This window comes from Alligator mississippiensis, chromosome 3, assembly GCF_030867095.1.
Source record: "Alligator mississippiensis isolate rAllMis1 chromosome 3, rAllMis1, whole genome shotgun sequence".
NCBI lineage: Eukaryota > Metazoa > Chordata > Crocodylia > Alligatoridae > Alligator > Alligator mississippiensis.
The window spans coordinates 106330936-106475114 of record NC_081826.1 but is presented as its reverse complement, the minus strand read 5'-3'; positions in this window follow the sequence as shown (position 1 = coordinate 106475114).

Sequence of the window (144179 nt, the reverse complement as noted above, 5' to 3'; positions counted from 1 at the left end):
AATCAGTTCTTAGACACTTATCTAAATGCCACCCTTTAGCTCGTAAAAACTGGCATGGAAAATCCATGAGGAAAGACTCTCATGAGATTTTGCTCATGTCAGATATTCTCCAATATCTAATATTCAGAAACTTTTTCCAATGGAGATTTGTGGTCCATCATTTTCATGAACTAAGCATTGTGAGTAGTACCAGCTGCATTTTTTCCATGGATTCCAGGATTATATTTTCCAAAGTTTTTGAACTTGCAATTAAGTGAAATTTTGATGGAGGGAAGATAGCCCTGACTTATGGATAAAATGAAAGTAGTAACTAATTGAGCAAGAGAGACATCTACATCTTTTGACTTCTCCAGGTACAATATATTCATCATCATTCAGGATTGAAGATGACTGCTTCTGCTGTTGGGCAACGCTGTAAAATGCTTAGATATCTCCTTTTAACTGACAGGAGGAATAAAAGATCAACAACACATCAGGGTGGTTTCAATGGATTTTTAGAAAGGTCGTTTACTGTTATAGATTTACTTCAGTGAACATACATCCTGGCATAATTTGTAGCAACCATATTGTATTGTACTCCTCATCAGAACTCTTTCAGTCTTTTGGTAGAAATTAGTTTTAGACATTGAAATTTTTTTTATGAAAAAATGAATTATGCAGACACAATTAAAAAAAAAAAAAGGGAAATGGGATCATGATTTCTGATGGTCTTTTTGTATTAATATAGCATTGCCTACTTTTGAATGAATTAGTATTTAGAAAATTATTCCATATTTATAGATCTGCTTTCTTAAAGTTTCTTGCCATCTGACTCACTTAAAAGAATGTCTGAGAAATAAACCTCTTAAAAGAATATATTTTCTCTAGACTATCCTAAAACATACTGAATTATTCATGGGAGCCACTGGAATAAACACAATAAAGAAAGAAGCAGTTAAACAAATACTTTTCCCAGCTCCAAGATTATATCTTTAATTGTTTGTTCTGCATACAACGTTTGGTCAACAATATCACAAAATGATAAGCCAGGAGAGAAAAAATACTTAAGCTGTTCTTACTGTACTATTTTTACTACTGTATGTGTAGCTTATAATACCAAAAAATATATAATTTCATATAATTAGGAATAAAAGAGCCTATAAAACGTCTATGAATGCTACAGAAAAACACATTTTTAAGTAGGGTGTTTTTACATAGATGATTGGTAAATCCATGCCATTGTTTGTCTAGCAGTGCTTGTTTTAGGGTGAAAAATATCTAATATTCCAAAAAAATTTTCTCCTAAAGGCTGCTCTGTGTCAACCACAGTGTCTCCATGGATACATAGGTAAGTTTAGAAAACAGTGTTGTATTTACTATCTCTGTACACTGCTCTGTCATCGTAGCCTGGTGCACAGGTTGAAGAGCTATAGGCTCTTCCTCGTGTGCATATCCTTTTTAGAGGCCTGATCCCAGCTTCAGTTAGAGTTGTCCATTGAGCTTATTGGGTTTGAGTTCAGGCCCCAGTGCAGGAAACATTTACTCAGCTCCAGCTCATATTTGCAGCCAAGAAATAGTTCCCTGCATTTATCAGAGCACTTGGGGAAGGGATCACCAGTGCCCTTTCCCTTCCTGTTCTTGTCTGAAAAGGCATCTGAAATCCAGGTTTGGGATTTAGTATGCATAGCAAATCTTACAGATTTTTCAATATGAGTTAATTAGCGGTTTTGTCTTTTTCTTCAGAAGATAGTGAAAGTAGTGTGTTCCAGCATGTAAATGATGCTTCATGTCTGAAATGGACTGAGTTGGTATGAGCTCATCCTTTTGCCAAATACTAACTTCCTTTCAGGATGAATAAAACTTGATGTTAAACTCTTTTTTTCTAGAAATGTAGGAATACTGATGTTCTGCTAGTTTCCAGTTTATCTTGATTACTATCAATGATCTCTTTTCTAAGGCTTTTATTTGTCCTAAAATTTCCTCAATCTAAATATTTGCATATATTTAAAAAAAACATTCTTCAGAGATTGTTACCTATAATAAAAAAAAAAAAAAAAAGTGGTATGTGAGGGTTGGGGCAGAGAAGTAATAGTTGAAACATTTCAAAGGGCCAGCTATAAAAATGTACATGCCCTTGGAGACATTCCAAAAGCGGCTAAAATGCTGCAGAATAGTACTTGTTTGCATTGAGTACTATTGCAAAGGATCTCACTACTCTGTACATGTATACACCAGCATCCTACAGAGCTCCACCTTTTCCCAAGCCATTCCCCCTGCCACTCATGGGAGACCAGAGGGGAGAAGATAAGTATATTGTTTTATACCAAATATTGTTATTGGATGTGGCATACCAAGTATTGTTACTTAGTTATATTAAGTATTTGTATAGGTAAAGATACTGAGTATGTTACATATGTGTAATGTAGTGTACATTTTATATAATAATATTTATTGTGCAGAAGATATTTGTACTATAAATTTAATGTTTCAACATGCCTTAGCACTAACAAAACACAGGATCAATCTAAATATTTCCCAAGTAAAATAATAAGGATTTGATTTATGTTGATAAATGCTTAGGCAAGGAATGTGGCATAGAGCTAACATTATGCTTTGTGGGTTGGGCACCCATATAGAATACATGATCCAGAAACTATAAGACTATGCTGGCAGCAAACATAGTAAAAAAAAAAAAAAAAAAAAAAGGGGGGGGGGGGGAGAAAAAGTCCTAAACTTGTCCATAAAGCAGCATGCCCTTATCATTTGATTTGTTAAAAAATCAGCATTGAACTAGCAATGAGCTGGATGAAACATTTTGAGTATTGGCATGCAAACTGGTGTAAAGAGTATTCCACTCTGATTCTCAAATTTTCATGTTAACGTCAGTGAGAGTACATGTTGGTTATTTAAAATCAGTACAAGTTTTCAGAATGGATCTCGATCTATGCTAAATATATTTGATGCACACACTGTAAAACAGTGATCCTTAACTAGGTTGCTGTAGCACCATAAGGTGCCTAGACCCTTTCAAGGGTCCCATGCAGTGTTTTTTACCTAATAGTACTAACAGAATTCACAAGAAAACCCAGAGAGTTCAAACAGGAGCCCATAGTAGTTGTTGTCTTGTTATTTGCAACAGAAGATTTATTCTATTACTTTTCCCTAGTCAAAAAAAAAATTGAAAATAAGAGATGGCATTTTCAGAGGGATGCCTTCAATTTAATTATAGGTGTCTTGAGTCTAACAAGGATGAAAATCATTGCTGTAAAAGTACACACTAAAGCTGGTTACCCTAAAGTCAGTGGGAATTGCTGAGGTCCTGTAAAAGTCATTCTGCACTTTTATTTAGGTGCTCAAATGTGGATTTAGTTGCATAACTTAAGTTTCACATGTGTGTACATTAGGGCGTCAATGCAGAAGACAGTTTAACAAGAGAGACTGCTTACAGCAGGGTTGGGCAATTATTTCAGGCGGAGGGCCACTTACTGAGTTTTAGCAAGCCATCGAGGGCCACATGACAGGCAGCCAGGGGCAGCTAAATATTAATTTTCTATTAATATTGCCCACCCCTGGCTTAGAGGATGTTAACTTCATAGATTTTATAGACATTTGGGCTGCAAGGGACCTTGCAAGATCATCCAGTCTAGCCCCCTGCCCAAGGGGCAGGAAGTCAGCTGGGGTCAGATCACCCCAGCAAGATGAGCATCCGAGCATTTATTAAAGGTATCCAGAGTAGCTGCTTGCATCACTCTTTGGGGGGAGTCTATTCCAGACACTGGAGACTAGGATGGTAAAGAAGTTTTTCCGTATGTCCAGTCTAAAAAAGTATTTCAGTAGTTTGTGACCATTAGACCTTGTCTTCCCTTGGGGTGCTCTGGTGAACACATGTTCTCCCAGTTCCTGATGCACACCCCTTATATACTTATGGGCTGCCACCAAGTCACCCCTAAGCCTTCACTTCTCCAGGCTGAAGAGTCCCATGCCTCTCAGCCTCTCCTCATAAGGCCTGTTCTCTTGGCCTCTATATACATGTGGTCAATATACATGTAGTCAATAGTTACTAAATAAACTTCAAACTATGGAAGAATATTTTAATATTTTACTATAGAATATTAACCATAAATTCAAACATAAATAAGCTCAGTAGCAGTGAAAGAACCCATCACCTTCCAAAATTTGGGTTTTTCTGCAATAAGACTCTCAGATTTCATTTTTCTCCCAAATACTTGCCTTTTAAAACAGATAAACCAGACCAAACTGCTGATGATAACAGCTTTGGTCTGAATCGTAAACCTATTAAAGTCAATAGAAGGTTCATGTTTATCTTTATGGTCTTAAGTTGGGGTGACTGCAAGTCATGTTCCAATCATGAAAGTATCTGAAGGTAGATGGACAGGGAGAATAGAGCTGTGCATGCATCAGGAGTGGATCCAAGGGGTGGGGTGCACCAGTGTAGTTGTATCTACCTTTGATTCCTGTTCTACTCAGACTTGAAAACCAACTGTCTGGGAAGAGGTAGCAGCATTTCTATTCAGGCAGGGCTGAAATTCTATTCAATTGTCTTCACGATTTACTAACTTCTCCCTGATTCCTGTTAATCTCTCTTTCTTCCCCACAGGTGTTAATGACCCTTTATCCTCCTTAATGGTCTTGATGTTTCATTACTCAAACTATCCTTTCTTCTGCAGTTTTGCTGTCTGTTACCCATTCCTGATAATGTCTATTTTCTGTTTTAGTCCTACGGACTGTTTTTAGCTCAAGCTAAAAACCTTAACTCATGTGTGGTAATATTAACTCAGGAGTAGAAATGACTGATAGTGAAGTATTGGAGGCACTGTAAAGACTCTCAAGAAGTCTAGGTTTTGTTTTTTGAACCTGAATAAGAGATGTACATTTATCTACAATGACTATAGAACTAATGATACATTATTCTTTAACTGTTTTTGCCTAGTTGGTTGTGGGGTTTTTTAATTGTGAATATATTCTAGCAAATTAGAGCACATTCCAATAGTTATGTGTTTTGCTTTGATCTTTAACTGAGTAATATAGTTCTACCATATTAAGAAAGCTTCTAGTTTATCATTAACTGGAGAAAAACGTGTTGTGTTATATGTGATATGTCACACCATCTGTACCCCCATATTCAAAACCCTAGATCTGCCCACAACAAACACATTCATGTTTTCATTCGTAAATTGTCACTAGATTAAGTAATATTCACACCATATTTTTTAAAGAAGAACCAAGTTATAACTCACAATTTTGTAAATCTGAAGCTATAACTCTTGATCCAGTGGAAAGAAGATATGCTTCTGAATAACCTAATAATGAAGATCTTGTCTGCATGAGCCTAATGGATTGTTTCAGCATTTAGATAATTTTTGTCAAGATATGCACAGGCAGAATTAGGCCTATGAAGTTGTTGCAAACACCAGACAGTAAAATATGGAAGACTAAATGAGAGAACAAAGATCCTTGAAGCATGAGAGAAGACATTAGTAACCAAAATGTAGGACAAAGTAAAATAATTAGGTGAAGAATTTTTCAGATGATGTAGAAATAATTTCTTAAGTGCTCTACAATTTTCTGTGATGATCAAAATCTTCCATTCACTGGAAACTTTTATTAGAAGTACTAAAAAGAGATGATCCATAAGAATATTTTAATGCACTAATTCTGTATAATTTCTTTTTCATTTCCATGGGGGAAAATTTCTATTTCATTACAACAGAGCATACTCTTGGTTTTATTGCTTGTTGGCTGTAACATAGGCTAACTGGGAATAGTGCTGGCAACTTGCACAGTTTAGGAATGGCAAATTGTATCCAAAGACCATTTAGCACAGTTATATGCTACAACCAGAACTTCTCAGAGCATAACAAAATATCTCAACCCCAGTGTTTTGATTTTGCTTTGATTTGTTTTGTTTCTTTCCCCACAGACTCCTCCACTTTATACAAGTAACCTAGAAATCTTGGTCTTTTTCTATTTCATTGCTTCTAACCTTAATTATGTTTTGAAGCCATAATCCTTTATGTAGTAAAGGACTTTATTGGGGCTGTCCATGGAAGCCATCAATACTGCATGTTTGGGTTGCTATTAAGTAATGTAACGATTTCCTCCTCTTGTCTAGAGGCACAGCATGCTGCCTTTATCATGCTTCAACTTTGGTAGTAGAAGACTAACACAAGGAATATAGTATATGCATATCAATATAGAACAGTACCATTAGGCCTTTAGGCTTGACTGCTCAACTCAAATTCAATTTAATAGCCAATATTATATTGTAATAACATATTCACTCCATATAGTTTTATCATTCTTTCCATAATTGAGAGACGAAAAGATTTGTTTGAAAAATACTGCAGGCAAGGACTAAAGTAAGGAACCTCTCTAATTCCTTCCTTCCTTCCTTGCTTTTGTAAGAGATGTGTGCATAGATCTTTTATGTGATCAGTTGATACATCTCTTATTTGCTTCCTGGTGGTAACTTTTATCACCAGGATGCTCTGAAACCAAGTTGTGAGAGACAGCTTGTCTCTCTGAAGTAGCACTTAACATCATCTCAGGAAGTCCTGCTCTTGATGAGCCTTGGAGTACTACTGTAAAAAGGGCTAGAGCACATGCCTTCAATTGTTGTCAGTTCCTTTGTGTTTCTTGGCATATGCTGAAGTCTGCTGTTATCTGACTACACTGTCTAATTACCAGGTTTTGGTCTGCAATAAATGGGTGTGAGTGGATGGAGTGTGTGACCTGATGATGCTCCCAGTCTTGGCATAAAGGCAATGCAGACATGACCCTAGGTATGCCCTGAACCTTTGAAATTCACTTCCCTCAGTTGTCTTATAGAGCTCAGGTTTAGTGACTCTCAAACCACAATGAAGTCTTTTATTCTTGCTTAGCTTTTAAATGCTCACTTTTGTTTTCAAATATCAAATTTAGCTTGCATTTTAATCTTTGCAATTCAATGCATGTTTAGCATAGAGGTTGGTGATACTGAAATAAGTAAATAAAATAAACCACTTATAGTATAAATTTCAAACTATTTTGAATGAATGATGGGCAACGTACCCTGTAATCTTTTCCTCCTTCAAGAATTATGCTTTAGAATATTTTTCCTTGACACTTACAAATTGTAACTGGTTTCTTTTGTGTCACCTCTTAAAGTGAACCTGAAAATTATAGCCTTCCAGACTCAGAAAATAATGAATAAAAACTCCAGGAAAGATATCCCATGGGTGATGTTAGCTACATTTATGATGACATGACAGCTGCTTTTGTTTAGAGGAAAGTTACTTTTGAAATTACTGTTACAATGGAAGCCCATTTCTGAGAGGATAGAAAGACATTTTATTTTAAAACAGGTGGCGAATCTCTCTCAGTGAGTGTCATCAAGTACTTTTGCTGTAGTTTAGAATATACCCATCTAAGCAAGCATAATTCAATACTTACCTAATATCCATTTGCTAGTTGCATAGAATTTTTCCTAGTAATGGGCTTAGATAAAAGACCTAATATGAAACTTCTCACAAAACTGATCCCAAGCCCTTTTACTGAGATGAGTAAAATAAAAACAAAAAATTAGAGTAATAGAAAATTAGGGTTGGAAGGGACTTCAGGAGGTAATCTAGTTCAATCTCCTGCTCAAAGCAGGACCGTTCCCAACTAGATCATTCCAGCCAAGACTTTGGCTATAACCTCCAAGGATGGAGATTCCACAATATCTCTGGGTAAGTTGTTCCACTGTGTTACTACCCTCTTCATGAGGGAGCTTTTCCTAATATCTAACTTAAACTTCCCTTGCTGCAATTTAAGACCACTGCTTCTTGTTCTGCCATCTGCTACCACTGAGAACAGTCTAGATCCATCCTCTTTGGAACCATTGGACTCTGCTGGACTCTTTCCAATTTCTCAATATCCTTTCTGTAGTCAGGCGCCCAAAACTGGACACAGTAATCCAGATGTGGCCTCACCAGTGCTGAATAGAGGAATAATCACTTCCCTCGATCTGCTGGAAACACACCTGCTAATGCAGCCAAGTATGCCATTAGACTTCTTTCTAACAAGGGCACACCTGACTCATATTAAGCTTATTATCTACTGTAACCCTAAGGTCCTTTTATGCAGAACTACTGCTTAGCCAGTCAGTCCCCTACTTGTATCTGTGCATGGGATTGTTCCATCCTAAGTGCAGGACTTTGCACTTGCCCTTGTTGAATCTCAAGAGATTTCTTTTGGTCCAATTATCCAATTTGTTGAGGTATCTCTAAGTCCTAGCCTTATCTTCCAGCATATCTACTACTCCTCCAGCTTGCTGCCATCCACAAACTTGGTGAGGGTTCACTCTATCCCATCTTCCAGGTCATTAATGAAGATAGTGAACAAAACCAGATCCAGGACCAACCCCCTATAGCACTCCACTTGATACCAGCTAGACATCAAGCCATTATTAATTACTACCCTTTGAGTCCAACAATCCACCTAATAGTCCATTCATCCAATCTGTACTTCCTCAGCTTGCTTGTTAGAATGTTGTAGAAGACCTATCAAAAGCCTTGCTGAAGTCAAGAGCAGACAAGGAGTCACTGTTGAATTTGGCTTTTCTTCTTCATGTTGTGAAGTTTCCATTTCAAATGGCAAAATTTGATATCTTCCATGCTTTAGGGTTGTCGGTGATAGCTGTGTTGTTCTAAGAACAAAGCCAGGGTATACAGCATAGGGTAATAAGATAACTAGTAGGGTGGAAGTGCTTGACTTTAGGAAGGCTAACTTCAGTGTGCTTACGAGTTTAGTCAATGATGCACTGCAGGAGAAGAGTATTGGCAAGATAGGAGTCCAGGAAGGGTGGTCATTCCTAAAGGGAAGCTATCCTTTGGGCACAGAGGGAGATTATCCCAGTATGAGGGAAAAGGGGGAAAGGAGCCAAAAAACTTCCTTGGCTAAACAGAGAAATCCAGGGGAGCCTAAGGGCAAAAAAGAAGGCATATATGTGGTGGAAGCAGGGGGAGGCTACCAAGGAGGAGTATACCTACTTGGCCTGCACTTGCAGGGAGGCAGTTAGAAAGGCCAAAGCAACAGAACTGGGGCTGGCAACATAAATTAAAGACAACAGAAAATCTTTTTTTAGGTATGTAGGGAGTAAAAGGAAGGTGCAGGGCAGCATAGGACCCCCTAGTGAACAAGGAGGAGCAATTAGTGACAGACAGGGGGGGATGAGGCTGAACTATTTAATGAGTTTTTATCTTAGTGTTCCCGAGCAAGGCTAAAGATAAGTCTCCTAATGGGTTCTTAGATGATGGACATTACTGGGACACCAGCCCACCAAATGTCGATGCTGACTTGGTGCAGTCACTCGGATGGACTGGATGTGTTCAGGTCAGTAGGCCTGGATGAGCTGCATCTGAGGGGACTGAAGGAATTGTTTGGTGTCATAGCAGAACGACTGGCACGGCTGTTTGTGCGCTCATGGCACTCAGGTCAGGTTCCAGAGGACTGGAAAAGGGCCAATGTGGTTCCTACTTTCAAAAAGGGGAGGAAGGAAGATCGGAGTAATTATAGGCCAGTCAGTCTCACCTCTATCCTTGGAAAGGTCTTTGAAAGATCATGAAGGATCATATTTGTGGGAGTCCAATGGGAAAAATAATACAGCAGGGAAACCAGCTTGGATTTGTAGTAGGTTGATCATGCCTGACCAATCTGGTTTTGTTTTGTGACAGGGTCACAAAATGCTTAGATGCAGGAATAGAGGTGGATGACATTTTCTTGGACTTTAGCAAGGCCTTTGATATGGTATCTCATCCTAGTCTCATAAATAAATTAAGCGGCTGTGACATAGATGTTTACATGGTCTGGTGGGTGGCAAATTGGCTTAGTGGTTGCACCCAGAGAGTGGTAGTAGATGGGTCGGTATCAACCTGGAAGGATGTGGGTAGTGGGGTTCTGCAGGGTTCAGTCCTTGGACCTATACTCTTCAATATCTTCATCAGTGACTTGGATGTTGGTGTGAAGTGTACTCTGTCCAAGTTTGTGGATGTCCAAGTTTGTGGAGAGACTGAGGGACCTGGACCCCTTCAGCCTCCACAAGAGAAGGCTGAGAGGTGATCTTGTGGCCACCTACAAATTCATTAGGGGGATGCAGCAAGGGATCGGAGGTGCTCTGTTCACCAGGGCGTCTCCTGGGGTGACAAGGAACAATGGTCACAAACTGACAGAGAGCAGATTTAGGCTAGATATCAGGAAAAAAATTCATGGTAGGGGGGCCAAAATTTGGAATAGGTTTCCAAGGTAGATGATGCTTTGGGGTCTTTAAGAGAAGGCTGGATAGGCATCTGGATGGGGTCATCTGACCCCAGCACTTTTTCTGCCTAGGCAGGGGGTCGGACTTGATGATCTGTTGAGGTCCCTTCCGACCCTAGCATCTATGAATCTATGAATCATGTCCACTGCTCTACCCGTATCCATAGATCCAGGCACCTTAGTCAGATTGGTCAGGCATGACTTGCCCTTGGTGAATCCATGCCGACTATTCCTAATCACCTTCTTCTCTTCCAAGTGCTTAGAGATGGATTCCTTGAAGACCTGGTTTATGATTTTCTTGGGACTGAGGTGAGGCTAAGTGGTCTGTAGTCACCACTAGTTTTCAAAATGATGGCCAGCAGCTCTGAAATCACATTGGCCAACTTCCTCAGCAGTCTCAGGTACATCCTATTTGACCCCATGGGGGTCCAGCTTTCTAAGTAGTCCTTTGAATAGAGGTCTTTTTATTCTAGGCCTAGGATCCAGAACTGCAAATATGATGCACAATATAAAATTATCCTAATAAATAGTGAAGGTCCATATAATCCAATAGCCTATCTCCAAAAGTAGGCAATACCAGGTGTGTTGGAGTGTAAAGATTATGAAATATTAAGTGTATAACCCCTCTGGGTTCATTGTGTGTGTATGTATACACACAGCAGCACCTAGTGTGGGCTGTTTGACATTAAATTTGCCTCAGTGGCTAATAATTAATTTTAAAAATCCCAAATTATCTTTTTATTACAATAGCAACTGAATACCGAACAGTAAATGAAAACTGAACAAAGAAAGCATTAAAAATCACAATATATATCCATTATGTTGCTCCTTAGTGGCAAATAAGCTGCAAACCAGTTTTACTGTCCTCGAGAATGCCTCATATTCTGCGTCTATAAAAGGGAAAAGGTGAGGGGGTGGGTAAACAAACTGGCTGCTCCTAGACACCTTCACTCTGTTTCAGGTCTTAATGCTTAGTTGTTGACATCTGTGCTTTAATACTCCAGCTTCCACAAGATCCACCACTTCTTACTGGGGCTATTCAAAACTCTGAGAGCTGCTCTCAATTAGTGAATGAATCTAACTCCTCTGGAACACTGGATAGATTGATGCCCTTGTGCTATATTTCTTTTTCCCAGAGGATCCTTAGAGCAGTTTGCATGTTTCTGTGGTTGAGAGAGAAATTATTCAAATTCCTGTTAATCTGTTTTAGTTCCTAGGACACTGGATAGGTTTGTTACCCCTCTGCCAGTAGTCTCCAGACCTCACTCAGGCCCAATTAGTCTTTTTTTTGTTTTTTTGCTTCTTTTTAAAAGAGCAGTCCATTTCAGTCAACCATACTCTGCCTTTCTTCACAAAGATTTTTCTCACAGAACTTCCCTTAAGGGCCGCAATTGCCACACTGATTGTTAGGATACTCTGACAAAGCCTATTTGGGATTTACAGACTTGGTTGGAGCTCAGGCATGTGTGTCCATGTGGGCTAGGTGACTCTGGGCTCATGCTGCAGTCCACAGGACACTGTTTCTGCTGCTTCAATTTTTCTGTCTCCTGTTGTCATCATAAGGTTCCAAAATACTGACATCCTTGTGGCAGACTTTTTCTCCATTTGGGGTGGTCTTGGGCAATAATCTCCCAGGAGTTCATGTTGATGTTGAATTCTTTTTTCTAATTAACCTTGAGGATTTCCTTGAAGTGCTTTCACTGCCCTCCTCTTAAGCCTACACCATGACTGAGCTAGGAGAATAAGACTTGCTTTGGGAGTCTGGAGTTGGACATCCAGATAATGTGGTCAGCCCAGTAAGGTTGATGTCAAATGATCATCACCTCGATGCTCATAATGTTAGCTTGGGAGAGGATGTTAATGTTGGTGCATCTAGATCCTCTCTGGCTTCAAAGGATCTTCTGCAGGCAGTGTGGATGGTATTTCTCCAGCAACTCCTCATGTCTCCTGTATTTTGCCTGTCTCAGCTATATACTGTAAGCTAGGTGAGGATCATGACTGCTTGATAATCGATGGGCGTGATTTCAGATCTCATGTCATGATCTTCAAATGCCCATTTCCTCAGGTGTCTGAAGGCTGCACTTGCACATTTGAGGTGATGTTGGATTTCTTCATCAATGTCAGCTTTCTGTATGAAATGGCTTCTGAGTTACAGGAAATACTCAGTATTCTCCACCATGAACCTGGATTATTGGAGCTGGGAACTTCTCATTTAGAGCTTGTTGATGGAGGACATTAGTCTTTTAAATGTTAAGCATCAGTCCCATTTTCTTGTATGCCTCGGTAAAGACACTGATGATTGCCTGAAGGTCTGCTTCTGAGTGGGCATGCACTATAGCAGCATCAGTATACAGGAGCAATGATTGAAGTCAGGGTTGCTTTGGTTTTGGCTCGGAGTTGGCCAAGGTTAAACAGTTTACCATCCATACAGTAGTTTAGCTCCACTCATGCTGGAAGATTATGGGTGGTGAGCTGTGAAGATCATGTCAGTTGTGGATCTTGATATACTAAACCCACACTGAGAATCTGGGAGGAGCTGTCTAGCTAATGGAAGAAGATGGTTCAGGAGGGCAATGATTTTTCCTGTGGTGGACTGTAAAGGCAATCCCTCTGTAATCTTCATAGTTGGACTTGTCCCCTTTCTTGAAGATTGTCACAATAATGGCACCCCTGAGGTCATCTGGGATTTTCTCATCATTCTGGATCCTTAACATGAAGTCATGGAGCTGTGATTTGAGTTCCTCTCCCCACCTGCTTGAAGATTTTTACGGGGATTCTATCAGCTCCAGGTACTGATGGAAGATCAAAGTCAAAGGACTCAAGGACTGAATCAAGTGAGACTTCTTCCACCAGTGCCTTAACAAAAAAAACCTAGCAAATTCCAATCAACAACAATGGTAGAATATCAGCAATCCTTGGAGTGCCTTTAAGTCTACCATCATCAGCACCTGCAAAGAGACACTTGGATTCTTTTCCAGGAGATATTATGATTGATTTGATGAGAGTGACTGGGAGAGTGACTGCACTTCATCTGGCGCTCTCACTCCCTGGCTGGTTCTTGCAGGGAGGGCACCAGTATTCCTGCCTGCTCCCCCCACCTGCCCATTGCCTAAGTGGGGAGTGCGGCCTGTCACTGGGTGCACCAGCTCTCTCAGGGGGTGCACGTACACCCCCTATGCATCGCCACTGCCTTCAGGTCTCTCGCTTCCCCACTTACCCTAGGGGGGAACCTGAAGGAAGCAGAAGCAGAAGGTTCTCCATCCCCCTGTGAACCTCCTCACTAGGTTAATGAGCCTGTCTAGTGAGCAAAGATGCTCTTCCCTCTCTGTCAGATGTATCCTGTCTCTTCGTAGCAATCCTTCTTCTTGGAACAACACCTCATGGTCAAAGAAGCTGACATACTTGGTGTCCTGCTGACAGAGGTATATCTGTGGTCCGCTCATAAACTAAACCCCTCTTACTGATCTCCCCCAATGAAAGATAGAATTGTGATGCAGCAGCTATCAGGTGTAGGGACCATCTTGTGTCTCATACTGCAGCTGCCACTTTCACTCCCCATCTCCAAATGCTTCTAGTGCTGATTGGTGGTAATAATAGGCAAATAATTTGGTGGCAAGGAAGGCAGCAGCTGCAATAGGGGAGCTACATTAACTCACTGGGTCCTCCCCTCCATCCCAGGTTGCCAACCCAGGAGTAAATTATTAGAGAAGGTGCAAGTCTATGGAAAGTCAGGACCTATATATATATATAAATAATTTGCACAAAGCCACTTTTTAGACTAGACAAGAAAAATGTAGGCTACATCTTTTTTGCATTCTGTAGTCTTGTAGAATAATATTTGTATTAGCTTCTTTAAAAACAAGCTGTGACTGCGTTTTCAGAAAGTAGCTCCATTATTCTACTTGACATTTCTATAGAGCTGTCACAAGTTCAAAACCTATGACATTTTAACATTTTGTGTTTTATACTCGGGTTTTCATCTTTATGAACACTAATTAATTATAACAATCCAGAAATCATATGAAATATGTATTATATGACATTGATGCTACTGCTGATTTTATGTATTAATATAATAAAAATCCATTAAAGAGCACCTTCTTTAAAAAGTCTAAAGACTAGTGGAGGTACATTATGTGGTTGTTCGGGAGAAATAATTTAAATAGAAGAAAAGTGTTTAGAATCAAAATCTATAATGGGGGGGCGGGGATTTGTATAAGTGAGAAAAAGAGATAAATGTGAAGGAAAGTGATTTCTGTGCTACAACACCAATTTCTTGCTGATTTGTGTGTAATGGTTCCAGTCCAGGGTAAGCCTCGGGGGGGGGGGGGGGAAGTTCACACCACCCCAAGCTTTACATGTCAATTGGTGGTTTCACTTGAGGTTGTCCAACATTAGCATTGCTGGAGATAGCACAAGTTACCACCATGCAGCTTACATGTTGTGAGTGTAACTCCTCTCCCAGAATTCCTACCCACCATGTAGACTACACCAGTGGTTTCTGGACTCATGGGCCTTTCCATGCCATGTGGCAGCAAAAGAGGTGCCTGCTCGGGCCTGCGGGCTACATGTTAACCAATATGCAGGCCATATGCAGCCTGTGGACCACATGCTGACCCCTTGTGGGCTGCTTGAGTTCTACAGGCCACCAGTTGGACTAGTTTAACTGATGCAGAACAAGCAGCAATGGGTTGCTCAGATCCACACAGTCAGTCACTGGCAGGGCTGTATAAGAACCCAGCACTTAGAGCTGGCTTTGCATGACAGTTATCTTATGCTATCTGGAATGATATAGAATGAGAAAATAGAGGCTTTCTTCCTGTAGCAGGCGACTTGGTGATCCTGCTACTTTAGGAGCAGGTAGGCTACAGTAGCAACAGGCTGCAGGTGTGGCAGGAGACAATCAGAAGCCACATGACCCAGAATGGGGCTGGATTTTCAGTATATAAGCAGAGGGCCTGAGCTGGGCAGGTGGAGAGAAGAGCTTTGGAGTAAAAGGGCTGCATCAAAGCTCCTCACTAATATCTGAACTGGAGTAAGCAAGACTGGTGGTTCAGGGATTGAGACAATAGGCATGGTGAAGGTCTGAACTGGCCAGGGAGTGGTACCAAGGCCTGAGGGATAGTGGCCAAGGCCAGCGAGGCCAAGCCACAGCCAGAGATGGATGACAGCAGGCAGGGTCAGGCACCCTAGCCCAGGAGAGGCAAGAACCAGGGTTAGGGACCTGTAGCCCAGGATTGGCAAGAAGCGGGGCCAGGGAGCCTGTAGCCCAGCAGGAGCTGAGGGAGAGAACCAAAGTGACTCCAGGAAAACAAGCATGTCTCAGTTGGCCTAAGCGTGAGGCCAGGGCCCAGGGATGGGGTGGGGGGGGTCAAAGGCTGAGGAGGGCCACAGCTGGAAACTGACATGGTCAGGGACCTGCAGCCTTGAAAATGGTGGAGTTAGGGTTAGGGGCCCAGCACCTTGCAGAAGCAGGCAAAACAGAGCCAGGGGCCCAGTGCTTGCAAGAATTGGAAATACTTAGGGATCCAGGGCTGCACCTGGGAGTAGCCAAGATAGGCAAAGTGCCCAGGTGTGGGCAGAAATAGACAGAGGCCTGATCCAAGGAGGGGCAGAGAAAGCAGGCCTGAACTAGGTAGTGATTGGTAACATGTGCGAGGCTTGGGCATGGCTATGAAGGGAGCCAAGGAGACCATATAAGTAGTCCTTAAGGCAATAAGTAATGGATTTTTCAATGTGAGACCTTGTTTAGGAGTCCCTGGGGCAGCCTCTCTTCTCATATCAAGGTGTTACAGGTGAGTGGAAGGGGAGAGTGCCTAAAGGAAGCAAAGGTAACGAGGGCTGAAGGGGCTCCAGGGGCATCACAGCCACCCCTGGGGTGGGACCCTGTTATACTTCCTTATTCATATAACTCAGAAATCCTCTCTCATAAGTCTTCCAAAATCCCATGACAATGATCTTCAACCTGCTGAAGTCCAAGCAAACCAGTGTTTTGAAGAAAATGTAATAGCCAAAGGATGTCAATGCCTTTAATTAAGATACAAAAAAGTGCCCTGAAGAAAATCAATATATACTGTTAGCAGAGGCAAGGTCTGATAAATATTTTTATTTCCTTTTTAGCTGTTTAACAGAGCTCTGACTTGTGGAGCTGTCCATTTTTTCCATTATTAGCCATTCAACAATAGCAACAGAAAATGTTGCTTGAATATTTGCATTAGTATAATAATGTGGGTCATGTCATTTACATAATAAAGTCCTTCAGGTGTATTAATGAAAGGTATAATGATGACTTTTATGTTAATCTCCTGGAAAAAAAAATAAACTCTAGTGTTTGATCTAAATGTACATGTACACAAATAATTCATAATGAAATACTAAAAACCATGTTTAAGTAACATCACATTTGAGATTCGTAAAAGCTAGGGAATTCAAATTTAGAGCTGATCTTTCATGCTTAATTCATATTAACAGAAGGAGGATGTATCTAGTGTATCAGTATGGCCCAAGTAGCTGAGCTACCTAATGTTGCAGCAAATCCTTAAGGGTATTTAACAAAAAAACTCCAGTAATTGACTCTAGTAATCTATTGGGCTAAATAAATATTTATTTAACAAGAGCCCAGTTCTTTCTATCAGATGTTCATTAAGTCTTTCCAATTGACCTACTTGCAATGATACTTATTACTATGACAGAGGTAGTTAGTCAGGAAAAAGGCAGGGTGAGGTAGGACCTTATGTTTAAGCTACATGTTACATTTAGACCATATTAAAGCTGTAGAATGTTAAGTGGTATTAAAGTTAGAAAGCATTGTGAGTAGTCACAAGAGTTGATACCATTTCTTACCTATACTACTTTGACTGGAAGAGACTGAAGTTACCTTAATATGAGCAAAGTTTCACAGCCCAGAGTTGACCCACTCTTGAAGTGGCACAAATTTGAGATGTTCAGAGAGGCACCTAGCATGAGTTAAAATGAGAGCATCCAAATGTTAAATCTTGTTAAGTACCCTTAGCATGCTCTAAGACATTCAGAAAGGCAAAAGTTCTCATAGGCAACAGCATGCTTCACCAGATTCTTTTACTATTAAGGATTAATAGTATTATTAATATTAGTATTAATACTATTACTATTCCACAGCCCTTTAAAGGCCATATGGAAGTCTTTCTACAATAATATGGGCTCTTAAGTAAGCATTAGGTGAGTTAAGTGGAACAATAGATGATGCATAATAGGGCTGTGCAAAGCTTCAGGTGCTGATTCAATTTGGAGGAGATTTGGTGGTCGAATTTCCAAATCCAAATTGAATTGGGAGACCAATAAAGAGGTCTCAATCAATTTGAAGTCTCCAAAGTGATTTGGAGAAAGATTTGGTGATTCAGGCAGTCCCCACTCACCATCTCAGGGAGCTGGACTCGGGCTCCATGCTGGTAAGTAAGGGGTGGGGTGAGGCGGCTGGAGGAGGAGGGAGGGGACCATGGGGAGACCCCCACCAGGCTCCACCCTCGACCCCTGCCCACTCTCCCAGCCCCGTCAATGGCTGCCCTGCCTGGACCCAGCATCCCGGTTATTTAAAAACAAACATTGTCAGCATCCAGTGAGTGCAGGGCTTTTTATTTAATTAATTTTTTTTTTTTTAATGAGCTGGGGCACTGGGGCCTGGCAGGGCAGCAATTGATGGGGCTGGGGAGCGGGCGAGGGATGGGGCCCATTCAATTAAGAAATTTGGCTGATTTGACAGTGGCTGAATCTCCGAATCAGATTCAGCCAAATTGATTTGGGATAGTGATTCAAATCCCCAAATTGAATCACTGTCCCCCGAATCAGCCGAATCTGAAGAGAATACTAGCTGCTTCGCACAGGCCTAATGCATAAGTGTTGGGAAGGGGTGGGGGAGGGCACAACTCCACACCACAACTGCCACTGCTACCCTCTTTGCTGATGGGTGCTTGCTGCAGCGAGGCTGCATTCCCATGCTCCATTGTCATCACAGAAATCTGTGGGGATATGTGTCCCCAATGCATCATCTATGCCTGCAACTGTGCTATTAAGCAGTCTGTTAAATATCAAGTGATTACAGGATCAAGCCCTGAGGAAAGTGAGGATAAAAGAGAAGGCTCACCCCTTACTTACATAGCTAGTACTCCCCTACCATGAAAAGCTTTCTTAAGAATTATGACTTCCATGTCAAGGTGCTCCATGCCAACCTAAAAAAGATAAAATAGTGTGAGGAAGATACTCATCTGGGACACATCACCAGAGTTTCATGAGTTCACACTAAGGATATGTCTCTGTTGCATCAGGGGCCATGCATACAATAGAGCTGTGCAAAACTTTGGTCACTGATTTGATTCGGTGGATTCAACAGCTGAATCTCTGAATCTGAATTGAATCGGGAGACCCTTTAATCTCTCTGAATCAAAAGGGAGCCCTCTGAATCGATTCACAGAGATTCAGAAAGATTCGATGATTCAGACAGACAGAGGTTTAAAAGTTTTTTCTACATGCCTCAAGTTACCAGGTGGCTTGTGAAAGCTGAGATGCTGGGGTGGATGGAGTATCCCATGGAAGCAAGAGTGGGGGGTCCCCAGTGTGCTCAGCAGCAGACCCAGAAGTGGACCAGAAGCACTTCTGGGTCCACTGGGGAGTGTGCAGGAGACCCCCCCACCTTGCCTCCTGGCTTGGTGACTGGTGACTCCCTGGGTCCAGGGGGGGGGACACCTAGGGTCCCCTCCTAGCTGATTGCCAAGCTGGGGGGGAGTGGGAGAGGGGGTCCCCCATGCACAGGGCAATGGGAAATACTTCCCAGAAGTAGACTGGAAGTATTTTTGGTCCACTTCCAGGTTCACCACTGAGCATGCGGGGGGGGGGGGGGGGGCGTGTGCTCCTGTGGGATGCTTTATCTGCCCCCCTATCACAGTGTTCATGAGCCGTGCCTGGTACCTTGAGGTATGTAGAAAAAACATTTAAAGCTGTATCTATGGCTTATTGTACAAGCGTTTGCTCAATTTCTCCCAGGGAAAACATGCCCCCTCTGGGAGAAAGATCTTTCAAGTGTGAACCTGGAAGTTTTCATGTGTGAGAATTTCTCTCACAAGAGTGAGTGATTGCATGCTTCCCACCCAGTTTAATCTGGGAGGGGAACTAAGAAGCAGAAAAATGCTCCCCACGCTTCCAGGCTGAAGACTCACCATATGGGGAAATGGGTGGGGAGCATTGATTACCCTGTTGATCTGGTCCCTTCTGGGCTACTTTGGGAGGGAACTGGAACAGTAGGGCAAAGGCCCCTACCTGCTCTCCAGAGTAGGGTCCCTGGTTTCAGGAGCAGTTTGGTTGGGGGAACCACTTGCTGCTTCCTTTCTCTGCTCCTTGCAATGGAAGCAGAGAGGAGGAACAGCCATTCCTTGCCCCCTCCCTCTGCTCTCCAGACTGGGAACCCCAGTCTAGTGATGGAACGGAGTGCAGAGAAGAGGGTTCAACTGCAGGCTGAACTCCTGTACACTTCCTTTCCCAGAAACCAGTGAAAATTTCTCAAATAACCCCATCAATAGAAATGAACACATGTTCCTGGCCTAAGTCCTCTGGTTTTCCATTTTTTTAAACACTACATATTTAGATTGCTATTCTGAATGTAAAATATTTGAATAAACAATTTTGAAACTTGAATGTACCATAAAATATTCCCATCCTATATCTAATTATAAAGATGACAGGGGCATTAAAAAAAAATCTTGACTATAAAAAATAAAAAGAGGAAGTCACCATGCTGAGTGTTCCAAAAGTCACCATCAGATTTCATAGTGGACCAGCTGGATGCTTTATGGTCAGAGACCTTGCAAATTGTATACAAATAGTTTATGATAATTTATCCTTTATGTATTGATTGATTTAATTGGTTAAACCAATAATTTTTATCTGTAAAATTATAAAGTGAATGTAATTCTTCCTTCTCATTCTTTATTATCAAATTAGGCTTTCTGTGAGGAATTACACATAAATCTTAATTTTATAATCCTTATGCCAGGAAAATTCCCATTTGAGATCAATAGGTGCTTTACCAGTTTAAGAAGTGAAGGATCAGGACCTAAAATTTGAGTCTACTAGGACAGTTATCAATATTGACCATAGTAATTATATTAGTAAAATCCACTTATTGTTTTAGGACTATTAATTCATAATTCCATTCACTGAATAAAGCCACACACACACACACACACACACACACTCTGAAGCAATTTATATCAGTCTGTTTCTTCATCATCACAGAGTATTTTTCTGTTTGCTGCTTAATTATTCTTTATTATCAACATACTTCATTTTTTAATGACTTACTTTTCTTTGTAATTAGATTACCTTTTGGATTACACTGCAGTTTTCCTTTGAGCATTGTTTTTTATTTAATTTCCTCACATAATTAAAGATGTCTATGTAGTATTGTATAATTCCACATGTTACTGGGGGTAGTTGATTCTTAAGCAGTTTGCATTATTGGGACACAGACCCAAGTTTAATAAAGAAAAAAACAATTGTGAACTTTGATATGTGACACAACTAGTTACTATCGTGACATGAAAGTCATCTCTTCACAGTTTCAAGCCAATATAATGTTTGATCCAGGATGAAGCATGGGAAATAGCTGAATGAGGAAGTAGTCAGCTTTCTTGTTATCATTGTATCACAGGTTTGGGTTTCTGGGTGTGAAAGCCTTCTATTCATTTCCAGTCTAGACATTTGTTCTGGGTATTTCACAGATGAGCTCCCAAAGCCCATGCTCTTCTAAAGCAGCATTTAAAATGCTTCAGTATTGCCATACTCAAGCCCAAAATATTAGAGTTCAGTCAGTCATATGTTAACATGTTTAGACAGTCTTGTGATTCCTTCTATTCTATATGTCCAGCCATGCTATTTTTGTAAAACACGATAGTCCTTCTACAAACCTCAAAAAACTAGTGTAACCCTATTAATTTCAGTGAAGTTACAGCTGTGAAAGAAAATGATGGGAACTAAGATTCAGACAAGGATACACTTGTTCACTATAGTACATGCATAATTAAGGAGAATATGCATATGCTCACTTACTGTTGATGTTGACAGGACAGTGACAGTAAGTTTCCTGGTGTATTCAGACATTCACATTTCTGTTTCCATAATCTCACAAAGTATACATTGAATTCCATGATACATGAGTTATTATTAAGCATAAAGTAAAACATTTACCATTTTCAATATTTAAACAACTTTGATTTTTACCTAATAAATGTTACCAAAGGATTTAAATGCTGCAGTGATATATATTATTTGTAAATGGCAATTGCAGTGATTTTAATGAGGGTAGGTGGGGATGCTTTGGCTGTTGGACACTGGTTGTTGGGCAAGCACATTTCATAGAATCATAGAAGAAGTGTCGGAAGGGACCTTGTAGATCTTCAAGTCCGACCCCCTGCCTGGGCAGGAGGGAAACTGGGCTCAAGTGACCCCAGCCAGGTAGGCATCGAGCCGCTTCTTAAAGACCCCCAGGGTAGGAGCCAGCACCACTTCCCTTGGAAGTTGGTTCCAGATCCTAGCCTCCCTAACTGTGAAGTAGTTCCTACGGATGTCTAATCTAAACCTACTTTCCAACAACTTGTGGCCATTATTCCTTGTTATCCTGGGGGGCGCTAGGGGAAACAAGGTCTCCCCCAAACGCTTCTGGTCCCCCCTAGTGAGTTTATAGATGATCACCAGGTCCCCCCTCAGCCTTCTCTTGTGAAAGCTGAACAGGTTCAGGTCCTCTTGTTGTAGGGTCTGCTCTGCAGTCCCCGGATCATGCGAGTGGCCCTCCTCTGGACCCTCTCAATGTTGTCCACATCCCTCTTGAAGTGGGGTGCCCAGAACTGGACACAGTACTCCAGCTGTGGCCTGACCAGTGTTGCGTAGAGGGGGAGGATCACCTCCTTGGACCTATTTGAGATGCACCTGTGGATGCATGATATGGTCCGGTTAGCCCTGCCGACTGTGATCTTGCATTGTCAGCCCATGTTCATTTTGGAGTCAATGATGACTCCAAGATCCCTTTCTGCCTCCATGCTCTCAAGAAGGGAGTTCCCCATCTTATAAGTGTGCTGCCGGTTACTACTGCCCAAGTGCAGCACCCTGCACTTGTCAGTATTGAAACGCATCCTGTTTTTGTTAGCCCACCCTTGCAACCTATCCAGGTCTTTCTGCAGTCTTTCCCTCTCTACCAGCGTGCCCACCTCACACCAAATTTTGGTATCATCAGCAAATTTGAACAGGTTGCTTTTCAGCCCGTTGTCCAAATCGCTGATAAAGAAATTGAACAGGGCGGGCCCAAGGACCGAGCCCTGGGAGACTCCACTGCCCACTTCCCCCCAGGTCGAATATGACCCATCCACTACCACCCTCTGAGTACGACCCTTCAGCCAATTAGCAATCCATCTGACTGTGTAGGCATTGATGCCATAGTCGCCTAGTTTTTTAATGAGGATGGGGTGGGAGACAGTGTCAAAGGCCTTGCTAAAGTCCAGAAAGACTACATCCACGACGACACCTGCATCCAATGCTTTTGTGACCTGATCGTAAAAGGCAATCAGGTTGGTCTGACAGGACCTGCCCCTAATGAAACCGTGCTGGTTGCCCCTCAGCATCACCCCTGATGCCGGCCCATCACAGATGTGCTCCTTGATGATCTTCTCAAAGAGTTTCCCCAGGATTGAGGTAAGACTGATAGGCCTATAGTTGCCCGGGTCCTCCCTCCTCCCTTCCTTAAAGATGGGGACCACATTGGCTATTTTCCAATCATGTGGCACCTGGCCCGACCACCACAAGCACTTGTAAAGCTGTGCCAGGGGCCCTGCAATAACCCCTGCTAGCTCCCTCAACACCCTGGGGTGGAGAGCATCTGGACCTGCTGACTTGAACATGTCCAGCCCCTCCAGAAGCACTCTAACCCGGTCCTTCTCAACCTTAGGTCTGGAGGCATTCCCCTCGAGTCTGTCTTGAAACACGGTGGGGGAGTCCCGGTCCCTGCACAAAAAAATGGAGGTGAAGAACTTGTTAAAGAGGTCTGCCTTCTCCTCTGGTGCAACCACCAGATTGCCCAGCGCATCTTGCAGGGGCCCCACATTTCCCGTTGCCTTCTTCATCCTCCTTATATATTTGAAAAAGGACTTTTTATTATCTTTGATCTTGGATGCTAGTCCTAGCTCTATGCCCACCTCAGCTTTCCTAACAGCCCCCCTACAGGCCTGAGCAGTGGAGGTATACTCTTCTTTGGAGATAGCCACCCCCCCCTTCCACCGGGTGTACACTGCCTTTTTGGCAACCAGGCATTCCCGGACATCCTTGGTGAGCCAGGGAGGCTTTCAGGCACTCTTGCCCCCCTTACTTCTTGTTGGGATTGTCACCCCTTTGGGCCCTGAGTATCGTCTCCTTAAGGAACGACCACTCATCTTGGGCACTGAGTTCCCCTGCCCTCAAGAACCCCAGTGCCTCTCCCATCAATCTCCTCAACTCATTGAAGTTGCCCCTCTTGAAGTCTAGGGCTACTGCCTTGCTGCAGACCCTTGACACCCTGCGCTGGATGATGAATTCCAGCAAGCGATGGTCGCTGTTGCCCAGGTGGTCAAGGACCTGAAGCCCCCTTACCAGATCATCACCTGTGGCCAGGACCAGGTCCAACAGGGCATTTCCTCTGGTGGGACTGTGCACCTCCTGGGTTAAGTGGAGGTCCTGTATCTCGGCCAGGAACCTCCTGGGATGGTCCGACCTGGCTGACTGCTCCTCCCAGCAGATGTCCGGGTAATTTAGATCACCCATGACAACTACATCCCTTGTCTTAAGTGCCTTTGCAAGCTGGCCCAAAAATTCCCAGTCCAGCTCCTCCCCTTGGTTGGGGGGTCTGTAGTAGACCCCCACCATTACATCCCTCTCCCCACGACCCCCTTTTATCTTGACCCAGAGCACTTCAACTTGCCCCTCCTCTGACCCCATTTTCCTGGCAGAAGATGTGTATTGCTCTTTGACATAGAGCGCCACACCCCCTCCCTTCCTTCCTTCTCTATCCTGCCTGTAGAGCCTATAGCCCCTAATGCTAACTGCCCAGTCGTGGGATGAATCCCACCTCGTTTCTGTAAGCCCTATTATGTCTGGGTTTGAACTGGCTATTCTGAGGGCGAGTTCCTCCTGTTTGTTCCCCATACTCTGAGCATTGGTATACAGGCATTTAAGGCCTTGTATAGCTGTGCTTGCCACCCTCCGATTAGGAAGACTATTTGGACCCCTGTTTCTTACCTGGGCACTCCTTGCACGTGTCACCTGTCTTGCTCAGGTGGCATCTCCTTGTCTTCCTGTGGCCCCCTCCCCCAGTGAGGCTAGTTTAAAGCTCGCTGTACGAGATCAGCCAACCTGAAAGAGAAGACATGCTTGCCTTTAGGAGAGAGGTGAAGCCCATCCCACCCCAGCAAGTCCCTGCCTGAAAGCATGGGTCGTTATCTAGGAACCCAAGGCCTGCCTGGTGGCATCAACTCCATAAGTGCTGGTTGACCTCGCCAATGCAGGCCTCGTGTCGCTGTCCCCGCCTACTCACCGGAAGGAGAGAGGAGAATACCACCTGCGCCCCCATCTCCTTCAGCTTGGCCCCCAGAGCCTTGAAGTCCTTCATAATGCGGTTAGGGTTTCCCCTGGCCGCGTCATTCGTTCCCACATGGATGACAAGCATGGGGTACTGGTCTGCAGGTCGGATGTAGGCTGGGATTCTCTCTGTGATGTCCTGAACCTGAGCCCCAGGCATGACGTGGACCTCCCACGCCATGGGGTCAGGCTGGCAGATAGGACCTTCCAGCCCTCGTAGGATGTAGTCTCCAATGATGAGGACCCGGTGTTTCTTCCTGCTGGTGTTCAATCTCTGCCTATTCATTGTCATGTGGGGAGTGGTATCGTCCCTGCTGTAGGCCTTCACACTGTCTTCCTCCGTCACAGCTGCCAGAGCCTCAAACCTGTTCCCCAGGTGTACCTGGGGAGCTTCCACCACTCTAGGCCGAGTAGCTCTGGATCTGGACACCTTCTGCCACTCCTGCGTTGGATGCGTCTCCTGTGGGGGCTGTACAGTGAGCGACCGGGCCTGCAGAGAACAGAAATAGGCATCAATTTCATCCTCTGCATCCCGGATCCCCCTCAACATTTCTATGTTCTCTTTCTCATACCGGTAATTGAGTGCTGGGTCAAAAAAAGTGAGAGCATTTTTGTTTCACATTTTTAAAAGTTTACATATTAGAATCACAAAATGTTTGTTTACAATATCTGTGCTACGAATTCCAGCATTTATTTTTCACAACTATTTTTCCAGAAAATGGATGCAACAGGATAAATGACAGACCACTTGTTTTGAGAAACGAAGAGATAAAAGTAACAGTTATTCTTGGATCAAATGAATAATGAATTGCTTATTTTCGAGAAATTTCTGGTAGTACAGTCACACTTGATGCATGCAAAATAAAAACAGTTAAAATTCATGGGCATTTATACGCATTTTCTGGGGGTGGTGCTTTAATTAGAGCGGCTTTGAGAGCCACTCTAAAGCACCTTGAGTGTCACATGTATTAGCATCCCCAGGATGAAAAATGGTGGTGGGGGGGTGCTTTAGCTAAAGTGTGAAAGGAACTTTAGTTAAAGCACCCCCACCACCATTTTTCAGTGTGGGAATGCTGATGCATATGACCCTAGAGTCTGCTGGACCATGGTAATTACAGTGCATCAGAGCAGCCTCCCTGCACGTGGATAAGTGCCTCATGGGACAAGAGAAAAACAAAAGAAAATGGTGGGAAGGTAGCAGTTATATAAAGTTATTTTTTAATAGTGTACTTGTTAATTCAAATGGGTTACCTGCCTTGGGTTAGGGAATGAATCAGGTAGTCCTTCAAGGTATCTTCCAGCCCTTTTTCTGTGATTCTATTGAACATTAGGATATTCTCAATTGGAGTGAGAACATATTGTCTGGTGTTTGCTGTTGGAAAATATAACCTATTTTTTTAATTGCATCTAGTTTTTAGTATCCAAAAGTTCATTAAATGTGGCTATATTCTACATAAATTATGTTTATACCTATTATTATTATCATACTAATCCCCTCTTAAGTGCTTATAAAACAGTTGTCCTATAGAGAAATACCTGCTTAATTTCTATGTCCCTGAATATAATGGGGAGTGGGTGGAGTAATTCTGAGTGAAAATAGTCAAGTCAAATCATGTTCAGAATAGTTTAAAGGATTTGAAATAACATGTCTATTACAATTATAAATATGGCTTCAGTTAGCAAAGACTGAAACTTTTCTTTTCACATTGCCATTGTATTGTTCAGTACTATACTGTTGTCCAGTGGCAAAAGCAAAATGAAGTGGTGATTATTCTTCAATCTTAGTGGGTGCATCTAGATGATATGCTTACTGCACAGTTGACTAATTAGCTGCACAGTAAACTTCTTGGTGTCTATACCTGTTCTCCTTTTAGGCTGGAGTAAACTAATTTACTCCACAGCAGGATAGTATTTGTATTTACATGTACAATATACTCCTGCAGAGTAAAAACCTCTGCAGCAGTGCACATGTAGATGCTGCCCTGCTAGCTGGGGCATGAGAGTGCTTCAGTGTAGGGGCTGCCTTTGTAAGCTCCCTCATGCTCCAGCCAGCCCATCCACAGCACGTTGAGCTGGGAGGAGCAGTCTTGGACTGGCAGGCTGGCCCCTGAGGCCCCCTGTCAGCCAGGGCTGCTCCACCCAGGCTCCATGTGCTACCCCTAAATAAACTGCAGTTTTTTGCTCCCAAGTCAATTGCTTCTGGGTGCATATTCAAGTGGTATGCCCAGGAGCAATTAACTCCAGAGAAATAAGTTCCAGTTTTTTCAGGTGCCATAATTGCATGTGTGGATCTGCCCAGTTCGTAGATATTTGTATCTCAACTGACAATGCTGTTGGCATTTTCCATAGAAGATAATGACTTCTACATAATTTTCTTAACAGTTAAAGAGATTTCTCAGTATTAAAAGTATTGGTGGGAAGGTATGAGATAATGTGAACTGATAAGGTCCATGCAACATAGAAAAATGATGGATTCTATTGTTCAATGTTGTAGATACAGCTCCTTCATAAGGATAGAGTAGAAATAAAAGATTTAGTCATATCAGAGGGACAGAAGGATTTGTATTCCCCTTTTTAATATTGCAGCAGGTATAATTAAAAATATCCTAGGAGACCTAGGAATTTGCTCTAAATATTAGTCAATGAGTTTTTTAGGGTTAATTTTTCTACCATCTTACAGCTTTTCTAACAATTTAGTCCTTTGTAAAATCTGTGCAAGTCACCAGTTCAGAGTGATGCACAGGTTTAAGTGACTTTGTAAAATAAAAAGCAGTAGAGGACTGCATCCACTTTTGTTAAAAACTAGAAAGATATATTAAAAATGTAGAAAATGTGTAAGTCTGAATTTGTTTTCTACTGACAATTGAATGTATAAGCTATTTGCCCAGTTTTGCAAACAATGTATGTTATTTTATTGTTCCTTTATTCCCAGCGGTACAAGTTTGATGCTAACTGAGATAAAATAAAATGGCTGCCAGCAAAGGCTGGATTTAATCCTATGAAGTCTCAGTGAGTCTAGCTTTGCTCAGGATGAATATAGGTAGAAGATCAATAGTTTAGTCCATAAGTGGTCTGTCTTGAATTCAAAATGTGAACTTGAATATGACCATTACATTATCCAATGGGTCTACTTATGGAGTAAGACTAGAAAAAATTGTCATATTGTGAAGAAAAAAAATGTATTTTGCAGATTCTTAGATAAGAGAATAATAATTTCCTTCATCCAAGCATGCCTTATTTCATTTATACCTTGTATTCAAAAGTTCCCTCTATACATTACAGCTATTGTGCAATTAACTACTTAATTGCTCAATTAAGCAGAGACCTGCTATACATGCAGGGTAGATATCATACCATAAAAGGGTCAAACCAGCTATAAAGTTAGATTTAAAAATATGTGCTAACTTTATATCTGGTTGATATCAAGCTTTAATTTTCACATGTAGTAGGGTCTCCTCTGGGGCTGGAAGCCCTATCAGCTGGCTAACCTCCCAGCTGCAAGGGTGCACCATGCCCTGCTGTGGCTGGGTGCTGGGAGTCCTGCAGTTGAGGGGACTCTCACCTTTGCAGCACCCAGAAGCTGCAGGACTCTGGGTCCAGGCAGCTGCAGGACACAGCTGATCTCTCAGCCTTGCGGGGCTTCATACATCTTTGCAGCTGCAAGACTGTAGCTGTGATCCCCCTGGTGCAGGGGAACTCCACACACCCTGATGGCTGGTAGATCATAAAAGCTGTGATCTCCCAGCCCAGGGTGCCTACCATGCTTCCCACAGCTAGGAAATCACAGCACCACAGCTGCAGGACTCAGTCCCGGCTGCGTGTAGGGTACAGAGCCATGGGTCCCCTCAACACTGGTGCAGGGGGAGCCCAGGATGGCAATCCCAGACTCCCCATGTACTGGCAATAAGATGTGATAGGATCTTATGCTGGATCCCACAGTCATGCCTCTTCTGACATGCATGTGTGGCATGGCAGGAAGTATGAGTGTGCGGAGAATGCATTAGATCCTATCAGGCAAGCTTCTTTGAGTTAATTCCTATCATGTGTTTCCCTGCATGTGAAGAGGCCAAAAGGTTCACAATCACATATGCAAAAGATAAATCCAAAGCAAATAAGCAGAAATGAATAAATTGTTTTTCTTTACATGAAAGCTCTGTAGTCAGGATCCTGGCACTGCTTTTATGTTTGTAGCACTATACCGATAGCAGCATATTGTTTCATCTACTAGAGATGATATTTACCTTTTTCCATCCTTTATCTTCATCTCCTTATGTATAGTCTGAGACAACTGTGGCTAGCCATGTTAGTCACTGGGTGCATCTACAAGTGCATTAATGTGCTTTTCCTAATGCACATTAAATGTAGTACTTTCAGGCACCTATACACAAGTGCAGAGGCTGCTGTGATGCATTGGAATTCTGGTGTGTTGGAGCATGGCAATTGCCATGCTCCAGAAACCTCCTGCATCTCATGTGTCAGCATCCCCACACTTCAAAATGGCAGTGGGGGCACTTGAACTAAAGCTTGTCAAATGAGCTTTAATTCAAGCATCCCTGCCATCATTTTGAAGTGTGGGGAGACTGATACAGGAGACACAATGGAACTTTAATCAGAGCTCTAAGAGCTGCTTTAATCAGAGCTTTGAGAGCTGGTCCAGTTAAAGCACCCCCCCACCCCCCCCGGGAGCATGTATAAAAGTGCCATCCAATATGAGGTACTAAAAAATGTGCATTATGCTGTGCTAATGTGCAGTAGTGCAAGTGCATGCTTTTTATGTAATGCTTAATGTACAGTAGCTTGTTCTACTGCACATTAGTGTATTAGCATGGCTTTTTACACACCACTTTTATGCGCAGTAGAATTGGGTACTGCTCATTAAAGCACATGTGTAGATGCTTCCATTGAACTCAAGAGCGATATATTCTAGGCCAGTGCTTCTCAACATTTTTAGACTCATGGCATTATGGGTGGATCCAAGTTTTAACCAATGCAGTGAAATAGAACTTTTTTTCTGTTTCCCTTCTTGAGAAGTTTTCCTTTGCTAGCCATATTGTAGGCATGTTTACATAACACTTTTCATACTTTATTTATAATACAAGATAATAAGCAAGACAGTGAATGCAGGGGAATCCTCTCTTTGACTTAGACCTTATGTAGACATTCAGTTTATCTGGTAGAATTGCTGTTCTCCCACAGGAAACTACAAGTTAATAGACTCTTTCTCCCAGGGTATAAATGGCTGCTTGCAGAGAAAAATAATCCGGGATCAAATAGGGTCAAATCACTCCCAGGAGAGTGCTGTGGCTTCTCTTATAATGGAACATAGCCCTTCATTCCTGCCCCAAGCCCCACTCCAGGGAGACGGTGTATCACTCACTGGATTCTGCTACACCAGCAGGAAGCAGAATGCTCCCTATTCACATCCCCACATTGTGCTTCAGAGATGCACAGGCTGAACCTGGACAGCCTGGGTCAGCCAATCAGGACTGCCCTTTGACCTGCTGCCATCTGTCACTTAGCAGACCAAGGGAGCCCGTTGAACAATTTTTCCAACTATTCAGTTGGTCTAATAAAAGATATCACACTTACCCAAAAGCCTTGTCTGCTGAGATGAGTGCACAGCACCCCACCTCAATTCCCTGTCTGGCTGCACACTATTAGCACTGCAAGCTCTCCACTTTTCAGGGCCTTAGCATTTGAATGTCTATATGCATGGCCCTGAGTAAATTTTTCTACCAGAAGAACAAACCTGGGAGAATGATCAAAGATTATTTGAATGTTTCTATGCAGCTGTATTGTTAGCTATGAATTGCGCATCTCTTCATGGCAGTTAGTATGTAGGAGGTCACCTAATTCCAACGAACAGGCCACCTAGATTGTCAGATCCTGTTGGAGATGGGAATGGTTGTACTAAGGCCTCACTCACTCCAGTCAGCACAGTGTACTTGCACTAAGCAGGGGGATAAGCTTTTAATATATATTTAAAACAGTCTTTTAGACCAAAAACTAAATTGTCATTCTGAAACTAACGCGTCATTCTCTCCCTTGCATCCCTGCAGAATCATAGCTACCACTATGCCTGGATTATAAGGTAACAATCCAGTCCCAGTGCTTGTCTGTGTCTCATTCAACTGTGGTGATGATTGACTACATTTAAATTACACTTACTGACATTTCATTTCCTCCTGCCCAGGGGAAGAAGAAAAGGTCCCCAAGTCCTCTCTTTCCTAGTGACATGAATAAAACACAGGAGACTGTAGGAGTCACAAAATTGACTATGATCTCTCTGGGCCTCCATCTCCTTCTGTGTAATGGGAATACTACCCCTGCATCATCGCACTGAGGATATTGTGAAAACAAGTGAATGTTGGATACCAGACCATAGGCATGAGTGACAGTGCAAAACCTGTGTGTATATATATATATATATATATATATAAAACATCTGTCTTCAGACCATAGTTTGAATAAGCTGTAATAAATAGCATGGGTATGAAGAGAAAACATAGCTGGTTAAGTAAACCCTGTCACTCCTTTGCATTCATTGAAGATGGGGGTTGGTGGTAATTCTGGAATTAAAGTTTGGGTGTAATGTATAAGTACAACGAAGGTGCAACGTTATTTCTGCAACTCCCTAACTTCTGAATGCTTAATTTTTCAATCTTATTTATATTATTTTAACAGATTTCTGCATGCGGAATAGAGACCAAATTTCAATTAATGTGTTCAGTATGCAGATTTTTTATAAATTATATATAAGAAATATTGAAAAATACTATCTTAGCTTGACACCCGCTATCCTCAGACAGACTGTTAAACCAGAACTAAGTCAAAAGCGAAACTTTTCAACCAAATTGATCCTTTTGGTAGTGTGTGTGTGGGGAGGGTGGGCAAAAAAAAAAAAGGAACACAGATTTAAATCAGCAAACTTGATGGGAGGTTGAAGCAAAGTTACAATTTATATCATTCCTTATTGGTTACTTGGTGAAGAGCCTGAAGAATGAAAAATCAGTATTTGATAATGACTTGAGCAATATCTTGATATGACAGATTAAAAAAAAAAAGTTGAAAAAATTAAAACCTCAAAACGGTTTGGCTGAGACACTGCACTTGAATCAAAATCCATGTTGGTGCCCTTACCTTATATTGGGTGCGTTACACAAGACATTACAGCACCGTAGCAACACGTCATGGCCCCATAGCATCCTTTGGCAAAAACCGCAATGCTGGTGCCACAGTGCGCTCCCTCATAGTGCATTGCTGCAGCGATGTAGTGGCCAAAATAACTGCGCACCGCTGGCATGGTGCAGTACAGGCTGTTACTGTGCCATCTTTTAGTGCTTCCAAAAGGAAGTACTAAATGATGGTGCGGTAACCAAGGCACCATATGGCTGCACGTAGACACACCTGTTGTGGTGATACAGCGGCTGGAGGGACTGAAGAGTTCTTATGTAAAGTCCCTACCCTACCAGGTGAAGCCATCTGGCACTCATCTGTTTCTTCTCTGTAAGACTTAGTTTATCTTATTGATTAGATGCTGAAGGGCAGTATGTTTCCCATTTTTTATTAAAAGAACAAGAAAAAAATGTTGCAGTCAAAGAATCTGTTGTCCCACTGATGTTGTAGTCACAGTAAGTTACATGTATGACTGCAGTCTTTGTTAAAGTGGGTAGCCTGTTTAAATCTCCCAGGCACATTGGAAACAGTGGATCTTCAAAAATATATTTTTTTTCTAGCTTAAAATATTGATAGTCAGGTGTAGCTTTCTAGAAATATTTTTTGTGTGTCTCAAGGCTACATCTCTTTCTGGTAGTGATCTGGAAAGGGGCATAAACAGCATACTTATTAAGTTTGCAAATTCTTCTACATTGGCTACATCTGTGAACACTAGCAATAACAACAACAAAAAATGTAACAACACAACAGGACCTAGAGAGATCTGAAACAAGGTGAAAGAAGAACAAAATAATATTCATTCTCAGGGAAAATAGCTGACATATGTAGGGGAAAATTATAAATACTTATATAAAATACATGCAAAGAAACAGAAAAAGTGATAGCAGACAAGACATTACATAAGAACTTAAAATACATTATGACAGAAAATATGGTTTTGGCTCATATATCCATTACCAAATAATATTTCTAAATACTTGTAAAATCATACTTAATGTAAAATAATGATTATGTCTTTGTATACTACCATACCAGAGAGAGAGCGCTAAAGCTATAACTCAATTCCTCTATGCTGAGAACTCTCATATCTGCTTCCCTGAGCACCTTGCCTTGAAGGCTAATCTCTCTCATATATGTCCTCACTGTTTTTGTAAATTAAACATGGAAAAGCTTCTCACCTTTCTTTCTGTAGAAGCTTCCTGACTCCCAGATCCTTGCTTTACCTGTTTGGATAAATTATGAGAACAAGACAGAAGTCTGATCCTATGGTTAGAACACTAGCCTGGGGTTGGGAGGTCTGGATTAAATTCCCTGATTTACCACACACTTTCTGTATATGACTTCTTCTGAATGTCTCCCTCACCATAAACAATCTAACTATCTTCCTTCTCCCTCAAGTGTTGGCATTTATGTTTGACTGCATCTTTTCCTTACTTCCATGTACTGATGTCTTCCATATTTTTTCATGTCTTTTCTCCTATAATATTCTGAGATCCAGTCCTACTTCCAAAACCCAAGTTCACACCATGATTCTTGGCTCCAGTGAAAAACTAGATCTAAACGTATCCATTCCACCTTCCTCCAACACGTTAGCCATTTCACCTCCGTAAAAGTGGAGAGCTGAGAGAAGCTTGTGCATGTCTTGAAATGCTCTTATTGCACCTGTATTGATGTATTAAGTAGGAGAGTGTGGGTTCAATGCTTACCCATGCTGAATATACTTGGTACAGTTGAGGAAACTAAAGGGAAAAGTGATGTAATACCTTTCTGCCTTTGTCTTCTTGATCCAGTCTGAGGCTTATATAGTTCTTAAAATAGCTTTATAGGCCTATATATTATTTCACAAAGGAAAAATCTCTTTCCTATTCTTATTTGATACTCCCTGCTATATGCCTCCAGTGATTGCACTGTAATTCTACTCCAGGTATAGCCAGTTGCACCAGTTGGCAGTCAGGAGAAGGATCACAATCTCTGCTACATTTCTTCCTGTACTTGGCATAATTTGAATGCTTCCCCCAGTACAGTCCCACTTTGACAGGGATGGGACAGGTGACAGAGAGCTAGCTGCTCAGTTTTGTGCAGCCTGAAGTTTCCCCTACTCTTGGCTGATCCTTCAGGATAGTGTACTAATCTCTGCAATGCCAAAGCAGTGCAAAGAAGCTGGAGGAGGTGATGATGACAGAATCTAGCATTAGGACCTTCAGGGAGTGACCAACCTGTATTTCTTTATTTTAACTCATTATTATAACCCTGAAATCACATTTAACAAAAACATCTGTTCCTGAACTTTTTGTATTAAAAAACTGTTATATGATTTAAAAGCCATATAAATACAACTTGCAAGAATCCTTACAAGAATAAAAATCCATTATTCTTCATTTGTAATCTCATTCCTTGCTGTATCGCATGCTCTGTTGACTTACATTATGCTAATTGACAATTCCTTGTCTTCTGCAGTAACTATACCTCAAAATTATGAGAGCAATGGCTTTATGCACTGGGGTTTTTGAAATATTAATTCAGATTTAAAGGCTGTTCATTTTCCTAAATGAATCTTTGAGTGAAATGGAAAATCTGATTAATGAAAGGAAGAAGGATACTAGCCTAAAAGCAACCTATCCAAGGTTATACCGGGAGTGTCTACATGAGATGCTTAACTTTGCATTAGCATAATTTACTGTGAAGTAAGCATGTGCATCTACATGTGAACATGCTTACTTCACAGTAAACCTCCCTAATACCAAGTAAATTTGCTATCTGCAAATACAAGTAGCAGATTTACTCAGCATTAGTAATGGCACTGTACCACTCATGTAGATGCCTGACTGGGAACAAAATCTGCTCCTGGTCATCCATCCACCAAGCGAAAGGAGATAGCTCCCTGCCCTGGGAGCTTCCTGCTTCTGGGACAGGCTTCGCCACAGATGCCTGGGTGGGAACTATGTCCCCCTGTCCCAGCGCAGGGAGCTCCAAGCCCCCTGCCCCCAGGTCACGATTGGGATCCTTATCTCCCAGCCCCCACTTTGCCATCATGATCAGGGAGCAGGGGGCTGGGAGACCCTTATCTCCATGCACCAGCCCCACAAGCATGGAGCTTGGGCTGGGAGATAAGCATCTCTAAGCAATGTCCCCATGAGCATGGAGTGTGGGCTAATAGACAAGCATCTCCCAGCAGTGGTCCTATGACCATGGAGCCAGAGCTGGGAGCTCCCTGCTGGTGGGGGATGGGGAATGTGTTCCCTGCTGAGCTCCACGACTGCATAGCTGGGGGGGGGGGTGGGAAACAAGCTCCCTAGCCTACCCCCCCTTTCCTCCCCCCCAGCTCTATTCTCACACACCTGGGTGAAGAACAAAGGCCACAGGCCCACCCTGCATGCCCAGGTGGGGGCAATGTACCCCTGACCCAGCAGTAGGGAGCTTTGAGCTCCTGCTCCCCAATCATGATTGAGGAATAGGACCTGGGAGCTTGTTCCCAGCCCCCTCTCCATGATTGCAGAGTAGGGGCTGGGAACAAGCTCCCCAGCCCAAACTCTGTGATCAGAATTGTGATCACAGAGCAGGAGCTGGGAGCTCCCTTCATGGGGACAGTTCCCCACCCAGCCTGGAGCTGACTGCAGCCTGCCTCTGGCTGGAACAGTTCCCAGTCAGCCCCAGGCTTTGTGGGGAAATATGTGCAGCCTGGGAGTGGCTGGGGACCATCGTGTTTTGGGCAGTCCCTAGTCAGCTCCAGGCTACACATGCAGACTTCCCTGCACCGCCCAGGGCTGGCTGAAAACTGTACCAGCCAGTGGGGCATCTAACAGTAAGCTAGCTGCTAGCTGCCCCACTGGCAGATTAGGGCAGGGGGCTTGGACCTGCCCCTCCCCTACAACTCCTTCCCAGCCCTGTGTCCATGACTGGGGAGCCAGGGCCAGGAGCAACTTGCTGCCAAGGCATGGGGACATTGTCCCAGCCACAGCAGCAGGCTGCCCCCTGGACCTCACCAAGCCCCTGGGCCTCACCAAGGCTGAATGAAGTGGGAGGATGACGTCCCTGGTTTTGCTTGAGATGCATTGGTAGATGCATGCCGGAGTTTGGTTTGCTTTGCCAGCCACAGCATCGCTTTGATGACTCATATTCATCTTGTGGTCAATCAGGACTCCCAAGTCTCTTTCAGTCATGGTGCTAGCAAGCATAGCACTGCTGAGCTGTAATTGTATTGAGGGTTCTTCCTACCAAGGTGAAGCAGCTTACACTTCCCAGCATTGAAGGCCATCCCGTTTTGGTCAGACCATCTTGAGAACATGTGCAAGTCGGCCTGTATCCCCAGCCTGTCCTGCAGTGTAACCACCCTCCCCCATAATTTAGCATCATCCATGAACTTTGTCAGTTTGCATCTGACTCCTGACTCCAGATCATTAATGAAGATGTTACAGAGTACCAGCCCAAGTACCAAGCCCTGAGGGACTCCACTGCTCACCCTTTGCCATGTTGATTTAGTCCTATCAACTAGTACTCTTTGGGTCCAACCCTGTAGCCAGTTACCTAGCCATCAGGCCACAAGATGATCGAGGCTACAGTTCCCCAGCTTAGCCATGAGAACATCATGGGGAACTAGGCCAAAGGCTTTCTTGAAATCCAGATATATGACATCCATGTCATCTCCCTTGTGCAGGGCTCATGTTACCTGGTCATAGAAGGAGATGAGGTTGGTCAGGCAAGACCTTCCAGTCACAAAGCCATGTTGGCTGGCCTTCAGAAGCTTGCCTTCTGTTAGTCTGGTGTTGATGGATCCCTTGACAATTTTCTCTAGGATTTTTCCAGGGCTGGATGTCAGACTGATTGGTCTATAATTCCCTAGGCCATCCCTCCTCCTTTTCTTGAAGACAGGGACCAAGTTGGCCCTTTTCCAGTCTTCTGGGACCTCGCCTGAGCACCACGAATTTTCAAATATCTTTGCCAAGGGGGGTACAATGATGTCTGCCACCTCCTTCAAGACTCTCAGGTGCATTCCTTCACGGCCCACAGACTTGTGAAGGTCCACTCCATGGCTCCTACCTTGGGGTTCTTTAAGAGGAGGTTAGATGAACACCTCGCTGGGGTCATTTGACCCCAGTACTTTTTCCTGCCATGGCAGGGGGTCGGACTTGATGATCTGCTCAGGTCCCTTCCGACCCTACCAACTATGAAACCATGATAACTCTGCACCTTCTTCTGGGTGCAGGTGCTGGTGGCCTTCCGTCCTTACATGCTGAAGGAAGCCCCCACAATGAGGCACCCTGTGCTTCAGGCAGCCCCTGTAGCATCTACACTCATCTATAGATATAACTGCTATGGAGTTTTTTACTCTGCAACAGGATAGTACTTGTCTTTACAGGTAGTAAATTCAGGTAAGCTGAACTTTACTCCAGTCTAATAGGGGCACACATATAGATGCCAAAATGTTTACTGCACAACTAATTAGTCTGCTGCACAGTAAATGTCTTGTGTAGATATGTCCATTCTTTGATTTGCCACTGGCTTTCTTAAATAAGTATTTTAGAGGTAGATCCAAAAATGGACTGTGTTTTCTCACCTTCAGGTGCTTAGCCCTGAGGGGATTCTAGAACTTGGGGGTCACACTCACAGGCTTCCTATATAGTTGAGGAAAATCAGGCATGTTAGAATGGGGTCCAAAAGCAGTATCCAGAATGGGGACCCCCCCTACAGATGCCCAAAGGTAGTGAACAGGAAAATTACAAGAGTAGGGGTATTATTTAAATTCTATTTTCCTCAGGAGTTTATGTGCCTTCTTTCAAGATCTGCATCCTGGAATTCTATATTGAAATAGATGCCTACACTCTTTCTTGCAAAAAAGAAGCAAGAATCACTCTCTTTTTACATAATATCCTAGCGGTTAGAGTACACGCCCAGGATATGGGTGATACAAGTCCCATATACTTTACCAGAAAGGACTCAAACAGTTCTCCAGCTAACAAGCTAGCTATCCCAGCTGTGTTCCAGTCTAGGCTTTGCTCAACTACCTGATTGACTCTTGCTATTTATTTAAGGGAATATTACAGCATCTGACCTTTGCTGCACAACATCAGGAGCTTCTAATATGTAAATAGTCTGCCCCAGTAACAGGCAGCTCCTTCCAGAAAGACATTATCCCAGCCGGGCTCTTAGCTCAGAGCCCACCCTGGCAGCAGGCAGCTCCTTGGGGCAGGGAACAATCTCATAGCCCTGGCTGTGATCGTGGAGCCAGGGCTAGCATCTGCTTGCTGCCAGGGGAGGGAGACTGTCCCAGCCAGGCTATGAACTTGGAGCTTACCTTGGCAGCTAGCAGCTTCCAGAGGCAGGGAGCAATTTTCCAGCCCCAACTGTGGTCACAGAGCCAGGGCTGGGAGCTGCCTGTTGCTGGGGCAGGGGGACATTGTCCTGGCTGAGCTCCAAGCAAAAAGCCTTCCCGGGTAGCAGGCAGCTCCTGGGGGCAGGGAGCTCTCTCTCAGCCCTGGCTGTGATCATGATCACAGAGCTGGGGCCAGGAGCTGCCTGCACTAGGAGCGTTCCCCACTCAGCCCAGGGCTGGTTGGAATCTGCCCCAGAACAGGATAGTCTGCAGCCAGCCCTGGGCTGCACAGAGAAGTCTCATTGGGCTTAGGGCTTGTCATCTATGTGCACAGGGTGGGAGAGCTCTGCAGCAGCAGGTCTCCTACCATGTAAACATCAGGACCCCTCTTGATGTGTACTGGGCCAGGAAAGAGTTGTCTCCTGGCCCCATGCTCCCTTCCAACCCCTGGGTGAGCACTGGGGAGGGGGGGGCAGGGAGCCCGGAGAGCTCCCCCTGGTGGCTGCAGGAGGGCAGAGCAGGGTGGTAGGCTAACTGCACAGTATTTTTTACCACACAGTAAGCCTACTTTGAATTAATAGCATGTGTAGACATGCCCAGAATTAGGAGATTTGGGTTTGAATCCCTTCAGAAAGAAGATAACTAAAGTTAACTCCACATCCTGAGTAAATGCCCTAATTGCTAAGTTATTGTATAAAACAGTTGCTACCTTCGTTTTCCTGGCTGTGGTTTAAAAGAAAGTACTGCCACAGGTATACTCTAAGCATACCTGCAAGATAAAGACAGTCCGGATACTTACATGAAGGAGTACTTAGTTTCCATAATCCAATCCAGTTTAAGCACAAAAGGCACCTTTAAGACTAATGAAGTTATGGGTAATAATAGAAGTGTCTATGAAATTCAGATGCCTCAGGGATAGGCAGCATCTGGGAAGAGTTTTCAAGCTTGCAAATTTAGATTTAGGCAGAATTGTCTATGGCCTAGATTCCATTCCACTGTATTTATTTATTTATTCCATGCATGTGCTGTCTTTCCCAATAAAGGCTGAGGGCATTTACAATTAAAAGAAAAAAAATAATTTATGAATCAGGAAAACAAGCAAGAGAACAACACAATTTAATCGAGTAGAATATCAACATAAAATAGAAACCACCAATATCCCAGCCTAGGACTGTTTGCTGAATGCTTGCAAAATAGGTCCTACAGTGCTTCTAAAAGAAGTCCAGGCTCAGCCACTGGTTCACTTCAAGTAGGAGGAACTTCCAAAGTTGACATGCATGTTCTGAGGTCATTCTCAGCACCAAGTCGACTTTTGGCGTGTTGCTGGATTTGGAAGTTTCTCCACTTTTCTCAAATCCGTGAAAAACAGTCCATGCAAAAAGAGTGGGTGGATGGGTCTTCCTTTTGCTCACTGCTTTTCTGTGACTCAATCTGAAAAGTAAGATGAAATGAAGTTTCAAAAGTAGGTGCGTTAATGAATTTTCAGGACCTAAACATGGAGCAATAGGGCATGTTAACTTTAGTACCTGTAATAACAGGTCCTAACTTAAGGCACCATAATCGGCAGTACTGAGCAGTAGTGTCAGTGTATGTCTTTTAAGTGACGCTGATGCACAATAGACTAATTCTACTGTGCATTAGTGTATTAACATGACTTTCGCTTTGACGTGCTAATGCACAGTAGAATTAGTCTACTACGTTTTTAGAGTCTTCTGTAGACATGCCCATAGAATTGCAATTAAGGAGCTAGGTCCACTTAGAAGCCTAACATATAAATTTGGCTCTGTGTCCAAGTTGCACTGCAGGTGTGCAAGACCCTTTTCAGATCTGTAAAAAGGTAATAAGAGAACATCCTTACCTAACAGACATATTGTGAGGGTCAGCGTATTGAAGATTATGAGGTGCTCAATGTTATGGTAATGGAGATCATACACGTATTTATGATACCTAGAATGATAGCTAGATTTGGTCTTAGGTTTATTACTATTTGTGCCTCTGTTTCTCCATTTTTAGAATGGAGATACTATTTTGTTGGGGGTAGGGATATTTACCACATGCTTTGTAAAGTGTGCTGAAGTCTGTGGGTGGAAGACACCATAAATGTGCAAAGTATTTAATAGTTCATATATTGCCTACCCAAATTTGGCGCACACATTTCCTGCCCATAAATATCTGACATTCCAGAGGTGTTGAACTATGGGATGGCTATGTACTGAAGACCAGAACCTGTAATGAGAATAATACTTAAATCATAGACCACTGCACTTGTATACAAATCCAGCAAAATAAATAAAACTGCCTGCTGGTTCAGGGGGATGCCAACATAGTACCTGCTGTAGGATTGGAACTTTGCTTAGGCACAGTTTGTTCCAAAAAGGATTTAATTTAAATCCACAAATTTCATTCTCTAGACTGAAATATGGGATGGAAAATTGGCCTTAATGCCATTTGTTTAAAAGTTTATCTTTTTGCAAGAAAAATTGCAAAACACAAGGGAAAATGACAAGAAAAAAAAATAAGTTCAGTATATTACCCAGCATTTATTAAAAAAAAAAAAAAAAAAAAAAGAGGGAGAAAAATCTCATCATAAAATAGTCCACAAAACACTGTGGGTGGAAATTAAATATAAAAAGAGTAATCCCTAAGCATTTTAAATATTTTATAAAGAAATATAATTTGTATTCTAGCACATAAAGTTATACCATCAGAGCAAAGCTATACACCACATGAATGTGTATGAAAAAATTGCAGCAAAAACCAGTGTGATTATTCATAATAGGGTGCAATATTACAAGTTATCTCATCTAGAAAAGGCTTTCATATTTTCATCAATATACAAATCTTCTTTCTTAGGAGAATTAAACAGTAAAAAGCTCTAGCATTGCCAACAATAATAGCAACAGTAATAGAAAAAAAAAATAAGTCAGCCTTTAAATAACTTTAATTTTGTTGGAAACAACGAAAGAACCCTGAAAGCATGGCATAGAAAACTGAGGATGATCTGATGTTCTTTCTGTAGAACATTTTATGTGCATCATAGGACAGATAAATAAGAGGTAAAAAAAAAACAAAACAAAAAACAAAAAACCCAACCCAAAAAGCTCCTTGGTATGAATAAGCATTTGCGAGGAGCAGAATGAAGCTGATACATACAAAAGAATGTTTAATTTATACTGTCCATTCAAAGGATCATATTTTTTTTGCAACAGTAACAAAGGACCAAGTATATGTGTTGCCTTTCCCTTGGGAAAGGAGATTTTGAATGGTTTGGCTTTGAAAAATACTCTTTCCCTCCTTCCACTTGCCTATATAACCACTCCTCAATAATGGGATTGTTAGTCAGATATTGGTTAACAGAACCTCTTCTTGCCAGTCCACATTGTAAGCTAACCGTCATTCTCCTTTACTGAGATTGCTTTGATACTGATACTTGTACTGATAGTTAATACTGAAAAAAATGAGTAGTTCAGTTGTGAGGGGATGGCAGGATATGTTTGGTTAAAAGAATCTCACCTTCATTCCCTACTTAGAAGTCATTAGAGAAGGGCTGTTTTTAAGACCAGGGCTTTCTAAACTGGTGAAATAAGGCTATATCAGTAGAACAGGCAGGGGTCATGGAGGCAAGCATAGGCTGCAGAATGGGGTGGACCACCTGGGCCATGGCCTGACCAACTTTTAGCACATTAATTTATATAACCCACAAATGCACAATTGTCATTCCAGTTAAACTGTACAGCTATTTTTTAACTGCATAGCTAGCTAAGTTAACGTGCTAAGAGTTGGTCGGGCTATGGTCCGGGTGGCCCACCCTGTTCTGTGGCCTATGGAAGCAAGGCTATACTGTGATATAATATGAACATTATGCATGTCTGATTACCTTCAAACTTACAACAATGTACAGAGTACAGAAGCAATGAGAATCTATTAGGATTATGCTTGGGTCTTGAATTCAGTTTATTCCTTAGAGACTATCATTTAAGTTCCCTTTATGCAGTTAATTGAATCTGGATCTCTCATATTTGTGCTACAGACCTATTTACACGTATGAGCTGAATAGTAAAAATGTATTGTCAAATTGTCCTTGTAGTCTAAATGCGTGGAATCTGCGTACACTTATACTAGTTGTTATTGTCAAAAACTTACTATGAAACAGCATGGGTGCTTAAAATTAGCATTTAAAAATGTTGTCCTTGATGGTCCTAAAAATGGAATTAATTTTTGTTCTCTCAACACAAATGTCTTTGAAAACTTGCACCTGTTCAGTTATGCACAGTAGCTGCTTTTTCATGATATATGATCTCTTTGTAATGCATTAGAAGGAACTGAGCTCTCTGTTTTTCATGCCAGATCTTTTGGTGCAGAGGAATGACTTTTTTGCTACCCTACCTGCATGGGCCATGAAATTGTCTATCCCAGTCTTAAGAGAATCAGCCACATATTTGTATTGTGTGTACTTTAGACATACTTTGAAGATCTAGCTCTCGTTATCTAGTTCTCTATTTGTTAATGCTTAACATTTGTATCTTGCCCTCAAGTCGGAAGATATTTTTTCTTGACTATGATATAATCTATCTCTGTGTTTGTACAACACTTAGTACAACAGGACCCCAATCCTGAGTAGAACCTTTGGGTGCTATCGTAACACACATAAATAAGAAGGGATGGTGGAAAGATCATAGAACTAAGTTAGCCCCCAAATAGTCTCTTCTTTCATATGAACTGCTTTCATATATTCTGTCTTTTGTTTGTTCGGGGAAGATGCCAGTGCTTATATTTTAGTCTTGCTGGAGGATTCAAACTGATTTAGAAGAGATTTACTTTAAAGCAAACAGACAGTGTCTATATTATGAGTTCTGCATTTTTTTCCAAGTCCTACCCTGCACAGCAGACGCTCATCAATCATATTGGGAAGCTGACTTATATTCTCCACACTTCACCACTAACTGGATTACAGAGCTGAAAATCTTACTCAAAGTTTAAAATGTGATAAAAGTAATCAAATTGTTCTAGTCAAATTCTAACTGTGGTGAATAGATGGCACTAATTACCTTTTCTTATTATGCTACAAATGTAGTTTACTCCATCTTTATTCATGAAGTAGTATCATATAGCCCACCAAGGGGACTGCAGCAGTATGTAATATTGGCATATTTGTTTTCTCACTTTTATTTTTCCTCCTCATCAGTATTCTGGAGGTGTGGTTTTAGACTGCAATGTATTGGTATGCAAGACCTTCTTACTTCCTGGTGTAATTATTACACACCCTGCAGAATTCTGAAGTTGAACTTGCGTAGAAAACTCAAAGAATTCTGGTAATAAAAATGATAGACAATTTTACTGAAAGTGATTAGTCCTTTAAAAAAAAAAAGCAACCAAAACTGCCATCTTTAGAAAAGTACAGGTGCATACAAGCAATATACATAGGATGAAAGTAACAGCATCTAAATAGTTTCTTCCAGATCAAGTATATACTTTGTTCACCCTTGACATAGTGGCTGACACAATCTTAACAGGTAATTACAGATTTGTTTAATGTAGAAGATATTGAGGTAGTGATAAGGGAAATCTGATTTTATAGGTGACAGAGAGACAATCTTTGGCTCAAGTTTTAATCTGTTAAAAAGTCCAGTATTGAGTAGGCTATTTATTTTCATGGCCTGTGACAGAGAAGCTAACCTTTTTCAGGATTGTGGAGTGCAAAGGGAAGGATTTTTTCCTGTTTCTTCTAGGTAAGTTTGCTTCCTTAGGCTAGGATTACCTCCTACATGGAAACATAGGCTATCTTAAATTGAAATACTCAGTAAAGAAGACTAAAAAAGCTAAAACCCCACATGAAAAAAAACCTCTGAATATGCAGTCACAGACCAAGCAGTGGCAACACCACCAGGATGTGGTGGAGACTGATGATGGCAGTACTTTCCCTCCTGAAAAGCAACATGTATCCTTTGATGGTGCTGTGACATGATGAGTACACATTACCATTATAATAAGCATGCCCAACCCTCAGCCATGAGTCTACAAGCCCTCAGTGACAGAGCAGGCAAAGAATATGTTAAGCGTTTCAGTGGCTGCAAAGGTGGATGAAGGCTGCAGCAGTACAAGATCTCCAATTGTCTTGGCTTCCTTGCCAATGGATCAAGGTCCTGTTCTGTCAAGAACCATGTGAAAGCTGATATGCAGTGGCTTCTCCACAATAAAAGAAATTATGCACAAACATCTTCCATGGAAACAGATTTTCCAGCACATTCTTAAGTCCTTTGGCAACCCACTTGTGATGAGGGGAGTAGGATTGTAAGGTCTGGAAACTCCTTGTCATGAACTGGCATGAAGGTGGCAGTTTCAAGAAGGTTGTCTAGGACTTGAAGCCAGGAGTGCTGTGAAGGATCCTTCTGAAGTATGGATGCCCACAAAAGTTTATTACCATTCTTTGCCTGCTCCATAATGGTATGTGAGCAGTGGTTCTTAATAACAGATCTATCACAGATCCCTTTGAGATTAAGAGGGGAGGAAAGCAAAGCTGCATCATTGCTCTGATACTCTTCTCAATATTCGTTACTGTGATGCTACATCTGACCATCAGCAAGCCTCTAGTCGGAGTGGCACTAAATTACTGAATGGATAGTAAACTGTTTAATCTGAGCCAATTTATCCAAAACCAAGACCACCGTGACCTCAATCATTGAGTTCCAGTACACTGAGGATGCTGTAGTGTGTGCTTACTCAGAAGCAGACTTTCAGTGATGTCTTTACTGAGGTATACGAGAAAATGGGACTGACACTTAACATTCAGAAAACTAAGGTTCTCCATCAACTAGCTCTTAGTGCTCCTATAGATGTGCAGCAAGGCTGGTCTGACATGTTGGAGCAGACTAGATTAATTGACCTTGTTGGAGCATAGAAATTTAACACACTCCAGCAGCCTTCAGCATCATGTGTATCTGCCTCCCCACATCAGAAAATGGTGGTGGGGTGCTTTAAAGCTCATGTGGGGGCACTGATACGTGTGATGCTCAGGCATTTTTAATTAGCGTGGCTTGCTAATTAAAGTGCCTCCTCCCCACCCGCCTCCCAGAGCACATCTATAAACTTCCTTTATGAATAGGCTTCAGTTCCAGTCATTCAGATTCACAGTGAAACTCTGGCTAACACTGAGTATTTCCCATACCTTGGAAGCCATCTTTCACAGGAGGCTGACATCACTGAAGAAATCAAACATCACCTCAAATGTGAAGGTGCAGTCTTTGGGCACCTGAAGAAATGGGTTTGTGAAGGTTGTGACATCAAATCTGAAACCAAGCTCATGGTTTATCAAGCAGTCATGGCTCTCACCTTACTGTACAGAGCTGAGACATGAATAACATACAGGAGACATATCAAGCTGCTGGAGAAATATCATCAACGCTGCATAAGATCTTTTGAATCCAGCGGGTAGACAGATACACCAATGTTAGCACCCTCTTGCAAGCAAACACCTTGAACATTGAGGTGATGATCATCCAAAATCAACTTTGCTCGGCTGGCCATATCATCTAGATGCCCAACTCTAGGTTCCCAAAGCAAGTTTTATTTTCCCAGCTCATTCAAGGCATATGCTCAAGAGGAGGGCAGAAAAAGTACTTCAAGGATGTCTTCAAGGAGAACTAGAAAATATGCAACATCGATAACAACTTGTGGGAAACTATCACTCGGGTTGCCACCCCCCTCTCTGCTCCCCCTGGCCGAGCTGCTTGCAGCTGTGTCCCATCCCGCGCCCTGCCCCAGCTGTGCAGTCCCTGCCCCAGCCACCCCACTCACTCCCTTACCACAAGGGTCTCAATCTGCCCCCCTAACCCCCTCCCTTCCACCTTCCTTCCCCCACAACAAACTTACCAGCCAGATGCTGCTCTCCAAGCTGCCTGGCTGCATATCAGGAATCAGATTGTTATCAGCTGATATGGCTCGTTTAAAATCAGCCATTGGTATTGGCTCAAAAAATCTCTGTCAGTGCACCCCTATTAATGACATTACATCATGGGGAAAAAATCTCCTGGAATTGCTTCAGTCAGAGTTGGCACCCTAACTGTCACCCAGGACCACTCCAAATGGAAGAAGAGTCTGCTGCAATGATCTTAGTATTTTGAAACCTTACAATGACAACCGGAGATGGAAAAATTTGATGATGATGATGGTAGTATTTAAATGGTAAATGGTTAGCGCTATTTGTCCAAAATAAATGGTTGCCCATATTAGCTGTGGTTGCTATAAGTAGTAGGGGCTGTATTTTTGTATGAGTTGTTCATCAGACACAGAGGGAGATAGTGAAGAGAGATAATTTACTGCCCCCTTTGCACAACTGACAGAAGGCAGAGAAAATCCCTGTGCTTCTGCTCCCTATATTACCACTAGTGCTAAAATACCACATAGGAAGCAAGCTTAAGAAGCACCCTGTCCATGATTTCTTCTCAGGGGGTGTGCATCTACACGAGACCCTACACTGCCATAGTGCTGAGCTATGGCAATGTAGCTCATCACTATGGTAAAGTAGTATTGGTGGGCACTAACTGTGATGCTGCAACTACTGTGTAGTAGCAACAAGCTGCTCAAGAGGCTTGGAAACAACCTGTGTGCCACTGGGACTCTGTAGTACCAGCCAATACTGCACAGTCATTTAGTACTTGCTAAAGCAAATAATAAATGACTGCTCAGTACCAACAGCTCAGTTAGGCGCACATGTAGATGCACCCTGTAACAAGGTTCAGCAGTGAAGAGAAACTATTTTCCTATAAAAGGTGCAAAGGTTGTCTTTCCTTAGTGGGTTACCCCTGTATCTCCAGAGGTACTGAGGCATACCAGTTTAATGACTCTGACTGTGTGCTATGCCCTTGCCTTGTCCCTGCCATGCACTGCAACAGCACAGCTGTGCCAGGCAAACCCACAACAAAGCCCATAGTTTGCAAGATCAGAATATCAGGCTCATTCTAATTTGACTTTCATCTATGAACTTTATGGAAGGAAGATAATAAATCTTATGTAATGGACCAGTTCCATTAAAAAAAACAACAAAAAACTACAAAATTTATTAAATAGGAACAAATGTGTTGATATACTGGAGAAGTATGGGGGCGGGGGGGGCACGTGCTTGGCAGTGAACCCGGAAGTGAACCGGATGTACTTCTGGTCCACTTCCGGGTCCACCGGGGAGCATGCTCCTTCCCCCCCCCCCCCCCCGCATGCCCCCTAGGCTTGGTGACTGGTGCCTCCTGGGTCTGAGAGTGTGAGCACCCCCCCCCATGTGCTCCCCATTAGACCCAGAAGTGGACTGGAAGTACATCTGGTTCACTTCTGGGTTCAGTGCCAAGCACGTGGAAGCCCCCTTGTACTTCTCTGGGATACTCCATCCGCCCCAGCATTGCAGCATTTATGAGCCACACCTGGTACCTTGAGGTACATAGAAAAAACATTTAAAGCTGCATCTATGGCCAAATTGCTGATTATCTGAATCAGCATTGAATCTTCAGATTTGGATTCGGCTGAATTGAATCAGGGACAGTGATCCAAATCAACAAATTGAATCGCTGTCCCTGATTCGGGCTGAATCCAAATTGAATACGGCCCGTTTCACACACCCCTACCTTATGGTGGGATTTTCAGGTACTGTAGTGAATAAAGCCTCCACATTTCCAGGGGGATGTTGTCTTCCAGTGTTGTCCTCCATGACCCAATGTGTCAGTCTTGATGCAACTCGGCAATGAGATCTCACTGCAGTCTCATTGTCCCTGAAATGAAAAAAACTCAGTAACCTTCTTCCTATTGAGAACCTTCTGAAGCCCTCTGCTCATTGGACTAGGACACCAGGCTCAGAGCTGGCCTTAGGGAAAATGGCATGCTGGGTGAATTTGTATTTTGGTACCCTACCCCTCTGGATTCCCCTTCCTGGTCAGTGGTGCTGCTGTTGTCAGAGCCAGGCAGGCAGAGGTGTGGGGTGCTGTCTGGCAGGGAGGCAGAGAAGCATGGTGCACGGGGCAGTCAGGCAGGCAGGCAGACACCACTACTGTCACCTGCATTGCCTGAATTGGCTCCTCCTGAGCAGTGGCTGGAGGTGGGGGGCAGGCTGGTCTGGGATACCACTCCTGCCTAGAGCAGGGATCAGCCAAGATGGGACAGGAGAAACTTCTACTGTAAGCATGGGTTGCTCCTATGTGTGTGTGGCACCTCCCTGACACAGTGCCCTGGGCATTTGCCCATTTGCCCTACCCCTAAGGCGAGCTCTGGGTAGGCACCATATGATAAGGATGTAGAGGCCTCCACAGTTTATTGCTATAGTCAGTCAGCCGGGAGGGAGGCAAGGGGGAATGGCTAATAAGGTAGAGAAGCACAGTCTGAGAAGAAAAATAGATAAAAATAAACCAGTAAATTAAATTAGTAAGTCTATTGGCTATATTTGGCAGGGATCAGTTAGGTTAGTGATGATTGAGAATAACTTCCATTGTCTTAAGTGTATAACTTTGAAAGTGTCTTTTACTCTAAGATGTTATGAGAAGTCTGGAGTCTGTGGTGATCTTACTTACTTCCTTACTGCTATCCAAGGAAAATGATCACGTCTCAAATGAAGATGTTCCAAAGCACAATTTTGTGTGTTTGTGTCCTCTGCAAAACTTAGTAAATATTTAACTAAAGGATTTATCATTGCAAGCTCTGAAGATTTATTGTGTTAAAGCTGGAGACTAAATTCAGTCCATTATTTCTGTATTCAGCTAATTTTTTTATTATTTAATAATCTTTCCGAGGAGGAACAATATCTTTAAAGCCTTTCTGTTATATGGGCATGGTTCTTCACTACATGTCTCTTTGAGTGAAAGAGAGTTTCCTTAAACGTCTTATAGTCATTAATGGTAGTGAAAGATCTCTCATACATGTCAACACTGGGATTCAGAACTGACAAGGTATTGGTAGGGCTATGTATGCTTATAAATTTAGTTTGCCTCTCCCATTATGAGGAGCATTGGGTCCTTCCTTGAGCTGCTGGGCCCCTGATTTTATTACATCTCCTCTCATGACATGTTACTGACAGTTCTTTTCTCAAAGTACTAGCCTAAAGGATTTAGCCCTCCAGGTCCTTGGCGTGTCTAGGTATGTTTAGAAACTTTGCTAGTATCCAAAATCTAAATATAATTATCTGTAGAGTCTTTGATCCTGCAAGGAATATGTCTTCAAAGTAAATATATCTCTTGTCTGATCCCTCTAGGCAAAGTAAAACATTGCCATAAGGTTCAGTTTATGTGACCCTTTGGGACTTGGAGATTTAAAAAAAAGTTGTTGTGACTTGATCACTGGCAGCAATTCCCATTCTGTCTGGATTTTTTTTTCCTGAGGTAAATTACAGAGTATAGTGAAAAATCCCAAAGTGCCTAGCTGACCCTGCAGGAAAAGTTGGCATACATTTCTTTAAGTGACAATTCTTGACAGACCTTGTTACCTACAAGATGCTGCTTCCTTTGTGTCTTTTGTGCTGCTTCAGAGCTGAACAAATATGAAATGAAATGTCTACCACTAACAATAGAAATCAGGACATTGCCCGCATGTATCCTTTTGGTTTGACCTTCTGCTCAGCCCACAGAGATATCTCAACAATTACATCATCTCTACTGGTGAGAGTAAAGACTTTGCTACTAAATCCTGCTTCTATTGCCTCACTGAAGTTAAAGATCAACATTTGATCTTTAGGTACAGTATGTAGCAGGTGATTTTGTCATTTCCACCCCCAGTGTTGTATAGTCATTAAGTAGATGGCCTACAGGCTAAAATATGTAAATGACTTCATTAGTGCTGACACAAAATTTCACGTTAACTCTTGATTTCTCTGTCCAAGCTTTGTGGTACTACTGTTTCTAGGACTGCAAGAGCCTTATATTTCTGAAGGCCTTGTTAAACCTTACACTATAAGCCACAAAAGTGTTAATTGGCTTAGTGTTAATCGACTTAGTAGAGCAGTCACACCTTAAGGTGAGAAACCTTCTGTGACTGTCTCTTATCTGCACAGCTATGACCTCCACTACAGGCTTAGTGAGCAGGGGCAGAATTAGGACCTGTGCAGGGCCCAAAGTAGAGGCAGTAATCCTGGGGACCCCTCCCTCAGCCCAGCTCCTTTCTGGGCCCTCCCATAGCTGCTGCCACAGCCCTCATCTTGGGGTCTATGTCCTGCCCAAATACTGCCTGGCTGCAATAGGGCACCGCCCCTTCATCTTCAGCCAGCAGCCCCCTCTTCTGCCCCAGAAAAGTGGAGGGCAGGGGACACATAGTGCTTGTGCCCTTGCCTTGTGGAAATGGGGTGCCTGGCATGGGACATAGCAGAGCCTGGATGCAGTGGGAGGGGATGGAGGGAGGGAGCCTTTAAGCAGGGGGGCAGGAGGGGGAACATGGGAAGGCTGGGCCCTGGAGACCCTCAAATGCCTCTGAAACCATGAGCTACATCTCCCAGATCCCCCAGGTCCTGAGGACCCCAAGATCATAGAAAATGAGTATTGGAAGAGCCCTCAGGAGATCATCTAGTCCAACCCCCTACTCAAAGCAGGACCAGGCCCAACTAGATCATCCCAGCCAAGGCTTTGATTAGCCATGCCATCAAACCCCGCAAAGGTGGATCTTCCACGACATCTCTGTGTAGCCTGTTCTAGTGTTTTACTACCCTCTTAGTGAGAAAGTATCTCATAATATCCAACCTAAATCTCCCTTGCTGCAACATGAAATCATTTCTCCTTGTTCTATTATCTGCCTCTGCTAAGAACAGTCTAGCTCCAGCCTCTTTGGAATCTCCTTTCAGGTAGTTGAAGGCTGTTATTAAATCCTCTCTGTCTTTTCTTCTCCAGACTAAATAAGCCCAGTTCCTTCAGCCTCTTCTCAAAAGTCATGTGCCCCAGTCCCATAACCTTTTTTGTTGCCCTCCACCGGACTCTCTCCAATTTTTTTTAAGGCTCCTCTTCAAAGAGCTGAGCAAACTGACTCACAAACTGACTTGTGAACTTCTTGTAAAATTCCCTGTTTGCTGTCCCTGTTTACTCCCTGCCTGGTCATTCAGGGAGTCTCCTTTTATACACTGCTGTGCCTGGATTGGCTCTACTCCCTTGTTAGGGCTTTTGTCAGACACAAGCAGCAATTACCTAGCAATCATTGAGCTGGCAGCACACCCAGCTGCTTAGAGCACATGCCCCAAAACACAGCCCACCAAACAAATACTCAGCAAGTCAAAAACAGAGGCAGCTCTGGCTCACTTACCTTTTCTACAGTAGGTTCTGCTGCCTGATGCCTAGATCCTGGCTGCTCTTCCTTTTTTCCTTCCTCCTATTGCTCCCAGAAAACTGCTTGCAAACTGTCCTATTTTCTCCCAGTTTGCTGACAGGACCCCAGGAAATCCTTGAGACCTCCAGACCCTTTGAGACCTCCAAATTCCCAGGAGATCCCCAGACCACCTGGGAGACCCTTAGACTCTGAAGAGACCCCCAGATTCCTGGAGGTCTCCAGATCCCCACCCCAGTCACCATCTGAGACCCCAGTGCAGGGTCATGTGGGAGGCAGGTGAAATCTTGAACTTTAGACATGGAGACAGGAGCAGCTGCAGTCAGGATTGCCCAACTTGAATGTGCCCTCATGGATTTACCAGTAAGCACTTGGGGAGAGGAGGCATGGCACTAGGCTCCGCCATGCTCCCAGACATCTCCAGACTGAAGGAGGCACCTGACACTAGGCGGAAGCTGCAGCAGGATCCCCTTCCTATATTAAATGCCTCCCACTGCCCACTCCTACGGCTTTGAGACTGCTGCTACTGCCTGACATCCTTACTGAAAGGAGCCCAGTAAGGGGCTGGGGCCAGGGCCAGGGCCAGGTTCTGGTGCTATGACCCCCTGGCATGAGTTGGGATCAGCAGCTGCCGCTGCCCTCAGAAACTTCACATCCTATGTAAACTCCACTACTGATGCTCAGGTGGGTTTTTATAAAGGACTGGTGCCCCTGCCCTGTCATGGCAAGAGTAGGGACCTCCTACAGGTGGCATCAGAAGGCAGTCATTGCCTGACATGCCTGGTGGGGCAAGGCACCATGCCCAGCTCCATTTACCCTGGCATCCCCACTTGCCCTGATTCACAGAACAGGGGTGGGGAAGGGGGCACTGCATCATGGGGTACTGAAAGACTGTTCAACATGGGCAGAGTAGGTATAGGAAGTGGCCAAACTTTAATGGAACAGGAGCAGATTAGAGATAATCCTGTCCTGAAGTGGTCTAACTTTGAATTGAATAACGAGTGCTTTAAGTCGCATAACGGTGTTAATGTGTAGCCAATCCAGGGATTGAGAGCTCCAGAAGCCACCTAATATTACTGTGTAACAAGGCCATGATAGTGTTATTCCAAGAGCACTCTTTTTCTTGAACTTCCTTTTTCCTCTGGTTCTTTTGAAATACCATTGTTAGGATTAACAATAAAATGATATGGTGTTTTTGAGCACCCTCTAGTGGTAGTTCTAATACTTAGTATGATGAAAATGTGTAGGTAGGGAATTGTTGGTCTACACAACACACAAGCCTTAAGAGGAAGTTGGGCATGTTTGTGTTTGGAGTGTGAAAACAGTGGATTCCTGTGAGCACATGCAAATATCAGCTTTTATGGGTCTTTAGCAAATGTAGTGTTGCCATTTTTTCTGATGCTTGGTATTTTTTTTTAAATAACTGTAGCATCTGGAGTCAAGTGATAAAGTGAGAATCTCACTTGTGTATGTGTGTATTTGTATGTGTGTGAAAGCAAAAGTTAGTCTCTAGTTCTCATGGTTGCAGAGAAGAGCTTGAAAACATGACCAAAGCATACATTTATGGCTGCCATTTGGAGATAACAATACTGTAAACCAAGCAACTATGGATTGTAGTGGGCCTTAAAAATGCAAAGTGCTTGGTAAATAATTATCAGTATCATCACCAAAACTTAGTTGCTGTTTCTAATAGGGAGGGAGAAGGGTGGGAGTGGCACTGAGAATGAAAACCCTGGCATTTTCACTGATGAAAAGAGAAATACAGTCAAAGGAAGTAGAAAGGTTCTATCTTTCTTGGTGCTGCCATTTACCACCTTGGGCGAGTCACTTGAGCTCTTTTTTCCAGCATTTCCCTTCCCCACCACTCCACAAACACACATGCTCACTGCTTATGCTTAGTTACATTGTGAGCTCTTTGCAAAACAGACTGTTTTCTCCTGTGTGTGTATAGTGCCTAGATGAATGGGATGTTAAGTACTGTTGTAATTAAGTTCTGTCATTTTCATAGATTTTGTAGACATTAGGGTTTGGAAGGGACCTCATGAGATCGAGTCCAGCCCCCCTGCCATAGGCAGGAAGTCTGCTGGGGTCAAATGATTCCAGCAAGCTAAGCATCCAGACACCTTTCGAAAGAATCCAGAGTAGGTGCTTGCACCACCTCTGGGCGGAGTCTGTTCCAGACCCCGGACATTCAAACTATAAAGAAGTTTTTCCTTATGTCTAGTCTAAATCAACATTCCAGAAGTTTGTGGCCATTAGATGTTGTTATCCCTTGGGGAGCCCTGGTGAACAAATGCTCTCCCGGATCCTGGTGCCACCATCCCCCCACCCCCTTATATACTTATAGGCTGCTACCAAGTTCCCCCTGAGCCTTCTCTTCTCCAGACTGAAGAGTCCCATGTCCCTCAGCCTCTCCTTTCAAGGCTTGCTCACTTGGCCTTTAATCATGTGAGTGACTCTCCTTTGGACTCTCTCAAGTTTAGCCACATTCCTCCTGTGGCCCAAAACTGGATGCAGTACTCCAGCTGCAGCCTCACTAAGGCCAAGTAAAGTGGGAGGATCACATTCCTGGTTTTGCTTGAAATGCATCAGTGGATGCTTGCTAGAGTTTGGTTTGCTTTGCCGGCTACAGCATTGCATTGGTGGATCATGTTCATTTTGTGGTCAATCAAGACCCCCAAGTTTCTTTCAGTCATGGCACTAGCAAGTGTAGCAGTGCCAAGCCTATAAGTATGATGCTGGTTTTTCCTCCCAAGATGGAGCTCCCTGCACCTCTCAACGTTAAATGCAATCATGTTTTGGTCCACCCACCTTTCGAGCCTGTCCAGGTCGGCCTGTATCCCCAGCCTGTCCTCCAGTGTGACTACCTTCCCCCATAGTTTAGTATCATCTGCGAACTTTGCTGGTCCACATCTGATGCCCGAATCCAGATGATTAATGAAGATGTTGAAGATTACTGGCACAAGTACTGAGCCCTGAGGGACACCACTGGTTGTCTTACACCATGTTGATTTGCTTCTGTCAACTAATAATCTTTGGGTCTGACCCTGGAGCCAGTTCCCCAGCCATTAGACCATGAGATGGTTGAGACTGCAGTTCCTCAACTTAACCATGAAGACATCATAGGAGACCAAGTCAAAAGCTTTCTTGAAATCCAGGTATATGACATCAACCTCATCTCCCTTGTCCCAGCAATGCGTCACCTGGTCATAGAAGGAGGTGAGGTTGGGCAGGCAAGACCTTCCAGCAACAAAGCCATGTTGGCTGGCACTCAGAAAGCTGCCTTCCATTAGCCTGTTGCTGATGGAACCTTTGATTTTCTCCAGGATCTTTCCAGGGATTGATGTCAGACTGGTTGGCCTGTAATTCCCAGGATCTTCCTTCCTTCTTTTCTTAAAAATTGGGACCATGTTGACTCTTTTCCAGTCTTCTGTTACCTCTCCTAGGTGCCACAAGTTCTCAAATATCTTTACCATAGGATGTGCTGTTATGTCCGCTAGCTCCTTCAGGACTCTTACGTGCATTTTGTCCAGGCCTGAGGACTTATAGATGTCAAGCTTCTCGAGGTGTTCCTTCACTTTATCTACATCAATTACGGACCCATCCCCACCCCTGGGTACTTTGCATCCTGTCCAACAGGGTGATCTCCTTGGCGGGTGGAAGACAGACACAAAGTAATCATTTACGAGATTGGGCTTTTCCTGAGTGTCAGAGGTCAGCTGCCCCATTTGATTTAGCAGGGGTCCAGTGTTGCCTTTGTTCTTTCTCTGACTTCCCACATATCTGAAGAAGGACTTTTTGTTGTCCTTGATTCCCGTGGCTGGCCTGAGTTTGTTTTCTGACTTGGCTTTTCTGGTCCACTCTCTACAGGTGTGGGCTAGTGTTGTGTAGTTCTCTTTGTTGATGATTCTCATTTTTCATCTGATGTAGGCTTCTCTCTTTAGTTTCAGGAGGTCCAAAAGTTCCCTACTGAGCCAAGGGGGTTTCCCAGCCAGCTGACCTATATTTCTTGCAGGACAGAATGGACTTTCCTTGTGCCTTGAGGATTGTGTTCTTAAGGAACAACCATTTCTAGTGGACTCCCCTTTCTAAGGGGCTATCGTCTCTTAGTGCCTGACTGACCAGTCTCCTGAGTTTGTGAAAGTCAGCCTTCCCAAAGTTGAGGATTTCTGTTTTACTGAGAGATTTGCCTGCCCTGCATTTGACAGAGAATGTGATGAGTTCATGGTGTCTGTCACCAAGCTTTCCCTTGATCCTCAGATCACTCACCAGATCTTCCCTTTTGGCCAGAACTAGATCCAGCAGTGCCTCTCCCCTAGTTGGCCCATAAACCTCCTGCATTAGGTAGAGCTCATCAACGCAACCAAGGAAGCTACACGACTGGTCAGATTTGTCTGCGTGCTCTTCCCACAAGATGTCAGGGAAGTTGAAGTCACCCATGACAGTCATGCATCAGGAGTGTGCAGCCTCAGCCAGTTCCTTATTGAATTCATGATCCAGCTCTTCCTTTTGGTTGGGAGATCTCTAATAGACTCTTTCAGTTATATCCTCTTCCCCATACTCTCCCTGTATTTAAACCCAGAGGGTCTCAAGATGCCCTCCTTTGTTGCTAAACACAGTTTGAAGAGAGGTATAGTGCTCCTTCATGTAGAGAGCTACCCCGTTCCCCCTTCCCAACATGGTCTTTCCTGTACAAGGTTTATCTTTCCAAAGCTGTGGATCACTCATATGTGGAGTCCCACCAGGTCTCTGTTATCCCTATGAGATCATAATCTTTGGTGCTCTTTTGACACAGAAAATGTCACCTCAAGCTGTAATTTCATCAGAACTAAAGTAAACATGTTTAGGTCTGGTCAGTATCTGAATTGTTTGCAGTATAGATGTATACAAGCAGAAGAGGAGATGGGATTGATGGCGTAGTAGCTCAGTAGATTACATTTCTCTCCCATAACCCATTTTTGCAACTGTGTAGAGGTTAGCCTAGCCATATAACAATACAAAGGAAGAATTAGTGACTAGGCAATTTACACATTCTAAGAGTATTTTCTTCAAACTTGGTGAACTTAGTGTGACACAGCTTGACTCTGGATTTGGTCAGATACACTTTTAAAACACACTTCCAGGGTGTTCTCACACTTTTAGGGGTGCCCTTCATCCCCAGTCTTCTCTACCATATGCTTCTTGACCATGAGAACAGATTGAAATGTTCTAAAGGTTACCTCCCTGACCTATGGTGCTTCAGCTTTGTCTGCCTCACCTAGGTTTTTACCAGCTCTTAGCAGAGGGGATTTTATCTAGAAAAATCACAACCTTGTCCTGTCATGTACTCAGAAATGTTAGATTCTCTCTTCCTTGGAAGAGGCCTTCTTGTGTGCTCAAGTACTCTGAAATCACTTATCCTTTACAAAAAGTAAGTTACAGAAGATAACAAAAAGGTTTGTTATAAGAACAAGAGCAATCATAAGGAATCAGTTAAGCATGTTTGGGATACATCCAGAAATATAAGAATAAACAAAAGATAATATCAGAGTGATACTTTTACCTTATCCCATCTTACCCTCGGCTCTGAGAATGCAATTTCTCTTCAGCTCAACAGATTAGAAACTGCTGTCTCTGACCTTCCTGTCATGGCATCCTGCAACTTCTCCTGTCAGCCTGCCTACACTCAGTCTGAAGGTTGGGACCTTAAGTCATTCCATATGTTCAGGAAAACTAAATATAAATACTTAATCTCATATCAAGGTTTAAGAATGTTTTCAATTCTGGATATTTACATTCATTAACAATCAGAGTCTTTTCCAATCTAATTATGACCAAGAGAATATCTACATCCTTTCAGACATAAAGATTACTAATCCAATATCCTAAAAGTACTGTGTCTCACTTAATTTCTCCAGTATAAAAAATGCTCTTTGGCTAGCCTGAATAGTAGCCAGTTGTTGTTCTCACTACAGGTCTTTTCTTTTAACAGGTAAAATTGCCATTGTCTGGGGAGTGTGGCTTGGGTATCTCAGATTGTTTCCAAGGGTATATTTGACTGGCCATTAAGCATAAGGGTGAGATGTTAATTTGAAGCATTTCTCTTAGTGGGGAAACTCATTGTTTAGAGAGTAACACTTAAAATCATTATCATGCTATGCAATCCTAACTCTATTGTAACATATAAAAAAGATTTATGTCAAATACCACGATGCCTACAAACATAAGGATGATAAGGCTAAATACAGCTTGACATCACTTATCCATACCAGTAAAATTAATTCAAGGAAATATACATGGCATCTTATGAACACCTCAAAATATTGTGGATTCATGATACTTGAATTTAATGACTAGATGTTTTGAAAGCCAATACAATTTGTCTGGCTTCTTCCATGCTCATTATCTCTCCACAGAACTATTTTTATTCCTTTGCCCCGAGCTGTGATGATATCAGACTCCAATTGGCCAGTTATAGGTTGTGCCCACTGGTGAATAAAAGAGCACCTATAGTCTGTCTATAGCCTCAAATCCTTAAAAAATCCAGATTACTGTTGCTCCATTAGCCACTAAACTCTTTATGTGCCTAAATTCATAAAATACTTTTACTTTTGACAGCTAGTCTCTTTAGGGCCTATACTTGGGCTTCTGTGCATGTGCAGAAGCTAGCTACTTTGATCATGTAGGGTACTAACTCCTGTCTCAAAACCATTTGATCCAGATCAGGTCCCCAAAGGAACTTAATTCAGTAGACAAACCAAGAGCATACCTACCTCTTGTTGGAAATAATGAGTTCTGGTCAAATCCAAAGGATGCTTGTAATATGCTCTAAGCCATCTTTACCTCGATGAGGGGGCTCAAACCTATATTCCCCACTTCCCAGGAGAGTGTCATAGCCACCAGGATGTAAAATAGGATGAGGAGCATACTCCACCCTTCCTGTTGGAGCTGGGTCACTGCATAACCAAGAATGCAAGAGTCATAGGGACAGAAGGAAAGCAAGCAAGGGAGATGATGCTTCTGTAGTAGTAGCAGTAGTAATAGACCCTAGGCATTGGTCTCACTTGCAAGACAATAAAATTATGCCCAGTGAGGCATCAGTTTGCTGAATGTCCATGAGTATAGCTATAGAGCACAGTTCTGGAGTGACAGTGTTTCTGTAGGTCAGGGATAAAGGCATTCCAGTATAAGAGGCAGAACTCGAGCTTTGGCCTCTACTTCCTGTATATTTGTGTACTTTCTTTAGACAAGCATAACAGGGGCAGAAAAACCAGAACCCACGGCTCCCTCCTCTTGGATGTGTGCTCTAGCTACAAGGCTGCAGAGGCAAGCAAGAGCTTGTTTTTATTCTGCCCTGTGTCTCTTGCCACAGAGGACCAGCTTTATCTTGATTTATGGAGGGCATCCCCATTTTGTTCCCCTGTGTAGCCTGGGAACACTACCCTGTAAAGTGGGAGATGTGGGCTTAAATCGCATTGTATCAGGGGTGGGGAGGACATGCAATGGTTTGGATCTTGGGTCTCTTGCTTCCTGTGTAAATACTTGAAATATTAAGGTATTACACAAAATGGGCTGCACCTCTACTAGTCAGTTAGCTACCCACCTTCAAAAATGGGACTAGGTATTTTGGATCCCAAAGTAAAAGAAGGTGCTAACTGTACAGCTTGAATCAGATACCCCTTCTTGTGTGAGATGGGGGTGTTCACTCACAATTCTGTGTTAAGAGTTTCCTACCACATACCTTCTTGCTTCTCTTTTTTGCATCACTTCTCAGAGCCACTAATGTTTCCTCATTTCCCATATAGAGACCCTGATTGTGTAAACTTGGTCAAAATGGATCAATTTCCTGATGGAATGCACTAAGTCATAGGAGTTGCAACTCCTTCATGTAGGTGCCTGTGTGATCAGACTGGGTATGGCTTTGATATTTTTTATCATAATACTAGTAAAGCATTGTGAGGAATAATTGTGTTGTATTATATCAATGATCTAACTAATGTATTATGAAGGCTTTTACAGCATACAGGAAGATTAGCTGGTGGACGTTGTTATACACCCCATTATAAATTATTTGTAGTTTTTGATGCCTGTGTATTAGAATTCAGGCTGTTTAGGGGCAGGGAAGGACTGAAATGGACCCCAGAAGGTCATTTAGCCTAACCCCCCTGCTCAAGGCAGTATCATCCAATCTTAACCATCCCATCCAAATGTTTGTCTCATATGCACTTAAATTTCCAGTAATGGAGATTCCACAACCTTACTGTGTTACCTGTTCTATTGTTTTACCATCCTTATGGTTAGAATCTTTTTCCTAGTGCATTGTTGATTTTGACAACAATTTCTTTTTGTTCTGTCCCATATACCCAGAGAATAATTGAATACTGTCTTGTTTAACAACTGTTTTTGTATTTAAAGACCGTTAACAAATCACCCTTTTGCTTCTCTTCTCCAGTCCTTCCACACATTCTTTGTATCTCAACTTTTCTAGACTTAATCAATTCTGTTGCTTTTGTCTTGACTCTAATTTATCTTCATCTTTCTTGCATCTCAGTGCTCGAGATGAGGCTTCATCTGTGCTTAACAGAGTAGAATTATTACCAATGACTTGTATGTTAATATGTCCCACTATAGTATTGCCTTTTTTGTTTTTTCTTTTGTTTGTTTGTTTGCAGTAATCCCAAATTTTGACCCATATTCAGCTTGCAGTCTCCTACTAACCCTAGGTCCTTTACTGTCTCTGATATCCCATACAGCTTGATGTCATATGCAAATTTAACACACATTCAAGCAGTTCCACCCACCAAGCTATAATGAAGCTATAGAAAAGTACTAGACCCTGGACAGACTTCTCTCAAGCTCCATTTGATATCTCCTTCCAGTTTGACATCAAGACATTGCTGACTACTTTTTGGGTGCATCTACATGTGTGCCCATTGGCGCAGTTGTTACTGCACAGTCATTTAGTACTTACTAAAGTACTAAATGACTGTGCAGTAATTGCTGTTACTGTGCAGTCCCAGGAGTGCACAGATCACTTCTGACCCTACTGCACAGTAGCAATGAGTTACTGCGCAGAAGCGTCAGCATCACAGTTAATTTCCACTGATGCTACATCGCCGTAGCAACAAGCTACAGCAACATAGTGTCTCATGTAGACATGCCCCTTGAGCTTAGTTATTTAGTCTGGGGTATCAGATCTGGCCCTCAGAGCCATCTCATTTGGGCTGTGGAGTCAGACATTTGGTGGTGGAATGAGCAGTAACAGTGGCTCCCAGACCCTTAGCAGACTCTGATCATCCCACTGACACTTTTCCAACCCTGTGGGCCAGATATGGAACATGGAACCCTGTCATCTGTTCTGTAGGACTGGCTGAAGGCCATAAATATAGAGGCAGGATGAGCAGCAGCTGTGGTAACTACAGGAGCCATGGGAATTAATGCTGCTGTTTATACCTCTACCAAATGTCTAGCCTCATGGGCAAGATGACAGCTCTATGCTCTGGATTGGGTCTATGGACCAGCTCCATGCTACTCGTCTGGCCCATGGGATATGAAGTATCCATTAGCTTTTTTTAGAACAGTGGTATTTAAGCTTTTGGCCCCATTGACCAAATGAGTGGTGTGGGGCCAGTCTGCAAGCTAGATTAAGGCCTATGCACCTGAATTGGACTACATGGGGCCTCAAGTGGCCACCACATGCTGGCATTGGGCCATGGGGCCTGTCGTTTGAGCCATGGGGCCTCTCTTCCCTGCACACTTGGACTGGGTCCTGGTGCTGGCCCCACATACTGAGGTTCGGTCCTGGCGCCCAGAACTGCCCCTGCCTGGCCTGGTACAGCCTGGTACATTGGGATTGGGTGTTCTGTCTTGCATATGGGGCCTGGGGCTCCCCCACAGGTCTGGAAATTTGGCAGCAAGCAGCAGGGTATTAAGGGAGGTGAAGTGTAAAAAGAGATCAAAGAATTCTGCTGTTAAAACCGAGTAAGCAAATATTTTTTTTTCTATGAAGTTGTGAATTAAAACTTAACCAGGACCAAGAGGTGAGCTCCTTTAGCAAAAGATCATTTGCAATTTAGATAATCTATCTTTTGAGTTAAAACTTGAAAGGGATACCAGGGTGTGGAAGTCAGTAACTGAAGTGGAGAAAAGGATTAATTTATGATTATGAGGCTGATATGAAGGACATAGGTGTTCTTGAAAAAAAATGATTTATATGATAAAAATGTGGACTTTTATTTTATTTTATTTTTTTACAATTATACATTATAATACATTATAAGAAATCTGGCTAGGCCTACATAGTATAGTGATTTTTTTTTTTTTCCTTTTCATTGTAAAAGCTTTGTTAGACATTACAAAGTGAAGTAACAACACATAATTCTGTTGATGGTAAAAACATTTTTATAATTAAATACAATGTAAAAAATATCCTTTTACTAAAGAAGGATTATATTGGTTCAAAATATTGTGGTAACAGCTGTAGGAGCTATAATGTTTTAATTGCAGCTACAGAATTCTATGATTTTTATCAGTGGGGCACTAGGGGTCTTGAATGTGTTATTTTTTTAAATGCCTCAATGATTGCTATGGAATATTCTTATAGCTTCATTATATAGAAATCTAATCATAGACTAAATGACAACATAATTATAAAGTATACTTATGGATGATCTACACTTTATAACATTATTAGCTCTTTAATCTTAATAGTAAATTTTGCTTGAGCTTTTCAGTAAATCTGACATGGGTTTAATCATTTTTTTCAGAATTTAATTAGAGAAAAATTAAACTGAAGAATGTGGATAGAATCAACAAGAAAGCAAAATTAATTGTGGAGGTGGATAGGTGGAGCTGAGCAAGGGTAAGATATGGCCTTCTAATCTCTATCTCTTGCCATTGTGTGCTGGGGCAATTGCCATTCCATTCCCAATCACAGACAGAAGGGGCCACCGGCAGGATGGGCACCCAAGCTATTGTCTACTTGTAATGGCGAAAAAAAACCAACTGTATAGTAACAAAGGTATGTAAGATATCGACAGAATGTAAGATATTGCAGGGAAAGAAATGTCTAAAGAATTCTGGGACCTAGGAGCAGTTAGGACAATGCCAATGGTGGGGGAGCTGGCTTGGAGGCATTTTAAGCCATCTATGAGGTGACTAGGGTCCTTGACTTTTCCCAAACAGGAGAAAGTTCCAAGTCCCTAGTGATCAGAACTGACAGGATCATGTGCACCTGGATGTATAGTCCCTACACTTGCCTCACAGGAGATGTAATACGTAAGCTAGAAGAAAGAACCCGAACTTGTTTTGCAAGCATGGAGGCCCATTTTCTACCTGGTCCTAGAAATCTGGAGTGTTCGACAGGTGTGGAAGAGGTGAGCCCTTGACTGTTGGCCCTACATTCTGGGTAGAGAGTGATGTCCCCTGCTGTTGCATCATCAGAGAAAAAACAAAAGGAAAATGGAAAGGCAAAACAAGTCGGTCTGTCTCTCATATATACAGGACACAAACACAAACCTACCTTGAAGCTCAAACTAGATCTAAACTAGAACCCCTTAGGAGAAATAAGAAATACATGCCTCTCTCTTAGTTTTGATATACCTCTCCATACCTTATTTCAGCTGGGAGATGAAGCAGAAATACGCCAAGGGAGACGATTGTTCTATTTCTCACATATCATTGGTTAAAGAAATGACATGACATCTCCTGGAAAAGTATAGTGGCTCTAATTAGGGATAAATATAAATTTGTCCTGACTATGTGGGGGGAAAAAACCCCTCCTCCTATTTTTTTTTTTTTTAATTCAAAGGGAAGGTCTTTGAAATGGCTCCTTGTAATCAGTTGATTTTTAGAGCTGTAGCCAGCATAAAGAAGCTGAATTCTCCTGAGTAGGTTTCTTGTTAGGCTTGCTTTTCTTTTTTATTTTGTTAAAGTATTTTTATGAGTATTGTGTAGGAAGAAAGCTTTCTCGTTTGGTCATTTCTTTAATGACATTTGCCATTCAGTCTTGGAAGTGATTTGGAGACTTTCTGTCAGGGTTTATGCCATTCTTGTACGGAAGCCTCTGATGTAAACACTAAGGGGAAGCTTTAATTGATATGCTTAAAATAATTAGAAAGCAACAGTGCTCAGCAGGGCTTTTTAGGAGTAAAGGCTAACAAGGACCCAAATCCCTAGACAGCAATGTGATCATTAGGAAAACTCTGAGATAAAACATGACATTTTGAGGAGGTAGGTAGAATATGTGATTCAAAGCATTCCAAAGAAAATAAAGCATAAAAACTTGCAGAGAAGGCACTATAGAAATGAAGCAAGCTCTTTGCCTCATGTGCACATGCATGTGCACACCCACCCACCCACAAGTGTGCCTGTATGTATGAGAATGTATCTCCTTTTTAATAAGTAATATTCTAATATGTGTAATGGATGTGACCTACTTTTTGTCCTTTTTAAGAAAGGTAGATCTTTTTGTGAAATTCTTGCTTTGTGATGCTTAAAGAACAAACTTGGTTACACATTTCTGAGCACTTCCAGAATTTCTATATATTTCCTTGTATGAAAAAATTGTGCTAATTTATGTAAGTGATAAGATACTACATACTGCTTTATATACATAATGCTTTATGCATATATGCTTTACTACATAATGCTTTATAAGCGCACTTAGAATGGTTGTGCCATAGCCAAGACCAAGGGCATGTCAATGTGTCATTCCTACTTCCTGAAGAATCTGATTGGTGGTAGGGTTCATAATTTTATTTCTTACTTTTCAATATCAATTCCATTCTTCCGGGAGACTAGAAGGTCAGGCTTCCATGACTTTTCCAGCAAAAAATAGTAATGCAGACTGATCTCTACTGCCAAATGTTCAAGGATCATGTTTTATATTATGTGACTTTGATCATGTTTGCAACATTTAGCTTTTATGTTGCAAATTAAAAGAATGTTCAGCATTATGCAGGGTTCTCCTTCAATAACAAGTAGCTGAGTATAGCGATCATTATAGCTATTATTATTGTGTACCATCCATGACTATTAAGAGGATTTCTTTCTCAAAACAAAACCTTTTCAAATAAACTCAGTAGTTTTCATCATTCAATGATTCTAGTAAGGAACTATAGTGTTTACCCCAGCACCTTAGCTGAAATCTCTTTTAAAGAGTTACTATCTGCATATCTAAACTTCCCTAGCAGGTTTTTAATTCTGCATTCAGATCCTCTAAAAGCATAGGCTTAAAGCTGAAATAATAGGGGCTCATATGATTTTCACCAGTGTTATCTGATGTTACTTTGTTCCCGGACATGGTAGTGAATAAAGGAAAACCTCATCAGTAGGAACTGAGGAGTAATCTGAATAATCATTGCTACAATAAGCTGTCTTTCCACAAAAGACAAAAAATTAAGCTTATGAAATTTAGCATTCATGTATTTGCCAGATACGATATTGAGTTCATAGGAAGACACAGAGAAGAACAGAAACTCAGAGGCTTGGAAAAGGAGATAGGATCAGGTACATAAAAGTCAAAGAAGCTATATGGAAAAATGAAGAAAGTAGGCTGAAGTAAAAGCTGTTGAAATGCATACATCTTAAATCTAGGCCATGTGCCGCTTCAAAGGAAAATACAAGGTGAAAAAGTTGAGCAAGAAAAATGTTCCTCACCAACTTTACTTCATAGAGGCAAATAGTGATAATTCAGTGCTTTAGTAATAGGTTGGGCTCTCATTACATTAGAAAGAGATTTATAGTTTAAGGGGACTATGTGGACTACTAAGTGCTCTTAACCAATTCCTTCTGTTCTAGTAACAAGATCTGAAGGCAGGGTGAAGAAACTATTTTAGACTGCAAATGGATGTTGCATTTGTCCTGGGAGAAAACGTTTTGGACCAGACCAAGTCCAATTGTTAAGATGTCTATGTCTGTTTTTTTGGGAGAAACCCTAAGAAGGTTCATCACTAGGAAGTGCTAACAGTTGGTCCTAGCAGAAAAGTGGCAAAGTGTTCCCCTACTCAGTAAACCCCAACTGGAAGAGCCATGGGTTACATGCCAATCCTGAGACTTTTCTGTTCCAGAACAAACACAGGCACAAAGTGTCAAGACAAATGCAACATTTGTTGTTATCCTTTCATGAGGGTCGAACTACAAGGAACAATTTGCACCAGCTCTAAACATAATTTTAAATAGCGCCTTCAGCAGGATTGGCAGCATTGTAAAAGGCATAGTGCACATAAAAGGATGTAGATTTACCACACTACTCAAGGCTGTCTTTATTTTCACCCACACTGAATGAAAAATGTAAAATATTCTATTAATAAACAAATTGCTATGTTAACATTACCTGACTACATTCAGAGTGACAGGAGTTATATGCTCCATCTGGTGTTGTTCTCCAACTCCCAGGATAAAAAAGTCACATCTTAGTTGTAGGGTTGTCCCACTTGTCCTACCTGACTAGTATGGAAGCAGCTTCCATAAATTCTACTAAAAATAGGAGGTGTGAATGGTATTTTGTATGCATGAATAACTAAACAAAACTTGCTCTATACATCTGTTCCTCTTTTTCATTTTCTCTAACTGCCTGTATCACTAAGTCTGAAATCAACTCTACCGTGTTTAACCCCTTACCTAATCTTACACAAAACATTTTGGAATCACTCTTTCATTTTATTGGGAATTAATAGCACACTTCTGCATAAACAGTGCTCATAAATATTTATGATATCTATTTAGCACCCTAATTTAGTTGAATATGGCAGTAAAAATCTGTTGGCATTGTTAATGACTCATTTTCTTTTAAGAATGAAGATGTTTGAAGTCAACTTAAATGCAATGATATCAACATTAAATGGTATGAGAAACATCAAGTACAATCTTTTGGAGTATCCTGAAGAGGCTTCCACTGGTGCATTAATCGTAGGAAATGATATCCATTTCCTACAATTAATTTGTCCTTTGAAAGTACTTTTCTTGACCCTTTCTCACACTTGCGCTCTCTCTCTCTTTCTCTTTCTCTCTCTGTCTTTTACAGTCACATTGGATTATGAAGCAATCTTTCTGATATAGTCTTAAATCAGTATTATACTGCATATTTTTTATCCCAAAGTTCTTGAAGCAATGAAGAGATGATGTGTTATCACTGAGATTAACACCAAATATATATTGTATCATTATGGCACCTAGAAAACCCAGCTAAGATTGGAGCCCCATTTTTATAGGCACTGTACCACACAAAATAAAGGAGAGCTCCTTCTCTAAAGAGCATATGAGAAAAAATGTTAAAACACAGAATGGGGGAAAGGTGCAGAGAAGGTGCAATGGGTTTTGAGGTAGAGAGATTAAATGAATTTTCAAGGTCAGATACTAAGTCTGTCACAGAATTAGGAACTGAACCTTGATTTGTGGGTACGTAACATACTAAAAAGGAAGCCTAGGTCAATAACATTTCTCTCTCTCATTCTACTTAGGAAAAAAAAAGTGCTTATATGTGTTCATTAAAAATATTTTTAAATACAGTTTTATAGAACAGTTATATATGACAGGTCTGAGGTGTGATAGGGCATATCAGGCAAATATATATATTGCCTGATATGCCCCATCACACCTCAAACCTCTCATCCTCTGCTACATTCTTTCACATCTGATAAGATATGTCCTGGCATGTCTGATCAACCAGATGCCATAGCATGTGGTCAGGGCAGGTTATGCGAGGTTAGGAAAAGTAAATGCATATAATGGGATAAAATCCCACATAGTTTAGATCCTTGTCATTAGGCATCACTCCTTCCCTTGTGTTCTGCCATGAAAGCTGATATCCATTGAGAGGTCTCAAAACAACAATCTTTAGATGTACACACAGGGGAACATTTTCATAAAAATGCCCTGAATCTACTAAGTGAGAGTAAATTGGCCTTCAGAGTGCTATACAATGTTCATCTGTTTTCCCTCAGGAATATATCACTTTGGACACAGAAAGGCAAATAAAAACAATTCTGTACTTTACTCCTCTTTAGAGAGGTTTGGTTTTTGTTTTTTTTTCTTGGATGATTTGAAAACTTTACATATACAAAAGCTGACCCTTCAAATATTGAAGGGTGCTACCTGACTCTTCCTGAAGAATTATCAATGAGGGTATCAAGATGGTTTTCTGTCTCTTGCCATAGATTTCTTTTGTTTGTTTGTTTGTTTTGTTATTAGGTTACCTACAGTCCTCCAGCTTTCTCTCATTTGTTATAGCCTAATAAAATACAACCACAGGTGAATATAACAGAGCAGATGATTGTCTAGGCCAAATGGATCTATGTACTTTTCCTTTCTGCTACTTTCTCTACTCTTCTGTATTGATACTTTATTTTGTTCCTTTTTATCCTTCTCTGCACACAAATCTGCTTCTGTTTAGTAGATGGAACCACAAAGGCAAGTAATTCCCCATAAAGAATCCCCAGTGCTCCCCCAAGCCCTTCTCTATCCAAAGTTATATATTCCTGAGGGAAAACAGATGGACATTGTTACAGCACTCTGAAGGCCAATTTACCCTTATTTAGTAGATTCAGGGCCTTTGTATGTATATGTTTCCCTGTGCATACATCTAAAGATTGTTGTTTTGAGACCTCTCAACGGATGTCAACTTTCATGGCAGAACACATGGAAAGGAGTGTGATGCCTAATGACATAAGGATCCTAAGCCATATGGGATTTTATAGTCCAAAGTTAATATATTGACTCCTAAATAACAGTGGCAAAATCTCAGAGGAAACTTGTAAGATGAAGACATAATCAGCCAGTCTAATTACTTAAAGATGTTGCCGTTGCTAGTTTTTGAGGGAGGGAAAATGGCAAATCCTAGAAGGAAAAGCCTGACAGATACACCAGTTGTGTATTTGGGACTCCCTGATTTTTGTTTAGCAAGAAAACTTACTTTTCACTTTAAACTGCTGCATGCCTACTTGTGCAGATATGGCATCTGCACACGTGCTGTAGGGTGCAGGAGCCACTCTTAGGAGCCACTGTAATTAAAATGCCCACAGCATCTCATGTAGTCAGCATCCTGCACTTTAGTTAAAGTGCCCTTGCTGCCATTTTGAAATGTGGGGACACTGAATGCATGCAATGGCAAGGCTGCTGGAGCATTCTAGTTAGATCTCTCCAGCAGACTCAATTAATTTGAATGCATCAGAGCAGGCATCCCACACATGCACAGGTACCCATGGTTTCAAAATGGCAGTGCTTGTTATAAGAATAATAAAATAGGAGAAATAAGGAAAGTTGTTACTTAAATCTTTTCTGTACCTCTAAGATAGATGGTAAGGTGAAATTGAGTTATACAGCAAAAGATGAAGATGAGTATGTCAATGCTCATTTTCTTAAAGTGATTATACACAAATGCTTAGCATCTAAGAAATATCATTAACTAGGGGTGTTGCTAAATGATGGAGCTAATGATCAAAGCTGAAAGCTGGTAGGTCAATTCTTATAACTGGCATGTTACTAAAGTATCATAAAAGAAGAAGAGATGGAAGGTTAACATTGATTTAAAAGTGACTTAAAATTTGGAAGTGAAGTGTATGATGCTGTGTTTTGGGTACTGATACGGAAAATGAAAAATTGTCATAGCTCAGCTTCTAAAGGTCTACATATTTCAGACTGCCTTGGAAGAATTAAACTGTTCAGGTATCTGTAGGGCAATGACTATGCCTAGTAATCATGAAGATGACTTGGAGAGGTTCCTTAAATTATATAGATGGCAGCTTTATGATCAAGAAGTAAGCTCATCTATTCAGATGGAAATCCTTCCAAACGTATTTACTGATGGGGAGAAATGAAATGAGAATAGGAAAGAAGTCTTATTAATGTATAATGTAGAAACTGCTATATGAACTACAGAGTGATCACAACGTGAAAAAGCAACATATTAGCCCACCTGTGGGATCCAAGGAAACTCTGGGTTGACTGAACTGCACTGTGGCACTTAGTTTTAGACATTTAATATCAGAATACTGTAGACAAATTGGGAAGAAATTTGGAAAAGAGCAAGATAGAATTGATAGTGGACATTCCATTTGCTAGTATTAGGATAAAGCCCTAAATCAGGTTTGATATTTTACTGTTTTATTATTATTGTATTAACCTCTGCACTCTTTGAGGGAGTAAGATGTATGGTGGGGGAAGATTAATGTGCTATATTAACTCTGATGACACTCTGGCTAGGGACAGAAATTACATATGAACTGGTTTAAGTGATCAGAAACCAATATACATCTGTAACAGAACAGAGATTCAGTGAACTTAAACCAGGGGCGGGCAATTATTTCAGGTAGAGGGCCGCTTACCCAGTTTTGTCAAGCTGTCAAGGGCCACATGGGTATCGCCACCCCTTAACAGGTGCCCCGTCTCCTGGTCACCATCTTGGGACCAATGTCCCAATGTCTTGGGACCAATGTCCCAGGGCCAGCACTGGTGGGGCCTAGAGCAGGGTGCAGGCTGGCAGGGGTCTGTGGAGCTGGGCTGGGCTGCACCAGCAGGGAAAGGGGGAAGCTGGCCCAGCTCCATAGAGCCCCTGCCAGCCAGGACCCTGTACCCCTGCTGCCCTGCTCTGGGCCCTGCCAGCACTGGCCCTAGGACTCCGGTGTGGGCTCCATACTCCCACTCATTCCCAGTGCCCCCCAGCCCCGCGGTACAGGCGAGGGGCAGTGCACAGCCCCAACCCCCTGCTCGACGGCAGGGCAGGAGCTGGTGTGGAGCATGGGGAAAAGTAGCCCCTTGCCCACCCCTTGGCTGGTGCTCCCTGCTGCAGCCACTTGCAACCCACATGGGGCTGTCCTGAGCTGGCACAAGCAGCCCCACACAGGCTGTGAGTGGCTGCAGCATGGGGTGCTGGCCACGGGGTGGGGCAGGGACTGCTTCCCGCCCCCCCCATGCTCAGCACCAGCTTGTAACCCGGCCCCACGCCAGCGCCTTGTGCTGCAGCAGCTTGCAACCTGCGTGGGGCTGCCTGTGCCTGCTCAGAACAGCTGCTCACAGGCTGCGAGTGGCTGCAGCAGGGAGCGCCAGCCACAGGGCAGAGGAGGGGTCACTTTTCTCTGTGTTCCGCACCAGCTCCTTCCCTGCCCTTCCCCCAGCCCCCGTCTTTACCTGAGGTTCCTATGCGGGGGCAGCCATGTGGTCCCAGGCCAGAAGCTCCTGCTGGGGCTGCTGTCTGGGGGGGTGGGGCTGGGGGGGCCCTGCTGTTGCAGAAGCCTGCCGGGCTTCCCCTAGGTCCTACTGCCCCTGGTTCCTGTCATCTTTGACAGGAACAAAGGACACATTAATTTTAATTTTAAAAAAAAATTAAGGGGCCTCACAGGCTGGATAGAATGGCCTCATAGGCCGGATCTGGCCTGCGGGCTGTATTTTGCCCACACCTGACTTAAACCAGTTTCACCTATTTTGAAAACAGTTTAAGATAAACCTAATTGGTTGTAGTATCAGATTTAACTGATTTAGGTCAAAGCAGTTCATAGAACTTCTGTCCCAGAGCCCCTCCTAGTTCAAGGTAATTCACAGTCTCCCAGCATCCCAGGATGCTTTGCAGGCTCTCTGTGGAGTGAGGGAAAAGCCGAGGAGGGGCTGTTTCCCCCCAACCAGGCAGACCCCAGCTGGGGTCTAGTGCAGGCCAAGGAGGGGGTTTAAACCACCCTCCCCCACTTCAGTGTGCCAGCCCAGCCTGGGGCCTCCCCTCCCTTTCAGCAGACCCAGCCCCTCTTCCCCCCCATCCAAGGGAGGATCAGGTGGGCATGGCTAGAGGAATTACCTCATGTTTTAGGCAGGAATGGGAAGTAAAGCCCCCACTTCTGGTTCCCCCACCACCCCACATTCCCTAAGTGTGCAGGTCAGCTCCCGTTTGGGTGTCCAGTGTATTCATGACATTCTATAGGCTAAATAATATAATACCACATTGACCCTACTTACCAAGCATATCATTATATGTAAAATTCACAAGTAATATTCTAATTTCTGGTCTATCTTAGATGAGAAATTTAAATAAAGATGTCAGCTGTTCCACAAATTTAGATCTACATATAGAAAAATAAAGGAGAACTCTAGGATCACTGGTCTCCAGAAGTCCCTTCCAATCCTGTACATCCAGTCTCCTACTTGTTTGACAAATGATAGCACTGCTCGCTTCTTTGATTGCCCAAAGGTTTTTCATCAAATTTGAAAATTAAAAAAACAAAACCACAAAAAAAATCTTCTACCAAGGAAGTAACATTACCAAACCTGAAGGGCTGGTAACACTAGACTTAAATATAACAGGCAGACAACAGCAGAACTAACGGCAAAAGGCTGGGCTGCTGTTGATCAATATAGAGCACTAAATTATTATATGTTCTGTCCTATTCACAAGGACAGATCTATGTAGAGAGCTAATTTTGTTTAGTATTTAAATAAGTAGGCAAATGTTGTTTAAACTTTAATTTTCAACTTGTGAAGCATAATTTAATTTTATAAAAAATAGAGAAATAATAATGTTCTTTAAAATATGTGTATTTTTAAAGGAAAACAAAAAAGTGTATTATTGTCTTGCTAGAATATCAAAGTAGTATTACATCTTGCAAATTATGGGTCCAGTCCAACTCATTAAGTGGGCATCTTTTCATTACCACATTAGCTGGGTTAGGCCCAACATTAAGTTAAACAAAATAAAGTGATGTTGGACTCACAGCAGCACAATAAAATGTCGGCAATTGCTATGAACTTTGGGGAACGTGGTAGCTCATATGACTTTGAGGAAAATTAAAATGCATTTTGAATATGGGATTTTTGAGCCTCAACCCTTAGAATAATGCTGCCACAAAAAGCTAATTTAAATTCCTTTCAGAAAATGGTGCACTGGAAAAAGTTCTCCTTATCGTCTGGTTGAATCCTTGAGTATATGCTAAATCAGAGAATGTCTTTTGAGGAAAATGGCCTAAAAGACTTACTTTTTTGGTGTGTGTGTGTGTGTGGCAGGGGGGTCACTCAAACTTCACAAAGTTATCAGTCAATGACATTTCAAACTAGGGTTAAAATGTAGCTTAATAAAACAATTCTTGTATGGTGTGTTGTGGGGCCAAAACCTGAGTTTTGGGTTAGCTGCACAGAATAGAATTCAGGAATGATGTGCAAAATGGCCTTAAAGCTTACACATGTATTGGACCCTGTGGCTGCTGCTCATTCTCTCAGGCTGCTCTGTTTCATGTGGGTTGCAATGCCAGTAGTAGCCAGAAACATGGCTAAAGGTCAGTGCAGTACACAGGAACTGTGACCTTTGCCTATGCTCCATAGAGAGCAGTGCCAGAGGAGTGACAAAAGGATCCCTTTGTCAAGTTCTGTTACCTTCATAGGTTTCTTCCTTGCCTGGGTAACTAGCTTAAATCTAGCACAAAATCTAGCACAAAATCAGTGCCATGATGCTGATGCTGATCAAGAGTAGAAACTGAGGGTGCCAACAAATATTCAAATCACCTGACTTAGGTTAGATGGCTTGATTTGAGCCATCTAAACCTGAGTCAGGTTCTGCCATGTGCAGGCATTCACCAGGGTAACTGGAGGTAAATAAATTGGGTGGGCAAGGGTTGGGAGAAGGCTTGGCAGAATTGAAGGGAGCTGATGTATCTGTAGGGGAGGTTGGTGGGTCCCTGGATGGGCTTTTGGGTCCAGGGAGGAAGTCAGGGTGGGGGGGTTAAAATAACACAACCCTATGGCTGGGGTAAGTGGCTGGGCTTTTCCAGCCTCCTGAGGTGAACTACTTTAGATCAGGCATGCCATTTTCAGGGCAACTTAAGTCCTGCAAGTGGCTGCACAGTGGCACATTTAGATTGACCTAGCCTTGGTTACATCAATCTAAATGTAATGCTTGTACATACCCTGAGAGCTTCTCTGGGTTTAACATGGTGGTCTGCCCTTTAAGCACTGGGAAGAAGCAGGGTGTAGCCATTTCTGTTTTGAGTAAGGTCAGTTGGCTGGTGAGAGACTCTTTCCACCTAGGACAGGGTTGTAGGTGGGAGATTTAAGAAGTGCTTCCAAGGGGGAACAGAAAGAAAGGGCAGGGAAGGCTGTAAAAGACCTGCTCTGCTGCAGGAAGCAGCTAGGCTGCCTCCAGGTCTAGCATTTTCTTCCCTCTATGCCTAACCTTGGGATCCAAAAGAGTGCATTAGATTTTTGTTGTCAGTTGTGTTGGATTACGGATCCACATGTTTTAAAAATAAACTGGACCAAAGAGGCTGAAAGCAGAAATTTTCAACTTCTGCCATAGCCCTGCATATTAGCTGAACACCTGTTGATCTTAGAAACTGTTAGAACAGACCTGCAGCCAAGACCAGTGATCTAAAGAGAGAAACAAACATAGTTTAAGGTTTAATGATGAAAAGGAGCTGAAACGGCAGTGATTTCTGTTAGCTGCAGATGGTTTCAAGTGCTGATGGTAATTAAGGTATCATCATTTGAAGCTGTGAGCATACAAGAACATCCAATGGCACTCACAAACAAATATGAAATGCAATGGTGAAATATATATATATTTTTTCTGAATACTTAGAGTTCTTGACAGTTGTTGCTTACACTAAATGAGAGCAGGTATAATGTATTCTTAAGGGTAATTATTTGGATACTGATTTCACATAGCAATTAAAGATGATTTGCTCTATAAGCACACAAAACTAATCATCTATCTGTACTGAACAAAGCTTGCAAGCATGAGCCAGGTTATATGATTTCCCAGCTCTTACCATGTGCTTTGTGTCAAGTACAAGGACAGATATAGGTCAGGCACAGTTTCCCTGGTAGAGAAGAGAGCTTCACTTTGGTAGGGAAGTTCTCTGCTGGGAATTTTGGTCAGATTCCAGCCCCTGTGCGTATGTCTATATAGTATCACAACATAGTGACATTCAGAGATTCCTGGAATAGGCCAAATGAGTTTTCTCACCTGGGCTAGTCAATCTTGGTGAAATGGTTCACTAATATGGCTATATTGTTTCTTGTCCCTTGGCTAGCTTGTTACAAATCAGCTCTTGAAGATGGACCCTTTGTAACATCTGAGCAGACAATAGCTTAATTGAGAATCTGGCCCTATCTGTGCCTTTCCTTTCCCTTCTACACATTACAGTATGGCACAGTTAACTGGTTTACTGTGCAATTACCTTGAGACCAGCTACACGTGCAAAATACCTATCTTGCCATAAGAAACCTCCAACCAGCTATAAAGTTAGACCTCAAAAATATGTGTTAGCTTTATAGCTGGTGATTATTGAGCTTTAATTTGCATGTATAGCAGGGTCTCCTATGCAGCTAGGATCCCTGTCAGCTGTGGGCTCTCAGCCACAAGGGTGCACCTTGCCTAGCTGGGGCTTCAAGTCCTGCAACTTCTGGGAACTCTCAGCCCCAGCAGCTGCTGGCTCTGGATCCTGGCAGCACCCTGCAGCTGCTGGGACCCAGAGTCCCACAGCTACCATGACCCAGAATTCCACAGCTTTGGATACTGGGCCTCACTGCATGCATCCTGGCACTGGGACCCACAGGGCATAACTATGATCTCCCTGCCCTGGGGATGCATGAAATCCCCTGGGTGGGGAGATCCCTGCTGCAGTGATCTGACTACCTTGTGGGTGCATGGAACCCCGGGAGCAGGGAAATCGCTGCTGCAGGGATCTTCTTGCTCCAAGGGTTTTGCAAACCTCTCAGGTAGGGAGATTGATGCAGCTGTGTCTCCCAGCCATGGTGGGGAGAGGGAGGGGGTGCTTGGGGAGCTTCCAAGGCATGTCAGGATCTAATAAGCGATCCCACAGTTGCGTCTCCTGCATTGCATGTGTGGCATGGCAGGAAGCGCGATTGTATGAATCGCACATTAGATCCCATTGCACCTTTATCAGCACATGTAGAGGGGACACCTTTCCTTTGTCTTGGTATTCAGATAACATTTTTCATGACCAGGTAAATTGTATTGAACTCTTTCTATTAAGAATTACTATGTGGGGCTGAACTAGTTGTTATTTATGCAAATAAAGCTCCTGGTACATGGAATATATTTGCAGGTAAGGACTTTCACCTACTGAATTCCTGGCAGCTCACTAAATTCAGTAAGAAAATCAATACCATTTTTATTACTCTTCAAAAATGAATTCCTTTAATTCTGATGAGTGTGGTTTGATGCTATAAAGCCTTTCTTAATTAGTCCAATAAAATGTATCATCTACAGTTTTCTTTTATTATTTACTAAACTAACATACTCATTTCCATTTTTATTACAAGTAACTGTTTATTGAATTTTTCATAAAGGCAGTTTACTGCAGATTCTTTGCATTTCAATTTATTGTATCAACTTCATTTAGAGGATACAGTGATATCCTCTTACACTTGCATGTCCACCTTAAATATTAATGATCATGCAAACATGAATAATAGTGCTTTAAGCAGTTTCTACAAATAAATTACTTTGGGTCACATGATTATGCTGACTCGGGTCATGATCAGAGACAAGGTAACTAAACTGTTAACTATATAGGGGAGAACTAACTGCTCAAATCACTCATTAAGTATTTTTACCTAATAGAATTTCAGTGATGCTTGTTTACTAAGTATTCTTTTAGATTTAATTCATAAATCATGATTTGGGAAGTGGCTTGACTGTTATCCATTTGGATATAGAAGCCTGCATGTATAAAAACATTTTCTATACACCCTGCTGTCAGATATATCATAAATATCTCTGTAGTACAATATACACCATATATAAATTAATGAAACCACCTAAACACATAAAGCAAAAACAAAGGCAGGTCCTTGGTAACCAACTCTGCCAAACAGACATTAGTTGTCATTGAACTATCTCTAAATGACCCTCAGAATGTTCTTGAAAGCCAAACAAATGCATACAGCATTTCTATCCATCTCTCTTATGCAGGATCTCTCTCTGTGTAATCTTCAGTTCTGACAATAGACATATTGCTTTTGCAAGTGATATGGTAATGACTGAGCAGTCCTTTCATTTGAAACCTGTAATAAAGAGGGATAATGCTTGCAAGCCAGAACACTCTTTAGTTGGATGGGGAAATAAAGTTGAAAGTAATCTCTGACCATAGTCAGCTAGTCTTAAAATAACTCTTGTTCGTAGTTATGTTCTACTTTTTATCCATTCTGTTCTTGATACTAATTTGAAATACTGATATATTGTGAAAGAAATTAGCTGTATAGCCTATTTAAGTTGGGCACAAAACAGAACCCTGCATCCCTGAGACACTGCTACAGGCATATGTATTTTCTTTTCCTATTTTGTGTTATGGAAACAAGCCTATATACATATACCTATTTTAATGAGTAAAAAATCAATAACTTGATATTTTTCTCTAAAAAGAATTTGCCCTTCTCCATCTAAACTGACCTTGTGATGTTTGTGGCCAATACTTTGGAATTCAGCTCACCTGCAGCATCTTTTTAATGTACTGATGATGTTTCTTGTCAGATCTTCAGCCTCAACAGCTTGGCACTACTTACATAAGGGATTTCTGGTTGGTGCTGATTCTGCTTTACTCTGCATCAGACTCAGGAGCACCCCAATAGGGTGTGTGTCTTGAAAATAGGGAATACACAGACCAAGACTGAAAAAAAAGTGAGATTAAGTGCCCACAATGCAGTGATCCTAAGGGACAAATTAATTAGTGTCTTAGTTTCTCCATCTCTCTACCACTGCTTAGGTTTTTTTAGGACCAAACTATTTGGTCTTCGGGTTTGATGGACTTTATATAAGCAAAAGTTAATAGCCCATGATATACAGAAGGTCAGACTCAATGAACTAATAGTTGCTTCTAACTTTGACTTTTATGAAAATTATGTCCTTGACATATGTAGTTTCTCAGACTGACTAATCCTTCACTGGGTATTGTACCTCAGGTGTTAAAGAAAACAGAGAAGGGAACGAAGATATTTAACAGAAATGGTAACAATAAAAATATTGCCCTCATTGTCCTCTTTTTTTATCTTTATGTCTAAACATCTTATTAATTTTTTTTTCATGTATACAGGATAATTTTCAATGTCCAATTGGTGAAGTTTTTCTGTAGTCTGAAGCTCAGAAATCCCATCATGCAGATTTCCAAGGATACAAATATTTTAAACTTCGACTTTCGTTTTTAAATGCATTTTTTTCCCCTTCAGCAAATAGGTGATCCAGTATGTAATTTTATAAATTAAGACTTCACCTTTGCAATTTCATGTGATTTGTTTTTTGTAAGCTCATATTCTCTGCATATTGACAGATACTTTTGAATCTAGAGCTGACAGCTACCCAGATAGCAGCCTTACTTTCTGCTCTACTAAGGAGATATAGGCACAATCTAATCTTTTAGTTTAAGGCACTTCCCAAGCTTTATCTGCTGACTGTGTTTCAGGAGGCAAGATGGCACTGTTCACTTCACTGGTGTACAGACCCTCTCATTTGAAACAGTGACTATTTGATTTTTCACATACTTTTCCACTTTTCTACCTACTTGTGTGCAAAATGGAGCAATCTTGTTTGTTTTCATTTTCTTTTGGAGTCTCTGCTCTCTATTTCCTCCTTGTATGATGAGAAGCTACAAAAGTAACTTCTGGTCACATGTTTGCAAATGACCACTTTAGTTTCTCATCACAAGTTTGATTATATAATAATTTTATTTTCATTTACCTTTACTAACTCTTCATATACCATTGCTGCCTTTGGGCTCTGCAAAGCAAATAAGGTTTCTAAACTGTCTCTCATTTCTAGATAATCTCAATGTTAAGTGGAGGATGATCATATTTATTATAAACTACAGCATAAATAAAATGAATAAATGTATATCTTAGTTCACACAGTAAGTTTTTTATATCTATATCTATATAGATATACATATAACTGTATTTTACATATACAGGCAACCCCCACTTAGTGCTCTTAATTGGTTCTGGAAAAACCAAACATTAAGCGGAACAGTGTTAAGCAAAACCCATATTTCCCTAGGAATTACTGTAAATATAATTCATCACCTGGTTGATCAGGGCCAGCTCGGCCAGCACTGTGCCATTGCTGTTTGTCCGGGCCATGGAGGCAGAGCTGTTGGTCCCCTCCATGCTGGGTGGTGGGCAGGGGGGCAGTCATGGCCATAGTCGCAGTCATTTCAGGCCGGCTCCCCCTTCTCCCTGCTGGCACAGCCCAGCCTGGCTCCATAGAGCCCCTGCCAGCCAGGATCCCATATTCCTGCCACCCTACCCTGAGCCCCTGCTGGCCCTGGCCCCATGATCACGGCTGCCTATCCACCCACTTGTGCCACTCACTTCCCTGCCATTTCCCTGCTTTCCCACCTGCTGCTGCCAAATTTCTCCCCACCCCCGGCTGGCCAGTCCAGTACCACATGCCGGAGTATGATAATGAAACTCAAAGAGCTCTAAGTGGAATCAGGTTGAATTTAAAATGAGCACTATAGTGAAATAGTGCTAAGTGAAACAGCATTAAGCAAGGGTTGCCTGTATTGTAAATTCAGTATATTAATACACACACACACTACTTGAAGTATGAACTGGACTAGAACCAAGGAGCCATGGTTTTAAACCTGTCTCTCTGAGTGTGGTCTGGGACTTATTACATGGGATCAGATTTTTTACAAGCTGCCTAAATGGGAACTAAGCTTTTCTGAAAATCTAGTCCTGGTCCTCTCTGCAAGTTTTTCCCTTGGAAAAGTAAGATAACAATATGTGCTTTGGAAAGTTAATTTTAGAATTAATTAGTCCATTAAAATACTTTGAAGATGTACTGAAGACGTACTGGAAAAAATGTAAAATGTTCTTAGGTCATTTTTACCATTACCTTTAATTTCATTTATTTACATGCTCATAGGTTACTTTGAATTTTTACTGTACAAAAATGATGTAGACCTTCATGGTTTTATGATCTAAGTGGAGCCCTCAATTCCATTTGGGAGGCTGTTGAAGTATACCTGTTCAGACATAGATTCCTTCCATATTCATTCTATTATGAACCTGTGGCAGTGAGGTGAGTGACTGTATGACGCACAGAATTTTAATGGCTATTTGGAATTAAAGCTTAGTAACTTCAAGCACTTGGATACTGCCAGGTCAGCCACTTCTAAAACATAACTTGAAAAAGAGATATTCAAAGTAGAAGATTTAAACATAGATGTATATGCTTCAATTTGGAAATAATTCAGAAACTGCCATAAACCCATGAACTAGAATGTCCAATTAACTAGTACTGCAAAAACGATTCCATGTTCAATTTAAATACTCAAGACTTGACTTATTTGAACCTTTCTTGAACTGTTAGTTCTCTAAGATGTTCTTTACTGAGTCAGTGTCACAAACAAATGTTTTCTTACAAGACTTCACACATTTCCTCTTGTTCAAATAGCAGCAAATTGATATGAGGGCACTACTAGAATTAGGAATCAGCAGCAATTCTGAACATTTACATGCAGGTCAGGGGCCAAAGTCATCTTAGACTCCATACATTAATTCAGTTGCTGCATATTGTTCAATGTATTAGATTTCAGAAGCATATTTTTCTTACTTAGGCCATGGACAGATGTTCAATTTCTACTGGGAGAATCACTGCTCTCCTGGTAGAAACCATAAGTGTGCAGATGTTCCAGCTTTTTCCTTCTGGAGAAGAAATGGCTGCTTTGGAAGAAAAATAACCCAACTACAAGGTAGAAATTGATCCCAGGAGTATTTCTCTGGAAAGATGAAACATCTGCACACTTTCTCCAGGCTTAACCCCTGCTGGGGACCAAGAGGAGTGCAGCTGTGGGGAAAGGTGACCTTTCTGAAGACCAGGGTCAACTTGGTCTGGAGAAGACACAAGGGTAAGCTCTTCCTTCCTTTTCCATAGGCCAGAAATGGCAAGGAGGAACGACCACCCCTGTTCCTTAACTGTTTATCACTCTGGAGTCCCTGGAGTGAGAAATGGACTAGGGTTTTGTCCCACTGTTCCCTCCACTCCCTGAGACCAGGAGTAGAGTGGAAGAATAGCTGCTTGTTGCTCCCTGCCCCCTTTTTAGACTGAACTGGGAAGGGAAGGGAGTAGCAAGGCAAAACCCTCACCCCCTTCCCCAAACAAGACACTGCACAGAGACCAGGAGTGGAGGAAGCTGCTCCCTGGGCAAACCTTGTGGAAAGCAGTCGAGCACAAGCAGAAGGTGGCGGGGGGGGGGGGGGGGAAGTGTTGGAGAGGACAGGAGGCACAGGATTCTTACTCAGTCCCTGATGCTGCTCACTCTACCCCTTGGCTCCTACTCTTAAAGTAGCAATAGCAGTGAGGTGTTTGTGCAAAAGCCATACAGCACAGTAACCTCCCATGCTGCACTGTACTTTGGTACTTCCAGAAGAAAGTACTAAAGCATGGTGATGTGTAGACACACCCTTTGAGTGGAAATGAACAAGAATTTGAAAGAATTAAAATATTGTGTATACTTTCCTTGAGATAGTCTTTGAGAATTTTTGGAGAATGTATCCTGTGTATATTATATTTTTTTCCACTCCAAAGGGTACAAACAAACCTTATGTGAAGAGAGTTATTTATAGTGTTTATGATAAAAGATACTACAATTATATAAGCATTGAAAGTTGGTTTTTAAATGGAAATGTTGCTCTTTCTTTTTAGTCTCTTGATGGTAATGTTAGTTACTAGCGATACTGTTGTTTTCTTCTTTGGCAGTCTCATTATCTCTGTTCTAATCAAAATCTAATTGAAATTTAATTCATCTAGCTAGATACCATTAAATAGATTAGATTAATATATTGGAGAACTAAGGAATTAAAATACATTACAATATTTTTCTTTTTCATTGGTGAAAATCATTTGGCCCCAAATAATTGTGTGACATAACTACAGTCAAAAACACCTCTGATGAGTATATATATGGAAAACAGTGAACAAGTGAATTTTGCCTTTAGGCATAACCAGATATGACTAGTACATGGTTACAAAAAGGTCAGAGCAGAGAAACACAATTTGCTTGCATGCTTCTATAAGGTTCCTTCTGAGTTTTGTTTATTAACCTTAGCTCTAAAACCACTGATATGCTCCTGAAAGTCATCAGTCTGATTTAATTGTCTGTGTTTACATTACAGTTCTTTGTATTAACTTATATGAACTAGCAATTTTATATGGCATTGACTAGAAATAGATTATTAAAAATATTTTACAGGTCTACAGCAAATGTAGAGCTGCCAGAATGGTTCTATGCCTACACATTTTATAGCCCTGACTAGGATTATGAAGGGAAGGAAGGTAGTCTGGCCAGAGTTGTGCTGTGCCCTAGCTATTCTATGTTGTTACAAGGCAGCGCTACTTAGAGCAGTCCTGAGGCTACTTTAAGTTATGCCCGAGGCAAAAACCAAAATATAGGAAGTGTAAATGCATGATAGTATTAGTACCAGAATGGAAAACCTGATGGTGGATCCTGCTTTGCCAGAAGAGAGACTGTTTTCTCTAATACTTCTTTCTCATCTTTTCCATCTCTAACTGTCATTATTCATTTATTAATAAAAGGCTTCCTCCCTCCCCCCTATATTTGGACACTTAAACCCATGGCCTCTAATCTAATCACCTGATTTCTACAGGTCTCACTGAAGCATTTCAAGCTACACATATTCATCCCCTTTAGAAAACCAGGTCACTTAGGAGTTACACACATGGGAAATATTCAAAGGCACAGTGGAAGTTGGACAGCAACTCCCGCTGGGAGACAAGGAGAGTTAAGTACCTAACAGCCATTTAGGTCTCTGGTATCATTCTTGAGGTATCTAAACTTGAAACTTGCATTTCCTGAACATAGGTCTCATATCTGTGTATACAATGAGTTGGTTAGATCTTTGCATACAGAGTACTCAGTACTTACAGCTTCACTGTATTTCTGAGCAGATTAATTTAAAGTGCATGCATGGTCATAAATAATCCCCATATATATAAAACCCCTGTATAAAAATAACACAGGTGAAAAATGGAATGCAAATCAGCCAAAAGAAGTGGACATTTGTGAGAAAGCCAAGGTTCTGTTGGCTTCTTATCTGTTTTTTTTAAATTATTGCCTTTTCATAACATATTATTGTTGCGTAAAAGAGGTTTAATTTAAAGAAGTAAAAAAAAAAATAGATGTTACAAATAAATATTTTAATTGTATTCCATTTTAAGATTATTCTAGGATTGTTTTTTCTTCCCCATTTAATATTACATTTTCCATAATGTAAATATTAACAATTAGAGAACTGAAGACTAGTTTAATAAATCTGTGTTCTTTTCTATGTATATTTTAAAATGTATCTGGGATTGCTTCATTTTAAATCAATGGAAAATTAATAACTAAAAAAATTGGGTAAAAAAAAATTATTTTATTGAGCCCTATATCTTGGAAAGAATCCAGAAGAAAGATAGTAGGCTAAATTTTACACCCAGTTGCACATATCCACATCCAATATAATGAATATAAATATAGTATCTTAAATAAGACTGTTATGTTTGGAACTTCTGAAGTGCCACCCTGCACTTTTTTGTTGTGTGTGTGTGTGTGTGTTTATGTATACAATATATTATATCACTTTTCTTCAGCGTAGCCTTATGAGAATATGCCATTGGCAAAAAAGAGTGATGATTATTACATTTACACTGTCACTCAGAAATTCTGAAATCTACATTTCTGGTGAATTTGAGAGACTTCAGAAGTAACTTTAACATGGTGAAAAAAACTGTGCACAATCTTTAATAATCAGAAAGTTCTATCATTAACTTGAATTCCTACAGAACAGTTTCTTTGCTAGAATTCCTCCACTGTCAGTCTCAATTAACTTTGATTTCAACAGTTATCTGATTTAACCATCTTGGTTTTTTAATTAATAGGAGATTGATTAATTAATGAGAGAATTTACTCTAGATCTTACCAGAATTGTTGGGTGAAAAGTTAGCAAAGAGTCATACCAGAAGTGGTACCTGAATAAATTCAAATCAAGAAAAATCATATTCAGAAATGTATTGAAATAAGTTCTGTAGGATATGCTTAAATTAAGCACATGCTTAAGTACTTACCAAAAGGGAAGCCCTCTTCATTCCCCCTAGAAGCCAACTGTCAAACTTTATTGATGAAGGATAAGAACCTTAAGAAACTTACTCTTCTTGTGCTATTTAAGGGAAACAAAATTATTCACAAATGTCAAAGTGAAAGACATGCATGTAAATGATGCCCAGCTATAAATGCTGATAAATTAGGAGTACTATATCCAATACTAGGCACACAGAAAAAAAACAGTTAGAAACACTAAGTGCAGGTGATGGGAGTTTCTACAGAAGGAGACACATGACTGAGACTGTACATTGGACCTATTGGACTGCTTATAGTGCAGAATGCCCAGTCTCTACTCCAGAGAATAGGAACTAAGCTGACCAGTGTCTACCTTTTGCTTAATAGACTAATAGTTGGAGCTCTTACAAGGAAGTGAGATAACTGGATTCTAGGCCCTTTCCACTATGAAGAAATTCATATCCACATCTCTCCTTTCTAAAATTACAAAATCCCTGGGGCTAGAGGGAAGGCAAGCAGGTGGGAGTGAAGTTCATCCTTGTATAAAGCGAAATACCAGGATTTCATATCTGCTTCCATCGTTGTTCACTCACCTTGCCCAATGCTTCTTCAATACAAAATTCATTAGCAGTTCCTGGAGCTAGGTGCCAAGAGATTCGGACTGGTAGTCCTGAGTATTTCAATGCCTAAGTCTCTGTGAATCTGGCTTGAATTTTCCTTTTAGCATGTTCTGTGCTATCTTTTTTCAAGCTAATCATTGAGCTATAGGACCAGATTAATTGGGTGGGGCATAAGTCCCCAGTGGTGAGATTTTGGAAAACTATGTGGTGTTCAGTTAGATCTTGCCAAGGAGCAAGGACCATTACACATGCCCATATTAAAAATCAATTGCCCACTTGGTAAGTTATGTGTTTCCTTCAGCCATGTACAGGCATGCAGTTTTAACTGGGAGAGTTACTGCTCTCCCAGGAGAAACCAGGGATTTAGACATTCCAGACTTTTCTACCAAAGCAAAAATGGCTGCTCTGGGGGGGGGGGGGGGGGAATAACCTGAGAAAAGCCAGAATTAAATCACTTCTATGAACACTTCTCCTAGTGTGTCACTTGCTGGACTCTGCAGCTCCAGCTGAGCTGCTGGCAGAACATGCCTCTTTTTCAATTCCCACATTGTGCTACAGGGAGACACAGGCAGACCCTGAGCAGTCTGGATCAGCTAATCAGGGCTGCCCTCTGTCTACAGGAAGACTGAGGGAGCCTGCTGAGATGTGTCCACAGCCCCCCTGGCTCTACAGTGTTAGCTTACAAGGTCTCTGCTTTTCAGGGTTTCAGCAATCAAATTTCTGTTCCAGGATCTCTGAATAAGTTTTTCTACTGGGAGAACAAGCCTGGGAGAATTCCCCCAGTTCATTTAAACATCTGCATGCATTTTTTGTCTCTTTTGTCAACTACTAAATGAGAATGAATAACTAAGGCATTTCAATTTAGAAATTAAGGTTGTCATTAATATGTATGGATATGTCTATATATATAGTTTGTGTGTGTATATGCATCTATCTCAATAAAGAAAGCTGACATCAAACCAAATACTTCTAGTAAAGACATTTGAAAATTTTAGAATTGTCATCATTATCATCATCACAACTTATTAATAGCAAGTAAGGTTTTAACTTTTTAAAACGAATTTTCTTGAGGTATTATCAAAATATTTCACTGCTGATTTCTATTAAGGCTTGTGAACTTTGAAAACACTGGAATTGCAGGAGGGAGTTATGAGTATGAAAAGGTCAAATTAGAAGACTTTTTTTTTTCTTCTTTAAATCAATGCTTAGAATGTCATGACAGTTTCCTTAGAGCTCACGTTAAAACATTGGTCTAAAATTGTTTTGACAGAAATTATGTTGGACAAGTCCTTTTTCATCTACTAATAATTAAGATAAAATGATTTGAGGGACTGAGTCTAATGCCTAGATGAAATTGATAAGGTATTTCATGTTTCCTAATGTAACTTGTCTGAGTATATACTGTGGGGCAATGTGATTAAAACATTCTAGTGGGTGAAAGGAGCAAGCAAGACTCCTTTGGAAACATTATTGACTTGTCATCTTTAATAGCTGTGATGGGAGGTATAAGTATGTGTTTTCTTCATGCTTTTGTATGTTTTTATTATATTTCAGAAAGACAGTAACCCTTTCTCATTGCAAGGAAGGACAGTTTTGCTTAAAATAATGCCTGTGCAACTGTGTTGCTGTTACTCTTATTATGAAAACAATGGAACTGAGAAAAGGAAAATGCTATTATAGTATATATAAATAGTATCCACTCAACTTATCTACCAGCACAATATGATGATGAAACAGGTGATCTTTATTTTGCTCCACCCCTCTCTCCAGAGTGCTTCAATGTGCCTGAACTGTAGCAGCATGCAAATAGACGTTCAGGGTGCCAGAAAATCTTGGTACCTAAAAAAAACCCCAAAACCCCCCTCTTAAAAAAAAGAAAAAGCAGTGTGGCATGCATGGCTGCAGCATGCACTGCCTGAAACAGGAGTCTGGCTGGCCAGAGCCACATATTGGCTCTGTACACCCTGATCACTGTCGCTGCATCCCTGGGAGGCCCTCAGGGCCCTAGAGGTAAGGCCGCTGTCCCCAGCTTCCCCCACCCCACCCACGGCAGTTTGCCATGCATCAGAGCATGTGTGCAGGTGCATTCCCTGGGGACAAATAGCAGTGGCACAACCATGTGCTGCTGCTGTTTGTCCCTGGGGAAACTCATGTGTGCACTTGGAGGGTGTGGGGGTACACCTACAGTGTGTTTCAATGTGTGTTCCTGTACTTCTGAGCAGACTGCTGCTGCCAAATCTGACAGATCTGAGCTTCCCAAAATATGGCCTCACAATCCTTTTTGTACCCTGTCCCAGTTTCCTTAGTAAACAGCAAAATAGAGTCTATAGAGCTTCTTCTTTCTGAGGGAGTGGACCCATTGGAAGATAGAAGTAATCTTTCTCTTATTGCCATCAAGAAACTGAATGAAAGACCTCCCAAAGGAGAAAAGTATCATGAGCAACAATTGTAGATGGGGAAAAAACAGTTAAATTATCTATCTCATTCAGATGCAAAGTACTACTATTGCAAGCCTTGAAAATTAAGGTTATTGGGTTGGGTCAGAAGATGAGGAAGGTAAAGTGCAAAAACTGTCCCTGCCCTCCCTCTCCTCCTGCTTCTGCTCCCAATTATTCAAAGGGGAAATGAGTATTTTAAGGGAAAGGGCTGCACTGCACACCAGATTTGTATGCACGTTTTAGGCTTGGCCAAAGGAAGTCAATTACAAATGTGGGGAGAACCTTACTCCTTTATTCAGTTGCATAAGGCTTGTTCTAGCTCAAAATGGAAAATATTGGCCAGTGAGTTGCAGCCATGACTGTTGACAAACCTTGAGCTGTTCACAGGATTCAGGCTGCCCACAGAATCAGTACAGGAGGGTACCAAATCTGAAGAGTAAAAATTTACACTCACCTTACACAGGGTACCAGGAAGTGTTCAATCAGATCTTTTTTTCTATATTTATTACAGTCAGTAGAATCTTTAAAATCAATGACTGTACAGAAATGCAAGTCCTAGCTTGGCCATGTGAACAGCCTGCAGCACAAAGACATCCATTCAGAAGTGCCTTCATGTTTTCCGTTCTGAAGCGTTCTTCTTATATTCTGTATTGAATCTTCCATCTTCAACATGGCTCAGATATAACAATGCAACATAACACATCATGAAGCTCTGAGTATTTTTCATTGATTATTAATCCCTTTATTTGTCATTTCTTAGATCTTTCAGGACAAATCATAAAACATTAACAAATTCTCTTTTTTTCATCAATTTTACATCATTTGAGATCTGCAGCAGTAAAGAGATCTCTCTGCATTAGATCCAAGGAAGTACATAGCTCTGTCTTGGGTGGAGTCTTCAGGGGCTAAATTTTTTTTTTAGTAAATAACTGAATTCAATGGACTTTTCCTTTGTCCTTAAAACTGAGTCAAAAAGTCACTGGAGCCTCCCTACACACAGAAACTGAAGCTGTTCTTGCCTCAGGGGCCCTTCTGGTTGTAGGTCCTTTGGGTATTAGTGGCTGCTTCCCATTTTTGCTAAATGAGAAAACAGTTTGCTAAAAATCTGTAGTCATGCAGTGTAGTTCTGAACAGATTCTCTTTCAGTGAAACTTCAGTGAATGCAAATATCAAATAAATACCTAAAAAAAAGGTTGAAGCAGGCAATAGGCTGCTGAGATTCCCCTTTGAAAGATTGAACAAGCTGCTTCTGCCAGAAAAAAAATGCTTTTTTGAAAGATGTATTTTTGTCTCTTCTATCTCATTTATCTGTTCCTCAAACAAGTGTATTTTATTAGACTGTGTTCTGTATGCATACAGTGCTGCTGATCTGTTTGCAGTGTATTAGTCTGAGTTGATTCCATTGCATTCTGACTGGTTTGCTCTTTGTTTCTCATAGTTTAAAGACAGATTATGTGATGAGGTGGCTGAAAAAGGAAAAAGGTCATAGTTGTTTCATTGCATTTTTAAAAAGAGGTATTTTATTGTATCCAATATAGAGGTTCCTGCATATTCATTAATTAATGAATCAAAGCATTTTCCTTAATATTTTTTTTTCTCTAGCTCACTAAATATCTGTACTTGGAATTCCTTTTCCTTGTAGATATTAGCTTGGATTTTCCTGTATAGTTTCTCATTTTATTTCTTATGTTGGTCCTGAAATCCTCATTCAGTATTAATCCTGAGACCTTTACCTGAGTAAAATTGGAGGGCTGCCACCTACCTTTGTAATAATAGAAGGTCTGTTTATATTTGTCTGTTCTTACTGTCCTTACTTGCCCTTTTGTGAGTATGCACTGTTATGGGTGGTACAAGCATAACCTGTAAGCAGCAGCTATACATAATAATAACCCTTTAAGTAAATGGAGATTAAGCTGGAGAAGACTTTACTCCAGGGCATTCTCAGCATTTAGAAGAACTGTCCCATATCTTACAGTAAACAGATTATTTTGTGGATAAGCACTGATAAAGCACAACCTCTGGTGATTTGAAATACTGTTAAACTTGAAGTATTAACAGCATTCTAATATTAACATTCCATGAAAATATTATTTAAAAGGGTAAAATTTTCACCTAGTCACATCTTTCATGATTTTCAGTGATATTTAGGGTAAACTTTCAATAGTCCCTGAAGGACTTAGTTGCCTATGTTTCACTGATTTTTTTCAAGGGACTTAGTCTCTTAAATCACTCTGGCACATTTCATCCATATACATTTTTAAATCATGTCTTATGGTTCATAAGAGATTCTGATTTAAATAGAAAATGTACTTTGGATTGTCTAATTTAAAATTACTAATTCAAAAATAAAATGTATGTGGGATGAGGCCTAACATTGACCTTTGTGGCAGACTGCTGCTTACCCAGCCATTTATCATTCTTCATTGTTCCTGTGTTTCCAGCTAGTTTTCAGTCCCTCTGAGGGTACTTCTGCTCAGGCAATTTTAAATTAAGTTTTCACAAAAGATTTTAGTAGGTTTTATATCAAACACTTCTTTGAAGTGTAAGTACATAGCATCTGCTGCATTACTTTCAGATACTCATTTTATAGTTGTACTGGAAATAGTCTTCCTTCCACTGGCAAGACTTATTCTTTAGAACTATTGTATTCACTATTTTTAAACAGCCTATTGCTCTACATCATTCTTGCTAATGGTTTCTTTGCAAAAGCTACTTCATACATTCCTGTGTGACAGTGAACAAAGTTAAAAGAGTATGCTCATATGCAACAACTTGTAGAATCAGGTCCTAGGTTCTTGCAGATGATTTCCATTGTTAATTTGTTTTCTATGATTTTATTAAGCAATAAAGCTTTCTTGACAATAATTGCTAAGCTTATTATTTTACACTTATATAACATTAGCACTGAAAGACCATAATAAATTTGGACTTGTGTTAGGCACTGGGCAAATGTAGGTTTTCCCAATCTTTTCTTAGTTTTTCTTTATTAATTAATTGGTAATTTTATTAACTATTTTCCTTAATTGCTATATGAACTGCTTGTAACTATATATTTCCCAAATATTCTTTCCATGTTATTATGCTGCATAAGAATGGAGCTACAGTTTTAATTACCTCATACTTGTCTAGACATATAAATTATTTTTAAATTATTTTTTTTATGTTCTGTCCTTGATTCTTCTTTCTAATGTATTCATAGGTCTACTTTCTTTCTGGTACTTGTGGTAGAGCATCTTTGGGTGCCTGTCACCTTAAGGGCTGTGACAGCAGAGTCAATCAGATGATCACATGGCAGCCAGGAGGTCACCTGATTGGAGGAGGGATAGGCAGCCTCAGTATAAGACCAGACTTAAGGAAAAGGGCTGCTGTTTGCAACTGAGAGATGGAAGGGGTAACCTCACCCGGGTGGAGGAACCCTGCTCCTGGAACATCCTGGAGGTCAGAGTAGGAATGATGGGGATGGAGGAGGTTCCTGGTCCTGGGGCATGACCTGAGACTACACCATGTTGGGACTGGATGGTATGGTGGGACTGGTGGGGCAGTCTTTCAGAAATGCTACACCCATGCCTCCCCAGTTAAAGGCCAGGATAGGGTGCCAGAAAGCCTCAGCCCCTGCTGCCTTGTGGGTACCCTGTGGAGGGGAAAGAATAGGGGAGTGCACCCGAACAGAAAAGCATAAGGCAAAGCCTTATGGGGCTTGAGTCCAGGCATGTTGACAGACATGCGACCCAAGGGGCATAAGGCCCAGAAGCCTCAGTAAGGGAGCAGAGTAGTGCCCCACTGAGGGGGCAGAAAGAAAGCCAAAGTCTACATAGAGTAGGGTCTGTGGGGGCCTGAAGGACTGCACATAGGCCAGCCAGAGTAGTGGCAGCTGGAGGACATATAGAGTACGGTGTGTGGGAGGTCTGAAGGACTTTTGCATAGGCCAGTCAGAGCTGAAGCCACAGTGAGGAGTTGGGCATGTGTCCAAGGTATGTCTGAGGATGCCTGAGGCCAAGTTTGGGCCAGAGGTCAAGTGCAGCCTAGCTAAGGGGCCAGGTGAGTGATAGTGGAACTGGATGCCATCTGCAAAGCATGGGACATGGTGTAGGAGTGGTTCAGAGCTGTGTATTATGCCCTTGGTATCATGACAATAAATGGGAAATCTCCCACCTAAAGGAAGTACTAAATGACAGTGCAGTAACAACGGTGCTGTATGGCCACATGTAGATGGGCCTGCTATTAATAGTAGATATACAGTGTCAGGATGGAATCCATACCCCCAATCCTGGGACTCAGGGACCAAGTATTAGCTTAGCCTTTTGCCAGGCCACAGCTGATGAAGGAAGGCAGAGTGAAAAGGAAATAATTACTTAGCTACTTCCTTGTTTTTGTGCCCTGCCTAAATCTGACAACCTGTGGTTGACCCTTTTTGGGCTTTGACCTCAGCCTCTTCCTGGCATTTTAGAATCATAGAAAATCAGGATTCAAAGGGACCTCAGGAGGTCATCTAGTCCTACGCCTTGCTCAAAGCAGGAGCATCCCCAACTATATCATCCCAGCCAAGGCTTTGTCTAGCCAGGTCTTAACAACTTCCAAGGATGGAGAGTCCACAGCCTCTCTGGGCAGCCTGTTCCAGTGCTTTATTACCCTCTTTGTGAGAGAGCATTTCCTGATACCTTAAACTTCCCTTGCTGCAACTGGACACCACTGCTTTTTGTTCTGTTATCTGTCACCATTGAGAACAGTCTAGCTCCATCCTCTTTGGAACCACCCTTCAGGTACTTGAAGGATGCTATTAAATCCCCCCTCACTCTTCTCTTCTCCAGACTAAATAAAACCAGTTTTCTCAGCCTCTCCTCAGAAGTCATGTGTCCCAGCTGCCTAACCATTTTTGTTGCCCTCCTCTGGACACTCTAATTTTTCCACATCTGTTCCATAGTGGAAGGGCCCAAAACTGGACACAGTACTCCATATGTGGCCTCACCAGTGCCAAATACAGGGAAATGATCACTTCCCTCGATCTGCTGGCAATGCTCCTACTCATACAGCCCAGTATGCCATTAGCCTTCTGGGCTAGGAACAGACATTCAGAAGCCTGAGCCTGAATTGATTCAATCTTTGCAGGTTAATCTAACCTGGCTAGGCTAAATCATTTTTGTAACAAGACAGGCATCCCAGAAATGCAGGCACATGCCTGCAGTGGCTCAGGCTAGAAGCCAGGGGGCACTAGAGCAGCCCTCCCTTCCTTCCACATCATGGAGCTGAGGGGTGCATGGCCAAGCTCCATCAGGATCTGTGACTAGCCCAGCAGGGAATTGATAACAGTGATTCTCACCCAATTAAGCAAACAACAGAGGGACATTACCAGCTACTTGTTGATTCTGGCTGTTGATTCAGCACAGACCATAGCCAATATGTGGTCCGCTATCTAATACATAGACACCTCCTTAGTAAGGCAGAGAGCAGGTGGAGGGGAGATTCTTGCTTAGCAGGAATTGGTGAAGAGGAGGTGGGGAGCTCTAGCCAGGGAGCAGAGGGGAAGGGCCAGCCCTGCTGTGGAGCAGAGAGACCCACCCAGCCCAGCCCAGAGAGCATGCCGGGATGCTGGGGGTGTATGGTTTAACTTAAACCAGCAAAGGGTCTGGGACAGACATTGCATAAACTGGCTTGACCCAAATCAGTTAAGTCTGATACTACATTCAACCAGGTTTATCTCAACCTGGTTTTAGCCATTTTCAAACTGGTTTATGTGCACTGAACTTCTGTTCTGTTATAGGTTTAAACCAGTTTCTGATCATTTAAATTGATTAATATGTAATGTCTGTCCTTAGTCCTTTGCAACAAGAGCAGACTGTTGGCTAATATTCACCTTATTGTCCACTCTTGTCCTCTTCTGCAGAGCTGCTGCTTATCCAGTCAGTCCCCAGCCTATATAGGTGCATGGGACTGTTCCATCTTAAGTGAAGTCTTTGCACTTGTCCTTATTGAACCTCACGAGCTGTCTTTTGGCCCCAGCTGAAGGTGCTCACAGCCACAATGGGGACCCTGGTACACCTGCAAATTAAAGTTCAGTGGCAACCAGCTGTAAAGTTAGTACACATTTTTTAGGTCTAACATATTATGGGTGGTTGGAGCTTTTTATGGCATGATATATAGTTTGGACATATAGCTGTTCTCAAGGTAATTGTGCAAATAACTAGTTAATTGTGTGATATCTGTACTGTCTAGTGGAGATGCAGTCATAGAAATGTCCTGTGATATATGTAAAAAGGGAGATCAGCATCACAAGTGAAAAAGCATGAGACAGAAATCTCGTTTGATGTTCCAATTATACTTCCTGGACTTTAAATGGATATGCACTGTAAGCCTGGAAAACATACACATGCACACAGGCATACCTACATGCTTTTCTTATGATAGAAAGATTTACTGAGGATTCCATGTTGATGGTTGCTTTGTCTCCCACAGGAAGAGTACAGGAGGGACAATATTTTCCATTGGATGATTTATGGCTGTGGTATGTGAGAAGGGCTAGAATAGAGATGTTCTTATGGACCTTTCTGGACAAGTGACTCCTGAAGACTTGGAAGGCTGGATTTCCAAGGAGGCTGCTGAACTGTACCTCCCCCCAGCATGCCCACCCCCCCCCCCCAGTGGTCAATGGGGGTGGAAGGGGAGGGAGAAGCCAGCACAGAGCTGCAGCTGCTTTTGAATGGTCAGAGCTGGGGGACGGACGGGGGGATGCAAAGTGGAATGGAGCTCCCTCACCTCACAGGCTTCCCCGCCTACCACATCTGGGGTATTGGGAAGAGCTGAACCAGGCCTGTGAGGTGAGGGAACTCTGTTCCAATTCTTGCTCCCCCGAGCTCTGGCCATTCAAAAGTAGCTGGCAGCTCTCTGCTGCCACTGTCAAGAGGCATGGGAAGGGAATAGGAGAAAGAAGCCCTCCTCACCTCACAACCCCCCACCCCATAGCTATCCCAGCTGGAGTATTGGGGGGAGCTAGACCAGGTCCATGAAGTGAGGGGAGGCTTCCTGCTGCTGGGCCTCTTGAAAATGGCAATTGGCTGCTTTTGAATTGCCAGAGCTGAGTGGGGAGGGCAGGGTGGAATGGAAACCTGTTGCCCTCCTGGGATAGGTGATGGGGAGGCCTGTGAGGCAAGGGAGCTCTGTTCCACTCCCCCATCCCAGCTCAGCAACTCTGTGCTGGCTGCCCTTTTCCTTTCCCCCTTCCTCTCTGCTTTAAAGCACATTAATCTAATATTTCTTGTTACCAGGGTTAATTTTTCACATGATCAGCCATTTAAAAAAGTGCTCTGCAGCCATTCACATGTGTTAAGTTATGGCTGTAGATGGTTTTCAGGGTTCCAATAGTAAGAAAAATGTTACTTGTGTAAGCATGCTGCGGCTTCAAAAGCAAAAAGCTACAGAGAACAGATTACTGCCATTGAAGCTCCCTGTTCTTGTTTTTTTATGCTAATCTGTGTTTTTATTTGGACATTGCCCATTGTTTGATAGTTTAACAAAAACACATTTTACTGTTTATAGAATCATAGAAATTAGGGCTGGAAGGGACCTTTGGAGGTCATCTAGTCCCATGCCATACCTGAGGCATTATCTTCCCTATCTAAACCATCCCAAGCAAATCCTTCTCTAACCTATTACCAAAATTACATAGACAAATCTAACACACAAAAAAGCATAGCACTGTAACCCGCCACAGGAAAAGCAGAGGGACAGTGGTGGCCAATGTCTTACTGCTGTAAGGCTTGTTAAAATATGCTTGAGAAGGAAGGTTAAAATATGCAATAGAAACAGCAGCTGAGAACTTTTTAAGTCCCAAACACGGAAGCATTCCTGCCACCCACCTGTCACTGCTGGTGTCCAACCATGCTGTGTGGGGGCTGGTCTGAGCTTGGGACAGTAACAGTGGTGTGTGGCTTTTCTGCCCTTCCAAGAGCAGGCAGGAACCCACCCTCCAGCCACTGCTATTGCTATCCTGCACTGAGCCCATTCTCCATGCAGCCTGGCTGAAATGGGACAATAGCTCCTCTTGCTCCTGGGACAGCATGGACAGTGGGGCATACCACAATTGGCTGCTGCAGGATGGGGAGTCGGTGGCAAGGGGAGGGGAAGGGAGGGACATGCAGTTTGGGGCTGCATCAATAGGAGCATTAGGTGCAAGACACAAGAGGTTATAGTACCTCTTTACTCGGTACTGGTTAGGTTTCATCTAGAGCCTCTTGAACGTTGCCAATGATGAAGTTTCCACAACATCCCTAACCTGTCTATTCCACTGCCTCACTGTTTTAACAATAAAGAAGATTTTTTTCTGGATATATAATCTAAACTTTTCTGCAACTTCCAGCTATTGATCTGCATCCTTCTCTCTTCAGTCAGAGAGAAAAGGTGTTTTCCCTCCTCTTTATGGCAGCCTTTCAAATATTTGAAGACTGGTATCATGACCCATCTTAAGAGTTGTTGTTTTTTTTTCCCCCAGCAAGTTTAATGTGCCTGCTTCCTTCAACCTCTCCTCATATGGCTTGACACTCAAGCTTTTTATCATTGTTGTTGCCTAACTCTGGACTCTCTCTAACTTCTCCATGTGTTTTGTTTTGTTTTTTTTTAATGTAGAGCTGGACACAATATTCTAAATGAGGTCTAATTCGTGCCAAGTAGAGGTAGTATAACCTCTTATATCTTGAACCTAATGCTTTTATTGATGCAGATCAAATTGCATTTGCCTTTTTTGTGGCTGCACCACACTACAGACTCATATCTAAACTGTGGTCTACCAAGACTTCCAGATTCTTTTCTTTAGTACTATCCAACCAGTTGTCACAAATTTTGTATTTGTGTTTTTGATTATTCTTCAAGGTGTAGTACCTTGTATTTGTCAGCAGTGAACTTCCTCCAATCTGTCAGGATCCTTCTGAATTGTACACCTGTTCACCAGTACGTTCACAGACTTTCCCAATTTCATGTTGTGTGCAGATGTGCTCAAGAAACTGCTGCATCCAAATAAATAATAAGCACACTGAACAGCACCACGTCCAGAACAGACTGCTGTGAGACTCCACTCAGAACCTTCTATCGTTCTGACATGGATCCATTAATAAATACCCTTAGTTTCTGGATATAGACCAGTTGTTTATGCATCTTATAGTTTTGTCTAGTCTCAGGAAGGGTACTATGACACCCATAAGCTTGCCTATGTCTATCCCAACCATGCAATTGGTCTAATAAAAATAGATCACCCACAAGAATTCTTGCCTTCTGCATATTTCTTTAACCATCACAGCAACAAAACTACCAAAACAATTTACTTTTTAGTTAGTAGTTGGCTACATTTCTCTAAAGGTTTTCCTTGTAAACATTTGTGAATATAATACAGTATCACGTTGTTAAGCACCTCTTGTTTACTTGGGCAAAGAAATAGGAAGCCACAGCTATGCCAAGAAGGTTTTACGAAGATATCAAAGCAGTAAGCCATCTACACAGGTCAATAAAATGGCATCATCCCATGTCCTCAAATAAGTAAACAGAGAGAACATCATTTAAATTGATATTTACTTCAGTAACTTAATCATCCTTTACCCAATGCAATCCATAAAAGTATTCAGGTACAAAGTACCCCATACAGATTAGCACTTCTTTTACCCTGGAAGCTTTTAAAAAAGAAGCTTAACAGAAACTAGAACCTTGTTACATATCAGAACCTGTTCCATAGTAGTTCAATACCAACAAAGCAGTGTTATGGGATACTTGCAAGATGGAAGAATCAGGTAATGTATGGATTAGGGTCCAGGATCTACTCTCTATATAAATATTAACTTTAGTTTCGCAAACCTTGTGCATGGTCCTGCAGGTCACAATCGTATGTATGGTATTTGCAGCACTGGAATCCACATAGTTATGACTACAGTGGCATATTGTCTTTGGCTTTCCATATACAAGACTGTAAGTGATTTTTTTCCATCTATGTGACCCGATGTTATCTAGCATTTGATCCATCTAAAGAATTGTGTGACTCTGCCACATATATTAGTGTTATGTAGTTCTCTCTCTTCTTCCCTTGGACAGGAGAGAATGAGTATACCAATAGCTTTAAAACCTAATAGTAATTTACAAGATTTCTTTAATGTTCTTGGGAAAGATATAAACTGGGGGGCTTGACCTAGTTGCTAAGAAAGTGCTTTTCCTACTCTCATTCCCTGTAATTGGCAATGTCATTCATCCTGAAAAGTGCATCAGTTGTTGAACTTCCTGATTATAAAGAGTTAGACTGTAAGTGCCTGGACTTAGTCCATCCAAGCCTTTGATAATAAAGCCCTGAAACTTGTTTGACTACATGAAGTCAGTGTAGTGTCTGGAGAAGCTTCCTTCTGTTCATGAATTGAACAAGATAAAAAGTAATGTTTTGAACAAGCTTGAACTTTTTCAGAGCTCCTGACCTCTTTCCCAGGTACAGTGCACGAGTGTAGTCAAGACTTGAAATCATGAATACTGAGATCATTCTGGCCAAATTGCCATCCCATATGATAAAGCCTTCCCTTTCACTAAGCTGTAAATGGAAGATGCTGCCTAATAGCTGGTACTTGAGAAACCCATAGCAATAAATAAATGATAATTAGAGGTGAAAGACATTTGGATGTTCCTTTGGTAGTTTGTTTCAACCAAAGGTGTGGATTTAGGTTTCCCTACTATTAATAACATTTTTTCTTACCTAGGTTTAGCTTCCACCAGCTATTTTTCATCCAGGAACATCCAGGAAAATTAAGCTCTGCTAATTTACATGTAGGAGAAAGGGAATAAAACCTTACAAAAGTGAAGAAAAAGGGCAGTATACTCGAAGATGTGGTTAAAATTATCTCAAGAGGAAGGATTTTAATCAGGGCTGTCCAACTTCTAAGTGGTAGGGGACCACCCCCACTCTGTAGGCCACATACTATACTGGCACCCTCCTGGCTGCACCACATGTATGGGTTCCTTAGTTGCTCAGGCATGGGCTTCTCTGCCCCTTTGAGTTTTGCTGTGGGGCTCTTTATCCCACTGTCCCACCCTGTCCTGGCCCCTGGGTTGAGGACAGGAAGTAGAAGCCAGAGGGAGAAGAAGAAGTTCAAGACCCCAGCTGCAGCCATAATGATGGAGGAAGAGGTGACTGTGTGGGGCCACAAATAAGCTCTCCATGGGTAGCATGTGACCCATAGGCTGCCAGCAGGATAACCATAATTCCATTATTTTAATCATAGCACCACTTTTCTGCTTATATCATGGCAGAGTGGCTATAGTTGACCTGCAAGTCTGTTCTTCTAACATCATGGTTTCCCCCATCACCATGACTGAACATTGATTCAAAATTCATCAAAAGTGAAGCATGTGCTCTACTAAATGATACCATTCTGTTGCTCCTTATCATTTTTCTGAGTGCTTTCTTTCTCAGTGTAGATATTCAGGCCTTACTGTTCATTGCCTGTGCTATTACAAATTCATAGCTCAGGATATGGTAGGATATGCATATCTAATTTTTTAACTTAGAAAACCCTTAATTGATAGTTTTCACTTCATTTTCTCTTGGTTCTTTATGTCTCTTTCCTTACAGACATTAGAAATTATCTTCAGCTTAAAAATAGGAATAAAGGTGCAAATTTGTAAAACTTTCTTATTAACAGTATTTGTGTGAATCCCTCCTATGTGGTGGTTTGAAAATTTAGCCATGAATACGAGCAATTTTGTTTTAAATAGCCCCACTGTTGAATTTATTTTCATTTGCTATAGAATAATGCTCTCTTCAACAGTGTTGTACAGAAGAGTGCTAATCTTTATTCATAAAGCCAATAAATTTGTTCAAAGCATACATCTTCTAAAGGCTGAAATGACTCTGAACAAAATTAATTGTGAGTTTGTTTTGATTTTTAATTACAGGTAATTATGGAAAAGGTACATTTTCTGCTGTGTTCCCCACCCCCCCCTCTCCCCTTTGATCTCTGGAGAGATCAGGTAAAATAGCAAATCAACTGTACATGGATTATTTTATTATAATATATTCCAACAAAAGAAATAAAATATTAAAAATGCCCATTTACCATTATATTGTTTTCATTTCACTCCTGCTTCAGATAACTTCACCAAGAACAAGTCATTAGTGACCAGCCTGATTTCTTTCCCAATATGGTCAGTAAATACAACTTACATGTAGAGTTTTTATATGTAGGTCAATAAAGAACTTATATGTAGAGTTGACCTAAGCACTTTATTGACATTTTAAATATTTACAGCAAAAGCCGTGTTATCTGACACCTTACAAACTGGCATCCTCTATTAGTTGGCATGCCAGTCGACGCTGCAAAAGCAAAACTGGAAGTGCCCACTACAGCACTTCCAGTTTTGCCAAGCCTCCATGGCCTTGGAGAAAGCAACCTGTCTCCAGTGTACCCGGGACCTCGCTTCCTATCCCCCAGTACAGTGATGCAGTGGGAGGGGTGGTGGCCTGAACAGGCAAAGATGTCTGTTGGGCCTCTCAGGTTACCAGCATATTTGGTTATCCAGCATCCCCCATTCCCCATGGGTGCTGGATAATAAAGCTTTTGCTGTAGTTAGTTTTCTTTCCAGTGTTAGAATTTAGTCCTGTGCTAATGGGTTTTGGTTCAGACTTTCTTCCCCAGCCCTCTCTCTATTTAGCACTTGCCCTGATGATGTAGCCTGAAAACTTTATTATATGCTAAGGAATATACAAAATTTGTGCAAAGCTTCTTAGCTTTCATGGAACTTCAAAAAAAAAAAATCCCTCTTAAACTGGGACCAAATTCAAACTGCCTTCTCTTTGTTTTAGGTAACAGAATTTTCTTGAAAAAATGTGTTTTGCCAATGTGCTTTTGAGAGCTTTCATAGCTGACATTGATTCAGAACTCATTCAAAGAGAAGCATGATCTCTGCTAAATGATACAACTGCTTGTAGTTCCTTATTTTATATCTGTACCTCTCTTCTCAGTGCTTCTTTAAAAGAGATTTCATATTTTTTTCCATACTACAGGTCAGTGGTAAGAAATTCTAGAATCTGTATTGGCTTCTGTGACATTGGCAGAGAAAAAATATCCATTGCAATGAAAACTCCTACTAGGCTATTAAACAGAACAGACTGTCACAAAAGATTATGACACTTCCTGAGGAAGATGGTATAGTTAGGATGCCTAGGAAATGTACTGTTTTTAGTTTTTCCACTGACAGCCTCAGCAAGAAAGGGTTTTGTGGAGCTACCCAGCAGAGAGCTCTAATTATTCTCCATCATATATTTTTGTTCCATCTTAGCTTCATTCAATGAGCATAATGTATAGTATGAAAAAGGATGGAGACTGTAGGGGAAAAAAAAGAATGTTCTCTTATAGTTAAGACCTCAGTCTAGTATTGCCAAGCTTGCCCTGACATGTTGGACAAGACTATTATAATGTATGCACAAAAAGGAGGATAATTGAAACTGTGTTTGCTTAACTTTTGACTATTTGTTCCTGGTTGGGTGCCTTTGAAACTAGCAATTAAGTAGTTCAGTGATCTCGGAGCAGCTCTGAGTACATGCTTAGTGCCCCATTCAGTATCAAGGCATAACCAGTACATAGGCAGTTGGCGTTTGCCCCTAAATGTCACAGTCCAGCAGATCAGGAACCAGCAAGGTCAGGGAAGGAAAGTTCCAAACTATAGCTGTGAGTCAGGGGATCAGGAACAAATGAGTCAAGAGCCTGAACTCTAAGGGAATTTTTACATGTGGTGTAGGATGCAGTGCCAGGCACTTTAATTACCAAGCTATGCTAATTAAGAGTGCCTGCACATCACGTGTATCAGTGTCCCTGCACTGAAAAATTGGTAGTGGGGTGCTCTGAACTAAAGCTCATTGAATATGTTTTATTTTAAAGCACCCCACCACCATTTTTTTCAGTGCGGAAACATGCTGGGACAGTGATACATGTGACTCAGAAGGCTGCGAGAGCACGTCAATTTCTGGATTTCCAGTGCATCAGAGCAGTCTCCATGCATGTGTATAGGAGCCCTTAGAGGACCAGACATAGGTAATCACCTTGGAAGCCAGGAAACAGAAGTCGGGGCACAGAAACAGGGAGTCAGGAATCCAGATGAATTGAGTAGCTTGGTGGACCCTGAAATGGTTTCTATTTAAAAGCAAGGAGCTACACTTAATAGGTCACATGACTCAGTTGGGGGTAGTTAGGTCACTGGCAACTAGACCAGATCAGACAACTAGGGTCAGCTGATGGCAATTTGGCTAGCATGCTGCCCTGGTTTTTGACACTCGAGTTGTCTCACTTGAGAGAACCTGAGAGTGGTATGGTGGTGGCAGTAGCTCTGATCTGGTGCAAACTGTTTGAGCTACTTCTGACCTATCTTCCCTTCCTGTTTGCTTCTCAGTGTTGATCAGTCTTAGTGTTAGTTTGAGTTTAGAGTAGTTACACATTCAGACTAAAAACCTTCTGACCCTGACCTGCACACCTCTGACTTGCAGCTGGAAGACTAGTGAGCAGGAGCCTGACTAGGAGCTCCAGCTGTGAGTTGCCCACACAGAACAGGAGGGGACACTGCATCCTGGGATGCTGGAGGACTGAAACTTGGGTTGCTTTTCTCTGGGGAGTGGCCACACATTTGTGGAACACAAGCTGGGTAACATGGATTAGCACTAAACCTGTTGTGGAGTTGCAAAATGTTATGCCCAAAGGGTACTTAAAACTAGTTTTCATGTCTTAATGTGTAAACAGTCCAGGAATTAAGAGCTCCCTGAGCTGCCTAAACTTAATGTGTAACAAAGCCCTGTTGGTCCCTAGCTAACCCTCTCAAGCAGGGTGAATGGACAGGGTTTATTTTGTGGCCAGTCAACCTTGGGTTGGAGAGGAGGTCATAACACATGCCTGGCATTAAGTCTGTATCTTAGCTGTGCAACCTACATTTTTAGATAAAACTGTGATTCAATAATCACATTTAATAATTTTTTATTGTAAACAGGAAGAATATGCTCAAGGAATTGTTAGATTGGGGCTTTAGATTCTTAAACTCCTGGATATAATCACAGTTTTTCCTCTGAGATGTATCAGGAGCCATGACCGTGACTCAGACTGTGCAACATTATGTACAAATTGTAGCACACTGGCCTTGCAAAGTCTCTGAATGTTTCATCCAAAGACACAGTTGTGTATCTAGCTATTCATCATTGTAACAGTCATGTTAATAAAGATAGCACTCCTGGACTGCCCTTGTAAAAGGATATTTTAATTTTCCATGAATACCATCCATGATGTGCAGATGTTATGGAATAAAACATAATGAATTAGGCTGATACCTTAATGCTTGCAGGGTTAAAACACAGACAAGCAATGAATAAGAATTAATACAACATAAAGTCTTATGTGCTGTTGGAGGAGTATAAAATCTCCAGAGGTGTTCTGTTTCACAGCCATATGTTGTTTTTGCACTTAAAGCCTGTGAAAGTTTAAAAGATTAATAAGATTACTAATATTGAAGCTGAAGCCCAGAATCTTAAAAATAAAAAGAGACAGACAAATGTAGGGAAAATATAACATGGAGGGAGAAGGGAAATTGTCAGACTTAGTATCTAGCTTATAAAGAAGTTTATTATTTGTCAATAGAATGTATTTGTATGTGTACTAGGTTTTCAGTTTAAAAGTGCATATTTTGTTGAGATATACTTTATATAGACATAGTAAGAGATAAGCTAACCTTCTTTTATTGATGATTTATAAATCAAATACTGGAATGTCTCCTATTCTTTCTGTAACATTCTGAGCAGCTAAAATGCCATGCAAAATATGGCGTTAAGCAAATAATATTTTATGAGATTAATCAACATCTCAGCTAGATTTTTCTATTATATAAACCTATGCTGTAGTTATAGGTCATATGCAATTTTCCAACTCTCTGCTCTACTGTTGGATGTTTCCTTGAAATACAGGTACTTAGTTCAACATCACATTTTATCAGACAAAAAAAAAAACCCCAACCAAGCCCCCCCGCCCTTTTTTTACATAAATAATATCCCAAAAACATAACGGGCAACAGAAATCAATGTATCAGTATAGATTCTTTATGAAATTCTTAAGCACTTTCAATATTACAATGTAAGACCTTTTCCAGAGTGGGGTGGGTGAAAACATGCACATGTTGTGGGGAATGATAGTTTTCCATTGTTGTACTGGTACAAGTTCACCTGATTTGGACTTTAAACAGAGAACTGAGATCAAGCTGTGGAAGAATTATTTTTTGTGTTGGTGACATCTGGCTTCTTGGCAAACTCCTCAGGCTAACACAGCACTGAGCTGCCATTGGTCTGTCAGAAATAAAGGTACAGATGGGCTGGTTTGTTCTGCTTGGACATCACCTTGAGAATAATGATTTGGTAGATTCTTATTTTCTTATCCAGTTTGCAATTTTTCCTCCCATTTTTGTATATGACTTTAAAGAAGGTCTTTTAAAATTTTGAGTTTTCTTTCATGTCTATTTCATGTGATGTATTGACAAGCTAGAGGACAGAAGACCTTTCATAAGGCATGTTCATTTCTATTCCAGTCAGGAAGGATGTACCTTACGGTCAAAAGTTAAATCATTTCCCATGTTCATTCTGTTCTTTCCCTTTCCTGTCAGTGTGCATTGGTTCCAATGCAAGGTAATGGTTTTATGTCATGGATACTTACCAAGAAATGAATGGAGAACCTCCAAGTATTTTCACATTGAACAACATTAGATGACAAAAAGTTTCAGGAAATAATGAAAGGCAAGGATCCCAACCCTGCAGGTTACTGAACAGAGATACTGCTGAGCTCACAGAGTTCCACTGACTTCAGTGTGGTTTGTTGCAGGAACCTCTATATATGTCAAGATGTAAGATTGAGGCCCTAAATGAGATTTTAATTGGGACTAGAGACAAAAGCCTGTTAATAGAGAAGAGTGAATATTTGCAGAAACTAATTAATCTAAAAACATTTAGGCTTGGTACAGACATTCAAGAAGCCTGAGGCAGAATTGATTTAAGTTATGAGGATTGGGGGTTTTTTTGTTTGTTTGTTTGTTTTTTTTAGTGATATACTTTAGATCAGTAGCAAACAGAAGACACATTCGCCCTTTGACTGGGCAGGAGAGGCAGATCTTAAACCAGGTTCTGCCATTTTTTAACCAGTCTATGGTTGTCTTTACACATGCAGTTGATATGCTTGAATAAACTCTGGAGTTTATTGCTCCCAGGCATGCCGTACGAGCTGGTGTACTGTATTCATGTGCAGCATGTTGAGCCAGGTCAGAGCAACCACAGCTGGCAGAGGACCTGGGGGCGTCAGCCTGCCAGCCCAGGTCTGCTCCTCTCATCTCAGTGTGTTGTGAAGGGGTTGGCTGGGGCAAGAGAGTGCTTCAGTGTGGGGCTTGCCATCGGGCAGTCCCCACACTGAAGCACCCTCGTGCCCTGGCCAGCTGGGGCAGCAAACGCTGCTGAGGAGATTTTTACTCTTTAGCAGGATAGTACTTGAATTTACCGGTACTATCCTGCTGTGGAGTAAATAGTTTACTCCAGCCTAGCAGGAGCACACATGTAGACATGTGACATTTACTGCACAGCTAATTAATATAAACATCTTGTGTAGATGCACTGTATGTGTGCGAAACTTCTGTTCTGTTATGGGTGTAGGCTGGTTTCTGATCACTTATACCAGTAAAAGTGTAATTTAGAGGTCTGTGGGTTGCTTATAAGCAGATCTAATTTTATTTACAAATATATATACATCTTGATTTTGTAATTTTTTTAAAGTCAACTGGTATGTATTGATCTGTTAGCTTTTGTTCCATACTTGACTCTTGCTATTTAAGTTGCATTACTGTATCTTTAGATAAATCATAGGATGCTGTTTCTGCTTTTTTATTTGTTGGATAAGCACTTCTAAAAGAGAGGCTTGTGGAAATTTTCATAGGGTTCATATTTTGATTTTTTTTCCAGTAATATTTGTACCAGAAACACAAATGGAAGTGGACATGACTGAAAAAAAATACGCTATATATTTGAAGGGTGCCCATGAATACATTAAGGTATTCAGTCCATTCCACATATTACTAGGCCTATGGGTGATCCAATATTATAGCAAACTTATAATGGTAAGAAGTAATTTTTATCTAAAGATACACTTGCTTTCCTTTTGAGATAGTAGGGTTTTTTTTTTCAGATATATGATAATTACAATGGAACAAATGAATGCCTGAAATTAAACTTCATATAACTAGGGCCTAAACACTCTTAGATATAATCTATGTGGCCACAATTCCCATGCATTTGGTAAAATACATGCGCTTCCAGTCATAAAATGATTGTTGTTATCTATCAGTTTTAACAGAGATTCTTTGGCCAGTATTGTAGTACTCTATGGAAAGTAAAATAGGTAAGGATCACTTCACTTCAGACATTAAATACAATGTTCCTTGTGTGGAACAGTATAAAGGCAATGCTTAAACAAAGACAAGAATATCTTTTGCAACTAAATAAACAAAAGAATTTAGGGCATTGACATTTGAGTAGAATTTTGCTTAGTACATATATGAAGCTATTCTAATTTTAAAAAAATCAAAATTACTTGAATCATGAGAATTGATAATATCTGGTTTCATTTCAGCTCTGCCTGCAGGAATTGGAGGAAAAATTAATTACTAGTGTCATATTGTAATGTACCACCAAACTTTTCAACTAGGGAGCAAATTCCCTACTGTTTGAATTTGGCTGCAGTGGAATGATGGCTCTTTAAACATAGAAATGTAAGGATAGGAGTGGATATTATTTTTCAATGGCTCACTCAGGTTTTGGTTGCAAAAATGCTGACCATGTAGCAGCTTGGACTGAGCCCTAACCTAAATACTATGGGTTTGAGCTACATTTTCTTTTCTGTTCTCAGTTTTCTTTCTTTTTCATTCTTTGACTTATCAGGACATTAGTGTGCATTTTAGTATGCTGTGCTACAAAACCTGTACAATTTCTATTGATTGTTTTGGCATTATACAAGTTGCATCAAAGTTTGAAATGGGTTGATCTAACAGTGCATAAATACATTATTTAAAAAAGCATGGTAACGATGGCACTGTTGAACAGATGCTAGTTAATAAAATACTATGATAAATTCCTTCTCAGCCCATTGTAGTCTGTAGACAATACATTGTGGCAGTTTATTATTATGCCATAAAGCTCTAAGAAATAAAACTATTTTCATTGCCCAGATTTGCTACAAAAAGGCTGCATACACTACCACAATTTCTCTTCTAAGAATTCCTTAGTATCTGTAAATTATGCAAAAGAAAGAAAATGAAAAAGTGAGATATTTAATAGACATAGTTACTGTGTCTTTATTTAGTGCCCAAGATATTTATGTTTGTGCTTTTATAGCTTATGAAACTAAATCTGGTGTAACAGTCAAAAGGTTATACAGGTAAGACTGCCTGCTTCTAGCATATGTTATACAGTTTCTAGTTCACATTCTTTTTTTGCCATTTGAAGGTGTCTGAGAAAAGCACTTGTATCATTGAATTGTTTGCCTAGTTTTTAAAAATGCTGCAATGCAGAGAAAGAGACATATGTGCAATAAACTGAATTTTAAATTTCCATCAGTTTAGTGGCAAGGCAGACTAATTTTAAACTATTATCTTTCAATCATTATACCTTTCAATTGAATCACACATACACCAGCTGTGTTAAAATGTCTGTGGGGATATTAACTTTATGCTGTATATGAGCCTTACTGTTAATTTTGTCTTAATACCAAGTGACTAAAGACTTATGGCTTCTGACATTGTGTATCTATGTAAATTTTCTTTTTTGGAAAAGATAAAATATTCTCTTGGTAAAATAAAAAATCCAAAAACATTTATTAGATTTGCTTTGGGTTATAGACTTGAATTACATTTTCAAATCAGATAAACTTTACACAGTTATTTACTTTTTGCCTCTGTTTCTTTAAATAATGAAAATACGGTGACATTGTGCCTGAAAGGTGCCTGACTTCACACTTGCAATGTATTAGAGATTCAGTCCTTCTTGTTATGGTAGAAGTAACAATGGATAAACACATCTACTCATATCAGCTAGTCATGACAACAAAGGTTTTGGAAATCAGTCCCATCTACAGGCCAGCTTTTGACTTCAAACAGGGTGGAATGGACGAATGCTGCAGATCTTGAACTTGTTCCAATTACAGGTGCTTTCCTTCTAAAGTAGAGGGATATGTAGAATCTCTACTGATGCTGGGGGGAATGACGTGACCATTTAACAGTAAAGCCAGAAAGGTTTCTCCCTTGTCATACGGACTGAGCAGAGCAGGGGACTTACTCTTCTACTGAACTTGCCCATTTGTCAGTGGAACTAATGGAGAATTGGGACACTTATTATTGAATATAACAACTGGCAGTTCTGTACATATACTTGTCGAACAGTCACCTGTAATGATCACTTCATCAGTTTCAATGCAAATTGAAAATTTAGAATTATAGAATCAAGAAAATTAGGGTTGGAAAGGACCTGAGGAGGTCATCTAGTCTAACCCTCTGCTCAAAGCAGAACCAACCCCAACTAGATCATCCCAGACAAACCTTTGTCTAGCCAGGTCTTAAAAACCTCCAAGGATGGAGAGTCCACTACTTCTCTGGGTAACCTGTTCCAGTATTTTACTACCCTCCTAGTGAGAAAATTCTCCCTAGTATCTAACCTAAACTTCTCTTGCTGCAACTTGAAACTGTTGCTTCTTGTTCTGTCATCTGCCATCACTTTGAACAGTCTAGGTAGTTGACGGCTGCTATTAAATACACTCCCAGTCTCTTCTTCTCTAGACTAAATACGTCTAGTTCCCTCAGTCTTTCCTCATAAGTCATGTCGCCCAGTCCCCTCATCGTTTTTGTTGTGCTTCACTGGACCCTATCCAATTTGTTCACATTCTTTCTGTAGTGGGGGCCCCAAAATTGAACACAGTACTCCAGATGCGGCCTTGCCAGTGCTGAATAGAGGGGAATAATCACTTCCCTTGACTTGCTGGTAACATTCCTACCAATGCAGCTCAGTATGCCATTAGCTTTCTTTGTAACAATGGCACACTGTTGGTTCATCTGCAGCTTATTGTCCACTGTAACCCCTGGGTCATTTTCTGCAGAGCTGTTGCCCAGCCAGTCAGCCCCCAACCTATACTGGTTCATGGGATTGTTCCGTCCTAAGTGCAGGAGTTTGCACTTGTCCTTGTTGAACAAGTGTAAGTGAAATCTAGAGAAACAAATGAAATTTAGATACAGTTTATTCTAAAATTTGTTCCTTATTTAGTTCCAAAATTGATTTGTACTTTTGGGGAAGTACATGAAAGGAAATGCATCCCCAAAATACTGGATACTGTGATCTAAATTACACATTCTTTATCATTTAGTCATTTTCCAGATCTTGAACCTTTTGGAAAGTTGAAAATGTAGGATGATTTTATGATAAACTCATCATAAGTTGATGATAACCAAGTGCTGTAACTGCCATCTTTCATCCTTTAAGCAAGATGTTAAACTATAGTTTTTCCTGCTTACCCTTCTATCTCCCAACAGCACATCTTACAGTTCTTATTAACTACCACTGAATAAAATAGGGTTACCTTCTACCTCTGGCTTCAGTGAGATTGCACAGGTGCAACTAAATTCAGTCTGCATAATGGCATAATCTGTTATGTTAGCATTTTTATTACTGTCTATGGCCATTCATATTTATTAAGGCAATCAATGTATTTTTTATTCTTCCAACCTCCTTCCAAACTGAAATACTTTTCAGTGAATTGTAACTCTTAACCTCCCAACAATCTTCATTCTTTATATAAATTGAAAGAACATGTGTGCCTGCCTACATGTTTCTCCCTGTGGAGGACTCTACTCACCATGCTTCCTGAATGCAGGGTATGCTTGCACTGATATTTAAGAGTCCCCTTAGACTCAATTTCAACCAGTCTGAGCCACATCTAGGCTTCAAGTTTCTCTTGCAGCTTCTACATCAGCTAACTTAACCTCTACTATATGCTTTCTTCAAAGGCTCTATGTGAGGAACAATAATTATTCTCATTTCTCCATGTTTGGCTCTAATTAGGGACAGTAAAGACAGTAAGTGGTATATAGAAGACTGGAAGTTGGAAACACAGTTTTTTATAAATTGTATGATTTCTGCTTATAGACTTCCTATGGCTAGGTACAGACAGTCAAAGTGCCTGAAGATGAATTAATTCAGTCTTTGCTGGTTAGTCTAAGCTGTAGCATTTGAACTGATAAGCAAATAAACACACATTCACTTTTGATTCAGGCAATGCAGCCATGCGCCTACAGTGGCTCAAGCCAGAAGCTGGGTTGGGGGAGGGGGGAGGAGGTGCTAGAGTATGCCTGCCAGCCACTCCAAGGCTTTTTCCCATTCCCTGATAAACCTGAGGGAGCATGGCCAGGCCCCAAGCTGTGCTCTGCCTGGGTGAGGCAAGGCAGGGGAAGGTAGTAGCACTGAATTAATAAAAGCTTGAACAAAAATAGTTATTTCTCTGAAAAACTATAAACACAGCCTGGACTGTATGTTCACTTACTCTTCCTGCTGCCTCTGAGGTTTCTGAGATATGCAGTCCAGCATAAGAGCAGCTGGACTCCACAGGGTTGCTTGTCCCTTCTTCCTGCTTCCAGAAGCCTCTGGGATTTGTAGTTCACAGTCACAGTCAGTGCTAAGTAGGCCAGCAGGGTAGTGCAACTTCATACTCTGGGGAAGGTGATCTTAACCCCCATCTTTGGCCCTAAAACCCAGTCAGGGTTCGGCGGGGGGGGGGGCAGGTGGGGTTCAGTGAGCCAGCCAGTGAGGCCAGTGAACCAGCCCCAGCTAGGGAGCAGAGGGGAGAGGCCAGCCCTGCTCTGTGGAGCAGATAGCACAGCCCAGCCCAGCCCCGGGTTAGAAAGCATGCTGGGATGCTGGAGGACTCTGATTTAACATAAACAATGAAGGGGTCTGGGACAGAAGTTTCATAAACTGGTTTGACCCAAATCAATTAATCATCGAATCAAAGGACTGGAAGGCACCTACAGGATCATCAAGTCCAGTCCCCTGCCATGGATAGAATGTTATTGGGCTCAAACAAGCTAGACAAGGTACTTATCCAACCTCATCTTGAACACATCCAAGGATGGCAATTGTGTCACCTCTGCTGGGAGTGTTCCAGATTCTGGTAAGCCTTACAGAAAAAAAGTTTTTTTTCTTATGTCCAACCTAATGTTTTCCTCAATTAGCTTGTGCCCATTGATGAATTCCAACTACATTCCAAGGAAGGGTGAGCTAGGAGGCAGATTTGACTTTGGTCCTAAAGTTCAGCAGAGCTTCCAGCCTTTGTCTTAACTGCATTTGGGGATCGGGATTAAGGGTGTTCAGTGGAGATAGCCATCTGTTGTGTGTGGTCAGTACTGAGCCAAGTGAAACTTAAGAGTATATTCACACTACCTCTCTTCTAAGCCCAGGACCACCATCCACTAATAAGACTGATCTACCCATTCCTGGTCATTGTAAAGCCAAGTTCAAAAAATGAGGCTGTGTTTATAAGCACATTTCCTTCTCAGTTTAGGACTGCCACCCAGAAGGATAGCCCCATGCACTTGCTTCTGCTCAGCATGCAGAGAAGTCCACAATGTTGAGAAGCCCTGAGAGCCCTTTTGCCACTCTCAGAATCTCCCAGGACAGCTTCACACTGCTTTCCTTAGCCTTGGTGATTTTTAGAATATCCTATTAAAAAAACCCAAAAACTCAAACCTTCAAATAGAAGGAAGAAGAGCTGCCAGTGGCCCGTCCATCTACAGTTACCTATGGGTACCTATGAAAAGGAGTTTTAAATGCATGGGGCTGAAAAGCTCCCCTGATAGACTGAGTCTTTTGGGACACCTCTACATGTGCCATTGAACAAGCTTTAGATAAAGTGCCCCCACCACCATTTTGAAGTGCAGGATGCTGAATACACATGATGCTGTGGGCGCTTTAATTAGAACCCCCCACCCTGACACCAGAGCACATGTAAAAATGCCCTTGGAGATTTGGGATGAGTTAATCTCAGTTTTTATGAGGGTTGGCAAGCTGGTCAATTGACCGATCAAATATTGTCAATTCACTGGTCAATTGACTACATATTTTTTGATTGGTCAAAGATTATAGCAATTTTATGGGGAGTGAATATATTTTTTTTGTAGTTTTCTTGACAAGCATATGATTTTTAATTGTTTTTGACACATTTCTTCATGGGAAATTTGAATGTACCTGAAGTACATTATTTTCGATTTGTAGATCTAAAAACACTTCACAAAAGATGTTGTTATACCTGTTTAATTTTCACAAACAGTATAAATGAGACACAGAGATTTCATTAGTCATCCACAAAGTTAATTGGAGATTTGGGAATTGACTGTTCTCCTGACTGTCATGTTCATGCACCAAGCACTCTGCATGGACCTTCCCAGTAGACCTTCCCAGAAAGGATAAAGCATCCAGCATGGAGAATGAAACAAACCATGCCAGCAGAAATAATTGTTTTTGCCCTAATCCTATACAGAGATAACCTTGTGAGATTCAGGCATTTAAGACCAGTACTGGAAATGTCACCTTCCTCTCTAAGACTCCCCAGTGCTTAAGTAAACTTCTCAGAGCTCTACCTTCTTTTGTAGCCTGATTTATGATTTAACTTTTGAGTAACTCTTGATACTAGAAGGTAATGCAAGAGACTTTAGTGCAATTTAAAGTAATCACTCTTGCCTTTATTATAGGAGACAGGTTGAATCATGAAAAATACAAAATACTTGCATGCTTTTTTCTGTCCCCACCTCCTCACCATTTCTCCATTCTCCAATTCTTTCAGGGTTCCAGGCTGTCTCTTCTGGCCTTTACTCCTTTAGCACAACCTCTTTCTCCTGGTTTGTTCAGTGAGAGAGAGAGAGAGAGAGAGGTCCTGAGCAGATGTTGTTATGAATATTCCAGTCGCTTCGGCATACAACTTTTGTGGTCAGCCTCAAGCCCCAGAACAAGTGACTAAGGTTGCCCATCAGATAGTATATTGTGTGGTTGCTACCCCTCTCAAGTTCAGAAGAAAAACAAAAACACCCCCCACCCCTTTATTTAGGATTTATCAACTCCATTGTTTTGTTTAAAGGAGGCCCTGTGTGGCTGTTTGTAATCAAGGATAGTCTTATATAATGAGGCAGACATTCAGGTGCCACTTCCCCTCTTCTTAACACAAAATACATAATAGAGGATTACAGCAAGACACCCATACCACACAAAGGCAGAGAGTTCATCAAATCAAAATTCAGAAGTTGTGCCAGATTGTCCAAATACAGCACCATTATTCTAGTAACTTCTTATTGAAGTTATGACAACTTAAACAGTAGAGGTTATGCAGGCTATGGTCCATTATAAATTGCTTGTGCACTACAGATGTACTGAATATAATTCTGACCTCACCCTTGAGTGCAGTTCTTCGAATCAGCGGAAAAAAAAAGAATATTTTTTTAACTTTACTCATGTAGCTTAAATTAAGCATTGAACAAGTGCAAAAGCAGCTCACTTGAAGTCGCTGTTGCTGTATTTGAACTGACAATGCTAACAATATTTATGTAAAATGGAAAAAAATAACAAATAATCCTTTTACAGAAGAGGTTTAGGATTTTTTTTTACTATACATTGCCTTTTAAACATGAACTAATTTGTAAAAGCACGCCCCCCCCCCCCCCCCGAAAGAATATTAAAATCCTGGCAATAATATTCTATTAAAAATATTTTAAAATAGAGTTCTATGGTGTAGAGAATTATAGGTGTACTATTTAAATTACCCCACTACCTCTTTACCACTCTTCATTCTCAGATGGCTTTTAAAGGACCTTAAAGTAAAACAGTGGAAGATATTCTTCCAGCTGTGGTCTCTGACAGACCCGAAGGCAATCTCAATGGGCAATAGTACTGACAACTTCAAATTTGCCTCTGGCTCTGTCACATGGTTGGACTAGTGACTGGTTTTTCTCTTTGTCTTCTTACTCTCTCCTCTTCTGATTCATCCTTCATTTTGAAAACGTTCAGATTCTTATTCTTTTTAGAATTGGTTCTGTGCTTTTTTCATATGCTAAACAAACCAACAAACCCTTTCATAGTCACCCATCATCTGTGCATAGGATTTTTCTTTGTCTCCAACATAAACAAAAAAACCTGTTTCCTGTAACTTGACTTGACTAAAACAGCATATTAGAATTGTGCTAGAAAATCTGAAAGTACAATCTAAGTTTTTCTATTTTGTATGTTTTTTTAATAGACCCAAAAGTGTATAGGCACAGATTTTGATCTTCTAAACTACATCTAAAATTTAAGTTGCACTGAGTAACAGATTTATACTGCCATGACCCAGTGTGATAGGTCCCTCTTTATTTAAAAAAAAAAATCAAACCAAAATCAAGCTCTTGGATTATATTTCATTGCTGAATTGCAAAACGTGATCAAAAAAGTCTCTCTCCTACTTCTAGACATTCTGATTTCAGAAATTAAATTAACCCTTTTGAGTGGGAGACTGATGTAAATAACAAACACTTTTTGTTTTAAAATTGTTATTCTACCTTCACATTAAAATCATTACTTAATATTTGATGGTTTAAGAATCAATTACCACTGTAAGAGAGAAAAACACGATAAAGTCAAACTACTTCTACAACATGCTATGTTTAACCAATGACGGTCTTGTATGGCCCTTCTGTTTCATCTTATTTCAAGGACAATATCCTGAGGTAAAAAAAAAAGAATATCATTTATTTCCATCACCTGCCACTTATAACTAAGTAACCCATGTATTTTCATATCTTAAAAAACAGTGCAATTTAAAAAAGTTCCAAGATGCTAGATGATTATTTGTACAAGAAAATGTTAAGTCCAGATTTTTTTTTAAAGAATGGAGGATAGAATACTGGCTCCTTTGAAGTCAGCTTTCAATCCAGGATATCACTTAAACCAAGATTTCATTTTTTTTCTAAAATTATATTATATTACTGTACATACAAATACATTTTAAGTGTATCATCATCTACTTTTCTGTTCACTAATTACTTTGGTTGCTTGCAGATGTTAAAAAAAAAAAAAAAGCACTCTACTAGAAGAAGCAGCACATTACTTTGACCCAGCTCTGCAGTGTCTATAAAAATCAGGTGCTTCAGCTGGGCTTTTGACACTTTTGGCTAAAGTTGATTCAATCACTTATTAGATAAAAGCACCAAAAAAGCCCCACTGAAGTGTCTGATCTATACAGACACTGCAGAGCAGGGTTACAACTCAGGCACTGGTTCTTCTGGGCACACACTTGGCTCAGTGCAGGAACATGCCAAGTTTAAAACAAAGTGCCATTTTGTTTTGTTTTTTAACGTCTGCAGCCTTTCAGTCAAAGTATTTATTCCTCTTTAATATTTTTGGATCACCTTGGTCAATTTGTTTTCATTCTATTTGAAATACTAAAAACCCAGTGTGTCAGCTCTGAACACCCTCAAAACAAACTAATACAATAACATTAATGTAGCACAGGCCTATCATGCAATAAGAAAAGTTAATTATCAACCTTTAAGTACAGACAATGAATCAACACTCCAGTATTATGCACATATCAACATATTCAGCTCAATGGAAAAGGATACATTTTAGACCTAAGGTGCATTCTTGGAAAACATAATGCTTGTTTTTCCATCTCTTTATTATGGGGTCAATTGACAACAGAATCATGTTTTTGGGGTTTTTTTTTTTAATTCAAACAAGGCATAATGATGACATGGTATACATTTTATGGCTTTGGAATTTTAAAATATGGATAACTTATATTTTGTAAGGAATAATGCATTTCTTACTTTATAGTTACATATATATCCTGGTAGATTGGGGTATTTGGTATCAGTGTTTGCGGTGTTTATTAATGAAGTATTAATCAAGTATTTGACTCTAAAGAAGACACGTTTGTGTCAAAAATCAGCCAGTTTTTTCACTCATCATTCAAATGTTCTTATCAATGTTATTATCTTATAATAATTTTGTTCTATTTTTACTTTTCTTAATTTTATCATAAGTGATGCTCCTCCTTGGTTTCTTAATTTGTTCACATTTGCCTATAAAAGAAATCTCACAAGGTTCAAACAACTTTGCACATGTTGTACTGTGAATGCATGTACGTTTCACAATATATAATTAACCACTGCATAAAACATTGATTGAATGTGCATGGCAGATGAAGAATGGCTCTCTAACAGTTATTGAGTCTTGAATATTTGCTTACCTAATAGACATGTGAATTTTATTTTAAAAAATCCCAAAACTATTTTTACCTTTAAAATGGAAAACCTGCCAAATAGTCTATGAAGTAGATATTTCGGTGTGAGACAGCCCACCTCAGTTTTCCCCATAACTCACTATAAGAGAGCCGATGAACTTCAGCTGCGGGTAGACACAGGGATGAGAGGCTCTGGCGCACTGCTTTTGCAGTAGCATAAGCCTGTGAATCAATGGGGAGACGGGGCGGGACTCAGCAGGAGAGTAGGCCCATGAAAAGGTGGGCAGCAGAGTGTCTGGTGGAGAAGTCAAGGAAAGAGAGCTGAGCAGTGAGGGGACACTGGGAAGATACAAACAGCAAAGAGCATACTCTGTTGGAGAAGACATTTGGAGAAGAGGCCCCGGGAAAGGGATTGCAGAATGCCACCAAGCAAGGTGGGAGAGTAGCACATGGCACAGAGGCTGGTGGGAGTGGGACATATGATATGGTAGAGGCACTCCATGGAGGAACCCTGGAGGAGGGGCAGAAACTTGGAGGAGAGCTGGGCAGCAGAGTGGCCACATACAGCGGAAAGTAGACCAGGGCTGCCGAGATGGATGGCCAGAAGGATGTCAGGAGTGACCAGGCCAGACCCAGCCTCAGGTCAGATGGGGCTGAGGAGGGCAGGGGTGATGACCCATCGGAAGGTCCACAATAATGCTGTGGGGTGCAGCGAGGAGCTGCAGAGCCCGCTGATCACAGCTTATTAAAAAGGAAGCATTTGAGGCATCAAGCCAGGGGCCTTGGGCCTGGGGATGACAACCCAGGGCCCACAACAGCAGATGCTGATTGATTTTCATTAAAGTTCACATCTGGGTTTTCCTTTGTGAGTTTGCTGGTCCCTCAGAATTGAGGCAAGTTCAGCTGTAGTGACCTAAGTTCATAGCCATGGGACAGCCTACAAGGAGCTGGCTGCTAGGGTAGTCTCATATGCACATCTGCGGGACTTCTAGATGAGAAGGAATCATCTGTAACAAAGACTCCAGGCTGCCGACATCTGTTCTGGCCTTGGATATGGTAAAGTGGGGGGCTGGGATTGAGGGGAGGCTGGAGCCTACAAAAAAAACAGGGTGTGGGATCCAACAAGCAAACTGCTGAGAACTGTCTCCCAAGAAGAGAAGATCAAGTTGTGATGGGTGAGCAGGAACAGCGACCAGAACACACAGGTGGTGCTACATACAGGTCTCACCCTGATGTTGGCAGGGGGTAAGGCACCAGCCAAGAGGTGACCCAAGCTCTACAATATGTACCAGTGACATTCAGGTTAAGAAATGACCATAAATGTCCCTGTTAAAAAAAACAAACAATCCCCACTCCCCCAATACCCCACTTGTTTATAACAAAGGCATTATTTTTCTCCACTGTACTTTATTCCTCTATGTTTTTCCTCTCATATCTTTCTTACCATCTTTATCAGACAGGAGCTGTTCACCTATCCAGGGGTCCAGGAAATGTGTGACAACAGTCCACATTAAAGCAGTCCTGGACAGGTGACTGTACTCTTAGAACATTTGGACGTGTTTAAGTCTGCTGGGCCAGATGACCTGCATCTGAGAGTCCTGAAAGAACTGGTTGAGCTCATAGTAGGGCCTCTGGCAAAGCTGCTCGAACAGTTGTGGAACTTGGGTGTGGTCCTGAATGACTGGAAGAGGGATGACCCTGCAAACTACAGACTGGTCAGTCTGACCTTGGTCCTGGGAAAAATTGTTGAAAAAGTTGTCAAGGAGGCCATCGACCACAAACTTGTAATTGGTGAGGTATTAAGAAACAACTAGCATGGCTTTATCAAGGGTAGGTCATGCCTAAAAAACATGGTGTCCTTTTATGACCAGGTAACTAATCAGCTAGACAAGGGACATGCGGTTGACATCATTTACCTGGACTTCAGCAAGTCCTTTGATACTATTTCCCATGAGATCCTTTCAATTAAATTGGAGGGTATTGGCCTAGATCAGTCTATAGTGAGTTGGGTTGGCAATTGCCTCAGAAGCTGATCCCTGAGAGTTGTAATCAATGGGATGGCCTCATCTTGGAGGGCAATCTCCAGTGGTGTCCCCCAAAGATCTGTGCTTGGACCCATGCTCTTTAACATCTTTTTCAATTACTTGGACAAGGGGCTGCAAAGCGCAATGATGGTAGATGACACCAAGCTGTGGGGAAAAGTGGGCACATCTGAGGATCAGGTAAGGATCCATGATGACCTCGACAGACTGGTCCTATGGGCTGAATGCAATCAGATGAGGTTCAATAGGGGCAAGTGCCAGGTCCTTCATCTGGGTAGGAAAAACCTTCACCATAACTATACAATGGATGGTGGTCCACTGGCTGGCATTGCATCTGAAAGGGACCTGGGGGTAACAATTGACCAGAAGATGAATATGAGCCAACAGTGCAAGGAAGTTGCCAGCAGGGCAAATTAGAATTCTGGTGTGTATCAACTGGTGTGTTGCGAACAGAACCAGAGAGGTGCTCTTTAGGGCTGTGCAATATTTTGCCGGCTGTTTCATTTTGACACTGTTTTAACTTATTTCAAGCTCAAAACAACAACATTGAAATGAAACAAAGGGCTGCGAAACAACCTTGAAACAAAGCAAGGCTAATCAAAACATTTTGAAAGTTTCAAAACATTTCGAGTTTTGAAGCAGCCAGGTGGTAGGAGACAGGGGAGAACCAGGGCTGCGCTCCCAGCGGCTCCACAGCCCCATGTGGCTCAGCCTGGCAGGAATCGCAGCCCTTGCTCTCCCTGCCTTCCATGGCTGGGCTATGGGAAGCCAATTGCAGCACAGGGAAAGGGAACTGAGCTTGGGGTCAGTTCCCCTCCCTAGTGCTGCGATCAGGCTGGGGAAGCGAATTGAGCCCAGCTGAGCTGAGTTCCCCTCCCCAGCACTACGGTGGGGCTGGGGAAGGGAACTGAGCCCCAGCCTAACTGTAGTGCTGGGGAGGGAAACTCAGCTCAGCTGGGCTCAGTTCCCCTCCCCAGCCCCACTGTAGTGCTGGAGAGGGGAACTCAGCCTACGTGGAACCTCTGCCTATGTGACTGGCCTCACACACAGGAGGAGGGGAGGCAGCAATCATGAGGACTTTCAGAGAAGCTGCACCATCTGAAACTTGCTTTCTCTCTGGACACTCATGTTCAAAGAACTGTTTGCTTCCAGAGGGAATCTCCACCTTCCTCTGGATGATACTTGTAAATAAGCTACTTGAGATCTAACGAGATATATAGCTTGCAGTAACTCAGATGCATGATCAAAGGCTACCATGTCACTGTTTCATCTAAGGAATTTCTCTGATATTTCTCTATCCTGTACCCTATTTCAAACCTACTCCTTGTAACCAATAAAATTCTAGTGTGTACCTAGCATGGGAGACTTATTGGGAGAGGGTCTAGATTATGCCTTGGGGTCCCCTTGCTCCAGCTGACTAAGGGAGACCACTGTTGGTGTTTCAGACTGAGGCAAACACCCCAAGTTCTTTCAGTGGGTCAAGTACCCTCAAGGACTACTAGGCCTGTATTTCCCAGGGGGCACAGGACCAAGGTCAGTCCAGATCCTGGGTGGTGGCGGCATTACCCCTAGCCTTTTGGGTGTGCTCCAGGAAGGGGATTGGCCAAATGTGAAGTGCCCCCAGAGAGGTACTTGGAGCCTGAAGGTGGTTGAGTGCAGTGAGGTGAGTGGCTCAGTGCAGGAGCACCACCTACTAGCCTGCTATACTACACACATTCACAATAGAGCCCCAAGGACTGTGCTGGCTCTATCCCCTGGCCCTGACTGGGTTATTTTTACCACCCCCACCCCAACTCTCTCCTGCACTGTGATGGAGCAACCACCCCCAGATTCACCAATTTCCCTGGACTTGACAGCCCCTCTGCACTTCTCCCTGCAGACCTACCAGTCCCCACCAGCTCCTTCTTCCCTGAGTTACTTACCTTAGAGGCTGCCTATACTGCTCTTGGTAGCTTGAATGCCAATACATGCTGCTCGTAGTTTAGGTTTAGGCAGCTTAAAGTAAGTGGCCCAAACCAAAATCATGTCCCACAAACACTTGTTTGCACCTATAGAGACAGATGCACACACTTTCCCTCCATTTTTGCAAAAAAAAATTGACTTTTTTTTTTTTTTTTTTGCTATCTCTAATGGGGTCCATAAAGTCCAAATATTATCAATATGATATAAGGCCCCATTATGAAACTGTCTTCATTGCTGACATCAACAAGGATAATTAATGAGTGTTTCAGGACTGGCCTATATTATCTATCTTTTTGTGTAAGAGAAACTAAATGGGGGGTACAAAAATGAGCCTGTTATCTTTTATCACTTTGGACTTCCATCACTGAATGTCCAATAGTTGTACTACTGTACAAAATGCTTTCTTATCTGAATCCAACTGTCATGATGCACATATTTATGAATCTCCAAGAATGAAGACAGGCACTGGAAAAAATGCAAATGACATAGAATACAACAACATACTTGTTAGGCAAAGGCTGCCATTAACACACTTTTCTATTATTCTATTATTATCTCTGAAACTGGCTCTTGAAGAAATATTTGATTCAGCAAAATATTTATGCTATTAACTTCAATGAAACTTAAGTACTTGTTTATGTTCTTTTCAGAATAAGCAAGAATGTCTCTGAATGCTTTGCTAAATCACAGCTTGGATGCAGATTAAAATGTAAGGCACTTGTCTTGCCTGGCCTGTTGTCCGTTGGATTTGCCTTAGCTACCTAGAGATAGCTTTCCTACCATGAATATGGCCACTGACAGCCACTATATTCTATTAAATAAAACTGCTTTCCCATTTGTGGAGATCTGAATTATCCTTCCTATATAGTAATTAGTTTGATTTTGTTTATTTTGTTTTAATAATCTGAGTTAAAATAATATAGTTAAATATGCAAAAAGCAAGGATTTTTGTAGGTGATTTATTTTATTGGACTAGCTGCATCATTGGATAGACTTAGTTAAGCTTTCTGATGCAGTGGCATCCTTTTTCAGGTGCACTGAATTAACTGACTCCATCCCAACCATACGGTTATTCCAATAAAAGACATATCACTCACAGAAATCCTTGCCTCTTGCATATTTCCTGGACCGTTACAGCTACAACATCACTCCAACACTATATTTTAATACAATACTTTGACTTGGGTATAGACATTTTTCTGAGTTTTTTTTAAACAAATTCTAAGCATAAAGAGTCTCTATTTTTAAATCCTTCTTTTCATGTACATTAAAAGAGAGCTGTTAGCTGATTAGATGGCATATTTCTAAACTCTAATTTTACATCCCCACTGAAATGGTCATTAATATTTAAGTAACATTTTTACCGCTGACAGGAAACAGATTCAATATTTTAGTTTCTTTGAGAAGTAGAATACTGAAATGTCTGTCATCTGTGTGTCCTGAATCATTTATAACTATAAAAAAGAATAACAGGAAGTATGTTACACCTGACTATTACTCGTCTTCTACATACTCATTGACTGGTGTACTAAGTTATTTTATAGCCATGCTAAGCCTAGTTGCTTAATTTGTCCATTCCACAAAATGAATAGACTGCAAGTTGCATTACTGCTACCTATCCACTTGTTCACTATCGACTGCTTTAAAATTATGTATCTATTTGCTTCCATACCATCTTGTTATTCTTATTAGGTTTTCTGTATTGACAGGATATTATATTTTCTCACTATTAATATATCAGAGTAATATGTTTTTGTTTGTTTGTTTTCCTTTTTTAACTAGAACTTCGGGTAACCTTTAATAATACATTTCCAAGACATCTTCTTGGGAGAGCGAGCTCAAATAGACGAATTATGAAAATGCTCTCTTTGATTGGTGGGGGCCTATTCTGATGCCATTAACTTATGGTCCAGTTCCAGTTAGCTGAATATTAATTAGTCACTACCAAGAAAAAACACAGACTCTCATGAACTATTCTACAACTGTACTATATTAAACAAACTGAGAAGATATAAAACAACAACAGGTAAGTATGAGAAGTGATTAATACAATTATATACAGTGGCAATTACAGGGCTATATATACAAGTTGAGAAAGAAACAGTTTAAACATCAAAGAGGAGCTCTGACCTCTGTCTTGCGAAACCATTGCCCGTTGTCATGAGCACGAATTATAGCTTCCCAGGTTTTTGGTTGTACCTGTGTTGGTCTAAGGACATAGGCAGGCAAGGTTCTTTGGGTAGATGTGATATCTTTTATTAGACCAACTGAGTAGTTGGAAAAAAGTTTTTTGTAAGCTTTCAGGCGCAGTCACCATGCCCAAAAGCTGGCAAAAAACTTTTTTCCTACTACTCAATTGGTCTAATAAAAGATATCACATCTACCCAAAGAATCTTGCCTGCTTATAGCATACCAACACTCTGAACTCAGAGTCCTTCTGAGTTCAGCACCAAGATACTCCACACCTCACTCCCACCAGGACTTTCCTCTGCCTTTCAGTCCTTAAATCAGGGAGGGGTGATACTTTACCATTAAATTCTAGAAGGTCGTTTCTTGATTTGTCAGTATGACTCCCAGGGAACTGGCACTGTTAGGGACCGCACCTCTGACAACTGCTGCTGTCTCAGTCAAATGCAACACAGCTTTCAACAACTTGCAACAACAACAAGCAAGTAAACAAAGTAGGCCCAAACACACTAAACACAATACAGTTTGCATTCCCTGCAGGGACACCCTGTCACACACCAGCAGCGACACACAAACACACAGACTGATGTAGCTCCTCAGTCTGTTTAACTCTTTCAATCACGCCACTAATGTCAGTCTTCCACTCATCGAATCATTCAGGCCAAAGAGCTGCCAATCTTGTGCCAATCATACTACTGACCAGTGGGTCCCAAACTATGAACCTTGTTGCAGGGTTCTGTATGCACGCTAATGAGTTGTATTGTGAGATAACTTAGTTTGAAAGTAAAGTGAAAGGGCAGCAGATAACAGCATTGGGAACCCAATCCTGCTCATGATGCAAAAGACTGTGGGAAAGCAGATAGGTAGACAAGCCTTCTTCTCCTTTGACAATGTAAGGTTAAGTTTTTTCTCACCAAGAAGAATTAAAAACTGTGTAAAGTTAAATAAAAAGCTCTTGTTATTATATGATTGTATCGTCTGGTACTGGCAGCAGACTTGTGCTGCCTTGTGTGCCTGATGTGCTACAGAACATAGTAGCTTCTTCTGTGTTAGTAAAAAGCCTGCTTTGCTGCTGCACTTACAAGAAAGGGAAAAAGTTGCTGCCCCTACCCTCTCCTTTTCCAAATAGCATACTCATACAATTTAGACTAAACACTAATGACTTACTTATGTGCTAAATCTGTTATACTGAGTGGTAATATTATGAATATAATTTACATGTAGATCTACTGGCTTCTAGTTACCTTTTCTGACAACAGGATCTCAATTGCTATGCAGTACCCTCACAGGTTACAGCAGAAAAGCACAAGGAATAAGGGAAATCCTGTTTGTAATCCTGCTGAGTCACTGACTCTGTGTGACAAGCTATTAAATTGACATTGCTCACCCAAGTAAGAAAATAGGGTAAGAAACAGTAAAAAATGGATTCAAGGCCTGGACTTAGGTTTTCTTGGTAAATAAAGTATAAGAAAAAAAAGGCATAAAATGGTAGTATATAGCTAGGTATAGACATTCAAAACCCCGAGGTGGAATCAACCTAAGTCAGGGGTTAGAAACCCCCCAGCATGCATTCCAGAGCCTGGCTCAAGAAGGCATTTTGCTTGGCACGCATGCCTCTGGTGGACGGGAGGGAAGGGGCTGGGACTTCACTATTACAACAAGGATTAGGCCCCTCACAGCTCCTTCTCCATGTTCCTGGAGGTGCACTTGCACCTCCAGGCACATGCCTCGGCTCCACAGGCCTTGGTACAGCTGCTTGAAGCCTCTCTGCCACCTGCTGAGAGCAGCACCAGCTCCTTGGTAGGTGGCAGGGACGTGCTCAGAGCCCAGGCCAGCTGTGGCAGACACCAAGGTCTGCAGAGCCCCAGCCTGGCTCACTGCTGGTGGTGGGAGCACATGAGCCTCCGGGTGGATGGTGGGGAAGGGACTGGGGCTGTGCTGCCACAACAAGACCTATTGCAGCTCCCCTGCCATCTGCCCCTGGCACGCTAACATCTTACAAGTCAAAGTTAGGGTGTTTTTGTCATTCCCCACAAAAACATTGCTGACCCCTGATGTATGTGGTTTTCTGTCAGTGGTATAGTTTAGATTGGTAGTAAACTGAACACATTCACCCTTTGGTGTCAGGGTGTGAGATGGGGGGCAAATCTTAGACTGGGTTCTGCCATTTTTAAACCAGTCCATGTGTACTGAGCTTCTGTTCTGTTACAGGTGTAGACCAGTTTTTCGCACCAGACTTCTGTTCTGGGTATAAACCACTTTCCAATCACTTATACTGGTAAAATTGGAATGTCTGTAACTGAACTATGAAATCTCCTTGTACCAGTACAGGGGAGGATACGCTTACTGAATAACCTCTTCTAGCACAACAGTTTAAAGAAAAACAGCTATGATTTTACTGAAGGTCTTGAGATTCTTACAGTGGTAAGTACTTTGTTAATACTTGAAATAGACAGCTATTGTAAAGGAGGGGTTAGCTGTTTTAATGTGATGATCCAACGACAGACCAGTCAAATATAAAATGCAGGTGAATCTCACAATCTCAGGTTATAATTTCCTCCTAGTTAGTCTTTTAATTTGTCTTGCATATTTGGGGCAGATAATTTTGGATAATAAGCTGCTAGGTTCTAGGTCAGGGGTTCCCAATGTTTATGTGCCCAAGGGCACATTCAAATTTAAAAGAAAAAGCAGTGGGCGCCAATATGAATATTAAAGTTTTTTGAATTTAGATCAATCCAATCGTCTCAGCCATTACTTAAAATGTCATTAGATCCGCAACTTCTAAATGCAGCTTCCCTTTACTTTGTATTCTTTTGAAGTTTTATCCATGGCACCCAGGGGCACCATGTTGGGAACCACTACTCTAGGTCATTAGTTCAGAACAGAATAAGTCAATATATGTTTTTAGAATAGTTTATTGGTGTGATCCAATACCTAATAGCAACTTGATTAATTTTTGATGGTGTGTGTGAATGACTTGGTTGTATGAATAATGGAATGACACGAAGGAATCCTAATAAATGGAAACTATTGGGCGTCTCAGACAGAGGCCAAAAACTTTCTGGCAAGGTCAATAACCTACTTACGTGTGCTTTGGAAGAGATGGTGAAGGGAAAATAGCTTTGCTGTTACAGGAGATCTACTTGTAGTATGTTGCCTTATTGGGATAAGAGTTAGCCCAAAAGGAAAACCAGGACAAGATTAGGGCACTCAAAAGATCATGTGTCAATATTTGGGTTTTTTGCATCTGTCACTTGAGTTGTACCTGTGAAAATAATTCTAATGCTTGCATGTGTACTAGTGCCTGGATTTCTCCCTACCTTAACACTTCATGTATATTTTTGGTCATCTCTTAAGACTCTGCCTATACTAGAATACTTCAGTTTTCAGAAGTTCTGGTGGCAAAAAGCAGCTGCTACATGAAGCTGCCAGAGGGCAGTGGCATAGTATAGAAGCTTCATGTCTGGGATAGCTGCAGTACACAGGGCAGCACCCACTGCTTCCATGCCAGTTTTAACATGGTGCCACCACCCTGGCAGCCGTGGATACTTTTGTACACCCTCACAAAAGTGCCCAGGGCAGCTGCCCCAGTCATCCCCTTAGTTACACTACTACCAGACACAACTTCTGGCACTTTTCCATACTTCTGTTCCATCAGCTGTACTTGCAGGGTACTACATGCATTCTGGCAAAGTATACTTGTTAAAGAGGCCAGAAAGGCCAGCAGAGGCTGTGGGCAGGTTTCTGTGGGTTTCTGGATAGTGGAAGAAAACTCTTCTTAGCCTGTGAGTTGGTGTTGTTCTGTTGCCACAAGGCAGTATGATAGGGAAAACTAAGCATGTCTACACGAGATGCTTTGCTGCACAGTAGACAAATCTACTGTCCAGTAAAGTGTCACCATGTAACTGTGCACAACAGATACTGCACAGTAAATTAGGCTAATATGCAGTTTTCTACTGCTTGTAAAATACAGGTAATAAATTAACTGTTCATAAGCTACTGTGCATTACCACTCGTGCAGACAGCTGAAGGGGAACAAATTGCTCCCAGTCAGCCCAGACAGCAGAGGACAGAGGAACTGTTCCCTTCCAGCAGCTCTTTCCCAGCCCTGTGCCTCAGATCAGCAAATCAGGACACAGGACTGGGAAAATGTCCCTTACCTCACAACTGTTTCCCAGCCCTATGCCCCAGATTGAAAGAAGAGGGCATTGGGCTGGGAAGCAGCTACTAGGTGTCACAACCCAAGGGTGTGATTTTTGTTTGTGTGCTTTGGCACTGCTAAATTATTTCCCGCCACTCGTAGCTTTCTTTGCAGGGTGCATTTCTAGGTTGCAAAAGAGAAATGCACAGTGCAAGGAGTTCCCGCCATTCGTATACAAATTTGTGTCCCACTATTGGCCAGTTCTAAATTATTCTTACGTGGCAGGTAGCGATTGGCTTGCTAGCCGTATAAGAGGCTTGAGCGGTTTCCGCCCAAGTTGGAGATCTCTGGAGGAGAACCCTGCAAGGGGGGACTCCGTAAACATCTTGAGGAGAACTCTAGGTGCGCTGCGGAGCCTATCGGACCCAGCGCATGTACCTTACAGCTGGCTATAGGGGTCTGATCAACCTCTAGCCTCTCCCCATCGCCGAACGATCCCTCGACGAACCCCTTCCCTGCGCGCAAGTTCCACGGAGCCTAGCAAACTTCGTGTGAGTGTATTCAGAGCTCTTTGCTTCGAGTTACTTTCTTCGGTTGACACAACGGGCACGCGGTTTAGAGCTTTCAACCAGATTGGGCTAGAAGGTTCACGGGAAGGAACTCTAGTCTGCCTCTCTTCTTTTCTGTCTGTAACTGCAACTCAAGCAAGTTTTCCTGCCTGCACCGCGACCATGTTCAGTGTAAGTAAAATAATCTTTAATCAACCACTAAGCTTCCGTGCCTAATTCTAGCGTGCCGCCTGCCTTCCCCCACCCAGCGTGTCTGGGCTACTGGCCACAGCCCACCGCGCGAAAACCCCCCCGAGGGCCTCGGACCGCTCCCCGGCCCGCACACTAGGGAGGGGATTACTTTTCTAGCCCCGTGCCCTGTGTGGCAGAAGGCCACCTCTGTTTCTCCCCAAAAACTCTGCTCTGTGACAGTTTGGTTAAGATGGGCCCTTCAGAGGAGACACACCTTACCCTATCTCTTTAGGTAACCTGAGCTGGATACATTCCTGAAGGAGGGGGGAAACCTGCTCCCTCTGCCTACATGACTAGCATCACATACCTGGGTGAGGAGCTTGGGCTCCCTGGGGAGCTAGGAACTGCCAGTCTGCCTAGCAACTAGTGATGCATTTCAAATAGGTTGGCCTCCATTGGTTGGCCTCAACAGGTGCTGACCTCCATTGAACCAGGTAAATTAGGTCATAAGGGCTATATAAGTTAAGAACTGCCCAGCAGGAGGGAGGCAGAAGCCATGAGGGAGACCCAGAGAGACAGAAGAGCTAAACCATCTGAAACTTGCTGTCTCTCTCAAAACTCATGATCTATGAACTGCCTGCCTCCAGAGGGAATCTCCACCTGCCTCTGAATGATACCTGTGAGTAAGCTACCTGAGATCTAACTAGATATATAGCTTGCAGTAACTCAGATGTACGATCAAAGGCTACCTAGCCATGCCAGTTTGCTCTATGGGATTTCTCTGATATTGCTCTACCCTGTACCCTATTGCAAGCCTACTCCTTGTAACCAATAAAGTTCTCCATTGTACCTAGCATGGGAGACGTATTGGGTGTTGGTCTAGATTATGCCTTGGGGTCCCCTTGGTTCGGCTGACTAAGGGAGACCACTACCTGTGCTTCCAACTGAGAGAAGCACCCCCAAGTGCCTGAAGTGAGTCAAGTACCCTCGAGGGCTACTAGGCCTGTGTTTCCCAGGGTGCACAGAGCCAGAATAAAGCCCAGCCCTGAGTGGTGGCAGTTTTTACCCCAGACTAGTGGGTGTGCTCCAGGAAGGGGGTCGGCCAGATGTGAGACGCCCCCAGGGAGGCACTCGGAGCCTGGAAGGTGGTTGGGTGCAGAGTGGTGGATGACTCAATGCAGAAGCATTCCCTACTGGCTGACCACTCCCTGATTTGATGATCTGGGGTCTGGGGTTGGAAATAGCTGCTCCAGATGTGGGACAAGTCCACCTATCCCCAGGCCTGACCCTGGCACCTCCTGAAGCTCCTCCTGGCTGCTGTAGTGGGGCAGAGAAGGGCAGGAATAGCCCTGCACTGAATTGCTCCCATCAGAATCAATTTTGCTCCTGACAGGCACACATGTAGATGGGCTCCCAGGGAAAGCTTACCATGCAGTACTTTACTGCGCAGTAAGCTTACAGCACATTAATAGCATGTGTAGACATGCCTACTATGTAGTATATATCAGGCTTAACTGTCTACTCCTAGTCTACTCAGATATTAGAACTTCTAGCACCTTTAACATTCACATCAATACAAAATTCTACAGTGCAATTTAAATTTGGTAGTGTAGAAGGTAGCACAAATACATATCTGTATAACTAATACAAGAAGCACTGGACAGCTTGCTTTGTTTGCTGTCACATTTAACTTTAATCTTTTTAATTATCTGAATCAATCACAAAATCACCAGCTTGATATAGTAAAGTAGTGATTCTTAACTGGGGTGACATGCAATCCCTTAAAGGTGACACCGGGTGCTGTACAATATTAGCACAGTTGGGTATACAAACTACCAGTATGAGGCACAAGAGAAACCCAGAGATTTCAAATAGGAATCCATAATGTCAAATACATGTTGACCTGTTGTTGCCTTTCTGAGTTCTTTGGAACTGAAGGATGCTATTTTTCTGTAGTCAAGAAATAAGTGAAATCAGTTTTTTAATGTAGGGCAGAGAAATTATGGAGGATTGCTTCGAGTCTCTATAGGAGTTTGAGAACCACTGCACTAAAGTACAGTACAGACTAGGGATCTCGCAAAATAATTTAGGCACAGTTTATTGCAGAACATATGAGATCCTGTCTATATTTCCACCATGTGTCGGGCTTTCTAGACCCTCCTCATTTCCCAGTGCTAAAAATGTGTCTTTAAAAGAAATATTGTAGCTCCTACAATTGGCCAGTGGGAAAGCCTGTAAAAAATGTATGTATATGCACACTGTCAGGCATATTGCGGATGCACTGCACAAAAAAAGAGTTTCGGTGTTGTTCAACAGGCACAAATAGGGGTATGTGTTCCAGTTAGCACTGGAATAATGAGCTGGCCACAATGCTAACAAATCAAGCCAAGGTAGCATTAGAGAACAGTGGAAGATGGAATTTACATGCTGATTAAATGACAGTACTTCACCCTTCTTGCCCTTGTTTTATATTCATTCCCATCTATCACTTGAAAGCTTTTCCATTAACAGCTACAAAATCCTCTTCAGTATGATGAGACTGATTATACAGAAGAGAAGTTAACATTTAATCACCTGCAAATAATTCAGCTAAGCATGTCTGTGCTATGATGGAGAGATGTGACAAGGTGTGCAGTCCTCCAAACCCTGGGACTCCAGAAGACGTATGAAAATCCATAATAAAATTCAAAAGTGGCCAAAATTCTATTACACAAATAACACACCCATTCCACTCTGGAATCAAAAAGGGACCTGTAGGAACAAACCAGGCTCTTTGCCGCTTTTTCTCTTTAGATTTCCCTGGAAAAACATAACAAGCAGGGATTAGAAAAAAGTTGCATTTAAATCATCTTTGTACCAGATACATTTCGAGCTGCTACAGGAGCCAAACCAGAATTTAATTTTTTTGTATTTTCAATCATATTCATAGCAGAGATTTTTTAATATATATAGGTTGTATATACGTGTGTGAAAGTACACACTCACATTTTTCTCTTCTATTCCATGTTTTGTCATTTTACATTTGGTAATTAGTTTATATTCCTTGATGGCGTGTTTTCATCCTTTCTTGAATGTTTAAATACTATCTTTGGGTTACTGCTTTCTCAGCTGGCTTTCATCAGCTCCTTTTGTTCTTGTTTGGCCTTTTGTTTTTCCCTTGTTACTTTCATTATTGAATAGGCATTTTACTCAGTTAATTGGTGTGGGCTTGAGATGCTCGTGTCTCTTGTGTCTGACAATCTCATCAGAAGTCTATTTCTAAGCCAGTTTTGGCTTTGGATGCCCAGTTCGCAATGAAATATCCTGACCTTCCTTAATATGAAGGATTTCTTTCCTTTTTTCTCTCTCTCTTCATAGTACTTAGCATGCCAAGCACTATGGTTTTGCCTTTTATGTAGGTTGACTATAAGGTACTCTGGGACATCTGGGGGACTGCCCCCGCATCCCTCTCTTACAAGTCCAGCAGTACCCGGTGGGGCATTGTAGTGTAGCAGGTGGCCAGGCAGGCGTACTTGCCTGCCCACCCACCTGCCTGGTATGCTGTACTACCCTGCCTCCCTGCTGGACTGTGCCTCATGCCCCCATGTTTCTAGGACACTTTTTAATTCTCACCAGCCAGCCGGGCCCGGCCTCTGAAATCCGGGACTGTCCTAGCTAAACTGAGACATACAGTCACCCTACTTACATGTCAGTCATTGATATATATGATGCCAGAAGATGCCATGGCATTTTCTACACTAGAGCTTTTGCATAGGCTGCTATTTCATCTGAATTCCCTACTGCAAATGCCACCTAAATATTATGCACTTTAAAATCAGCCACTGTTAGCTGAAAAAATGGCAGAGGATAACATTTGAAATGAGAAAGGGAATTTGTTTCTTTGTAATGACGCCAGACAATTTCCTAACTTTTCTGCTTTCTGTTTCAGCATCTTTGGTGTCAATGCTTTGTAGTAATACTGATGAGACAGCAGCAGAACTGTGCATGATGGAGGCAAGGCTGTGTGTGAATGGGAGATGTACAGTGCCTCTTAATCAAGCACAGCTGAGAAGTATGTTTCTCCTTGTGTATGCTCTATTGCTTTTTTATCTTTTTATTTCCTTTGTGGCTGCTGGGTGTAATATGCCCCCTGCTCTGATTCCTAATTGCTGTGAAATGACTGAGTGGGAGGCAGTTGGTGGGGGGTTGATATTTCTTCTGTGCGAATTCTTTGTGAACCTGACTCAGCATTTGGCTGATAGTGTGGCATGCTGCCAAGCCACTGAGTCATCAGTACACTTTCTTTCACTTCGGAGCCCCAGGCTCTATCAGTGATTGATTGTTCAGTAGTTTGACTGAAAACCTTCTTGCTCTTCACAGGTGCTAAGTCATCACAACATTCCCATCCCTCTCTAGTTCTTTCCATGGGCAGTGTTATGACTCATAGGCCAGTGCAAATCACTTCAAGTGGCAGCTCAGATGACACACAGTAAATCCAAACTGTAATTAGGTCACAGGTGGGAAATTCAATTTGGTCTCTCTCACCCTAATGGGCATTCATCTCTGCTTGTAAAACAGGCAGACAATTTGGGATCGTTGGGTTACTTCTGATTAAGGGACTGGAGTAGGAGGTGTCTAGTAGCAGTAGGAATGTTCATTTTCAGTGATGCAAATAAGCTCACACTTCATCTTCTCAAATGATGCCTGCAGGCTGCCAGCACAGTCATTCCTTCACTTTCACGAGCAGCAAATTTAAACTAAGAGTCATTTTAAATAAAGACGGTGGTGTGCATTGAAAAGAAGGGCTCCCCCTTTCCTACTTGGGCACCGTGGCATAGAAATGTGACCCCACAAATGATCTAGCAGAGAAGCCAGCCTTCTTTGGAGCTCTGTGAATAGGTCTGGTGCTGTTACAGGTGTTTATGTTGGCAGACTGCTGATGAACTTCTTTAGCAGTAGACAACTGACACTTTCAGGAGAAGGACATGCAGTCTGGCAGGTGAGAGTTGGTAAAGCAGCCAGACAAATAATTCCCATCTTCTTATTTGTTTGGCTATTTCTGCTCTTTTTCCTATGTTTGTGGTTTTTCCACAAACAGGTCTTGATTTTTATGAACATGTTCATTGTTCTCATTGTTACTAGATGTGCTTATTTTATGAACAATTTTTAGCCTTTATCTTGTCCATGAACTCCCTGTCCAAGTATTTATGAAAGTAGCTGTTGTCAACATTTTATTACCTGAGCTGCTTGACATGCATCTAAACAACACAACTGCCTCTATTGTCTGTATGGTTGATCTAAGCTTTGCAAATAAAGAATTACTGGGGAGGTGAGAGCACTTTGCAGATGGAAAGAGGGAATATTTTGAAGTGAATGTAGCATTTCAAAAGAGAACAAACCAGGCAAAAGGGAAGCAAGTCCAAGGTTTTTTAATTTTTTTTCTTTTAACATTTCCCATCTTTGTAATGCAAACAGCATTGTGTTATTTAGATGAATTTGGACCTGAACAACTGTGTGAATAACTGATTTTTTATTTTGGTGTCCAAATTTAAAGTCATAGGAGAAAAAAAATTGGGGTATAAAAACCATTTAGTTTTAATTTATATTGTTAAACATTTAAAATGAAGTAAATTGGCAAATGGCTCTTCATTTCAAGAGGAAAATTCAGTATATCATATCAAAAGGCTTATTATTTTTCTATTCTTTTGATTTTTTTTTATTTTTATTTTTTGCTGGTAACATTTTCTGAAGATGGAGTTCATTTACAAAATGTTTTCATTGACCTAAATCTGCATTAGTCTGTAATTCCCCTCTTCTTCCTTCAAACAAAAAACAAACCCTTGACACTTTTGTCCAGCTTTAAACTTCAAGTCCTAGGCTAGGTAACAGACATTCAAAAAGCCCAAGGCAGAGTTGATCTAAGTTGTGCGGTTTTCTGTAGGCACTGTATTTTACATCAGTGAGAAACAGAACACACGTTCTGTTAAGTGTATAAAGCAGTTTCTGATCACTTGTAAGAGTAAGGTGTAATGTCTGTGCCTGGTCCTAATAGGTCTCTCTTATTGACACACCCTGTTTTTCTCTCTTCCTCTAAAATGTGGTATTAATTTTTGCCAATCAGTGAAGGCTGCTAAATTGCATTCCTTAGAGAAATGCAAAGTGCTGCATCTGGGAAGGAATAACCCTTACCACACCTATAGGCTGGGCAATGCTAACCTGACCAGCACTACAAATGAAAGGGATCTGCGGGTAACAATAGACCCCAGCATGAATATGAGCTGGCAATGCAACACAGTAGCCGCTAGGGCCAATAAAACTCTGGCATGCATCAATCGATGCATCTCCAGTAAAACCAAAGAACTGATTCTCCAGCTTTACTTAACATTGGTGCGGTCGCAACTGGAGTACTGCGTACAGTTCTGGGCGCTGCACTTCAACAAGGACGTGCTAAAGCATGAGAGGTTCCAGAGAAGGGCCACCCTTATGATCAGAGACTTGCATGGCAAGCCATATGAAGAGAGGTTGAGGGATCTCGGACTCGTCAGCCTAGAGAAAGGAAGGCTGAGAGGGGACCTGATTGCAGTTTACCGCTATATCTGAGGTGTACATCAGGGGCTCGGTGAACAACCAACTAAAGGAAAATAGATCACTGAATACATTTCTATTAGTTATTAAAGTTGCCAGAAGGCAACAATTTTGGTTTGCTTATTTTTAATTCTTTTGGAGCAAAACTTCATCAGTATTTTCTGACCAACTGTGTGCGCACTGAGAGCACCTTTGCAGAAACACTAGGGAACTCATTTGCCAGCATACTATGCTATATGCCATGTGGAACTGGGTAAACTTAGACAAGCATTTATCTTAGTAGACACTTCAATTTTCAGTTTCTTAGATTTTCAAAAGAGCCGGCTTTAGCAATGTCTGTGCAACTGTGACTCCAGTCTGGTGCTTGTAGCATGTTCTTGTCATCTTCAATTCACATGTTAACCCTTCTGATATTTAGTATGATCATTTTAACTAATTACCAGTGAGCAGCCTCACGCTTCAGAATGCCACCAAGATTGAGCTAACATTTTCTACAGTAGTAGAGATTGTTTAGCCTTTGAGTTTTCCATGTGTATGTGTGATGACTAAATTCTAAATAATTTTTTTCTGAATTCATAAAAGCTGTTTGATTGCTATTTTCTACCTTTAGCTTTTCTCTGCCTCCCTTTTTTAACCCTTCTTTATGTGTTTTGTTGTGCCTCTGATATGCTTTCCCTAGCTCCTCTGACATTAATGTAAGGGAGGATTCAAAAACCATCCCCCAACTCTCCCCAAGGTAACAGTTGGAGCATTACCTGCCAACATATTTTATCACCTCTTCCTTGTTTTGACTTTTACATATATCTGTTGCAAGACTTCCAGGGATGCCCATTTGCATAGCTCTGTTTTCACCTGCAACTTGTTAATGGTCTAAGTCATTTGCAAAGGCAATTTCCTAGTCAGTGTTTACTCACAATAAAATGCTCTATGTTGTCAACATTTCCAGTGAAATAAATCTACTGTGAAGACCACAGGAAGAGATCAATACTGGAAAAAAAATCAGTAATGATGTTGCAGTAATGTTATTATGGAATTACTACAGGAACTTACTCCTCTAGCATTTACATTTATTATTGCTACAGTGCTTCCCCATGTCAGAGACTGTTAAACTTGCAAATAATTCTGTTCTGCTATATTACCCACAAGATACTTGGAGGCATATTGGGCAGTTACCAGATGACCTACCAGGAGTCAGACTTGGTCCCTGACTATTGTAGAACTTCTCATACACAGTGGCAGCCTTGGGGTTGGAGGGACCTTGCTCTTCTTAAGGCACACTCCTCCCAAAGTTTCTGTGTGCACAGAACTATACAGGTGGCACTACTCCTTTGGATTGCACTGCTAGGTTCCTTTCAGCGGAGGCATATTTAATAAGTTTTGTGCACTGGGAAATGTCCCTGTCCTGTGCCCTGGGGTGGGGAGACGGGGTGTGATTATTGGAGAGTGGGACAAGGGCAGGACAGGGGAGGGGAAGAGGAAGGTTCAGCCTTATCTGGGGACTCAATGACCCCAGCTGCTGCTACTGCTGTGCTATCCAGACCTGGATACCTCTTCTTGGTGCTGGGCTGCTTGCTGCTGGGCAAAGGCTCCTTGGAGAACTGCCATTTTGCTACCCCCTCTAAGATGGTGCCCAAGGCATGCCTTCTTTGAACTGATTTCCTATCACACCAAAGGACAAGTAGGTTTTGTGCTCTACCAAGTGTAGGGGCAGCATTTGCCCCTACCCTCTGTGCGCTCGGCTCTAATTCAGCAAATCAGAGCTCCAATGACACTATTGGGTCATGAACCTTCCTTCCATTTTTGCAAGGGAAGAGTAACAGATAATTATCTGATGCTTTAGCCATATATGGCAACAGGGCAGAATGGAGGCAAACAGGTTAATTCTGTTCTGTTGATTTTTTTATTTATTTATTTGACTATGAAGACCCCCCCCCCCCGCCCCCGCAAGTAGAATAAGATCATTTTCAATTCAGCTGTGAACCAGGTTTAAGAAGAACAAAGAAAAATGCCCTGGAAATTGAGTCTGTTTTAAAGCCACAAAGAAGTACACCATAAAAGAGGAACAACAGGGCACTGATTTTTTCAGAAGATGCTTTTTCCTCTATAAATTGTTTTCAAAACCAGACAAACTGTTGTCTGCAACTACGAAGGGAAAAGCTAAGTAGCATGTTAATGAACAAAATAGGGTTTTTCCCCTAACGTACAGAATAGCTGAATCTTCAGTTTTGTAGCTTTTTGAGAGCTTCTGTTTTTATCCATTATATCAGCCTAAATATCCCATATATCAGCCTAAATGCTACAGGCAAAGTTCTGACAATCTGAATCTTCACTTCAACATTCCCTTCCTCATGTGAGTTTCCATCATTTGAGTGCTGCTCAGCTCATAAGAGCAGGATATTAGGGAGGACATCCAGTAGGAGGATTTTGCCATTCCAGATAGCCTGTAACCTATTAACCAACAGTGCAATTGCCAAACACCCTAGCATCCTTTTAACGATACCTTTTTTCAGAGTGTGTTGCTCACAAAAGGATGCTGGAATTGGTATAGCTGTTGTCCTGTATCAAGGCTCTAGAGTCAGTCAGCAGCAGAAAGGTAGGTAGGATGTGAGCCTCCTGGGTGAACAGGAAGGAGGCTGCAAGCTAGGCTGAGCTTATTTGCCTCTGAATTACAGACTCTATCAAACAAGTTTTTGCTGTTCTAATTATTAGTTAATATAGCAGCTCTCTCAGAGGAGAAAAAAAATCTTGTTGAAAATGAGCACAAACTAAATATTCATGATAATGTAGGTGCCTGCTCCCTACTGTTTATAAATTGATCTTGAAAGCACAGTGTAGGCAGTCAGTTCATTTCCAATTGTACAACACTTTACTTATTTCAATGCGTAAATTTCTATATAACGTTCACAGTTGAACAGACTGCTTTCCATTGGTTTGTGTGCAGAGGCGCAGCAAGCAAAATTGGGAACCTGGGCAAGTACTGAGGAAAAGTGAGGGATATGGCTCTCGGGCTGGGGGTGAGAAGGGCATGGCATGGCATATACTTCCAAGACTGAGGGTGGGAAGGAGCAGGAGCAGGAAAAGTCCCATGCTGGAAGATCATAAATAGTCCCTGACTGAGCTGCTGCTCCCACTGCTGCATGTTCTGCCCCTGTCTCTGGTTGTTGTTCTTAAAGCAGCAGCAGCATGCTTCCACTGTCACCACCAGAGACTGTTTTGGAGTTTCTGGCATGAGTAAACCCTGAGCTGGTCTTACTGCCAGGGCGCAGACTCTGTAGAATTTTTTGGTTTTGGGGGGTTTGTTTTTTTGTGGGGGAGGATGGTGGAAGGGAGGGGCAATTTCAAGACTCCTCCTAACATGGTGGCTGGGAGACGACCCCTTTTGTCTACTCCTAGGTATGAGATTCCCACTGTGGTCCAAACTGCCATATCAGTACCACACAGCGGAAAACCTCTGGTGTGAAGAATGGAGTTTGGCATCACCACCAAACAAGTTCCTTATTACAGATCGTACAGTCTGACGACCTGACTTCAACCTGACATGCTGTTAGTGGGCATTGCTGAATAGGTTCTGGATACAGCAAGAATTGTATGCCGCCAACCTCCATTGTTAGGGTCTTTGTGACAACCTGGACTTTACTTTAGCTGTGGCAAAACACACACCACATCACATATTGTTAAGTTCAGCAGTGAGCAACATATGACAGCTGCATATGGCCACAGAGGATGTTATTACATGGCTCAGCAATTATGCACACACTGACTGACTGACTGTTGGGTACTGTATATTCTGTCGAAAGAACCACCTAAGTATAGTGTATTTGTTGTACATTGCTTTGTGGCAAATGTCTTCCAGAAATATAGCATTTGCAAATGTATTTGAGTATGTATGCATGATTGCCTTAAGTAAGCTGAACCCCAGAATTCAGGATATGCAGGCTACTTTCAGTTTCTATTGGAATGTGTTTGCGTTGGGGTCACGTATTATGTGGCAAAGGAATAAAACTCTCCTGGAATATTGCAGGGTGTGATTGTGTATGTATTGAAATATATTAGAAGATAGATTTGCACCTTTTAATCTAACCAAAGTGTGTGTGTGTGTGTGTGTGTGTGTGTGCAAAGTAAACTTCAACCCACAAAAGTTTCAACCCACACAACCCCGCCACTGGCGGGAATATTTGAACGACTGGTGGGAATATTTGAACGACTGGCGGGAATATTTGAATGCTCATGGCACACAGGCCAAGTCCCAGAGGACTGGGAAAGGGCCAGTGTGGTCCCCATTTTCAGGAAGGGGAGGAAGGAGGTCCCAGGAAACTATAGGCCAGTCAGTCTCACCTCCATCCTTGGCAAAGTCTTTGAAAAAATTATCAAGGCTCACATTTGTGAGAGCCCGGCAGGACAAATTATGCTGAGGGGAAACCAGCATGGGTTCATGGCAGGCAGATCGTGCCTGACCAATCTAGTCTCTTTTTATGACCAGGTTACGAAACGCCTGGACACAGGAGGAGGGGTGGATGTCATATACTTAGACTTCAGGAAGGCCTTCAATACGGTATCCCACCCCATACTGGTGAACAAGTTAAGAGGCTGTGACTTGGATGAATACACAGTCCGGTGGGTGGCGAATTGACTGGAGGGTCGCACCCAGAGAGTCGTGGTAGATGGGTCGGTTTCGACCTGGAAGGGTGTGGGCAGTGGGGTTCCTGCAGGGCTCGGTCCTTGGACCGATACTCTTTAATGTCTTCATCAGTGACTTGGATGAGGGGGTGAAATGTATTCTGTCCAAGTTTGCAGATGACACAAAGCTATGGGGAGAAGTGGACACGCCGGAGGGCAGGGAACAGCTGCAAGCAGACCTGGATAGGTTGGACAAGTGGGCAGAAAACAACAGAATGCAGTTCAACAAGGAGAAATGCAAAGTGCTGCACCTAGGGAGGAAAAATGTCCAGCACACCTACAGCCTAGGAAATGACCTGCTGGGTGGCACAGAGGTGGAAAGGGATCTTGGAGTCCTAGTGGACTCCAAGATGAACATGAGTCGGCAGTGTGACGAAGCCATCAGAAAAGCCAATGGCACTTTATCGTGCATCAGCAGATGTATGACGAATAGGTCCAAGGAGGTGATACTTCCCCTCTATCGGGCGCTGGTCAGACCGCAGTTGGAGTACTGCGTGCAATTCTGGGCACCGCAATTCAAGAGGGATGTGGATAACCTGGAGAGGGTCCAGAGAAGGGCCACTCGTATGGTTAAGGGCCTGCAGACCAAGCCCTACGAGGAGAGACTAGAGAAACTGGACCTTTTCAGCCTCCTCAAGAGAAGGTTGAGAGGCAACCTTGTGGCTGCCTATAAGTTCATCACGGGGGCACAGAAGGGAATTGGTGAGTATTTATTCACCAAGGCGCCCCCAGGGGTTACAAGAAATAATGGCCACAAGCTAGCAGAGAGCAGATTTAGATTGGACATTAGGAAGAACTTCTTTACAGTTAGAGTGGCCAAGGTCTGGAACAGGCTCCCAAGGGAGGTGGTGCTCTCCCCTACCCTGGGGGTCTTCAAGAGGAGGTTAGATGAGTATCTAGCTGGGGTCATCTAGACCCAGCACTCTTTCCTGCTTATGCAGGGGGTCGGACTCGATGATCTATTGAGGTCCCTTCTGACCCTAACATCTATGAATCTATGAACCCATGCCAAGTCAAAGTGTGGATTGAGGTTGAAGTGTTTTTGGCACTCTCATCAAAAACTTTGCTGACACCTGTTATAAATATTGTTATTTGGTCCTTGGTGTATATTGGTGCTGAGCCATGGAAGGCATCTGGGTCCATTGCAAGGCCTGGTGCCCCAGTGAGGTTTAGAGTTAGGTAGCTTGTTATTTGAGAGATGTCTTTTGAGGCTCGGGGGCTGCCTGTAAACCAGGATAGGTTTGCCCTCCAGGACTGCTTTGAGACAGTCATTCTTTTCCTGGAGAGGTTAGAGGTCATTAATGATGCATTTAAGGTGTTCAACCTGGGGACCTGGAGCCATACAGCCACAGGAAGATATGATACAGCAAAATGCTAAGATCTATTTCCTTTGTTAGATAAGCTGTAGTAGGTAGGTGACTAGGGAATTTGGTATTAAAGCAATTGGTAAATCCCTCCAAACCTTTGCCACAAAATTCAGCAGTTTTGACCACATCTTGACATGAAGATGTTTGCATTAAGATATGATTATTTTGTACTATTTACCCAGAAGAGCTCTATGCTCAAAAAAATGTTCCAGAAATATGTGGCAGGCTGGCAGCCAAAATGGAGTGGTCACAAATGTCATCCCTTTTAAGACCTGGAGTATAGAGCTACTACTTCTCTGGCCAATCTATCGCACTTAACAGTTCATTAAGTGTAAAACATTCATGTATGACATTTAATCCCTGGAGCAGGTTGTGCACAAAATGATTAGGAGAGGAATAGCATCTCTTCATAATGCACAGTTATGTTGCATGTTCCATGAGCTGATGAAGATTTGCTTATTATTTGCTTGGGAACATTCCATGATTTTCTTAGTCAATATTTTGACTGAGGTTGCTCAAGTGTTTTTGGTTAGCTCTTCTATTATGGTGTGCATACAAGTAACAGAAAAACACTTCTGAATGAACACTGGGGAATAAATAAATAAATATGAAAGAAGGAGTAGGTGTTGAAAGAAAATACTTGAAATCTAAATCATTGTGAAGACCTGTGGCAGAAAGAATGTCCAAAAATGATAAAATATAAATAATACATATTTAATATATATTTATATGATATATAATATAATAATATATGTATATGATATATAATATAATAATTAATGTATATATATGATATATAATATAAATATTTTCTACATTCCTTATCTGCATTTCCTCCTGTCCTCAAAGGGCTCAATGCATTTCTCTGAATATTGAAGAATATATGCTATATAGGAGTTCCTTAGCATGATGTCAGAGAATTATGGTTCCAGTATCATACTGATATACCTTTTTCTATTTTTACTGTTTCCTGTCTTCTGGAAATGTATGCTAATGGTGTATATTTAAATTTTCTTTGAGCAGAATAATTAAAAGGAACAAGCTGAAAAAGAGTAAAGGATAAAAATGCTACCTTTTGTAGCTGCAGCTACAGTGAGAAAAATCTTGATGTTATCCTATACTTTATAATTTACATAAAGAGTTTTTTCACTTAACCCAAACTTAGACTACTTATCCATATGTCCAGTCTGTGTTTGTTCTTACTTCACCAAAAAAAACCCCATGTTCACTCTTTCTTACTTTCTGCTCTGAAAGTTTGCCTTTTAGGCCTAGTAAGTAAAATTTGCCTACACAGATTAATTCTGAGGAGGAGACAAAGCCAGTTATGACTCTTCAATGTACCATTTCCCCCTATTATTTTATAAATGAATCTTACCTTGGATTTATAAAATGCTTAATTTCATAAGACCCTAAAAGTAGAGGAGCCTTTTGGGTGATAATGTGATATATCTATATCTGTATCTGGTCCTATGAAATTAGGCATTTTCTAAATCCACAGTCAGTTTCATTTACATGATAAAAATCTAGTGATTTAACTAACTAGGATTAGAAACAAAGTTACATGTTACATGTAACCTTGTTACATTTTTCCTATGTAGATGAGGCCTAACAACATATCTATTCTGAAAACTTACATTCTAAGCAATAAGGTAGGTCCATGTTACCAGGAGAGCCTGTTTCAGAACTAGGAATTGAATCAAAAAGCCAGTCCCAGGCTCCTACTCTAAAAATAATCACATCTTTTCTTGTAATTATATTATTGTGTTTCTCCACCCATTCCTCAGTACTAGCAAAGAAATCCTTGACATGATTTTTCTCCATGCTCCTCCAGTAGTAAGCCACCAGTCAAAAAGTATTTTTATTCTTGCTGAAATCAATATTCACTAGTAGGCTCTAGGGTACAACTTAGAGACAAAACAGTAAACCAGACTTCAACCTCAAAACATTTGAACTTTGCCTGAGATCAGATCCCAGTCTGGACCCCATGTCCTCTGATTCTACAGGAGTTCTAGACAGATCCTTACAACACTTTAAACTCTGAGGAAGTCTGCATCTTATGTCTTTGAGCTGATGTCTGTTGCATCTCTGTGGAACATCTTATACAGATTATCCAGAGAAGCCTTATCCAATTCCCATTAAAGTCAATGGGAAACCTTTCCATTTGGATTTTCATAGGTGTCTAAGGGACTTGGCTATGCAAATTCCATTGAATGTCCTTTGAAAATCCCAGCTTTAATGATTTTAAGGAGAGTCGTACCTGACATTAAAAGCATGTGGAATCAGAGGTTGCTATTTTATTTTGAATTAGCATCATGCTCTCCAATGTTTAGGTCACAATTTCAGTTCTTACCTTTTCTTGCAATCAGCTTAATCTTCAGATAAATAAAGATAAAATAATAACCATGATGATAAACTTCACCACAGTTTATAAGTCTGAATGCTGCAGGACTGACAAGAACCGCTTACTTAAAATTAGATTAATTATTTTCACTTTCTCAGAATGTAGGATTCTACTTCAAAAGTAGAAAAAAAATTAAAATTCAAAACATGTCTATTTCTGCAGTTTAAGCACAGTCATTTTGTCTAATCATGTCTTATGTGTTCGTTCTGTTTGACATTATGAATTTTCTACTGAACAGGAAAAAAATGACAAAGGTGCAAAATGTTTAAGAGCTGGGATCCTCAAGGCTGTCATTCATGCTCTGTCTTTCCAACTCTCTTCCATTGAAAAGCTCCACTGTTATTGGAAACCCATGGGGTTGAAATTTTCTTCATTAAAATTTTATGATAATCTCCAGCAGACTTGGTACACTGTTTCTGACAGGGATGACAAAATAGATGTCCCCTTAAATGCATTTTATAGTGTTCTTTGCATTTATTTTTTATATTGTGCTCATACCAATTTTAATTTGAATGATGTTATCCCTGATTTTTGTTTTAAATGCAGAAAGCTAACTGTTGTTTCTGGTTTATATTGATTTTATCCTAAACTATGGTCTGACTATTGTCAATTGTATAATTAGAATTGTGCAGAATGTTAGACTTTAGAGCAAGTCCAGATTGAGTTGGGTTTGGAAGGACTGAAAGGAGGGGGGAAAAAAGAGTACAAGGATTGAACATCGAGTTTGTTATTTATTACTGATTTTTTTAATTATTTATTTCATTTGTTTTCTATAGCTGTCCATGCTATAAAGAGCTTTTAATTAAGTTGTTAGTATTTGGGGAATGGAAAGAAACAAAACAAGAGGAGAAATGTGTGAACATGACAAGATGTATTTCCTGCAAATCAAAATGGTTGGGGGATCTGTAAACCAACATCATATATAGCACCTATGGGATTAATACTTTAATTTATCTAGTGGGATCCTTTTGTAATCTCTGCAGAAAGTTGAGACAGGAGCAGTCACCTGCTCTCTGTCTGCAGTCCAGCAGCTTTTAAATTGGACAGTGGGAGAGCCTTGCAGGATATCTTGGCAGCAGGCACCTGATTTCCCAGAAAACAGATATACCAGCAGCATGGAGGCAGACACAAATGGTAAATGATCTGCAGTCAAAAAGAAATAAGATGGAGCTGGGTCCAATAACAGGATACCCAACCTTTTTCTCAGTATTTGTTTACCAATACCAGTCAGGGAGCATTAACATCATCACTTTTCCCTAGTTGATTAATCTCATGGACTTTCTTTTCTTTCCTGTTTTCTCTTTTATATTACTCTATACTAACTGCTCAGGAAGTGCAAGGCCTTCCCAATTGAAAACTAGGCATAAGTCCGTTACTGCCTCAGTGCTTTTAAAGCAATGAAAAATAGATCACATGAATTTGGTTGTTATAAGATCTATGCTTTAAGAGCTACAACAGAACAAGTGAACTATAACTGTGCCCGCGTGATATTTCTGTCACCAAATCTCACACAACAATGAAGCCGTGCTTCTATATATTTGTATATAAATGCAATAGTAATTAAATGAGAGAACATTCCCTTGTATTTTTTCTCTCATCCTCATATCTCATTTTTCCTCTTCTCTATATATAAAAGAAACACAATTTTGTTTTTTACTTTTCCTACAGAGATTTCACTGATAAACTGCAAAAATATTCTGAAGTTGTGCAGAACCATTTTCCAGCTGATTTCTCTCTCTGTCTCTTCTCCCTCATGCTTCTGATATAACCTATTTGCTATATACACAGGTCCTGCTGCCACTCTGGCTTACCCAGCCATCCTAGCAGACAGAAAGAGCTGTTTTCGATGTCACATCAGTGTTGAGATGCTAGAGACTGGCAACAAGTATAAGTCATAGGGAGGGGGCATTCTGAATGGACATTAACAAAGTGTGAGCACACTCGTTTCCTAAGTTTTTTGCAGGTAAGTTATTCGTTATGTATTAGTTCATTTTGTGTGTGTCATTTGCAGTCCCATATATTTTAGTTTCTTCTTTACTTTTTTTTCTCTTGCCAGAGACTAATATCCTTCCCAGAATTTAAACCTCACTAGCCTACTTACTCTTGATGCAGTTATGTGAATAAAAACTATTGGCACTAAACTGTGGGCAGGAGTCTGGTTAAAGCAGACTCCCCATTAGCATCACCAAGCTCAAGAATGAGCCATGCATTAAGTGGTAGAGAATATGATATACTAGCCTGTGTATATCTAATAAATATGTATTGCTAATGCCTGTGCAGCATGGGAAATCTATCTATGTTATTCGGTAACTTGACCAACATGTCAGAGAGCCAGAGTCCAGAAAATATGATCATTTTATTGAAAGGAACAGTAACAGACAGCCCTCTATCAGAGAGAGCTATTGCTGACTGCCCCAGCTAATGAACATGCTGAGTCCTCTGCTGGTCCCCCAAGTACCTTCCTGAACAGGCAGATTTGCAAAGCTCTAACAGTGATCCAGAAAAAATGTTCTCCCTGGTGGCTGTATTAATAGATCTGCTGTCTTGGACTACCAGGTTGAGGCCTGTCTTTCTAGGACTCAAAACTGTTGTTTTAACCTTAAGAATTTCCCCCTATGTTATTTGCATGTGTGTTTGCATTTGTATTTGTACATGTGTGGGGGAGGGACAACTATTTTTTTTTCACTGGGGAAAAAGTTTTCTGGATATCATTTAACCAATCCTAACATATAATAAACTATTTTAAACCAGTGATCTTGAAAGGTATAAAAGCCAGTTATAAACAGTCTGCACAAAGTCCTCTGTACCACCTAGCTAAGTAGGACTGTACAGAGAAGGTTTGAAACAGACCCTTTACCCTTATGTGTCATGAGTCTCTAAGCCAACTCTTGGTAGGCCAGTACAAATGCAACATGGAGACAGCAATGAGAGGCTGCGCTTACTGTGCTCAGGCCCACTGGCTGAAGAAACTTTTGTTGTGGAGAACACCATGTTGCAGTTCTAGAATGAACTGCATTTTCCCAACGCTATTTTCCC